This window comes from Neolamprologus brichardi, chromosome 7, assembly GCF_056152115.1.
Source record: "Neolamprologus brichardi isolate AB-2024 chromosome 7, ASM5615211v1, whole genome shotgun sequence".
NCBI lineage: Eukaryota > Metazoa > Chordata > Actinopteri > Cichliformes > Cichlidae > Neolamprologus > Neolamprologus brichardi.
In genome coordinates this window covers 23,967,193-24,111,371 of record NC_142110.1, presented here as the reverse complement: position 1 = coordinate 24,111,371, position 144,179 = coordinate 23,967,193, and the positions used below count along the sequence as shown (strand labels likewise).

At 39.2% G+C, this 144,179-nt stretch overlaps 5 protein-coding genes across 7 annotated transcripts; 3 read left to right on the top strand and 2 right to left on the bottom strand.

Annotated features, from left to right (window-relative positions):
• Positions 1-44,245: 44,245 nt before the first annotated feature.
• On the bottom strand, positions 44,246-56,631 carry tes (testis derived transcript (3 LIM domains)). The gene is made up of 7 exons (XM_087843338.1): positions 56,428-56,631; positions 52,116-52,201; positions 49,236-49,812; positions 47,453-48,262; positions 46,125-46,340; positions 45,824-45,982; positions 44,246-44,695 (listed from the first exon to the last, which is right to left on the bottom strand). Exons 1-7 carry the CDS (start codon positions 56,452-56,454, stop codon positions 44,504-44,506), a joined length of 2,067 nt encoding a protein of 688 aa, XP_087699464.1. The 5' UTR covers positions 56,455-56,631; the 3' UTR covers positions 44,246-44,503.
• A 4,739-nt stretch (positions 56,632-61,370) lies between these two features.
• Positions 61,371-66,499, top strand: cpa5 (carboxypeptidase A5). Its single transcript, XM_006782320.3, has 11 exons — positions 61,371-61,517; positions 62,370-62,451; positions 62,652-62,786; positions 62,881-62,982; positions 64,138-64,239; positions 64,414-64,515; positions 64,646-64,756; positions 65,008-65,098; positions 65,312-65,511; positions 65,638-65,722; positions 66,164-66,499. Exons 1-11 carry the CDS (start codon positions 61,450-61,452, stop codon positions 66,349-66,351), a joined length of 1,266 nt encoding a protein of 421 aa, XP_006782383.2. The 5' UTR covers positions 61,371-61,449; the 3' UTR covers positions 66,352-66,499.
• A 1,057-nt stretch (positions 66,500-67,556) lies between these two features.
• Positions 67,557-78,816, top strand: LOC102798387 (carboxypeptidase A1-like). The gene is made up of 11 exons (XM_087843337.1): positions 67,557-67,676; positions 69,629-69,710; positions 69,886-70,020; positions 70,127-70,234; positions 73,012-73,113; positions 73,403-73,504; positions 73,632-73,742; positions 75,942-76,032; positions 77,656-77,852; positions 78,006-78,090; positions 78,351-78,816. The coding sequence occupies exons 1-11, from the start codon at positions 67,600-67,602 to the stop codon at positions 78,536-78,538; spliced, it is 1,278 nt and encodes a 425-aa protein (XP_087699463.1). The 5' UTR covers positions 67,557-67,599; the 3' UTR covers positions 78,539-78,816.
• A 3,062-nt stretch (positions 78,817-81,878) lies between these two features.
• Positions 81,879-89,704, bottom strand: cep41 (centrosomal protein 41). 2 transcript variants are annotated; one of them, XM_006782322.3, is made up of 11 exons: positions 89,576-89,704; positions 89,198-89,261; positions 89,048-89,095; positions 86,728-86,789; positions 86,408-86,477; positions 86,171-86,315; positions 84,345-84,511; positions 84,193-84,260; positions 83,968-84,082; positions 83,498-83,713; positions 81,879-83,163 (listed from the first exon to the last, which is right to left on the bottom strand). In XM_006782322.3, exons 1-11 carry the CDS (start codon positions 89,606-89,608, stop codon positions 83,045-83,047), a joined length of 1,107 nt encoding a protein of 368 aa, XP_006782385.2. In that variant the 5' UTR covers positions 89,609-89,704; the 3' UTR covers positions 81,879-83,044. The 2 variants fall into 2 exon arrangements, with proteins under 2 accessions (XP_006782385.2, XP_006782384.2); XM_006782321.3 differs by lacking the exon at positions 89,576-89,704 and adding an exon at positions 89,342-89,395.
• Positions 89,705-90,169: 465 nt separating this feature from the next.
• poc1b (POC1 centriolar protein B) lies at positions 90,170-125,438 on the top strand. 2 transcript variants are annotated; one of them, XM_087843336.1, is made up of 12 exons: positions 90,170-90,405; positions 90,991-91,075; positions 91,479-91,650; positions 91,804-91,983; positions 93,183-93,290; positions 93,659-93,774; positions 93,962-94,095; positions 94,180-94,248; positions 94,358-94,510; positions 94,682-94,759; positions 123,530-123,838; positions 124,630-125,438. In XM_087843336.1, exons 3-12 carry the CDS (start codon positions 91,505-91,507, stop codon positions 124,783-124,785), a joined length of 1,449 nt encoding a protein of 482 aa, XP_087699462.1. In that variant the 5' UTR covers positions 90,170-90,405; positions 90,991-91,075; positions 91,479-91,504; the 3' UTR covers positions 124,786-125,438. The 2 variants fall into 2 exon arrangements, with proteins under 2 accessions (XP_087699462.1, XP_006782386.2); XM_006782323.3 differs by having other exon boundaries at positions 90,170-90,472.
• The last annotated feature ends 18,741 nt before the right edge of the window (positions 125,439-144,179 follow it).

The following is a 144,179-nucleotide window of genomic DNA, read 5'->3' as shown; positions in this document are numbered from 1 at the left end:
TGTTATTATATTGTTATCGGTAAATTATATATGAATTGCTACACATATTACCTTTGTTTTTTGCTTACTAAATTATTTCTGACATTATTGTGCTTTACATTACTGAACTCAAACATGCTCTATTTCTAATTCCAGCTCAGCAATTTTGCTGTAAACAAGTAAAAACTACTCATGTCTTTATGTGTGGCTACAGTTTCTGTCGTGGTTCTCGACCTCCACCGTGACACACCTGGAAACAATTGGCAATTAACTTACCTGTGAGTAATTGGCTGAAGAAATCCCTCAGAGGATGGTAGATTGTTGTGCTTATGGAGAATCCTGTAACAACATCTGTGGACTTTTGAAGGAAATCTGTGGATATCCTGCCTGCTCTTCCCACTTCTCAACTGTGAAATAACTTCCTTGGATAAACCTCTGTTTTGCTCCAAGCTAGCAAAGAAACCCCCCCAAACTGTTACATTTTTACATTTGTGTCCTGTGTTTGTATCCAGGAATCAAAAGCCTGACAGAACAATTTGGCCACAAAGATGGCAGAAAAAGACTCAGTCAGGAGAGCCCTCTCCAGACACAGAGCTCAACTTGGTGAATACAATTGGGTCTTCTCTCCTCACAACAAGGCATCATGCTTCAGGGGGTGGCTATAGCTCAGGTAGAGCAGGCCACCTACTAATCAGAAGTCTGGGGGTTCGATCCCAGTCTGCCACATATCCACAGGCAAGATACCAACCCCAAGTTGCTCTCTGATGCATCAGAGTATGAATGCGTGTGAATGTTAGAAAGCATTTAGAGCATAGAAAAAAGTGCACTGGTGAATGAGGCAAGTTGTGTAAAGAGCTTTGAGTGTTCAGAGTGGAAAAGACCAGGATATCATCCATAAAGACCTCTACACCCTCAAGCCCCTCTAAGGTCTCTAACATCTTTCGCTGAAAGATCTCATGTGCACTTGTTATCCCAAAGGCCAGCCTCTTAAAACAATACCTGCCAAATGGGTAATGAATGTCGTTAGTCTGCAACTCTTGTGGTGCAGCAGGATCTGCCAAAATCCACTGGCTGCATCCAGCGAGGAGAAGACCGTTGCCCCACATTGTTTCCTCAGGGGTAGGCAAGATATAGCGCTCTCTTTGGACAGACTTATTCAGTTTTGTCAAATCGACGCAGATCCTGGCCCTGGCTGTGTTCTTCTTCAAGACAGGAACCATGGGGGCACACAATTCGGTAGGTTGTCACCCTCTCAATTACACCATGGTTTTCCATTCTTTGTAGTTCCTCCTTCACTTTCTGCCGCATGGGGAAAGGCACATGGCGTGCAGTATGCACCGTATATGGCACAGCATCGTCCCTTAACTGAATTTTGACTGGCTCAGTTTTTAGTGTGCCGCGTTCACCATAAGGTGCTTGGTTCCTGGTGGCAATGAGCGTTGTTTCATCTATTCTTCCCACCAGATTCATCTTCACTGACAAGGAGCAGCTGAGAAGGTTGTTGATGCTACGTCCACGAACCACATACACCTTGGATAGGTAGTCTTTGCCTTTATAGCTTATTGTGGCCTTGAAGTAGCCGAGACATAACAGCTCTTCTCCGGGGCTATCTAGAGGGAGATTAGAAGGCTCTAGTGTTCTCTTATGAGCAAGTGTGTGGAACGTGTCTTCATTTATGATAGTGACATCCGCTCCTGTGTCAATCTTAAATTCTATTGGGGCAGAGTCTAGCAGTAACTCCACAGTCCATGCTTCCTTTTGCATTACACACTGAGCCTAGAAAGTATGAGGTCTGCTCGTTTTTCTCTGTCTCGGTAACCTCATTCACTGATCTGACCCCTCGGTAGCTTTCCTTATAACACTGCTTTATTGAACGTATTTTCAGCATCAGTTTTAATGGCACAACAACGGGTGCGACAGCTAGGAGTAAAAACTGCCACTTGGCAGCCCTGCCGCAAAGCATATCAGATGGCGTAAAGCTGCAGTACCTACCCACTCAACACAGGCATTAACATAACCCAGACAGTCCTCGCACATATTTTTAACATATTACTTGCCACCAACACTGTTATGAAGTGACAGGGAAAGGGAGGGAGACTTTGAAAATGTATTTACAGACAGTAACCAACAAATCCTGCGTAATATATATAGATTTAATATCTCTCTGTGGCCCATTCCAGTCTGACAGATGGAATTATACTGGCAAAGACGAGGTCAACCTTCTAAGTATGAAAGACTCTACAAGTTCATCTTAAGTTTATGTGAACGTTTCCTATCGTATTAGTTGGTTCAGCTGAGACGATTTGATCTTCTGCAAATAATCAAGTCAGAAGAGTGCCAGACATCTGGTATGACAGCTTATAACCGGTAACCATCTCCTCATCTCTCCTCAGTTATTCGATTCTGCCCTGTCTATTTGTACAAAGTGTCTCAAAGAACAATTACTGCAGCAGGTAGCATGTGGCACATTTTTATTGCTTCATGCACTATTAATGATAAAGCTTGCATATGCTATTTTTAGCATGCAGGTGAAGAATATTGCAGCAGTCACCACTGGCTGACCTTACTCTGTCCTTTGAGCCTCTTGATTCTCCATAGATTAAATTTAATTAATGCAACAAACAGCCACAGGACATCCAGGCAAACATTCCCTGGAGATATGCATTCTGATCTGCAGCTTGGAGAACTTCCAGTGACTTCATGAGGAAGAAATGCCTATTTGTCCAGGAGTTTCCAGAGGGAACAATGATATCAGAGCACCCACAGTGTACAGGGATTTCCTGTTGTACCCAAAGAACTTTCATCAGTGGTTTGAAACACACACCACCTTGAATGAAAGGTGTGCACTTTTTATCATGTGAATACAATCTGTGGTTGTATTTTCATTCAGGCATAAATAATATGTATTCTACAAGTGTGCCCACCCATTTATCTCTGTGCTGGTGCAGGTCTATGGGAGTAGATGGGAAACACTCAAACTTTCCGGCTCTCTCTGTCTGAGGATGTGTTTTTGCATTCCAGTGTTTAGATTTAATTTAATGTGTTCTGTCTCAATCTCAGATTCCAGCAATAGCTTTTAAGATTAGGAATAAAAATAAAGAACAAAATAGAAGCAAAATCAAAGAAAACAACAACAAGTTAATCAAAGACCCTGTACTATGTTTTAAAAATGCTTATGTTCCTGTTCTAGGCTTTTTGATTTGACTTAAAGCTCTCTAAATTACAAAAAAATTAATAAATGAATAAATATATATATATATATATATATATATATATAAATATTTATGACATGATAAACCAGAAACGCTGCAAAAATGAATCATAAATTAGCCCCAGGTTAATTTTGCTATACATTTGAAGCCAAACTTTCCATCACTGCAACAAATGAAACAGAGCTTGTCAAGGTTAAATGTATTTAGGAAGCTTTTATTTGATTACAAACAGGGTTATCACAACAGGAAAGGCAGAGAATACAGATCCAAGCATACAAATACTGAGGCTGGGTCACGTCCAGTATAATCCTTTGTCTATAGTGAGCGAGAACACGCATGGCATATGACCCCTTCGATATCTTCATCTTTATCCAATTAGTGATTCTTTGAGGTTGTCAGTTTAATGTAAATTATATCGTTGTTTTATTAAAGAATGTCTGCAGAGTGGTATGCACATGTATTGTATGTGTATTCCTTTCTGTCAGTTCAGGCTTGTTGCTCTACTGGTTGCTGACTATGCTCTACCTTGAGGGTAAGAGGTTTGCTCCACAGTTCTTTCACTTAGACATCTCGGATCAACCCCTAGAATGTTTTTGGTTTTAGTCTGTTGGCATCCCCTTTTTTGCTTCTCTCTGATGGTGTTGTTTCTGCTTGTGACTCATTCAAAATTCTTTCCACTAATAATGTATAATGCTTCCTGGCACAGAGCAGCTGTGGGTCTGTTACCTAAAAAACAGTGACCCTGGCTGAATCATAGCAAGCCTTATATGTTTCTGAGATAAAGTTCTTTGAACAAATGACTCATGCAAGCTTTGACTAACAATTTTAATGTGGCAGTGATAATTAAAAAAGAAAAGACACAACCTTATGTACACTGCATATTTCTCCTATTTTAAAACAAGTCAACAAGCAGGTACTAAATCTGTAGAGCTTTCAACAGATAACAATAAAGCACTATAAGAAATGCTACAAGGCCACACCCATCATCACCCAGGGCAAAGAAACCAGAGAAAGAAGACCCTGATCTTTCAAGATGGAAGTAAATCTTGAAAAGAATCTTTTAAAGTATTTATTTTCAAAACTATAATATATGTTGCTGAGGAGTTACACTAATTTTTAATTATGCATGCTGACATTTCTTCCTTTTAAAACTTTGGCCAAAGTCAGTTTAAGAAGCAGCTAATTGTAATGTTCTTCTTTTCGCACACAATGTGAAAGACTATGGATCAAATTTGTTAAAATTGCTTTATGCTTCATAAGATATGCTACAACACTGCCATTTATGCATATGGAAATGTGAGTGAGTTGCTTAATATGACCCAGATACACATCAGACTCCATACACCGCAGCATGAATAGAATCATTTGACATATTTAGGCTGAAGGCAGAGACAATCAAAAACTTGGACATCTCCATCACTGTTGTGTGGGTTTGATCTTCTACTGGTTATTTGTAGACTTGTAGTAAAGACCGCCTAAACCAAGACCAAGACAATACCAACACCAGAGGGTATCGAGACCAAGACGAGACCAAGACCAAGACAGACTGAGTCAAGACCAAGACAAAGTTGAGACGAGACCAAGACCGAGACAAAAAAGAGTTTAAACTGCAGCCAGATGCTGCTTCGTTTACGGGTGTCAGGCATATTTATGTGTTTTTGCGATGCACTCGCACAGCCCTCCTCACTGCTGTATACTGTCTCACTCACTTACTGAGAGGACAGACGCATGCTCCACTTGACTGTCGCGTCTCTCACCCTCTCTGATATTATCCTATATCCTCGCATGTGATTGGCTATAATATGGAGGGATTGGAGCATAGCTGAGCCACTGTTTGAGAGCTGAGCAGCAAAAAGAAATTAAGTGAGGAGCCGGCTCTCGCTCAATGGGAGTCGACTCTTCTGATTCACTGCAAAGCACTCTCTAAGCACGGCTCTTAGAGCTGATGCTTTTGTGCATGACACATTATCGAACGTTACGTTATGTGTCATGGATACTGTTGACTCCAAATCTCCCAACCACTGTGTCAATCTGAGACAGCAAGGCCGAGACAGTGAGACCAAGACAAGACCGAGGGATCCAAGACCAAGACCAAAGTCCGCTGAGACCAAGACAAGATCAAGACCACGTAAAAGTGGTCACGAGACTGGTCTCGAGACCAAGACCAGTCTCCAGACACCCAACTCTAGTTATTTGACAATTGTCTGATATTTATTAGAAAATAAAGTCTCAGAATGCCAAACAAACGGGTGTTTGGATTATATTAATCAAATCTATATGATGACCAAACCTCAGCATTTATTGATTATTAGTTGTTCAACATCCTCGTTTTACAGTAGGCATGAATGCAGTCACAGATAAATCGCTTCTGTCTCTGCACCTCACTTCTTGCTTACCTTACAGAGGTGGTGGAGGGATGAAGATGAGAAAGGGAGAATGAGGATATCGGTTTTGGAGGGAGGAATGTCCTGACAGGCCCCGGCATATTGAGGCATCGACTGTCACATTTGTTCTGCGTGGTGGAAAATTTTCATAGCAAGCTTGAAAGCCCCTCAAACCATTTTCCAAAATAGCCCAGATCTATCTTGCAATGTGCTGGACACCGTATGTAAACTCTCTGTGTCACGTGCCTTTCTCTACATTGAGGTAAATGTTCCTCTGTTGTCTCTATGTCATCTCGGATAGGACAGTCTTCTTTAGCGGACGGACTCTGAATAAAATGTTCTGGAAACCAAATAAAATGAAACCAGCTGAGAGTCTACAGCACACCTATCTGTCTCCGCATGCCTGAGTTGTTCAGGCTGTTATACCAGAATTTTACTGATAAAATTAGGATGGAAATAAAAACTGATATTATTGGGTGGGCAACTGTGATTGCTTTGTAAAATCAGAGAAGAAAAGATATTATGATACATTTAGTGATTAACTGATAAAACAAGACTGCCTCCCAGATGCAATTATGCATCCTTTACAGAGGTAGCACTGTTGCCTTGACGAGTGATGACCATGAGCTCTCTCGGTGACAGCATTTCCTCTTGTTTTGTAGGAAGTGAGTAGAGACCATCTGCTGCCACAATAAGTTCAAAGCAAACATCATACAAGCTGATGGGATCAGCATTTTGGTTGAAAATAGTTTGAAAGTCCTGCATGTGTTTGCCTGTCAACCAGGAAGTGAGCAGGGAGCAGACTGAAACCTGTAAATATTTCTCTCAGGATGAGTGGTTTGTTACAAACATAGGCCTCTCCAATAAATCACAGCTAATTCACGCATAACCGTCAGCATGCCGCAAGTCATTAACCCCAGGTTTTAAACATGTGTTTATGAGGGATTTTGTTGCTGGGAGATTGAGGACATATTAACACTTGAAAGGGTTTATTACGCTTATTGAAGCTGTTGGGATATCCAGGCGCTGCCTCTGAGCTACATTGTCCATGTCTGTAATGTTACTGACATGATCATTCTGTACACAATACAGTAGGCATGTGTTCAAATAGAAATACATTTTAGAGCGTGCAAGTACAGCAGCTGAATTTGAAAATAGATGTTGCTTTATCAAATTCCATGTGTCCAAGAGTGTGTAATATGAAGCAAAGATGGACATTAGAAGGTGTTTATCAGGTTAATAAGTCACCCCAGTGCTTCCCAGTGTAGCTGTAAGTATGATCACATAAAAGGGATATTGTTGGGTTATGACTTGTGGCAAAAAGGAAAAGATCCACCAGCAGGAGTGTGGCAAACTATTCAAATAGAAAAAGTGCTGATGTTAAACACGTGATACTGACAGAAAGCAAAAAAGTAGTGTTATGCAGATGCGTGTGACAGAAAAAAATGATGATGATGTTCTACATGAAATGCATCAAAATAGTAAGAAACGTGTTTAGAAAATGCACCACACAACACTTACCGTTGTATCTCTGACCACATTTGATGGAAACTATTATTGCCAGGAAAACATTTCAACAGCTTTTTCACCACCTTTGAGTTTGCCACCTTTATGCGGTGAACCTCTTGTGTCATCACCCTAAAGGCTTCATATTTGCAAATGTGGAAAATATTACCTCACACTGAGCAGAAGAATGATGTGCACCTGTCACTGCTTTTTCGCCCGTGCTGTAAAATAAACACCCAGAACGTCCTGAGGGGGGAAAACGATTGCTCAGTTCTTTGGTAGTGTGTGTTATTATTCTCGTATTTAGACAGGCAGCAAAGTTACTAATGCAAAGAGAAAGCAGCAACAACATCATTTGAGCTGTATTCCCTCTAATCATTATGGTAACACCCTGTCATCCCAGGGCTGATAGAGATTTCACGCCTTGTGCCAAAGGGATGTAATTTCCTCTCACGGATGGCAGACAAAGAATTACTCTCTTAAGTGATGGGTGCTGGCTCCAGCCAGGTAGAAGACAGTGATACTTTTTACTCTTTGAGATTTTTTGGCTGCAGGTCACGTGAATATTAAGGATGACAGCACTGGAAGGTATGCAGAGCAGCTGTTGGTTCATGCACAGTACCACGCTGGTACATTGTTTGCAGTGTTGAGTCAGACCTGTAAGACCCACCGAACGACTGGCAAGCCCTCCAGCCATTTTTGTGAAATTAATTTAATCATAAAGAGTGTTGCAAGTGTTCCAGTAACCAAGTTAGATATTTAGAATACAGACTTGTGCTTGTTACAACTGGTTACTTTGTTAAAAGTAATAAATTTCATAAATAACTTTTCTTCTAAGTCTGCTATACTTTAGTTAAACTGCTGCTGGTTAGATTGTCAATAAGATGTTTTTACAAGACTAGTCGTTTGACTAACAGGGTATAAGTGATTCAGTAGTTTGTACAACCACATTTAGCAGCAATACCTTGAAGTAATTGTTTCAAGGTATTGTGTTTCACATCATTGTTGAGGATTTTTGTAAACATTGCTCCAGTTCATTGAGGTTTGCGGGGACTCATTTATACACAGCTCTCTTAAGATTCTGGCACATGTCTTTCAGGATGTGGTCAGGACTTTGAGTCATTGCAGCAACCTGATTATTTTCTTTTTCAGCCATTCTGTTGTAGATTCTCTGGTGAAATTGGGATCATTGTCCTGTTGCATGACTCAATTTAGGCCAAGCGTTAGTTATTGGATAGATGGGATCACATTTAACTACAAAACACTTTGGTATATAGAAGAGTTCATAGTCGACTCAATGACTGCAAGCTACCCAGGTCCTATGGCTGCAAAACAAGTCCAAATCAGCCCTCCACTACAGTGATTTCTAGTTGGTATGAAGTTTGTTTTTTTACTAACATATTAATAATATATTTTCACCAAATTTGGCATTGTGTATTATGGCCAGATAATGATCAGGTCCTTCTTAGTCAGGAAGAAACTGATGTGATTAGATTTATATGTAGATATGTAAATGCACTTTGATCATTTTGACACTGTGCATAGTTAGATCTTTAAGCCTAATATAATTGGTACAAACTATTTTTTAACAAATACAACATGACACAGTGAATAGTACTGCAAGAATACTCGAGTACCCAGCTGTCTCTGCTCTTAAAGAGTAGATTAAAGAGAATGCTGTCTCCTAGCTGGTTTTTAGTATAAATTACTTGGAACGCAACATCTCCTTTATGTAGTGGTAAATGGGCTGGTTCTTATATAGCGCTTTTCTACTCTTCTGAGCACTCAAAGTGCTTTACACAACTTGTGCATTCACCCATTCACACCAGCACAATTTCTTAGAGCTTTCTAACAAACATTCACACACACACATTCATACTCCGATGGATGCATCGGAGAGCAATTTGGGCTTAGTATCTTGCCCAAGGATATTTGGCATGCAGACTAGGGGAAGCCAGGAATCGAACCACCAACCTGTGGTTTACACATTTGCCAAACAAGAGAAAAATCACTGGTTCAGTGTTAGGAGACGACACAAATCCCTTTGAACTTGCTCTAGAAGGCGTATGTGGTGTAAAAAAAGAAGCAAAATCAAACATGCTGAGCTGCTTACTGAAAGTCCAGCTGCTAGAGCAGCTCTAGTATTGGTATTGGTATATAAATTGGTATATAAATGCATGTGCTTGTTTGACACCCCTGTTGTGTTTCTCTTACACCATCTTTGAATGTTACTGTTGTACCGGCCTTCTGCTTTGGGCAGGGCCTGCTGTCCCTTTCTGTTTGTCACTGTGTTGTCTTCCATGTTCCTGGTAGGCGGGGTTAATCAGTACATCTGGGAGCACCTGGCCAGTCTCTCTGGAGCATTTAAGAACTGGCTGTCCTCTTCTCTCCATTTATCTATCACATATTTGTTGGTTTGGCTTTGGCCTAGTTGTTTGAGGTTTTACAACACTATGCATACTTAACAATCCATCGCCCATCTGTCATGGTTCCTGGGTCATACACCCAGTGTTTTGTGTTCTTGATTCATTTGGGGGGTTTGTGTTCTCGATTCCCCGTGTTATGGACTCTCTAGTTTTGTTCACTTTAATATTTCTGGTACTTCTTCCCCAGCGTTCTGTGTTTTCAACTAATGATTTTAATGTTTTGGCATTTGAATTATTAGTTCCAGGTTTTAGTTATAGGTTAAGTCGATTTGATTTACTTGGATCCCCCTTCTTGCCCCACTATGTTCCCATGTCCATCCTTGTCTCTCTGTATCTTGTCCTGAGTCTCAATAGTGAAGTTAGACTTGTCTCTGTGTCTGTTACCCTTTGTCAACGCAGTTGTGTCCCCGTGTCTGTCTGTTCTGTCTGTGCCTTGTAGTTTGTGTTGTTTTCCCCAGTCAATCATGTCTCCATGTCTTTTTCCCTTGTTGTCCATGTCAGTTCATGTGTTGCAGCCTCTATGTTTCCTTTTGTATTGTGATGGTCTCATGTCCTTTGTGCATCGTGTTCAGTTTTGCTTTGCCTTGTCTCTTTACTGTATTCAGCTCAGCTGTTTCTTCCTAGGTATCTCCACTTTGCCCAACTCCCTGTTGTGTATTTAAACTCTTGGTTTGAATTCCTCATTACTCCTGCTGTGTAACCCTCAGCTCCTGGTTTCCTAGTCCAGCTCTGTCCTGGCTCATGTATTTTTTATATTTCATAAGTTAACAGTAATAAAAGTTAAAGTGGTTTCACATCCTGTCTCCTGCACTTGGAGTCCAAAACCTGCCTTCAGCACAGCGATACATGAGACCATCCAACTACTGACACACTGATAACTGATTAACACACCTCATGGAGTATTATGGTTTTCCAAATTATCTGGTTGATAAATCGCTAAAATTTGGTTTAATTGTGTTCTCTCCCATTATTTGTCATGGCACTTGAGCCAGACTCTGACACTGAGAAGTATGTTTGAGAAAGGTGGCTAATCACATACAGTACCTAAAGTAATATTGATACATTAACAGTTTGACAGTGTTTTAATGATGCAGATTGCTAAAGCCTAATTTGAAATATTTTAGAAATGCATTATTACCTTCCCCCCCCATGGTAAGATATCAGTCTTCCACAATCTACTAATCTTTTTAAAGTCAAATCATTTCTCATCTTATGTTTCCAAAGCTGATCCAATCCTCCTGATAGTGCAGAATCCCAGACTTCATATCCAGACAGTGAAATCTTTGTGCAAATTAAACCAAAGGTGAAACTGTGAAATCACTCAGTTGTGCAGCTGAAACTTTTCACAATACTGTGGCCATGAATGGTGCCACCTTTTTAACTCTTGTTCTGAATCACTTGTTATTTACAAAAAGATACACTGGACAGCCTCTACTGCCCTTTCTTTTTCCTTGTCTTGAACACATCCTTCATAATCGGTAATGCATAATAAAAAAAGATATAATCAAAAACCCTTGAATGTGCCCAAGAAACCATTTTTAGTTTACACCTTGGAAATCCCATTATGACATGGACGCACATGGACTTGTACCTCCACGATGTGCATAAGACATCATTCTCCGTGTTGGTGTTGCAATAGAACATCTGCATGACACCTTAATTTTGTCTTTAGATACTTCAGCAACAATAAAAGTGTATTAAAATCTGACCCAAGAGAAAAATTCACACAGCATAGACTCATGAATGTGCTAAACCAAAAAGCGCATGTCTGATCGAATACCTTCAGGCTTCAGACTGCTGTTTGGTCTCCAGGTCATCACCACTGATACAGTTTGATCTCTTTGAGGTCCATGCTGGAACCATAGCATGCTTAGAAGATTTGTATCTGTTGTTTTTCTTCGTTGGTCAAAGGAAAGCTGAAAGACTCAACATGTCTCCATCATATCTCCATGAATCTAAGCTTTTCTTTTGCTCCCAAATGCTAAAAGTGTTTAGAAATTTTTTGAAAAATGAAACAGGTCTTTAGATGATGCTGGGTTGGACAAAAGATGCAGTGAGATACATGGAATGACATTGGGAGTGCACTAGAGCCACCGAGGAGTCCATCTCTTGTACAAAAGGAGTGAACTGATACATGAACCTTGTTTATGCTCCAGCTAGACACAAGCATATCTACTCTAATTAAAAAGTAAGAAAAAAATTCCACAACCTCATATTTCTAACATTTATAATGGATAATAATGTGTCGTTGCAAATTTTCCGTGAATTAGAATGTGAACTTCATCATTCAGGAGGTTTACACTTCTTTCAACCATAAAGTCTTACTCGTGCTTCAACCATGACACAAGTGTAAGGCTGGTCTGACACACCCGGCTCTTCCATGTGAATCAGCACATCCTCCTCAAGATGTATGTACACACACACACACACACACACACACACACACACCATCCCACGTACTATATCCCAAACCACAGCAGTTCTGACTGGAAGCTCTGAATAACCGTTTAAAGATGTCTCTTTTTTCTTTTCTTTTTTTAGCTGTGTGTGCTCCATCACACTCCATTATGCAGAGGAATGTGAGGGCTTGGCTTTTACTTGGCAAAAACAAGATTTAAGAAACTATGCAACTGAAGGATATAACAAAAACACACAGCAAACTCATTTTTTTGGCAGAGGAATGATCATTATGCTCATTAACACAAGGTTGTTTATGTCAAATGCCAAAGCTCCAAGAGATTTGTAAAACAAAGCGTCCAAAAAGGCCAAAGAATAGAACTGATATCATTAAACCTGAATATTCATCAGCTAAAATGTGGCTTATAATGTTCATTATCATGGCAGTCTCAAACACATACAAATTAATCAAATATAAAAATAATTTAATGCTACAGGCAAATTGGTGTTTCTAATTTGAAAGACCTGCATTTGTGTGGCACTCAAAGACCCTGGAGGGGAATACATATTGAAAAAAACCAAATACGGCTTTAGTCACGAAAATTCTCTCCGTTTTTTTCACTTCAAACTGGAAAATGACCTGCAAGTGTTTGATGACTTGAAATCTGATCACAAAGACTTCATGACTTCCTGTTGTGCCTGCAAGTTATTGTTTATATACCAAAAACCTAAACTGTTGCCAGACAGTAGCTGATAGTTTTAAGATTGCACTTTGGCAATATGAGCAAAAATGTTTTCCCTCTTGGCTCCCTACATAGGCTGTAAACAAGAGCCTACTCAAACATGATTGGTCAGTAGTCCTTGGACTAAAAATGGGCTACAAATCACAACGATTTGGTACAAAACATGGGGCGAACATGCAAACTCCACAAAGAAATGCCTTAGCCAGGTTTTGGAATTGAACTTAGGACCTTCTTCCTGTGAGGCAACAGTGCTAACCACTACACCACCATTCAAACTAATGGTTAACATTCATGCAACTAGCATTACATGTTGAAGATTAATGAAAATCACAGTTATGGCAAAAAATAGTTTAGCTTTAGGCAATAAAACACTTGGTTAAGAGTAGGGAAATACTTCAGAGATGAAATGTTATGCTAACTATGTGTAGCTTATACACCACACAAATTCTTCTGCCGGCCTTGTCCTTTGAGAGTGCTTGAAGACTGAAAAATTAGGTATTGTCTGATGTTTATCTCATTTCTAAGAATTTTCAACAGGGTTGGAAAATGTTAACAGTGGTATTTAGATCCTATTTTTATTCTCTTTGGTGGCTGCAAAATATTGGTTAAACTAAGAAATATATGACTGCAGATTGCAGTGGACTGTTTTCAGGCCACGGTGGGCTGAGATTGCTGAGATTTATGGGAGTAGTAGTTTGAGACCACTTGAGTCTCAAGACCACCTGAGACCACCTGAGTACAAAGTTGCAGATAAACCCTTAAAACCTCAGACTGCACAGAACGATTACTTTTTTGTTCTGTTGCCATTGTGATAAAGATTACTGTTATGGCGATGAGGAGCTAAGTGCCCTACTAGTTGTCTGTGAAGGTTCTCAGTCATCCAGGTCATCGTAGTCAAAGGAGCTTGCAAAGAAAAGCGTCTGGAACTTAAAGAAGTCCAGACGCTTTTCTTTGCAACCTCCTTTGCCCTACAATAATGCTGGAGATAAACCTTTATAGGATGTCATAATCTGAACAAATGTGCTTTTTTTAAATTGAGTTTCTGACTTTTATTGTTTAGATTGTGAGCAACATTTTTGATAATAAATGTATCCAAGTGCTTCAGTGGGTCAGTAATGCAGCAGATAAACTGTTAAAAACACATTCTTCACCTACCATGTAAGGCTCCCTGCTATCAATGTGCTGTATTCTCATTCCTGAATAAATCCACACCTGATACACACATGGAGGGTGTGGTGAGCTTAGGAGTTATGAGCCAATAGACATCCTGGCTCACTCACACATAGATGCATGCACACACATTCTCCGGTAGTTTTCCAGAGAAATCTAACCCTTGAGATGTGAATGATGCTTTCACACAAAATGGCCAACGTTGGACAGCTTCCAAAATGCTACAAAGCTTTCTTTTTAACACGGTGGGGGAATCTCTGGTTTTAATGATGCTACTTTGCGAGAGGGTTTCCCCCTTAAGACATAGCATGCGACCTGCGTAACTTTCACAAATACAGCGCTCCATTGTCTTCACTGTGTGCACACACTGAGCCCCTGCTGTTAACCTTTTATTAAAAGTAGATAAAATTGACTTTGAGACTTTGATTTAAAGAAAAAAAAGACTTTGATAAGTGTAAGTCTTTGATGCATGCCCAGTAAATTTTCTGGCAGGAATTTCTCTTGGTGAAACTGATCCAGAGACAGAGTTCATGGCGCTTTTAAGGCAGTCCTGTTATAATAAGGTGAAGCTCTGAAAACTGTGCAAAAGTTTCTGCAGGAAGGAAAAAACAATCAAATGTATGAAAAAACATCACTTGTGTCTGTTGGGTGAAGTGATCGAAAGTAGACATTTCATAAACTTAAACTCGTGTACTACTTACTTCATCTTCTAAAGACTGCACTACAAAGCAGGATTTGGGGCTTAGCGAGATAACTTTGGCGTTAACGCTGTGTTTTCTGTGCTTCAGGTGGTCCACTTCTAACTGAGTGTATTACCATGGCAACTTAGGCTACACACCTAACGTGCACTGAGGAGATTATGTTCAAGATCAGAGATTATTACGTATGAAATCACTGTAGTGGTCAACTCTAGTGAAAGCCAATGGACCTCAGGGCACGGGTGTTAATTACCCCTTGGGGATAAATAAAGTCTTTCTGATTCTGGCAGGGTCAGGTTTTCAACAGTGGTTTAAGTGATAGTTGGTGTGTGTAGCAGTGCAGCGAAAAGAATCTTTTCAAATCAACTGACATAATAATTTGTATGTTAACGAGCTATCCGCGCTAACGAGCTAACCGTGCTAACGCGCTGACTCTGTGCAGCCCCACGCATTGGGATATCCTTTTTTTTTTTTTTTTTTTTTTTTTTTTCCTCCTTTTTTTCATTGGGATATCCGCGTTAACTCGCTAACAGAGATTTGTCACGTTAATGCGGTTATGGCGTTAACGTCATTTTAACGAGGTTAATGCTGACAACACTAATTCTAAGATTAAAATCAGAATTCAGAGAAACAAATGCATTACCTAAGAAAAGGTTTATTTTTTTCAGTGGCCTTCTCTCTCTTCTGCATTAGCATATCTGTACTAGCTCCCTCCTCTGTACTAGCTTGGCAACTTTGACATCTGCTCCATAAAAGCACATGGAGCAACTTTAATTTAGCTTATTTCCAGTTTTTTTGTTTTAAATAGTTAAATTTTTCTGTAAACCGTATGTAGTATAGAGTACACCTAAGACTTGTACTTGCTCAGCTTACATAAAAATTGCAAATAAATTTATCACACTTATAGCTTTTTTCCACTAGTCCCTACTTGGGTTGGCTCCGCCCCTCGCGTTTTCTGGGTTTTCCATAAGGTGGTAGTACCCGGTACCAGATACTTTTTTTAGTGACTACTCGGCCGGGATTCCAAGTGACCTGAGGCGATTCGAGGTCAACAGACTGCATAGCACTGAGTGACTCGTCAGTGGGCTCACTCAATGACTCATGAGCGCGTTGCCTTCACAAAAATCAAAACCACCATTTTTGAAACCCGGCAACAAATGACTGCACTAAAAACAACAGAAAGGCCCCTCAAGTCTGATAAAAAGCCATTAGGTATCTGCTTTCTGAGACAGCCTCAAGTGGACACTTGAAGAGCTGCAGTCTTGTTGAGTTCACGTGCTGACTCAATTTTTCTGCATAGGAATAACACCATGACATCTAGTAGCAATTTACAAATGATCAGTAAAACAGATGCTTTGTGTGAAATTGGCAATGTTTCTGAAAACCATCATATATCCAGAATTTGAATATACAGGACAAAAGTACTATGCACAGTTTGTTTGCAATCGTGTCATTTACATCTAGGTTTTGTATATTTAAATAGCCTGAGAAGCTGAGCTCACTGCCAGGGTGATGTGAATGATAAGGACAAGTATCTGGTTCCCATTTAATCCCAATGGTACGTTCTGCTGAGGAATCTCCCTGTGGTGAACTGGTTTGAGTGGTTACTATGCTGCAAACAGACGGTTGCTATGTTGGGAAGCAACCACAGGGCCAGTCAAACAAACATCCCTTCTCTGAGTCACAGGCCACCTCCCCCCCATCCTCTCACTAGTGCACGGAGTTCCCTTCCTAAACCTGACTCGTATGTAATTACGCCTGATTTCTCGCTCGCTTACATTCAGTTCCCCTGTAATCTCACATCATCCAAGCCCAGACACTGCCCCCTCTGTTACCTTCTTCCTTACCCTAGCTGCTCTCTCTTCACCATCAGATAGGTTTGACAAAATAGCTTCTGGATGATATTTTTAGGGGGTCACCCCCTCCCATTTTCTTTCCACCTTGCTCCACAAATAAGCAGTCCACTCCCCTTCTGGAGGAGGAAAACTCAATTGACTCACTCATTACGGCCTCATCTGGCATGCATAGTTCAGCCTACTGACCAAGTGCAGCTGTTTGCTTTGCTTTCTTCATCAACAGACGATGAGATGAAGACCAGATCAGAGCAGCGGAGAGCCGTTAGAAATCTGCCACCATTTGGTCTGAATTTGAGCCTTATTTCAGAATGCCAGTTGGAGTGCCTGCTGGATAATGTGAGGAATCTAATGCCAGAAACACGTGGAAGCAAAAAATGATCGTCCATCATAAATTCTACATATTTATTTATCCCAAATTACCACCAAATATATGTCAAACTACATTAAATGCTGTTTAACAACAACTTCAAGAATCAGATTTTTGTTTTCTTTTAGGAAAACCTCTTTCATCCTTATATCCTGTCCTAGTGGCTATCCTATTCACTTTAATCCTTATCTTATTTTCCTCTGAAGTAACGGAAGCAATGGGATTTTATCTAAAACTGTAAGTAAATGCTAAATCTGCTAAATCTGGAACTGCTCGGTGACATCATTAACATCCATTAAACGTCAGTCACTATTCACAGGTCAGCCAGGCTTTGTATTAGAGGGCTGGACTGTGTCCTTTTGGGTCTCATCGTCACATGTGTGCAGCCAAGGAACATTCTCAGAAAAAAGGAGTGTAAGAAAGAGAGACCACACACCACAACCTGCAGAGTGCAACTGAATGTGTTTGACTCATTTTTAAATATTACATGTGGTGAGAATAACTCAGAGGAAGAGAAGAGGGAGCCATCAAGCAGCAGCCTTTCAGGGGTGTGAAAGGTGACAAGAGACAGAGGGTGGAGATAAAAAAAAAGAAGGAAGAATGTAAAATGAAAGACTATAAATCCGTACACATTTCATAAAAGCTGTAACAATACATTTTGTTCATCTGGAATGGTGGGAAGATACTAATGAAAAGAGTGCCTTTAGGAAGTATTACATCTTTTTTTTGCTGCAGCTGTTGACACACCAGTTTGTTGTCTCTGCATGTTTCATTGGTGTTGAATAAAGGAATGATATATTAGTTAAAGTTTATGAGGGAATAAATAAGAAGGACATGGGCAATTCTGTCATACTTCAAAAGAGAACTCAGGACTTGGTTCAGTCTTACAAACAATCAGTGGATCAGATCAGACTGAAAGGTGAATGATGGGATTTTAGCACAATCATTTCGGCAGGAATTAAGATGATGAGTATCATAAAATAAGCAAATAGCCATTAAAATAAATATTGCACATTATTGGGCAGAAATAACCCACAACACACAAGCAATGTGTGTTTCTTCTGCCTTGAACGTACTTGGGCATTTATTGAACCATGCAAAGCGAGCTTTTTCCCATGTGAAGGAGTTGACTTACCCGCCAAAACACAGGTCTGTGTTTACTGGAGAACTACAGAGTGCGTCACTGGGGTGCATCACCGATGCCTGATTATTGTCAAATTCATTGGATGCACCAATTTGTCCCCCCCCCCCCCCCCCCCCCCCCCCCCAAAAAAAAAGTACACAAGGATATCAAACATGAAGAAATGATTTTCCTTGGTGACATTTTATGATTCCATGTGTGAGTTTATGTGTGTTGCTATTTTTATTTTAACTGCATTTGACCTCCTGGGTTCACTTTCAGGTGAGAGTGGATCCTGGCAGTGAACTAACAGAGCAAAAGACAACTTTTTTTTGCAAGTATAGTTATTATTTTTTCAAAGTACAAAGAGGTGCTTATAAACAAATATATTACCAAATTAAGTTTACAAATCCCTTTCTTACCATCCTTCATAGCGGCCCACCCATCGTAGGGTACCAGATATGACAACCAGCAACCTCGAGATCTGAAAAATGAAAGTGGCAAAAACTGCAGTTCCTGCAATGGTCGTTGGTGACAGAAGAATGATGAAGCTGAGTGTTTTAGAATAGACTAGAATAGCCCTTTATTGTTACTGTACATGCACAATGAAATTGTGTGTTAGGGTCAGAGCTTTACAGCTTAGTTTTAAAATAATGGTTTATAGCTAATTTTCTCCTTGATAGCAGCGATGCTGAGGGATGAAGGAGAATAGTTTTAAGGCTTAAAGTTAGAAACTAGGTTGCTTTAACTAAAAGGTTTACCCACATGGGGTCTTGAAGTTGATCACTCCTTGGCTGCTTCTCCGCTAAAGAACCAAACTAAGTTACTGAACCGGAGCTCTCACATCATCTATATTGTCTTTTGAACCTTTCTAATTTTAATAAACTAACATGTAATAAAGTTTTCCCACGCTACATCATTGCAATAATACCTAATTTTACAACCATTATTTATCACCCAGTATGATTTCTGATAGTGTTAGTGCTTTTTAAAAAAATGTAACAGCACCAAAGAAGAATCTATGATCGGTAATTGCTAATCAAAATTTTACTGATAATAATAATCCACATTAACCTTAATTAGCTCTAGTGATTACATCTCATTGCCAAGACCTTGTCAGATATGAACTTCTTCAATTCTTGTCTGTCTGCTGGAGCAGAAACAGTGACACTTGAGTTTTTGTTAATTCACCCTCGTGTTGTTCTGGGGGTCATTTCTGACCACAGGATATTTTATTTTCACTCAAAAAAAGGCTTTACTTTTATGTAAACAAGGTCTGGTGGCCATAAATTGCAAAATAAAGGGGAAAATTTTGTGGTAATGTGTTGGTCTTAAGTAAAACTAAGGCATAACACAGAATCGATTGACAATTTATACTATGTACTTAAAAAAAAATACTCAAATGACTTGGGGTCATTTGTGACCCCAGAGAACAAAAGGAGTATGGCAACACAACTTGTCTGGCAAAAAAAGTAAAGTTTCCCCCCCAAAAGATGAAAGAAAATACTTTTAGTAAATGTGTTGTGTTATTTAAAATTTGTTGCACATCTACATCATCCCCAAACACCAATCACAGACTTAACATCTGGCTTCTAATTCGCTCCAGTGAATGTTTAGTTTAACTGGTTAGAGAGTCATTATTTAAAGGGATTATTGCACTTGCAAGCAGATGTAAAATGGCAGCAAACTGGAACATTCAGCTCCTTTTATAGAAGACATTCTTTATGACTTTGTCATAAGAAAATTACTCCAGCAGACACTGTGCACATGGACTCTGACATTGTGCATCAAATTGTGTCTGATCGCATGTTTATTTTCAGTTTCTGTTAATTTTAGAGCAAATGTCTGAGCTTTTTATCTCAAATTACTCAATTCACTTTTGGCCGTTGACGTTCTCATTTCCAGAGAGATTATTTGTAGATGAGACTCCCCTGTGAACCTCTTGAGCTTAATCATTCATCATGGACCATGTGTGGATGTTTCTGCTGAGTTTATGACTTTTTATCAGCACACCTTGTGGTGTGTTATTTCTGCAAGACTACTAAATCAAGTCAGTCAGACAGTGCTGAATTAAATTTATAATTTATTTAACTCATTTAAAGTTCATTTTGGTAAGGGGTCCTCTGAAGGAACACAGAGGACTGATATTTATTGAACATTTGTCATGCAAAAACTTTTGTTTTCCAATTTTAGTCCATTCTGCAGGTGCAGATCTGTGTTTATGAAACCCTATTATATACTGACACTCAGTGTAAGTCAGGTCACTGATTTATTGTGCCCACCCTCATTCCCAGTAATCTAACTCCCAGGTCTGCAGGGAAAAGAGAAGGAAATTTATGATCAGAACTACACAGAACAGTGCCAGATGGGGAAAAGAGTACAGTAGCTTCAGTGACTGAAAGCATTTTGCATCCTTGCTGTGCTCACAGGCCATGTTTTTTTTTAAAGTACACTTCGCTAACACTGGGTTAGATCCCCGTTTGCCTTCAAAAATACCATCAACGTGATTCAACATGGTGCTGCAAACATTCCTCGGAGACTTTGGTGCATGCTGACATGATAGCATCCCATAGTTGTTGCAAATTTGTCACATCCATGATGTGGCCACATCACACACGTGCTCTCTTGCATAGAGATCTGGGATTAAATGTACTGTCATGCTCAAGAAAATACTTTGACATGATCTGAAATCTGTGACATGGTGCGGTATCCTGATGAAAGCAGGAAGTGGGCACCCTGTGGTGCATGGTGCAAGTGAAGTTTACAAGTTAAATTTAAAGTGGGTTTTACACCGATCACGCATAACATGATGACCACTGACAGGTGAAGTGACTAACAATGATTTCCTCTTCATCGGTTCACCTGTTAGTGAGTGAGTGGGATATATTAGCGAAAAAGTGAACATTCTTTCTGGCTGTGGCCTCTTTCAGTAGGACTATGTGCCACAAAGCAAAAAAGGTTCAGGGGTACTTTGAGGAGCACAACAATGATTCTGAGGTGCTGACTTGGTCTGCAAATTCTCTAGATTTCAATTCAATCCAACATCTGTGGTATGAGCTGATCAAACAAGTCTGATCCATGGAGGGCCCCACCTCGCAACTTACAAGACTTAAAGGATCTGTTGCTAACATCTTGGTGCCAGATACCACAGCACCTTCAGAGGTCTAGTGGAGTCCATGCCTCAATGGGTCAGGGCTTTTTTGGCAGCAAACAGGGGACCAACACAATATCAGGTAGGTGGTCATGCCTGAATGGTGTATGAATGTGTGTGACACACAACCAGATTATAACACTTTAAGTTACTTTAAAACTATTCTTAATACTACATTTAAAATGCACTTCCAACTATCAAGGACCTTACATATACCATACAATAAATAGTTCCCTCACAGTGCTCTGATATGTCCTCCGGACTGTGATATAGTCAATCTGTGTCTTAGTAAAATCAGTATTTGCTACATATTAATTAGGCACTTCCATTTAAAAAGCTCTGACGAAACAGAAAGTTACCACTCAAACACAGTATGTTGTTCTGCCAGAGATGTAAACACTGTGCCAGACTGAGACAAGCCCTCGTCAACATTCCACACAGGAAGTGGTGTAAGGCAGATAAGGAGGCAACGGGAAGAGGGAGCATCGTGCAGATCAAATGTTCACGTATTTGTATCTGTACACAAATTAGCCATGAACTAAATACAAGCGGCTAAGTTCAGGCTAATTAATAACAACCAGGAAGTGCAAGATTTGTTTTCTTTGTGTAGCTGAACATGAAGTCACAGGCGTTATCTTGGCCTCTCAGCTCCCCGGTCTCCATGTCTGCCAAGATTTGATGGGATTTTCTAATCTGTATAATCTGTATTCTAAAGCTATATAAAAAAAGGTCAGAGGTCAGGCAACTGTAGAGCCGTGAAGGTCTTCTGAAGGTCACGTCACGAATACTGGCTTGCAATAACTAAAGGAAGAGAAAACAGTATTATAATAATATCCTAATTTTGTCAAGGAATTAAAACATTCTCATTTCAGCTGTATGCAGCTTTGGTAAAAGAGAGAGAGCATTATCACCCCTCTTAGCTAGGTAAGAACAGTGCCACAATTAACCAACTATACAAAGGCAACTTTAAATGATTATAAATCATATAATGCATTTGACTTTGCATCTCTCTGATAATTTGTGTGTCTAAAAACAATATAAATGCTTTTTTTTTTTGCTTACACAGCAGGAGAAAAAAACATTAGCTCTTCGGTGATGGAGGTGGATAAATCAAGCGCTCTCATCAGTAATGCTTAGGGTGTTAGTTGTGGGGTCAGTCAGTCTCGTTCAGCCATGGTAGCTGATGGACACTAATAGCGCTCCGTGTTATTCTTCGGGTAGCCTGTCACCTTTTGCTTCATTAGTTGCCAATCTGTCTCTGCTGCCGTTTTGTTCTTTTGCAATTTTTAACACCCATTGCTCTATTCGTCAACCTTTCACTTCTTTATTTCCTCACTCTTTCACAGCACTTCTAGCTCACTTGCTTCTCATCATGCTTTTCCTTACTGTTTATTTCTCTATCATCCTTTGCCTTTCTCCCCTTTTCCCTCTTTCTCCAGGGCTTAGCCACTAACATCAGCAAAGAAGTGTCTATATAAAGCCTCCCTCGCCCATCCTTTGCCCTTCCCACAATCCTCTGTGCCTCTCAACCCAACTGACCGACGCAGAGTTTCCTGGCTTTGGTTCAGGAAATTGCCGCTCCAAAGAAGGAGGAGGAGAAGGAGGAGGAGGAAGAGGAGGATGGAAACTTAGAGACGGCTTCTTTGCCTTGGATACAATAATAAAACACACGCAAACACACAGTCAGACAACCACACGCAGACATTCAGAGATTGAAGGAGAGGAAATACACACATGCCTTTGTAAGCTGCCTCGATGTCGCTGTTATCAGGACATAATGTGAGAACACAGAGATACTTGAATGATCAAGAGAAGGAAAGGCAACATTCTGGAGGTGTTCCTCACTTCTCTCTTCTTCACTCTGTCTTGCGCTACACTTGCTCTCTTCTCCAGTCCTGGCGTTTCTCCATTCCATCACTTTTCTTTCCCAACTTTTCAGATTTGTATTCTCTAACTGAATATTTTTTGGGAGTTCAACAGCTTCTGTAATAGAGGTGTAAAAATGTTAAGTATCCCATCAAAGAAAAACAAGAAGTTGTGTTTTTATTTCTCACACAGAGATCAAGTTTATACTCAACCCAAGCAACTAATACAAACTTTGATCAGCAGGGATGCTTTCCCTTCTCTCGCTTCATCAATCTCCCTATTTCTTAATTGCAACAGTTTTCTTTTGCCACTTAACCTAAAGTCTCACTATTCTTGAGCTAAAAGCATTAAGATATAGTGATCGTCATTCAACTTTTTGATAATATTTTGTTGACCTGACAGTTAATATGAGGAAAACAAATTTACTTTGATATAACAATATACATGTCTTAAATTCTTAATAACAGAAATAGAGCGAGATAGCGTCAGCGCTCCCCCTTCATTTTCCTCTAAACACATCTCAGTGTTGCCATTTTAGGCGGTAAAAGAAAAATGCATATTTCTTCTCTGGTGCTCCTCAGTTGGGTTGACTCATTCTTGCCTTTGAGTTACAAAGTTCCCATTTTTTCTCTCTGTATGACTGACCAGTGTTTTGTGCTTGTGTGCTTGTCGTACCATTAAAAAAACATTTAAAACTGATTACCTTAACAACATGTATGTAATTTGGTGAAATAACTATCCACAGGATCATTACAATCTAAACAAAAAACTTTATGGAGGTGACAGTGCTAGTTAATGGACGGACCCTTCAACAAAGCATGCAGCAGCAGTGGCCATGTGTAGCTCCTTCCCCTCATCCCTCACCAACTTGTGCCAACTGGGAATCCTCATCCCCACACTATGGAGTCTTGGGTGGTAAGTACGAGCATGCCTACGCACATTCTCTGCAACGAAAACCAAGGAAAAATGTGCGCTAACACACGTTGCCAATCCCTTTAGAAATAAACAGAATTACTCAATGAGTAACCCAGATACACATGTATGCACTCACTAGCTCATGTACACACATGCTCACACTCAGTGAAACCACAATGCAGCCAGTCAGAATACTCTGCAGCTGACGTACATCCTGCCCTGCTCTGCCTCTTGCCTTTCTCCTTTTCTGTCATCAGCAGTGGTTCCTATGACAACAGGTTGCTTTGGTAAGAAGATTACATTTTGGATGGGGGCAGGATGAGTTTGGATACTGTACTGTACTGTACTGGACAACATGGGCAACAAATAAGACATCAGACACAAAAAATGTTCTGTAGAGAGAAAGCATGAATGAACTGCTGCTTTTTTTTTTTTTTTGACTGTGATTCAAATCGGCTCAAATTTTAACCAGAGCAGGATTCAACATATGCTTTTAGGAAAAATACTGCAACAGTTTTACTGTAGCAGCAGTTTAAAAACTTCCGTGGGTTTTTAGTCGATTTTGATGAGTTTCTTTATTTTGATCATTTCAATTTCAAATGAATAGAAATGTTGCCATGCATGGAAACCCCAAATCTTAGTTCTGACTTTAGCAATAGAAAACACACACTGAAAATGAGCTGCAAAACTAAAGAAAGATGGATTGTTATAAAGGAAGATTTTTGTCAGATGTCAAATGAACGCTGCAATAGTTACTATAATAACTTGAAAAATGCAACTTTATAAATGAGCCAAAGAATAAATGAGCCAAAGAATAAAATGACAGCCTCTGACAGTTTATGCATTTGTTTATAAATTGTGAATGTATCTTTAAAATTTGGCAAGAAAAAGGTTTTTTTTGTGATGCATACTGTAGGATATCACAGGGTAGTGTGGATGCTAGAACTACAAGTATTAGCTCCATAAATAGCTGAAGTCTAATTCAGTATGAGAATGATTGCAGTGTCTTTATAGCTCAGAGCCACGGTGATGGGCTGCAGTATCATAGCTTTGTCACAACTAACTCACAATCAGAAAAAAAAACAAAGTGGCCAGAAAGACTAGAAATGTTGTCTGCCATATCTAAAGGAACTCCGTGGGATGTAGTACATTTGGTCAAAAGCCTGAGAGGGAAACCCTATCATCTCACGAAATTCCTTCCACAGCCTCTTACCACACCCTCACTCAGTCAGACACACACACACAGATAAACACAATGTTCTAACATATGCATTCCTGTGACCTCACATGCGCTCTCACACTGGAATCCAACACAGCCTCATGCTCAATCGTGGACCTAAAGGGGAAAGCCCAGGAAAGAAAACAAACAAAAAAACCCAAACAGAGCCTAGATTGGGAACTTCACAGTCCCTGCATTTCTGAGGACAACCCTTCAACCAGATGGCTGCACAAACTACGTGATGGAATACAATTTGTGTGCATGACCACGTTTTGGCCAGGAGCAGGGATTTCCTCAGTCTGTTAGTGGAACACTTCTTTGCTAATGGGGCTTTTACTTGATGTGTGTAAATCTGTCCATAAGCCCGGCCGTGCAGGCATACACCCTTATCCTCTGGCTCACTTTGTCCCATGTCAGAGTATTGTCTGCTGCCTCGTAGCAGTGAGGATATGACGGAATGTTTTGGAGTGTTGGATGTGAAAATGATACCCCAGAGAGTGTTCTTGTGTTACCTAAGTAGGCCTCTGCTGACTGCTTCCATGTATTGTCACCACGGGGGAGGGGAGGTGGCTGCAGTGGAGGGACTTGGCAGAGACTCCTCTAATGGATTCTTTCTAACAACTTAATCAGGAGGGAAAATATGAAAACACAATAGAGGAAATGATCCCAGAGGGTGTAAACCGTACTGTATACTTTTTCCTTTTAGCTGACATGGGAAGCCATGTCACAGATTACCAAGAAAAGCTTTGATGTGATTGGACAAGCTTTTCTTGTGCCTGAAAACAGGGAATCCTCTGAAGGGCTCTGTAGAAGTACAACCAACCAGAAAACAGACCAGCCGGTTTACTTGGTGCCCACATCTGTGCCTCTATTTTAGTGCAGTCATTCAGTAAGTAATGCTGCATTTAGCTAAAAGTATGTTTGTTAGCTAAACAAGCATACATGTGTGGAATAAACTTTTTTTTAACGTTTTTTGCAACATTAGCATTGCTACTTTTAACAATCAAAATTTAAATTAAATTAAAATTTAGGATAAATAGCAGACATACGAGGCTTTAGACCAGTATGTTTTACACCAGGGCACTGACTATACCAAACACACTCACATATTAAGAGATACTTGAGTTTGTGTCAGTAGGGCGTCTCTGTAAATGACTTGTACAGTGAGCAGTTGCAGTTGTAAATGAGGAAGTTTGTGATACTGGCAGTGTTGGACATGGGTATGCCCACATCTGCTCTGGGTTTTCTCTCTTGTAACTGGGGGAGCTGGCCTCAGGCCCAGATCAACCAAGGTTTCTAATTAATTTAAGGGGTTAATCTTGTTCTGCTCATGATCAAAGTTCAGCCTGCCGTCCCTAGCTGACCTTCCTTTTTGCCAAATACTGTTTAATAGCTAGCGATGAAGCATCTGGAGTTAATTTGGAGGTTTCCACTGCTGGGTAACGTCTGCTTTTTCTTTTGTGTAAGTTCAGACTAAAGGAACAGGAAAAAAAAGACAGCGAGAGAGAGACAGAGGGATAAAGATAGAAAGAGAGCAAACCATGAACTTCTGTAACCAGATATTAAACTATAAACGGCATTATCTAGTTCAGGGCAGCATCTGTGGAGCAACAGGAAATCATACACGTCAAACGTGCCTTTTGAGTGGAAAAGGACATGTTGTCATTTTAAATAGCTCGATACTGTATTATTATCACATTGACCTTGAGATTAATTTGCTGACCTTAAAGTTTCTAAGTCCTTTTTCTTTTGTCAATCTTTGACCAATAAATCATTAAGTGGACCTTGAAGACCTTGGAGGAGATCAGGCAAATTGTAATGGATTGTTAACATGACCCCACTCTACCACTCTACAAAACTGTATCAGAATTCATTCAAAACTTTTTGAGCTTACAGACACACACACACACACACACACACACACACACACACACACACACACACACACACACACACACACACACACAAAGGCTACCAAAAACATTGGTGGTGGTAATAACTACTTTTCTTCATGCCACTATGATATGTTATGACACTATTATAAACATACAAGTAGACCCCTGTAGGCCAATAGGTGGAATTAGTGGAGGAGCTGTCACACAGCATAAACTTTCCATGTAAAAAAATTCTTTGACATGTATCCTGTGCGATGGTTTTGGAGAGTAACTTCAACAGACAAAATGAACAGCTGGAGCAATAGTGCAGATAATATCATGGAATACACATTTGTATTCAGTCTGCTGAGTTCATCTGGAAATGGTGGAGAGCAAGCTGGGTCAAAAAAAACCCCCACACATACACAATCTGTGTGAAGTTTGTACACACACATAGCCTAAGGTTGTTCAAACATTGATGTGCACTTTATGTGAGCAGAAACAACGGAACACTATTTACCACTATTGTGAACAGGTCCACACACAGTAACACATTGTTCACACTCTACTTGGACTGAGTGCTAAATACAGAGACATGTGTGGCCACAGTGACCACAGGAAGAGCTAAAGCACTAATTCCTTCCATGGCTCCATGGTACTTCACATTGTTAGTAGATAGGATTTATTACAGTGAGCAGAGCCAAGTGTATTCTCCAACAGCCACACAGAGAAATATTGAGGCTCCACTCACTGCCTGAAGAGAAATGGTAAGGGCTTTACAGTTGGGATAATAACTGTCCTGTCTCCCTTTGCAAACCCTCTTCTTGTTCCTCTCACTCTCAGTCTGTCATGGCAGATTGTTTCCCCTCCCTGAGCCCAGTTCTGCAGGAGGTTTCTTCTTGTTAAAGTCGCTAATTAAGAGATCATCCTTCTTATCTAAAGAAGGCTTCAAAGTGGGACCTAATCGGTAATGCTATGGTGGCTATGCTCATCTTTTAGATATAGCTCATGGGATAAATCGCTGCATTGCCAGTGAAAACATTATGGCAAATGTTAAAAGCTGACAGTATGTCGCACAGAAAGACAAGCGAAAATGAAGGTTATCTATCTTTTGGTGTAATTTATTTACAGAATCTCCAGGCGACACACAAACTGTAAATAAAAGATGAATACAGCCGCTGTGACATCATCCACTGGTTATATACAACCCGTTGTGAAGCTAGAGATGAGACTTTTTGGTGTTACATTCTTGATGTTGTGAACCGGTAGCAGATAAATCAGACAAAATAATCCACAGATGATTTAAAACTTGCAACTGAAGTTTTACCAGTGACCTAAATAAGCACAAATCTTTTTGCAGTCAGAGAAGTTGCCTCCTGCTGGCCATTAGAAAGACAGCTTTTATTCATCTGGACTTAACGGTTGCATTTTGTCATACAGTTGTTTACTTGCTGATAAAGATATGTTCGTGTCTTACTCATCTGCTCACACAATCCCTAAACCAGGGCAAAGAAAACACAGTACCACCAGGAGACAGAAGAAAGAAGGAGGAACCCAAAGGGAGAGGTATTCTGCACGTGTTTGGATTAGGGTGTGCTGGGTTTTGAAAGCACGAGTAGGGCTGGGGAATACCTTTCTTAAAAAGTTACCGAGATTGCACAGGATTTTCCAGCACCTGTGTATTACACTGAACACTTCTTATCTTTTAATCACCAGCTGCAAGACCAATGTGTGTAATGAACAATCACAGAAAGAGGTAAACACATTTTCCTAACATTTTTTCTTGGGAATGGTGCCAAAGTACAGCAGTAACTCACCAGGCATACAGAGAAAGCTGGAAATTCAACAATGACTGCCTTGTCTGTGTTTGTGCATTTGTGTAATGCACTACAGATTATGCTACATGTGTGATTCTCATTCTCCTGCGGCTGTGCTTTCATACCTCAGTGACTTTAATTGAGTCCAATCATGGAGACAGAGTCTCACTTCGACTTGAATTAGTTGTGGAAAATGAGTCGGCTGGCTCAATAGATGCTTGTTTTCAGGGACAACACAGGGAAACACATAGCTCAGTCAGCACAGCAGTCTGCCTGGGCTGCCTTGATGCTGATCTGAGCTCCAGATCCACATGTGAAGCAATCTGTCGTGTTGAGTGAGATCTATTTAGAAAGGGGAAATCACTTAAGCAATCAAGGATATAAATACAGCCGAGTGCAAACAAATTATGGTTTTGTTTTTATATCTAACTGGTGTAGTTCGAACTTTTATTTATATTCCATATCTAACTCTAACCATAACACTTCTTCCACTGTCATGACTCGGAGTGTAGCTGAGGTGAGGACCCAAGTGCAGAGAAGCAGAGTGCAGGAATGAAAAACAAGCTGTCTATTTAAGGCTGTTACAACGTCTCTAAGATGAAGATTTAATAGGAAAATAAAGAAACTCCACAATTTTACAAAAGCACAAAATTCAGAAAGGTAGACAATAAAAGCTAGAAGTAAAACAAACAAACTAAAATAAATCTTGCTTTTATTAGACAATCCAGGTCATCATTTTATAGATTATGTTTCTTAATCTCCAAAAGACTCACAGTGTTTTTAACTTTTACTTTACTTTAAAGCCTGACAGCTTGTTATGTTTTCCTTCAAGTAATACAACAAGCCCAAGGCCAATAAGCCCAAGCAGTAAAAGACAATTGATTTTTCTACATATAAATTGTGACATGTTTGCAACATCAAATGTACCTAGAAAGTGGGACCATAAAACGTACTGTTCTGGATGTTCTTGTGAGTTTCAGAGAGTTGCACCACACCAAAACTCTGAATTTTCTTAAGGTATGATGTCTTTTCCTTCCCTGCAACAGCTTTGTTGCTAAATGAGTACTTAAAGCTAATGTCTGTCTACTCCCAATGCCAAAGACATGCTCAGGTCTGCCCATCAAGCCTGAATGTGTCCTAACTATTACCTAACTTCCAAAGAACGAGAGGAAAAATGCTGCCAAAGGAACTCTTTTGATGTGTCTCAGTTTTATCAGAAACATAACACTTAACTGTTTGAGAGATCAGCGCAGGCCAAGAAACAGCAGAGATTAAGAATTTCACTGTCTTCGCTTAAGTTCCACACTCTGACATCTGTGTTTTTTGTAAATATACTTTCCCCGTATGCCTCTCCTGTCTGGAAGGTAACAGGTCCAAGTATGAAATGTGGTGTTTACGTCAATGACCTCTAGAGTGCTTTCTTTACCTGCTGAGTATGAATGTTATGCAAAAAGAAGCACTGACAGATGATGCAGAGCAGGTTGGCCCAGATGCAGACAGCCAGTGTTAAACACATGGATTGCATGGAAGCACCGGATAAACATGACGAGAATTATAAGAATGTGAGACAACAACTGCAGCATAGTTAGGTTTACCAGTTCAAAGGTTTGTGTATAGTTCTTTGTCATGCTTGTGTGTGCGTATATGTTGCACCTATACACGACCTTGTCAAATTTTCATATTACAAAGCTTTCTGGCTATGGAGCTTAGCTGATAATTATTTGAATGGAAACATGCAGTTGTAGAATTGACAGGAGCCGGACAGTTGAGGTAAAAGTTGAAGTGATTAAATTAAAACATAGAGTACACTGTTATCTTGTTCAATTTCAGATGCATCTGGTAACTTTAATAAAGTAGTTTTGGAGGATAATCTATGCGTTTTACCTGTGTTTTTTTTTTTAAATCATAAATCTGATAATTCAGTTGTTATTCAAAATTAACATCTGTATCTAATAATTTCCTGTGTGAGAGTTGATTTAGATTACGGAGCTCTCATAAAGCAGGATTGGTATCTGGGGGACTGTAGGCTTGACTCATGCCGTACAGCATTCAGCTTCTGTTGTATTTGGCAAAACAGCCTAATCTGTGCCAAAACAGATAATACCACAATGTGACAGCGGTTTATAAAACTGAAGAAACATTTAAAAGATGTGAAGTGAAAAAAAAGCACCTCAGGCCCCTCTACTTGTAATACAGACTTGATATCAATTTGCACATTATAATGGAACACATTCCATAGAGTCTTTTATGGGAGCAACAGTAATCTTTTCACATGCTCCTTACGCAAGAGAACTTGTCCTTAACTCTTTAAAGCCAAGAGTATCGTATTTGATACATGTGTTTTTTGAGTTTTTGAGACTTCTACATCATCAGTGTTACTTTGTTTTACCCTAAAAAAAATAATATAAATTGCATGACAAATTTTCAATGACTAAAATGCAAAAATATAGCTTATGTAGCAAATGTGATACAAATTAAAACTCATATATGCTGATTCAAATTTGAAGTATTTTTTATATATTTTATCTAAAGGTTCAACAAACACTCCATTATCAAAAAATTAAAGATTTCTGAGAGTTATTTCATGTTTCGGGTTTTAAAGGTTTGAGGGCAACAGTATGCCCATAAACAACTAAGGCTTCATGGGAATGTTTTGCAGTTGTAAACATCTTCTCAGTTGAATCTCAGAGTGTGGTATGTAAATTGCTTTAGACTGTGTGGAGACGCTGCAGCATCTGCAAGCCACTTTGCAACCCACATCCTAGATGCTGTTTTTGACTTAAGCAATGGTATTTATACCTGATGTGTTCACTAAGATCCCATGAAAACATTCTTACAATACATTCAGACTGGTACACATGAAACATATAGTATAAGTCAGATCTAGACACTGTTCATTGGAAAGCGTGAATATAAGCAGTGTTAAAACAAGTCGATCATTTTGATAACGTCACCTACATCTGCAAGCTGTTCAGTAAGTCCTGTAATTATGAAAAATTAATCTCTTACAGAGATATGACTTTAGACACTACTTGTGCCAGGAAAATGAGCTGGTCCACAGAGACATATGAAGCAATTACATTGCTAAGTCTTCAATCTATGTCTTCTTATCCACGTCTACATTTCTCTTCACTTGCCAACAAACAGCTGATAAGTGCACACAGAATGGCTCGTTTGTTCCCTTTGACTCAGTGTGCATGTGGGCTTTCCTCCAGCTATTCATGAAGAAAGCAGCGCAGGGCTGCCCATGGAAATCTTCACTCACTCAAACAGGAGATGTCCGATTTTGGCAGGTCAGTGCAAAACTGCATCAGCCGGAGGGAGGTTTGCAGGGGATGCTTTGTAATGATTGGTGGAGAGGGTGGGGTAGGTTGAAGGATTGGGTTAGTGTGGGTCAAAGAGCGGAGCTGATTAAATCTAGCAGCAAAGATTTTGGCATTGGTTAGAAGCAAGTAGTATGTGTGTAGTCAAAGGTCAGAAGGCGAGTGCTGGGCCCACTCCCTGTGAAAGCAGCGAGGGAAGAGGGATAAACCATTGCAAACACCCTTTAGAGTAAAAGTAAAGACAAATGCAGGGATAACCCTTAATCAAATTATTGCACCTGATTATTGCAGAACTGCTCTACAAATCTATATGAATCTGTTTATATGGTGGAGTTACGTGAAAGAAAACAAAGGAAAGAAAACAGCAATGTAATAGTACACTGGTTTCCACTGTCTTTGCAATACAATCTGATAAGTAGACGGGAGCCTACACAGGCTTAACAAACTCCTATACACAGAAGCTGTAGGTCAGATTCTACAAGTTCATTTTCAACTGCTGCCTTCCTGTTAAGATGCGTGGTATCATCTCATTTGCTTGTTTAACAGAAGCTGATTTAGAAAAGTTTTTTTTTTTAGTTGCCATTCTCAGCTGTATCTTAGTCTGGCAAGTTTGTACCTTTACGGGCAGAGACAACAAAAATGTATTCTTCTGTCTCACAGCTGATCGGGATGACAGTGTAAGGGATCATATTGTTACTTTTATGCCTGTAGCAATGGTTGTACTTGTTAGGATTCAGGTGGGGGTTTCCCATGGGTGTAATTAACACAGTTGGCCTGACTAAGCCTGTTGAACCTAATGCATTCTTAAATTTCTGAGGTATTCTGGTAACACATCTGAATCTGGAAACAGATAAACAGAAGTAGGTGGAGTAAAAATTCTATGGCTATATCCATAGCACCATTGATTCAGGTATAACATGCTCTGTATTCTGTGCAAGAACCATATCAAGAGCTAGTGATCTAGTATATATATATCTCACTGTGGTGAGGCTAAATATACTGGCCAGTCACATTAAAATGATTAATTGGTGGGACTGGAAAGTCTCCACAGTGTTAAGTCTTCACTTTAGGGAACAGAATATTTAGTGCATGCGTGGCACTGGGAGGGGACAAAGTAAATAGTGACAGTAGAAGAGAAGTAGGTGTTATGGAGCCATGATCTTGGAGTTATCTGTAAACATCTCACACTCATTACCATCTAACTTATACGTATAAATGACACATTATGTGCTGGGTAAAAGGATTGGCCAGACAATGATGAAGAATTGGACAGAATATTTTAGAGAGAGTTCGACAGAAAGAGGGTATGTTTCTATAAATGCATTCTTATGATTGACAATATTAAACATGCTGCTGTTGTTGTTTTAATCTAAATCAGGCACCGACTGTAACCAATCCCTATTTGCTACTGTATTCAATTCAATTCAATTCAAGATGGGACACATATAGATGAGAACCGGAAGGAGCGTGTTTGGAGGCGTGGTCCCGCTCCTGAAATTCTGATACTTAATCTCCAAGAGTTTGCCAATTAATAAGAAACATGTAAACAAAAAGTGTTAAATGCTTAGTTAGGCTTAGCTCAAAACAGCAGCTCTGAATGTTAAAATGTTAAAATGATACTTACCCAGGGAGTTTGAATGTGACACAAAGGGGTCTTTTACAAGTGTTAGTAATCTTGTTCAAATCTGTGAGTTTCCAGCAACATTTATAAAAGTATAAAATGAGCTGGGAATGAGAATGTGTTTTTAGTTTTGATACTGAATGACTGGCTGCACCTACCACAATGTAATGTTTGCATGATGCAGTTTTATTGATTAGAATATGCTTTGGAAGGTTTTAATAGACATAGTTTTGAGTGGCAATCACCTGAGAATTAAAGTAACAGGCCCGCACTTCAGTTTAGGAATCCCCAACATCACCCCAGTTCAAAGTGCGTGTTATTTAAAGCCTGCGACGTGTCTTTTTGTCCAGTCTCTTTCTGCTTTTTCTCTTTCCCCTCAACTACCCCTTGCAGCAGGAGGTTTTTTTTTCAGGTGGTCATGTGATTGTTGGGGTTTCTTTCCAATACTGTAGGATTTTTACCTTGCAATATAAAGTGACTTGAGGCAACAGTTGTTGTGAATTAGGACTATATAAATAAAACTTAGTTACATGGGGACAGTATAAGTCCTAGACATTCTTTATGTGGTATCTTGTTGTGTTATGTTCTCCTTATTATACAAATCTTTTTCTCAACTGTATGAAAAAGACACCAAAGTACAAAGACGGTCGAAAGGAGTAACATTGTGTCCTTGTGGATCTGGACCAAGCATACAATAAGGTGCTAAGACAGGAGCTGTGGTACTGCATGAGGGAGTAATATAGAAGTTTGTAAAGTTTGTGAGGGTGGTGCAGAGCATATGAGAACTGCAGGACAGTGGTGAGGTGTGTGGTTGGAGAAATAAGTGATGGTGAGATTACATAAGGGACCGGCTCTGAGCCCCTTCCTGTTTGCAGGGGTGATGGACAGGTAGACATAGGAGTGTCTGTGCACTTTGATGTTTGCAGATGGCAATGTGATTTGTAGTGAAACCATCATGGAGAGCAGTATAAAGAAAGCCTTCGAGGGTGGTGGTAAAGTCAGTAGAAGCAGGACAGAATACATGTGTGTGAATGAGAGGGAAACAGGTGCAACAGCGGAGCTGTAAGGAGCTGAGGTAGTGAAGGTGGTTGAGTTTAAACGCCTGAGATCAACTATCAACCAAAGCAATGCGCAACGCTCAAGAGAGGTAAAGAAGAGGGTGCAGGCTAAGATGGTTTGGACTTGTGCAGAGGGGATTAATAGATGCTGAAGAATGCCGAAGGAAAAAAAATTGGGAAAAGTAATAATAAAATATATCAATCTGTAAGATCTATAAGTGTAACTGCAAGAGCTATTGAATTTATAACTGGAATAGCCGGGGAAAAAACTTTCTTATGGTAGCCTAACTGTTCATTTGAAATATAAATATAATAACCAGAAAAAGTGATGGGACTGGTCAGGTGACACCTCTTTGCTTTGCATTCGTTTACCTCCCATGTGGGCCCACTTCTTCATGAAAGTGAAACAGAACTAGCCCATCCTCAGTGAGGAGGGGAAAAAAGACATGAGTATAAAAAAAGAACTAGCAGTCAACTTTTATGACCATACAAGGCAGCCACATTCCTGCCTCGGACATTTACAGGCTCTTAAACTGGGGCCTGGTGCTTGCCAAAACTGAAGAGAGGAATTCTTATCAGTATTTTCATAGTATATGGAGGGAGTTATGGGAGCATGATGAGTAGTGGAAGGAAGAGTAAGTTTATATTAAAGGTTAACAAGAACAAATAATTGTGGAGACAAAATGGGATCAAATAGACTAATGGGAATCTTGGTCTAAAATGAAAAATTTCCTTGCCCGAGGGTTCTATTACGCTTTCATAATATCCAGTACTGTGTGTAGCTGAAAATGCTTATAGACAAAAACAGGGAAATTTTTTATTAAAGTGTCTTCATTTTCTATATTTAAAAATTTGCTTCATATTTCATACTGAGGAAAACCTGTTTTCAATGCATGCGTAAAAGAAACTTGACAAACGTCTGTACTCAATATTATTATCATCAATCAGTCTGTGCACATCATTAATCATCATCAGTATTTGTGTAATTTTAAATTATGTGCAAGAAGTAATAATTTCAAATGCTGTAGCAGGTCATTAGGTTAATCCATGCTAGTCTAGGAAGAGATACCAGACTGTCAACTAACACCCATGCACTGGCACACTTCAATATCACAGTGCTGTTCTATGTCATGGGTTCAACATTTCATCTGTGAGTATGTGTGTGTGCTTTAAAGTTAAACATCTTTGTTGTAAATATGTATTGACAGATTATACACTTTTTTCATCATTATTTATAACTTGCTTCTTGGAGTTCTCATCGTTGCTGTTTCCAGCTTCAGAAACCAGCAACAATTTCAAATGTTCTCTACTTAGCACCAGTTAGTACCAGGCAGACAACAGTTGACGTGGAGACCAAAATCAGTGGAACAAAAGTAAATGTTGCCCTTATACTGTATTTTGGTCAAGTGGGCTGAGTGTCCTGAGTTCGATTCCACCACCAGGCCGGAGCCTTTCTTTGTTGTATTTGCATGTTCTCCCTGTTTGTGTGGCTTCTCTCTGGGTACTCCGGCTTTCCCCCACAGTCCAAAGACATGCAGTTATTTGGGTTTGGTTAATTCACCCATAGGTCTGAATGGCTGTCAGTCTCTATGTGTTAGCCCTGTGACAGACTGGTGACCTGTCCCAGGTGTACCCTGCCTCAATTGAATTGATAGGCTGTGACCCTGACAAGGATAAGCGGCAGAGGATGGATGGATGAGCCGAACCTCCAGCTACCTATCCATCCGGCTTCTTTCAATGTGAGCTCTACACTGAGCTGCTCATCCTGTCTTTAAATGAGAGCACTTCTCACTTTTCCTGGCAGAGTACTAATTAGGGTTGCCAATTCCTATCCCAGCTGCAAACCAAACTGTCGGTACACGATCAGCACTCAATTAAACAACAGAACCACATCATCTGCAAAATGCAGGGATGAAATCCTGTAAGGCCTTACTACCTTATTGTTAATATGCTAGAGGCAAGTGTCTTTCATACTACTGTACAGCTTTTACTGGTCCGAATCGGTAAATAAGTAAAACATAATTTTTGCTATTCTTCCTATTCTCTAATAGGATTACAGTTTTTTGGGGAATCAACAGAAAAATTCCCAACCCCAGCCCACTGGAAGACGTGGCCTTAAAATTGCAGATAAATAATGTAGATGAAACTACTTTTGCAGGTATTATTAAGTAAGGGTTGCAGATTGTCAACTTTTCCTTCTCCTTTCTTTGAACTAAATAAAAAGCCAGTGTTAAGGGGGGGAGGGGCAGGTGTATAAGGTTGAAATGAGTCATGCACATAAAGTAATGATGCAGTCAGGACGTGATACTGCTTCCTTTGTTCTCAAAATGCTGCTGTTATCCAACAGTAAATTAAAAATTCCAAAATGCCATTTAGCAAAGACAGAAAATTGATGCATATGTGAAAGCCAAACCCATAAGGACCTGTTGAGAGAAATTAAAAGAAAATACATAATGGCCCTCAATTTAACGTTTTTAAATCATCGTTTTGATTAATGCCCTATAATCCTGAAAGACTATCACCATCATCATGTGCACTATAACCTTGAGTGGTATTCTGATTACCTCTGTGAGAATTTAGCTCCAGCCTTTTCGAGCTTGCAGAATGGAAAGGAGGAAGTCTGTGGCTAACAATGGCAGGAAAGGGAAACTTGTTTTGAGAAGCTTGGCATCAGGCACATTAATGGCAGTGCAGGCTTAAAATAATTGGAGACACTGTAAATGTTAACTTCTTGGTTGTAATGTGGTGTCGGTAGCAAACCTATACTTTGATGTCTCATTATATTTTTAGTATTTTGTTCCCTTAATCTCATTCTTGTAGGCATCTAAGTAGATGTAAATCAAATTGGTCATAACTTAAAGTTTTAATTGTACTTTATCCTGAGGGTGGAAAAAATGCACAGCTTAACTTCGTTTTGCAGTACAAACCCACTCAGTTACAGTGCATCCGGAAAGTATTCACAGCATTTCACTCGTTCCACATTGTATCATGTTACAACCTTGTTCCAAAATGGATTGGATTCATTTTTCACCTCAAAACTCTCTACACAGTACCCCATAATCCGGGCAGGCAACTCTTGGTGTTCAAACTTCGTCCATTTATGGACGATGGAGGCCACTGTGCTCATTGCAGAATTTTTTTCTTTATCAGATCTGTTCCTCAATACGATCCTGTCTCTGAGGTCTACAAACAATTCCTTGGACTGCATGGCTTTGTTTGTGCTCACTGTCAACTATGCAACCTTACATAGACGGGTGTGTGCACAGGTGGACTCCAGTCACTTCAATCAGACAGGTCAGTGGAAACAGTATAAGCTCATTGTTGTGCGTCATAGCAATGCCTGTGAATACTTACGTACATAAATATTAACAGGCACTATGTCTTCATTTTGCAAGAATTTTAAGCAAACGTTTTGTCAGTTTGTCATCATGGGGTATTATTGTGTGAAGAACTTCGAGGTGAAAAATCTATTTAAAACATTTTGAAATGAGGAACATGACACAATGTGGAACAGGTGAAGTGCTATGAATACTTTGAATACTTTCTGGATGCACTGTATACCATACTGCTGTCTGAAGTATTTCCACAGTAACTCAAATGACTGCTTTCTCACTAGTATCAGTTTTACTCCCTCTTACAATGTGTAACAGTCCCATGACATTTGACTTAATAAATGACGGATCTTATCTAAATATGAAACAGAAGGCGCCAGGGAGCACCCAACTCTAAGAAACCTCTGAATTTTGAAAACTCACTTGAACACAGACATGCGAGTCCTCGCAGAGCAAATCATATTTCGTATGGCTCTAAACACACCATGTGTAACTGAAACAAATATTGCCAGCTGTAAGACACAATCATTAACTGGTGACTTATCGTGAAATGCAAACAGTAACCAAGCAACCCAGACTCAATGTGAAGTAGCTGAGAGCCAATAATCCTGCTAAAACAAGCAGGGCTCTTTCCACTCGTTATTTTTCTACAAAAGAATAAATGAATTACTTGTTATTTTAGAGACAAAAAGCAAAGCTTGTCAGGTAGAGCAGCACTGTAGAAAAAAAAAGGATGAGCAGGTGAGATAATGGAGATAAGCTGTGAAAGCGGTGCTCCTACATTGTCAGACATTCTTTGAAGTCTTGAAATCCTTCCCTGAAGAAAGGATTTCCAACACAAAAAGTTAGTCCAACAGAGAAACTCCAAATTATAAAGCACAAGCCTATAGGGAAGAGTGACTCCTGCTGGAAACAACAAAAACTGACTGGTTCTAATGTTAGCCCATAAATGTCTCTTAAAATGTCTTTTGGGAGAAAAATGCCTAATTTTAGGAATGGTTTAGATGTTTATCTTTGTTCCTTCTCACCTAGGCATCCTTTTCTTCTTTTCCCCCTTTCCTGTCTTTCTTTCTATTCTTTGTAAGAGCTTCTAAAATGTTCAGTAGTACCAGTGAACTCTATATTCTACTTCAATTTTAATTGCATTCATAGATAAAATCATGTAGGTCACAGTGCTTAAGAATATGTAAATACAAAACATAGCTAAGCAGCTATACAAAGAAAGCATATTGGAGCTGAATGGTTGTTTTTTGTTTACCTTATTTTGCATCACCTTCATATAGTGTCAGAATGTTGACACCTTGGTGAACAGGTTCAGTGAGACTGATCACAACTGGGATCTCTGCTAAGGATGATTTTAGCATGAAGAAGAACCATGTGAGCCACACATATAACTTGTGTATCTGGAAGTATCTGTGCATGTGTAATTCACACCAAAATAACCCTGTGAGGCTTCTAGCACTTTAAAAACGAGGTAGACGTTGAAAGTTGATTACAAAATGTGTTATGGAGAAGATGGTAATGATCTGTATAATATTCAGATAGGCCATAGGAGAGAGGTTAAAAAGAAGGACGGATATGGAGAGGGCAGATGGAAGGTGGCAAAGATACTAAAGAAGATTTGTAGGTTGGATGATCAGATAAGAGAGCAATGACTGTAACAGGGGATGGAAAATAAAAATAAGATGGATGTAAATGGCCTGCATTTGTATAGCGCTTTACTCAGTCCCTAAGGACCCCAAAGCACTTCACACTACATTCAGTCATTCACCCATTCACACACACATTCACACACTGGTGATGGCAAGCTACATTGTAGCCACAGCTGCTCTGGGGCGCACTGACAGAGGCGAGGCTGCCGGACACTTGTGCCACCAGGCCCTCTGACCACCACCAGTGGATGTCTTAGCTTCAACGAGCCACTAAATACTCAGGCTTGACAATTCCCCAATTATTTGACCTACTTTCTCAAATGGATTGGATGGATTATATGGAAATAATCCCCATTCAGGATCAGTGCTGTTTTGTTAGTTTAATGGAACATAGTTTCTCTTAAATGGGATTTATTTATTACGCATATTAGCAAGGATAATGGCAGATATCTCATAACCTTTGTGGATAAGCAGATTTCCTGTTATCCTTTAATCTTGTGTTTTTGTACTACAATAATGGCAAAGGTGAAATGAATCTCAACTGAAGTCTGATTTTGTGAGCCACACATGAACATAACTTGTCTGATGCTACGATTAAACATGACTGCTCCTGTTGGCTGCTGTTAGCCTGTAATACCAGGCCTGCTTTATAATGACATTCCATTAAACTGAATCACTCCTGCTCACTGGCTCCCTCCTCATAGGAGGAATGTGGGTGGTGAGTTATCGAAGTTTCATGTATCTGGCATTTATACCATCTGGGTTAAAATGCCTGCCCTGGCTGCTTTTTCTGCTCATCTTCAGCTTTAAGATTCCTGTGTGCAGTATGTCTGGGTTCAACCTGAATTATCCACAACTGGATGTTCTTTTTTAAATAGGAAGTATGAAAGTCTCACGTTCTCATTTTTAATATCCTCGCAATATTTTTTCCACAAGTTCAATGAAAAAAAAAAAGAAGTGTCAAAGTGTATCTCTGCATGTCTCTTCTTTCCACATCTTCTCAAATTCTTTATCATAGTTATAACAAATGTTTTGCATACAGAAACTGCTACCTCAAACATATCCTTAAGTTTAATGACTGGTTTTTATTTTGCAGTCACGACATGAACTAAAGAATGTGAGATCAGATGATCTTCAGGTGCTCTCACCTCAGCGCATTTGGGGCAGTCCCAGTTAGCTCTCAAAGAAAAAACTCACGAGAAGCAGCACTAGTCTGAGATGTGGTATTCATCCAGATGGGTATCTGTGAAACTACACAGTTAGTCTAGATCCTCCGTTGTGTTTAAGGCACTTATTTTTTCTTTGTTTTTTTTCTCGTTGACATTTCTTATAGTTCCTCCCTTAATTTTAGTTTATGAGGCAGTGGAACTTGGATTTGACCTCAAGGTTTGTAAGCTATGGAAGTGGCTCCATGGAAATACTGCAGGTGCTTCCTTACAGTAATTAGAGATGTTAAACTTGAGCCCGCTTATTTGCATTTGCCACTGGACGCAAGTATTACTCTAGAGTATATTCTACAAAATGCCGATTTGTGAAACTGAAGAAATGTAATCTATGCATAGACTCTGTTGCAAACAGTATCTGGTGCTTTCCATGTGTTTCTCCTCACCACTCTACTATGGTGAAAAACTACACAAACAGAAAACTCCAATTCCAAGAAGCTCATAAAATCTCATCTTGATTCAATCTTGTATCTCTCTTCATATGAATATGACTCACTGTTTGCATATTGGATAGACCTAGATGCTGCCCTACATTCATGCATTTGAGGATTTATGATCTGTAAGCAATCAGTCTGAATGATGGAAATCAGACCCGAGTCAAAACTTTTCTTCAACTAGACAACAGCTTTTAAACATATACTCCAACACACAAATGTGTTATTATAGAGACACAAACGTTTTTATTAAGGTATACTGCAGCTGGTTCTATATACAGACTGACTAATACGAATTCTGGTGACAGCACCATGTAAATTCAGTTATTTATTTAAAAAAAAAAAAAAAAAAAAAAATCACATTCAAGTTCAATCCTGTACGTATTACAGGAAGGTGACTTGTCCCCTTTTTTTCTGTTTCTTACAGTTTTAACTGTTTCCTTACTCAAGATACCACGTAAAACAAAACTTGATCAACACTTCAGTGAAATGCCAACAATGACCTGACTTCCTATGACAGAAGAAGTGGCCATGGAAGGAATCTCTGAAATGAGAAAATTAGAACAAGGTCACGGGAAGATGTTGGAAAGAGGTAATGAATGTGTGACCCTGGCCAGGCAATTCAGTCACATGAAGACTGGTAGAGTTGTGGCTGAAAGGGGGGAAATAACAGCACAGTTCTGGGCCGACTGCCATTTAAGACAATGGGCCTCCTCAGAAATGGCACTTCCTTGAATTGTGCACGCTTTCCATATCGTAAATGAAAATACAAGCCCCTCAGTGGTGTTTTTTCCATCATGGCCAACCTACCACTGACTTCCCAGAGAGTAACAGGTGATTCATCAGAGAGAGCAACATATGTCCTGTAGGAGTTAAAGTGAGCTGTATTTGGATTGCATACCGGTTCTCCTACAGCAGATAAATACTGTTCCTAAATATTTGTGTACACTGATCACGCTCTGCATACTGTAGCATTTAGTGTACAGCACATGTGTAGTGTGGAATAGTGACAACACCTTTACAGTATCTTCATCAGGAGTAATTCTGCATCCACAGGTACCTGAAACCATGCTGGAAGTTACATGAGGCCAAGACAATAAATCTAAAAGATCCTTTTCACACAGAAAAAGAATCACTGTAGTTGACAATTTATGGTAAGCAGCATTAATGATGCATTTAGTGACTCACTGTGATGATTTAACGTTTCAAAGATCAACCTGTAATTTTGAGAATGTGGTTGTACGAAGCTATTTTCACACATGAATTTCAGAAAATGTATTGTAATGCAGTTGGGATACAGCTTTAGAGCCACTCACACACACAAACTGAACACACTGATGTCTTATCTGACTGACTACAGAGAACATTTGCATGCACCTTTGACAAGTGCTGAGAAACAGGAGTGTGCGAAAGTCTTGAGCCACCCATGTCTACTTTATAATGTTGAGGTCCATGCTCATGGGGAGACCAACCCATGACTGAGAGTGTCCTATTGTGTGTTTTGCTGTCCAGATATGCTTTTACTGCATTTGCACTGTGTTAGGGATCATTGTCACACTGAAAAATGAACCTATTGTCAATCAGAGGCTTTCCAGTGAATGGTGGTGCAAACTCTGACTGTTCTTTTCTGTGTTCATAATCCCATCAATTTTGACAAGATCCCCAAACCACTCGTTAAAAACAGCACTAGACATTTACAAATAGCTGTAAGCACCATCTCCTGACCTCCTCCATACGTGTCATCAATGATTTGAACCAAAAGTTTAAAATTTGGATCGACCACTCCGAAGACCTGCTGCCACAAATTTTCAGTCCAGGTCAGTCATATAGACATACATTATCCTTTTCTCCCTGGTTCCCAGTTCAACAATATAAGCAGATGTTTAACAAGCTATATAGCTGATTTCCAACCCCCAGACTTTAAAACCAGTATAAAAGGAAGCATTTGGTGAGTAAATCTAATAAACATAACCTTAAAGATACATTTATGTCTACTACTGGTTAATGTAACACTGAACAACACACCCTGCTCTGCACCAGTCCAACATCACTGTCAGTGTCACCCTAACCAGTTTAGCCTTCACTAAGCTGTACCAAACTGCCTAGTACATTTTCCTGCATTCTTTAAATAACGTATAATTATCATACATCACATAGTTTCGTGGGTGGGGGGGATGTGTGTGTATGTATCCATGATCGTTTATGTTAATGAGAGTGTGGGGAGTGAGTTGGAGGGCGGGGTGGGGTGCTTTTAACCATGTAAAGCACTTTGTGCTACATTTCTGTATGAAAAGTGCTTTATAAATAAAGATTGATTGATTGATTGATTGGCATCCAAATAGAAGAAACAGCAGAACAATCAAAAGCTAAAGCTGTAACTATATTTGTAGAGATCCTATTAAGACCTTGAAAGGCAGGAATTTAACCATTTCAAGTAATTTTAGAAAAGCCTATTTTTAATACCACAAATAAACTAATAAGGAGCTATTTGTAACACGTTGTTGCCTTGATATAAGTATGAAAATACTATGATATAACCTTGCTGCCTGACAATAAAACAAGAGAGTATATGCCATTTGTAGACAAAGATGGAGGAATTTACTTTTAATGTCTCATTGAAAGCACAAATTTAATTCATCAAAACTTCTAATTTAGCTACAGACTGCAAGTTTGATATTACATTGATTGTTTACTTTCAACCAGCCTCAAATCTGGCTAACACTGACAGTAACATTGCTGCATGGAAAGGGAATGTCAGTAGTTTTTATATAAAGTAGTAAAAAGGTGGCAAACAACAACAACAAAAGAAACAAAAACCCAGCAATAGGTTAGTGGTCACAAGTTTAACAAGAAAAAAATCTCATCTGTAAATAATAACAGTGCAAGAAAAGCAAACAAGGCTGGAAAAAAGTGGAAACTCCTTTTTTTAAAACTATCTGAGACTACAAGATATATCAGTGCTGCGATCTTTCTGGACTTACAATAAGTACCTGAATTCAAACGGTTTCACTGTTAGAGTAGATCTCCATACTACAGAGATCAGGCACTATTTCTGTTAAAAGAACCATAACAGACTGTTGTAGCTGTACCAGTGTTCTCTCTGTACGATTCCTGGTTTCGCAAGTGATCATGAAGAAGATGAAGGACTTGTCTTGGCCCTTTAAGCCATGATTTTCTTCTTGCACTCCACAGAGCAGAACAGGAAGTTCTTCACTGCCATGAAGCGCTGGCCAATCAGGCATTTGGAGCAGCCGGAGCACTTGAAGCACTGTGGCTCGGCATGCCAGTGATAATCACCATAGGAAACCCTCTGGGCCTCAGGCTCCACTGCATTCTGGCAGGATGAGCATTTCTGGCAAGAGGTAGGAAATAATGATGTCAAGGTTTTTTTTAAGTTAAGTTTCAGATATCTAGGTTTTCCACAATTCATTTTAAAATTATTATTCAAACTCTTCAAGTTTCTATATTATTTCTATGTAGTTTCTTCCCCTAACAGCTTTAGCCTCCACTGCAGTCAAACTATGTATGTATGTGGTTTAAACTATACGGTGTCCTCATGGTGCCTAATTAATACCTGACACGTTGAAATATGTTTCATTTAAAAACTTTTTAAAAATGCTTGGCAGCACAGTGTAATTACTATCTCAAACAAAAAAGAGATTCCTCAACTCTTACAGGCAAAGGCAAGTATTTGGTTATATGACAACATTAGCTTTGCTGTGGATTATGTTGGAAAAAAACACAGTAAACACACACCAAGCGCTTCACATTCTTGGCTTAGGGTGGCCAGCATATATTCCCCTATCAATTTTTCACAAAGTTTGACTTGGGTGAAACAATTTTGCACGAAGCCCTAAGAATCCCTAAGTAATTTGCTTTGGTAACAAGTAAAATGCTATAATCATTGTTGGTATGTTATAATGTCCTCCAAAAAAAAAGTGATCAGAGTGAAATGTGACAATCTTCTATTTTTAACATTTGTTTTTTAGATCAAACCATAACATTCCACTGTGGCGTCCAATATAAGATGTCGTTTTTCTTGTTAGAGCTCATTAGGGTGTTTAAGGCCAAAAATATGCACTCAAGACTCTGAATTCTGGTATGGCTACAGCTCCTTGCTAACAAATCCTTCAAGTTCAATTGCACTAATCAGCCAAAACAATATGACCTTCTACCTGGTGTGCTCATTTGTGTGCAACAAAACAGCTCACTGCTCTAGAACTTCAAAGGTACCCCAAGACATCAGCACCATAATTATTCTTATAGTATTGTATATAATGAGCTGTAGCCTCTGCATATCAGACTTGCTGACTAGTGGCCATATTCAAAATGTTGATTACGCAAACAGACTACCCACTTATGTTCTACTGTATCCCAGACCATCACATGCATCTCTGAGAGGTCATAATGTTATGGATCATTGGTGTATTTAAACCAATGAGCCAATTAAAGAAAGACACCCAGAGCAACAAAGACTTACCACAGCATAGTTCTTCATGTAGCAGGGCTTGCAGACAGGCTTGTCATTCTCCATAACATACGTCTCTCCAGCCAGAATGCAGTCACATTCAAAACAGCAGAAATGCTTCAGATGCCAGTTCTGGCCCTCAGCCTGAGTGTACTCGTTACTGAAGATCAGCTGTAAACAGACATGCATCAGAATGTAGCATCAACGGTGCTAACAAACTCTCAGCTATGAATGGCCACACAGATGTGTATGTAATGCAATTTTTTTTTAACCAAAATCAAAAGAGAAGCAAATGATCATATCCTCATCTCACCTCATCACAGCCTCCACATCGTGGCTTCTCGCTGTCTCCATAGTGCCGTCCACAGTACATCTTGCCTTTCTTCCAGAAGTAGATCATGTCCACCAGCAGTTCGTTACAGGTACAGCAGACGAAGCATGCTGGGTGCCACATCTTGTCATAACCGGCCCGCTCAGCATAGACAGCTGGCTCACCCTTACGCATGGGCTGCTGGCACTGATGGCATGACTTTAAGGGAAAGTACAGTACATTGGTACGGCTGTATAGTTCATTATGAAAATATATTCTATTGATATTTTATTATATAGAAGAAAGAAAAATCAGAATAGTTTGTTACATCCTGTCCTGAATAGCTTTTATTACAACCCATTTGATTTGAACAAACTATCACTGCACAGTATTTCATAACAAGTTTCCATGAATGGTAACTTTGCTCTTTGAATGTTGTTGGGTTTGTTTTTATTTTACATGAATTGTAGTAAAATTGAAAGCAGGATGAAATAAAAATCCACAAAAAGAATTAACTGCACATGGTAATAATGAGAAAAACTCAGTAGTGCATGAGTAGTGACTCATGCACTACTGCATTAAATAAGAACCCAGCATCCTCAAATGGGATGGTTGGTCTATGGCTCCACCTAGTGTTAAGTTTGGAAATGACTGAAAACTGATAAATAAACCAAGTCATACAAAAGTTACAGTTAATAGATTTGAACTTAGTCAAATGTATTAACTTGAACTATGGCTATTTACATATTCTATTAAAAATCTATTTTTCATATATTACCAGCAATTCATCACATCTTTAAAGAAACATTTTGTGCATGATTTCTAAGCTGAAGACATCAAAGGGTTTCCAGATGAATGGGATAAGCAGAAAGGGAAGAAAATGTGAAATTATAGAAACATTATATTATAAAGGTGTGTACACACAGGAAATAAACTAGAAAACCACTAAATGAAACTACAACATGTGTAATTCCCCCATTTGAGGGTACGCTAGAAGATAGGAGGGGAACAGGTATTCTGACCATGTTTTATTTTATTCATGATATTATAATGATATATATATATTTTTTTTAAATCAAGTTCCTCTTAAAATTATTGTCTCCATCTATTAACTAGATGTCAAACATATTATTGCGTTCTTGAAATTTGTTCTATTGGTAAAGACTTTCATCTTGTATTATGCAAAACTGTGAGTGAGGATTTATTTATTTTTGCTTTGTATGTTTTCCTCCCATCTGTTATAGTGTGACATGTCATGTGTTTACCGTATACATTTTTATTTAATTTAACTTTAGTACAAATGGTCAGTGAACTGAGGGAAAAAAACTTACAAAGTTCTGTTGTGGTAGTCCAGCTTGCTGAGCTCCAGGGACACTCATGGCTCCAGCGGTGGCAGTAGTACCCATGGCTCCTCCAGCTGGCCCAAAGCCTGCAGATGGTCCAACGCCAGGCCCTGAAAGTGGTCCACCACCAGCTCCAGCTCCACCAGCTGCAGGTCCAAAACCACCACCAGCTCCAACTCCACCAGCTGCAGGTCCAAAACCACCACCAGCTCCAACTCCACCAGCTGCAGGTCCAAAACCACCACCAGCTCCAACTCCACCAGCTGAAGATCCAAAACCACCACCAGCTCCAACTACACCAGCTGCAGGTCCAAAACCACCACGGGCTCCAGCTCCACCGGCTGCAGGTCCAAAACCACCACCAGCTCCAGCCCCAACACCAGGTCCTGCAGCTCCAGGCCCTGAACCAAATCCAACTCCAGCAACCCCAGCCTCTGGTTTATAGCCAGCACCTCCACCAATACTCCCAGCAGCAGCACCACCTCTAGGTCCAAACTCAGCCCCTCCTGCACTAGGTGCCCCTCCAGCCCCAACACCAGATCCACCCAGCCCTCCTGCCTGAACCAGAGCCATCTCTTCAGGCAGCATGACATCTCCAACCCCCAGGGCTTCATCCTTGTACTTGCGAACGTATTGCTGCATCAGCTTGACTTCAGCAGGGCTCAGCTCATGACACCTGGACGGGTCCTGGTCGTGTTCAGGTAGCTGTCGGGCCATCTGCTGCCGACGGTAAGCAGCTCCCTCTGTACCAACCACTGGGCGTTTCTCTGGTGGGAGCAACTCAATATAACGCACAGCCTACAGAGAGACAGACAATAAAAGAGTCACCTCAGAGGGAATGAAGAAAAATGCGAAGGACAACCAGAAGAAGACCAGAGAGACAGATTAGATATAGACTAACCAGAAAGAAAGTGAAGTTTTGTTTTTTAGTGAGAAGACAAGGAATACATGGGACAGATACAAAAACAGACTAAACAAAAGATGATAAAGTTGAGTTAATGTCAAACATAAGATTAATGTGGTGGTGAGAGATGCTGGCATTAAAAATGACATCCTCTTTACTGTAATCACCAGTGCTTCAAAAGTCCCTGCCACACATTTAAGACAACTGAATAAAAGAACATTTTGTAACATATTTCTGAAAAAGAATTGCTACTGAGAAAAAACAGACCTTTTAAACAAAAAAAGACTTAAACAAAAACAAACAAACAAAAAACTGTTGATTCAGTGACATCAAATGTGCAGACCTTCTGTTCTGCAGTAGCTAGCCAAGGGTTTTCTAATACCTTGAACTTTAGGAGGCATAAACAAACAAAAATGATTCGGCTAATCTCCCCTTCAAGGTCATCTTTCTCTGTGCACCTGAACAATGCCAGGAAGTCTAATTCTAACCATCTACACTCCTCCAGTGTGTTAAAATGGTAACATCTTGCCTTAAATTTCACTTTGGAGACAAGCACAAGGTTACAGGAAAGTATCATAAAGGAAGAGGCAAGTTATTTTTTAGTTGACTACACCTACATCGATCTATGGTTCATGTGTTTTTGCCTATTACCAAATCTTAAATGATGCAATACCACCAATACTTCCTGATCAAGGCAGGAATATTATCTATTAATATGTTAATTTTTTTATACCAATAAATCCTTTACCATATGATAATGCTTAAATGCTTTTTGGGGTTTTATGAGGGTGGGGAATGAAAAAACAAAAAAAAAAACAACTCAATTTAGACTTGAAAACTTATTTTCTAACTAATATGAACTCTTACCAGGTACTTGTTAGCCACTGGTGGTGCCCACTCATAGGTGACAGTCTTCATTGGTACATCTTTAGGAACTGGCACTACGTTGGCTGATGTGGCACTGACAGTGACTGGCACTTTGCTAGCCCTGACTGGTGTGGCACTGGCTGGTACAGACTGAACCCGAGCCTGACCCTGAACCCCAATGCCTGTCGAACCTGCAGAGGCTCCAGCTGAGGGTACAGAACCAGCTGTGGCAGACGGGGACACAGAACCAGCTGTGGCAGACAGGGACACAGGACCAGCTGTGGCAGACGGGGATACAGGACCAGCTGTGGCAGACGACGACACAGAGCCGGCTCTGGCAGAAGGGGGCACAACAGTAGAGGTCGCACTGGGTGGTACCGTGTAAGCAGTGGCAGGGCTAGGCAAAGTGATGGTCACCATGTTGCCCTGGTAGCTGGGGATCCCATCCGTCTTCAGCTTGGCGATGAGGCCGGTGTACTTGGTGTCCTCAAACAGCTTGCCTACCTTCTTGTTCTCCTCCGAGTTCATCGCCACATCATGCTCTGTGAGGCCACATTTGCAGTTTCGGCATATCTTTCTGCAAAGAAGAATTTAACAAAATGTTCAGGACTTTGACTTTTTAAACCTTGATACTAATAAATTACCATTGCTTTATTCAAACTAAACAAGCAATGTCTCAGTTTTTTTAACTACACTTTCTTCTTCATAGCTGGTATATTTGATAAACTTGAATAAATCCTCACTTCATTCACCTCCCTCTATTTTTAGAATATTAAATAAAAACTCCTATGCCATTATACCAACACAATACGTTCTGTGTTAAAACTGAACTACCGGCATTTTTATCGTGCCTCAACACATCTTTTGATATAACTATGACATAATTTGTAACTAGAAGGCATGCTCCAGCCCAAACAGGCCTTCAGAATTTTAGTGGAATAGGCAATACTTTCAGTCGAATAAAGCCAGTTTAATGTGTAATAATGACAGCATTTATATTAAGATGTCATTGGGCCACTTTTAAATGGCAGACGGCTTTGTCTTTTCCAAGCACTTATTTTGTTCATAAGTAACCAGATGAAAGCTCTGTAACACAGAAATAGAAAAATATCTTCTCTTTTCTTTATGTTTTTTTTAACTTCATTTTAAAACTGATGAAGAAAAAGAGCTTCTCAACTTTGGGATAAATAACACATTTTAAAAAAAATGAAAGGTATTTTCATCAGTGTTGCAACAAAAAAAAAAAAGTGTCTGCTGTATTTTTATACAGCAGTCCTCTGACACACATAAAGTGAAATGACTTACAATCGAGTTTTGTTTTGTTTAGATTATGTTTACCTAGCTTGATTGTTTAAGACTCATTAACTTTATATTTACAAAAACACTGTATAACTATAATAAATGATTATGACAGGCTCTACAATCAAAAGTCTAACTTCTGGCTTAAGAGGGCAGGTGACAACCTTTAATTATAGCGTCTTCATAGAATTATGATAAAAACTTTGCTAAAAATTCAGCCCCGGCCGCATTAGACTAAATTCTATTCTCAAGAACAGCATGTTCCCATTAGGCCGATGGCTCCTGCTGCTATAGGAATCCTTTTAATTAAGCAAGCTGGGAAGTTGGCAGACTGGGTCAATGAGTGAAATGTTGTTGTCATGCAGAAAAAGCATGCTTTTTTAAATGACTGTTCTGATTCATAATGGTATTCAACATTACTGAGTTGAGTTTTAAAATATATAGTGATATATTTCTACATAAGCTACAGGAGGAAAGTCCATATTTTATATAAATATAGCTTAATATTGCATCAAATTTTTTGTAAAGAGTCTGCATTTCTCCTCTTACTACAATTACCATCTCATGCAGCTCCATCTCTATTTACTGCCGTCCTGCACCGCAAGCTCAACAATAAACTAAGCTTCAAAGTTAAGCTCTGAGTAAATATTATAATTACAAGTATGGCAACAGCTGACAAACAGTATGTCATTTCTACTGTATAAGTCAAACAAAGAAAGAAACTGCTCATTTCCAAAGCCACCAATCTCATTTCACTAAAACAGTAGATTCTACATTACAAAGAATAGTTTCTGGAGTTTTTGGTGTGCCGATGTGTTTTAACATGTTAGTTTGGATCTGAGAGAATTGAATAAATGCCAAAGTAAACCAACAACAAAAATAATCAGCAAGTTCTTTGTTGTTATGAGGTAAAAGTGTTTTATCAAAGAACTTTGGCAGCTTTTACAAGAGCAATGCTGCTTTCATTGTTTTTCAACAGCACATAAAGCACTGAAAATGTTGCAAACATGGGATACAGCTAAAGCAGTAATTATTTCTTGTAGATGACTAAAATGCTGACCATGACCACACCAGCGCTTATCTTCAGCGCAGGCTCTTACTCCTGTCTGTTAGCAGGCGTGTCACCTACCATCCACTATAAATAATACGCTGCCTGTAGTTCTCAAGGGTGAACAACTTCATTTCAAAGGAAATATATTATCCTTCAATGCAAGAAAAGCATTTCAGAAGTCAAACACTAATTATCAGAATTATTATTATCAGAAAGAATAGTTATCAGAAAGAGATATACAAGAGATATACTCCTGCCTAAGACATCTTACCCATTGCATGAAAATAAGGAGATATATTTTGTTTATTATCATTCAGCCCAAAAACCACTAAAATATGGTGTTTGTTGACTGAACCTTACTAAACACTATTTTTTGTTTGTTTATTTTTGTTAAACTAAAGTTGTACTGAAGAGTTCACAGCTTTGCTCAAGACAACAGTGACTCACTCTTTAATCAGCAGTTTGGACACAGGAAGCAAAGAAAAGGAAACTTGTGAAACTGTGATGATGTGCAGAGGAACTGTTCAAACCTCCAGAAATGCAGCTCAAAGCCCTCACACTTGTCCTTGCATTTCAAACAGGCAGCTCCAGCACCAAACTCATGGCCAAGCGTCACCTGTAAATAAAGCACACAAAGGAAATGACACATACTGTCAGTCTTTTATTTTCTATTGAGCAGAACATGGTATTTAAATGAGGGAAAAAGTTTCTGATGATACTTGTGGGAGAAGAATCAGAATAAGCTTCACTGGCCAAGTATATGTACACATACAAGGAATTGGGCCCCGTTTATTTATTTATTTATTATGTAATTAACAGGACAGACAAACAGACAATAGCAACATGACAGAGACAATAACATGTTTAACATATTTATATTTGCATTGTTGCAAAGAGATCAGAGTGCAACGATGTTGGAACAACTTATGAAAGAGTAAGAAACAAATAAGTGCCTACTTATATGGGAATGTGACAGCATATTATATGAATAAATAAAGTACATAGATATTTACAACAAATGGGTTGTTTTGGTGTACAGTGCTCTGTAATGCCTATCAGAGGGGAGGAGTTGGAACCTGTTGTGTCCAGGGTATGATGTTTGTCTGATTCTGGATTTGTCTTGAAATCCTGAATGGAGAGAAAATCTGCGCCTATCTTTTTTTTTTTCTGCAGTCCCAACTGTCCGTTTGATGATTGATGTGCAAAGAACAGACTTAAGTATTGCAGAGTACATTTTGATCAACAGTGCCTGAGGCAGATTGAACTTCCTGAACTAACACAGGAAGGACATCCTCTGTTGGGCCTTTTGATCATTTTGTCTATGCTGGACGCCCACTTCAGGTCTTGGAAGATTGTAGATCCCACTGCAGGGAGATTCCTACTGAAGACAGAGCAGGAGCAGCTTAAATGAGATTTACGTTTTGCTACTTTGTAGTACCACCATAAATCATGTTGGAACAACTTAAATTGGGCTTTTTAAAATCTCCCAGGGGAATTAAGTCTCACTCTGGAAATTGTTGCAAGTTTCACTTTTAAACAGCAGTCACTGTCTGTCTGCATTCCTCAGCAGAGAATGTCTTTTTGGGTCAAAAACATCTCTTGACAGCAGGGTGCCTGATGGGATCCCACCAGCCTCTTAGTGTTATTGAATAGTTGCCTATATATGGTCACAAACCATCCTAATGGCTTAATGTGTACATGAGTGAGAAATGCAGACAGATAGTGGCTCCTGTTTATAAGTGAAGCTTTGATGCCAGACTTTTAGCATTCACCACAATTTCCAGAATGAGACGTTTGTCCTCTGGGAGATGTTAAGAAGCCCAATTATAAGTTGTTCCAGCATGGTCCTAGAAAGTACCAAACACATCAGTAAATCTTAGTTAAACTGTAAGATGTACTCGCCTCCTGTGTCTTTTGCAATGAGCAGCTTAAACAGAACTTTAGGAGCAGCCTGGAGTAGCCTGTCACAGGGAACTAGGGAAGATGAGAGTTTCTGTGTAATTAAGCACGATTCTTTTGGGGTAGGACTGAGTATGATTTTACTTGCATTTTAATACTGATGCAGAAATATTTGTGGAAAGCAGTGTTGTCTAAATAAAAAGTTTAACCTGAATTATGAAAAAGTAAACAAGATTACAAAGGTGTGCAGGCATCCATTGCTAACTTCCAGTCCTTGATTCTCAGGGGGTTTCAGATGGTACTACAAAGATGTTCAGGCTCTCGCAGAAAGTACTTGAACTTTGAGACAAAAGAACAAATTACTTAAAATGTCATTTTACACTACCAACTGAAACATCATTTTCAACTTTGCAAATGCAAACGTTTATTGGTATGCTTTAAGGGCGGACAGGCTAAGTGGTTGAAAGCCTAAATATTTATCTCAAGCATAGAGAGGACGACTGTTTTTGGCAGAGCTCATTCAGCATGTATGTATGCTTCCCTGGAAGGCAGCTGCACCATCTGGATTCACACTTCAAGTTAATCAATGACTTTGTTTCATGACTAAGCCTGTGGGGTGATTAATTTTGGTGACAACACTTTTGCTACAAGCCAGTTTAGACACAAAGTCTATGATTCAGGTCCAGTGACTCATAGTTCATGAGTCACTTTACTGGAGAAGGGCAGATGCAGGCCAGTGGCAAGGAAGTAGTCGCTTTACTGGAGCTGACCAGCTACTTTCAGACGCTGGACACAGTTTCTGTAACATCATGAAGATGATGTAAAATATGTAAAACACATATTTTTTAAAAAGAATGTTCAATTACTTACATGTATACATCTTGTTTCTAATGCTTTAAATAACAGACGGTGTCAAGGACGTTTCAGTCAAACCACCCTTAAATTAATGAACAACTTTTTCTATTTTTAAGCCAAACCTTCCCCTGTAAAGGTGGAATACGGTCATAAAAGATATTACTATTTTTCAGTTCGCTTACTGTTGTTGTTTTAATTGGTTTCATGACTCACTGGCTTGAACTGAAATTCAGTTCATAACACTGTAATCACAGCAGGATTTAAACAAATAGAGAAATCCTTTGGTGTGGTTCTATTTCTACCACAAAGTCATATGAAAGCTTTAATGATGGTTTAGGTAAGAAATAAACCTAGCCAGACCTCCACAGACTTCTAAGAGTCAGCAGAATGGCAGTGCTGTACACCGCGACCCTATAGTCACAGCCTATTACGTCAGATGTTCTGTTAAGTAGAATGCAGCACCTTAATTGAGTATGATATCACCTAAACACAATGGTAACATTTCCTGAACAAGCGCAACACAGATCACAGCAGCATCTCTGTGAACTTGCTGTGGCAGGCTGATCTCCCCCAGGGATTACAGGCAGATGTCAGACTGTCTGTCTGGGTTATCCAGCTGCTCAGACCTATTTAAGCAGAGGATTCCCTCGTCTTCACTGTTTGTCCTGTAAATTTCTCACTCTTAGTCAATTTTTCAGAGTGAAGCTGAAAGCTCTGAAATTTAATGCAGAAAAAATGTAAACCATATTTTTACAAGTGGCTGAAGACATTAAAATTGCAGCTTAATAACTCATACAAAACAAACCACCAGTCTGTGTAACCACCTTCACTGCTGCCAAATCTCTGCAGGTCTGTGCAAGGACCCCAAAGCTCAAGTTAACTTAGTAGCATAAATTAACAGTACAGTACCAATGTTTTTGCACCATGCCACCAAAACACAATCATTGTTTGTGTACAAACTTGTCAATAACCATAATAAATAACAACAACAATAATAATAATAATAATCCATATAGTTTGATTCTGATAACTACAAAAGCTTTAACATATGTTAAAATGCATTTTTCTTTTCCTAAACTACTTAAGAGGTTATAATAGCTTCTATGGAAAATGCTGACTGGTTGATATTCATGTGTATTCACTACATAAACCTGGATTCCTCAAACAGAATTATTTATACAGATTATCTATGGACCATAAGTAAACTAAGCAGAAGGGGTGCATAAGAGGAATCTAGTGAATGCCAACAACGAGTATCTACAGTGATCCATGATGATGAATGAATGACTATTCACTAGACAAAGCGTGTACTGTAAAAGGGTTTCCTGCCTGTCCTGACTCTTAACTTTTGTCTTCTCCCTTGGATGGCCAAACTCTATTTAAAAAACATTCGATTTTGATGCATCTGGCTTAGAGTCTCAAGTGCATTATGAGTGACATGAGCCTTAATATTCTTGAAACCCTGCTGACAGTTCAACACTCTATTCGGCAGCTGTAACGGCAACATTTACTTATGGACAAATTAACTATCACAGCTGGTTTGCATTTTACTGTCATAGTGATTTGTTCCACTTAATAGAGAGCCGAGGACGCTGAGCACCGCGGATTAATACAGTATCAAAACCCTGAACAAGGAGGACGACTTTGTACGTAAAATGGGTCCGTTAATGGGTCAAGCTGTTCCGCTATTAAGTTACAGAGGTTGGGGGTTTGGTTGATATGCAGAGTGAGACTTTGTCACATTTCAAACGCAGTTTCTTACATCGGAACTTATTCTGAAAGGGAAGTAACTAAGGGCGCGACCTATGTTTTCCAAGTTTGTAAACCGATCGACGTGAGTTTGTTCCGGCAATATCAACTACCCAAGGATGTGAAATAAGCGTATTTAAGCGAACTAAGTACATTTTAATTGAAAAAAAAAAACATAAATAAAGACCATTAATATCTCAAAATTAAAACCGAAACTTAAACTGTAAAATAACCTACAGTACTGTAACTTTTCTGCCACCTGTCCCTTGCTCTGCACACCTTAAGGGCGTTCCCCGAACTGAGCAAGATATCCACGAAGACCACGGGGGCAAAGCTTACCTTCTTTAGCTCCCTCTCTATTTCCATTTTTGTGTTCAACGTTTTCTCTTTCCAGACGTGCTTCTCGTAAAAAAAAACAACAACTGTCAAATCCAAACACAGACAACAGGGAGAATGTGCCGGAAAAATGTAAAACAAATCCTGCTGCCCTCACTGATTTCCCTTTGGGGGTCCTGCTTCTACTCCGCACAGGTGATAATTTCGCCGGAATCAAGTCGATAGTTTCCGTTTGGGCATTTCAAAATAAAACATGTACGTTGCCCACTAATGAGTCGGGTCTTATTTGTGTCGGTATGATGAAGTATTTAAATACTTGTGCATGTATTTTCAAAATCTATGTGATAAATTACAAATTGACTTTTTGTTTTAAACTCTAGGGGAGCCTCTAGGATTTTTTCATAGGGGTGGCCACTAAAAATACTGCAGTGGCACACGCCAGAGTGAAGGGGGCGATGAAATCACGAGGGACATACAAAGTGACACAATATGAATGATAAAAATTGTATACGCAGGAATTAATACGAAGTGAATGTTTCAGCTCATTGTAGAGTGTCTTCCTCTCTCTTGCGCTCATGTTTATTAAAATTATTACCTAATTTTGGGGCGTGGCCAGTGCTGGTCTGAAGTAAGCAATGTCGTCCATTCACTAGTTTTCCATGTGAAAATATTAAGATGTGATCTGAAGTTTTAAAATTAGCCTGGGGATCTGTGTTTTTAGACAAACAAATCAAACTGTCACTGCGCTCAACTGCTGAAGTGACAGTTCCATCTTAATGAATTAATGACACATTCAGATAATTATTTAACAATGTATATATTAATTTAATTCTGGCACTCCTGGCACTCCAAAGCAACAAAGAAGTAAAACCAAAAAAAAGCGGTCTCAGAAAGGACTTTAAAAGGAAAAGACAACAAAAATATTTACTTTTAAAGACTGATGAGGCTGCTTCATCACAGAACCCAAGATAGTGAAAGGTGAGGTATTGGACTAATAATGATTGGTTCTGCTGACTATAGCTATTTTGGCATGAAATAGTAAACATGGGCACAGTAAGCACATTAATTAACCAAAACAGTATTTATTGTACACACCTGTAAACACTTGGGTATGCTTATTATTGGTCAAAATCAGTATGTCTATCAATTTATAATCCTCAAAGACATATAAAAGATACACTGTGATGGAAAGACCTGCTTTAACTATCTTACTTGGAGCCTGGTGTTAACTAGTCACGACACTGCAGTTATTTAATCTTTTCCAACAATTTGGGCTCATCTGGCGCTTTTACTGTGAAAAAACAGTTTCATTACTTCCGGACTTGCCTCATCTCTTCTTTCTTTCCTTTCTAGCTTGACTTTACTTTCACTCAGGAGGTCCCGTACACTTTTCATTGATGTTTGAACAGGGCGGGACTTCCGTTTTGACAGATTTTCCGTCTTAACCAATAAGAGTACAAAAAAGAGGCACTGGAGGACAGGGTAGCCAACCAGGAAACAACACGGGTGTGTCTTTACCTAACAAAGGATGTGAGTGTATTTGACACATTCAACCTGCTGCAGTTGCGGTTTTTCATCCGAGTCCTTTTCCCCCTCCTCCGAGCCTCATCTTTATCTAAATTATTAAATTATCTAATTATACACTGATAACGATGTGGTAATTTGTTTGTGACAAGAGAAGACAAGAAAATTCATTTTTAATCACATATAGCAACTGAAATAATCTTAGGACTCGTTGTCCGCAGACTTACAGCTGGTCCGTGTTGTGAACTAATGTTTGTGGTTTGAACCGAAACAGCTGCCGTTTTGACTCAGTGACAGGAAACAATAGTCGTTATCAACTTCCTGTGTGTTGGTGTAGTGGAAGCAGCACTGTCACACCCGGCCAGTTGAACTGTCGTGTTAACTGTTAAATAACCGCGTTTTGATGCAGCTTTTTCGCCGATGCTCTCATTCACCGTGATGTCTGATCTATGCTTTCTGGTATGCCTGTAAACTCTCAGGCAACTGTTTTAGTGGATGTCGTCATTCAATCGCTGCATCCAAACCCTAATAAAATCGCATCATGTCCGAAGACATGCTGTTAAATGTGTGACTCCAAGATGGGAAGTGTGTCACTTAAAAGTGACCCTGAACCAGAATACACCAACTATAATACTTTTTAAAAACCCCACACATAAAATGAGAGAGTAACTAAAGTTAAAAAGTTGAAATGAGTGTGCCCCACCTTTCACCCTAGGGATAACTGTATGGATGCATGGAAGGAGTACTTACCCTCCCATGCTGATTTTAAGCACCCCCCCTCCCAAACATACAAGAATAAGGAAGCTGTACACTCTCAAAGTGCTGCATCACTGTGACCTCAACAGATTTTACACTCTTTTGTATAGTTCACATTGCATGCACTTATTATCTCTCTAAACTTTGGTAGGGGCTAAGTTCAGTTCAAGGAAACCTTAACAGACACACGGATCAAAGATACTGCCTGCTTTGTTTTTGTAAGTCTCTGTGAATTCTGCAGATGCTTTTTACTGTTTATTTTTCCTCTGCACTGAGCTTATCAGCTTGGTTGCATAAGAAAAACTTGTAGATAGCAGACAGAAGACAGCCAATGGAGGGAGGTGGCATTAGTGAGTAACGTTACTTTGCTACCTTGTAAATTTCCTTTCAATTCTTATATTCCCAAGTATGTCAGAGATATCTTTTAAATCAGGCATTAAGAAGGAATCCAAGATGCTAGAATGCTGGAATTTTAAAGGCATTTCAAATTGCTAAATGTCTTAGCTGTTCAATACTTACTCCTCAATAGGTCAACATTCCCAAGAACTACATCCACTAAAGGTGACCGTTGTAAGGGAAGAAAACAAGACAAAAGCTGGGTATTGATGCCCAGCATATTAAAAAAATGATTTTGATGCCTCCTGTCTTCACAGGGAAAATTCAACTAACATTTGGTAGGTGTCTTTTTTTTAATGCCTCACACCTGCTAAAATGCCAGATGTAAAGTTTTTGTACCATTACAAAACAAGTTATCTCATGTCTGGAAATATTTTTATTGACATGCAGGGTTCACAGTACATGTGTCCACGCAGCTGGTTTGAATTTAGCTCATTGATGCAGTCCATCTGTGGAGCTGCTCCACCAGTAAGAGAGATGAAGCTCAGAACACTGCTTTGTGTTGAACAATGAGATTTCTTCTTGAGCTGTAAACAGCATTTAAGCCAGCCATTTAATACCAGCTAATAGTGGATTATGATTTATTAATGTTTCATTGTTTTTTCGTCCAAATAAGCTGTCTATTTTACAAAAATTACCGTTTTTGTTTTTCAAATAATAAAATGGGGAAAGGCAATGAGGATGCAGTGACTAAATATGGTTGTATAAATATATTATTCAACAATAAAGTCATAAATAAAAAGATTTCATAGCAAAATTAAAGCCGTACATTCTGATGATGATGTCTTAGTGTTTGATGAAATCAATTTTTGCCAGTTTATATCATAAACACCCACAGGTTAAATAAATCTATGGAAACAGCTATCCTTGTTCCATCAAAAGTTAGCAAAATCTGCTGAGCATCACCTCTATTTGCATATTATAAACAAAACCAGAGCATAAATAGGCCATGCAGGAAACTGAACAGGAAGTTAAAAAAGCACACTGACCGTATGCAGTGTGTGCACATAGTTCCCAATTATTGCATGACAACATTACAGCAACTATGGGAGGAGCTATTTAGTTATCTTATTTCCCAAATGTCTTCTTAAAAACTCTTAAAGAAAAGTGTGACAGTTTTTTTTAATTATCTTTAAGCAACTAATACATCGACTAAGCCATCAAACAAAATTCTTGAGGATCTGCTATTTGCTTTTCTTATCATGCTTTTTGCTTTTTAAGCTGTAGAGGCTGGTGAGAAACAGTATTCTGTTTCAGGCAGGGTAACACCATACGAAATGCCAATAAACTTCTTGAGTTCTTGTGTTATACAATTATACATATATATTACAATTATACTTATATATATATACAATTATACATCATTATTACTTCATACAGTGGCTGTTAGAGGCTTTAAATACAAGTGAATGGCAGGGGAAAATATTACCTCCAAAACCAGCATCCCAGTTCCTATTGGGATCAACTCCCACACAAGAAGAACCAGGATTGGGCTTCCTGGTCTTACGCCACATACGATTCTGAAACGTGTGTGTGTGTGTGTGTGTCTGTGTGTTTGTGTGTGTTTATGTGTATTGCTAGCATTTGTGAGAACATAAACGTTTTGAAGATGTTAGAGCATTTTTTACATGAGTATTTTTGTATTTTTTATAATAGTAATAATAATAATAATAATAATAGTAATAATAAAAAGAAAGTTTACAGAGTGACAAATTTAGGCATGAAATGATTAAGCTGTGGATTTCTCTCTGGTGTTATAATGAGTTCTTTCTACACTGGACACATTCATAATGAAGCAAAGCAAAGCAAATGCATTGGATTTTTAAAAATCTTTTCCTCCTGTGACCTAAGTTGTGGTTTGTGATGCATTTGTAATTTTTCCTACCGATTTGGGATTAGATGGACCTGATAAGTACCAAAGGTAAGCATCTTATTTGAGAAGATTTCTTTCCAAGTTTTTTTGTTTGTTTGTTTGTGTTAAAAATCATGGGGACAATTGTGTAACAAAGTATTAAACACTTCGTTGAGCAGAATGAAGGAGGAGGTGCAGAACAGCCTAAATGTAATGTCCCCATATCAGGACCCATGTTAAAAAAAGTGTTTTCAGTCAGACTAAGATGAAATTTAGCACCAGTGCTTTTATTTTGTAAACTAAACATAAATTCAGTTTGTTCAAAATATGTGTGTATGATGCAACTTCTGGTTCTGGTATCTCTAGGCTGGTGTGGGAAAAGGACCAGCCGGTGACAGAGCTCTCTGAACTCTGGCAAGGTCAACCTTTGGGCATATATTAGGTGGCAGAGGCAACCATAAAAGTCTGTTTCTGGCCCAACATTCACACTGTTGGTCATGATGAGGGGGCTGCTCGTGTTCGCTGCGCTGCTTGTGGCAGTTTTTGGCAAAGTGACGTTTGAGGGGTAAGTGGACCTGTAGACTAAATCTAAGACTATCTACTAAGTAAAGACTAAAGTAAATCAGTGTTTTTGAGCAAACGTTGGCACTATCATCAATTTCCTTAAGAAGAGTTGTGAATTAGTCATGATTGAATTAATCAGTCATTAGCAATGCTTCTACTTCTTGGGTTTTGATATTGACCCAGGTGTCATCTATGTATCTGTAGCTGTGGCTAGCTGCTGTGAAAGACCAAGCGCTTTACTTTCAATTTCCTCCTTTTTTCCTATTTTTACTTTCGGACACTCCCGATTGGGAAAAAAAAAAAGCTGCATCATACATTTTTTGATAAGGACACACAGTTATGCATGTGTAGAGATCCGAAAACCAATTTTTCAGCCTGCAAACTCACACAGATTGAAGTGTGGATCAGAGAACAGAGTTCGGGTTTATGCTATCAGTCCCAGCAATGTGTGGAATGACAAACAGTTTTTTTCTCAAACTGAAAAATAGTTTATAGAGGAAACACTGGCAAGCAGTCTTTTATAACTTCCAACTTTATGAAGCTAAAGCCTTTTCACTTCCTGTTATTTAAAATAGTGCTGTATGTATGTAATTTATCCGACACCCCTCTGTTGCTACAACATGAATAAAACCCTAAAATCTAAAGTTGCTTGCAGTTTTACATAGTATATACACATACATGTGAAATAGCTAATATGCAGTGCCTAGAAAACCTGGACTGTTCCTGCATCCAGTTGATGCCTGCCGATGAGAACTGGTTGAGATACTCTGGTTTCACAATAAATGACTTTTTTCTGCACAAGCAAGATACGCTGAGTAGAAGGCTGTAAAACTTAGCTGTTTGCTGTTTGCAGGCACAAAGTGCTTCGAATTGTTCCCAAGGATGAAGTCCAGCTGTCTCTTATCAAGGATCTGGAGGAAATGATGGAGTTTGAGGTAATTTATCAGCCACTAAATGACATCACCAGCCACCACTGTTTAAAATAAACTTTAAAAAGAAGAAGAAAGAAGAAAACAAACAAAACCACAAATTTTTAAAAATGCCTTAATAGCTCTATTTTTTATCTTTATAAGTTTTCAAAATTGAGTAGAAACTTCTTTTATATGCTTTGGTTAATATATTTTTGTTCTTTCAGCTGGATTTTTGGAGGGGGGTGACTACTGTGTCTAATCCTGTGGATGTCAGAGTTCCCTTCCATGTCTTGAAGTCAGTCAAAGATTACCTTGAGACACAGAACATTGACTACTCCACCATGATTGAAGACCTCCAGGTTGCTTATAAGATCAGAATACACCCTGGAGTTTTTTCTGTTAATAGTTTTGCTCAGTAACTCTAATATTATAAAATCTATTATTGTACTACAGATGATTCTGGATAAGGAGCAGAAGGAGATGGCTGCTGCTCGTGTACCTCAGCCCAAAAACACTGATAGTTTCGACTTCGCTAACTACCACACCCTTGGAGAAGTAAGTACACAAAACTCCTCTGGCTACTGTTATCCAGTGAATAGATTGTAGCCAACTATGTATTTTCTTTCACTAACCCATGCAAAGCAGTAAGAAAAAGCAAATATACTCTTTGAAAGTTTTTTCAAATGTGCTAAATAAATAAATAAATAAATAAAATATAGCTACATGAACGCTTTGGGCATACCATAAAGTCATAAATAAAAAAATTTCATAGCAAAATTAAAGCCGTATATTCTGATGATGTCTTAGTGTTTGATGAAATCAATTTTTGCCAGTTTATATCATAAACACCCACAGGTTAAATAAATCTGTGGAAACAGCTATCCTCGCTCCATCAAAAGTTAGCAAAACCTGCTGAGCATCACCTCTATTTGCATATTATAAACAAAACCAGAGCATAAATAGGCCATGCAGGAAACTGAACAGGAAGTTAAAAAAGCACATTGACCGTATGCAGTGTGTGCACATAGTTCCCAATTATTGCATGACAACATTACAGCAACTATGGGAGGAGCTAAGCTGGCTAGCTTCACTGCTTCTCATGAGAAAGCAAGTTATCTTATTTCCCAAATATCTTGTTAAAATCTCTTAAAGAAAAGTGTGAGACCACTGAGAGTATTTAAGATTACAAGCCACATTTAACCATGCATTAATACAATGCCTTATACATTTTAAGAATCATTGTACCTCTCATTCATGGCCAATTTAGAATCATCAATTTACCTAACATATAGAGAGCATATCGAGAATATCTATAGGGAGGCCGAGCAAACACCCCAGTTTGGGTTCAAAGCAAGAACCTTATTGCTGTGCAGCGACAGTACTAACTACTGCACCAATCACTGTGGGAGGAACTTACTTGTACTCTATCTGTTCATGTGAACAATGTCAATTACATTTTTGAAGAACAACAAAGGACATTTATTTCTAAAAGTATGGGGCCATGTATAGTGTGTAATGTGCCAACACTGGAAATTAGGTGCTCAATATTTCAGTGACATTTAAACTGAATGTTAATAGCAATCCTAGCATTTAGCATTTCCCTATTGATCTACATAATGTTGCAATCCCCATGACATTTGAGGCCAGACAGTGGTACAGAATCATGTCGCACTCAACTGATGCTTATGCATTATTGTGTCTTTCATTCAGATCTACAGCTTCCAGGACATGCTGGTGGCTGAGAATCCCAACATTGTCAGCAAGATAGTGATTGGGCAGAGCTACGAAGGCCGTCCTCTTAATGTGCTCAAGGTAAAAAAAAACAAAAAAACAAGCAAAACTACAACTGCACAATAGAGCTGAACGAACATTAAAATTAAAAAAGGCAAAACCTTCTATACTCTTCTGGCAAGAGTTTTCACTCTCATGCTGCTCTTCATTTTTTATTTGTAATGAAGTTTGCTACTTTCCTTTCCTGTCTTGTAGTTCAGCACTGGTGGAACCAACCGTCCTGCCATCTGGATCGACACTGGAATCCACTCCAGAGAGTGGGTCACTCAGGCCAGCGGGCTATGGTTTGCTAAGAAGGTGTTGTTTTTTTTTAAATTATTTTATTTAATAATAATATTAACATTTGTTGCTTTTGTCTGTGTCTCTGCCGCTTCTCACAACTTACAGGTTGCACTGAATATTGTGTCCTCTGCTTTCCTGTCATTAGATTGTGACTGATTATGGAACGGATCCTGCCCTCACTGCAATCCTCAGTCAAATGGACATCTTCCTGGAGATTGCCACCAACCCTGATGGATACGCCTTCACCCACAGCGGTGTGAGTCTTTCATATTGTCTACTGTCTGATTTGTTTTAGAGTAATTTGCTGTACAACCAAATGTCTGTTTATAACCTTCATTTTACTTTTAAACATTTTTTTCAGGGCTTATCCCAATTAGCTTAAGCTGACAAGATGATACAGATGAATTAGTAATGGTGTATTTAGTCGGTTTTGCACAATGAATACAATTTTGAGTCATTTAGATTAAAATATCTTTCTTTAAGCAAAGACTAACATTACTGTTTCAGAATCGTATGTGGCGTAAGACCAGGAAGCCCAATCCTGGTTCTTCTTGTGTGGGAGTTGATCCCAATAGGAACTGGGATGCTGGTTTTGGAGGTAATATTTTCCCCTGCCATTCACTTGTATTTAAAGCCTCTAACAGCCACTGTATGAGGTAATAATGATCATATATATATGTGTGTGTGTGTGTGTGTGTGTGTGTGTGTGTGTGTGTGTGTGTGTGTATTGCTTATAAGTCTTTCATATTTTTACGTTCTAATGCTTTACTACAGTGTCTGTTTGTCTGGTTTTCTTTATATTAATAAATAGAACCTGGTGCCAGCAGCAACCCCTGCTCAGAAACCTATCGTGGACCCAGTGCACACTCTGAGTCTGAGGTCAAGTCTATTGTGGACTTCGTGAAGTCTCATGGCAACATCAAGGCCTTCATCTCCATCCACTCCTACTCTCAGATGCTCATGTATCCCTATGGCTACAAAAGAACTCCTACCAATGACGCGGCAGAACTGGTATAAAAAAGATCTTTCTGATTTAACTTCTTTCTTTAGAATTCTTATTTTTATGATAGTTCTTATATCTTCTTTGGGCTCTGTCAAAAGTCCTTATTAAAAAGTATGATAATATTCTTTCTACAGCACAAGGTGGCTCAAAAGGCCATCAGTGATCTAACCTCCCTGTATGGTACCAAATACACATACGGCAGCATCATTGATACTATCTGTAAGTTTAAGCAACACTGCTTACCAGTACAGACTTCTTTTACATTATTTCGCCTAATAATGACCAGATATATGGAAATTTCGCTTCTTTTCCTATAACTTTAATTTCTTCAAATGCAAATATAGTGGTATTAAATAGTGCATATAAAAAATTTGTGGCAGGGATCTCAAACCTGCTTTAAATTGTAGCCATTTTTATAAAAGTAAAACGACACAGGTCTGTACTTCAGACAGTTTTTTGGTGTTTATGAACCAACCAACCACCACTCATGCATAAGTATAAACTGTGCTAAAATTAAATGTACAACTGGTGCAAGGTTTTTTTTTTTATTTAAACATTATTGCCTTGAAATTAAAAGCTTTTTAAGGATCTCCGGTTTTTTTTTCTTTTTTTTTTTACAGTACCGTTTCATTGTTTTAACAATGCCTGTTTTAATTTTAGACCAAGCCAGTGGTAACACCATTGACTGGACCTACGAACAGGGCATCAAGTACTCCTACACCTTTGAGCTGAGGGACACTGGCCGCTATGGCTTCCTCCTTCCTGCATCTCAGATCATCCCCACCGCTCAGGAGACTTGGCTGGCTCTGATGTCCATCATGGATCACACCTCCAAGAACCCATACTGATCTGTGTGCGTGTATAAAAGTGGAAATCCTACATTTGGAAAATGTGCCCCCTTTTTTCCATCCTAAGAGTAATTCAAACCTATCACGATCGAAGGCTGTTCAAACTTTCTCAAAACCACAAGACAAATAAACACAATCCAAAATCAAAGCTGAATTTCTTTGTGATCCCGCTTGCACTGTAGCACATTCAGGCCTCAGGAGTGTCCCAACACTGTGTGCTGGGTTGCGTGCTTCTTTTATTATTTTTCTCAATGTGACTTTTCAGATGTTGCAAAGCGTAGCTGCAGCATCATTGCCAGCTGCTCAGCATACTGTATTGCCTTAGTCCCAGGGCACTACTGCATAAATATAAGAGGCAGAATTAGAAAACATATCCCACCTGTGCCAGCCAGGCTCTCCACTGCCCCCCGAACCTTCCACTCCACCTCTCCCTCTGCAGCTGAGACACCACCACACACCACCATCCAACCCATACACAAGAGTATTTCACTCACACAAAACTGCAGCGCCACCGTGATCATCGCAAAAAGGAAGATGAAACATTAGACATATACAGGAACTTTTGTGGTCAGCAGTTTATTTAGATTTTGAGCTCTAGACAGAATATTTTCAAATTCTGAACTATGAAAACTGTTGCTTTTTTATGGCAGGCCCATGAATGCCGTCTGTTAATATATTCTGACACATGAAAGAAAGCATTTAAATACATTTATCCCCTTGATAAATTCTATTAAAGCAACAACAATAATAATGAAACATGTAACAAAAATCTATTGATTGAGTTGCAAATTGTTCCACATCTCAATGCAATGAAGAGACCTTTAAAAAGAATGCAGATCTTTCTGTTAATTATTTAGTTAATCGTATAGCTAGATAGCTTTCTACTGAAAAAGATTATCTTGGGGTCAGACTTAAAGCTTTTTTTTCAGATGTACATATGAGCAATTTCAGGACGCTGATTAATGATTGATTTATCCACAGATTAATCAATAGTGATTGACTTCCACATAATCCATGTAGTACGTCACAAGCTGTCTGTAACAAAATAAAATGAAAAAAGCAACAGAGTAATCTTCCCTTTTTTTCAAACTGGTCAGAACCTCACTGTGTCAAAATCCATGGTGCAATCGTTCTTGTGAGTCAGCCAAAGATAAACATATAGAACCATGAACTTCAACAAGGCTGTGGCTTGATCACATGACCCTGCACGCTTAAAAAGATGGTGTTAAACCCTGAACTGGTCGCACAATGCTGGCCACGATGAGGAAGCTCCTCGCATTCGCTGTGCTCTTTGTGGCTGTTCTTGGAAAAGAAACGTTTAATGGGTAAGTGGGCCCGCCCGAACCTCTCGCTGCTGTTCGAGTAGGGTGAAAGTCAGCTGTATACATGGCAGTGTGTAAAAGCTGTGAGCATTAGAAGTAAAGTAAGGACGTGTTAAAAAAATAATGACAGCAACATTTTTTGATTTAAACCACCCTGACTTGTCACTGCATTTAAAACAGCAACATATCTCCTGGGTACACTTGTGCAATTTTTGCGTTTGAAAACTTTAATAGAGTACTGAAGCTTTATTACATGTATATTTGTACATTTTAATTATTTAAAGTGTAATGGTCAAAGGAGCTTGCAAAGAAAAGTGTCTTGACTTCTTTAAGTTACTTGAAGACGTTTCACCTCTCATCCGAGAAGCTTCTTCAGTTCTAAGGTCAAATGGTGGGGAGTCCCAGATATAAACCTAGTGGGAGTATCCCCCCACAGAGGGACAAAAGGACCCCCTGATGATCCTCTAATCGCCTGAGCCAAGGTGTGAAACTGGGTGTGGGTCCCAATCGGACAGAATTTTGGGTTAGCTCATTGTGAAACTGGCCCCACCTTATCATGCGAATTCCTGAGGTCAGATGGCCCAGGATGTGAGTGGGCGTTAAGGCGTCTGGGAAGGGATCTCAAAACTGGATTATAGATGGCAGAGAGTTGGTGTCGTAAACCACCGCCTCTGTTCAAAGATGGTCGCTCACAGTGGACATAGATGGCTTCTTTCACTCCTCTTTCAAACCATCTGTCCTCTCTGTCCAAAATGTGAACATTGGCATCCTCGAAAGAGTGTCCTTTATCCTTTAGATGCAGATGGACAGCTGAGTCTTGTCCTGTGGAGGTCGCTCTTCTGTGTTGTGCCATGCGCTTGTGAAGTGGTTGTTTGGTCTCTCCAATGTAGAGGTCTGGGCATTCCTCGCTGCACTGTACAACATACACCACATTGTTAAGTCTGTGTTTTGGAGTTTTGTCTTTCGGGTGAACCAGTTTTTGTCTGAGCGTGTTGCTGGGTCTGAAATGCACTGGGATGTCATGCCAGAAAGTCATGAAAACCCTCCTGAGTTTTTCTGATACACCGGCTACATAGGGGTTGACAATGTTGTTGCGTCTGCATCTTAAGGATAAAGGACACTCTTTTGAGGATGCCAATGTTCACATTTTGGACAGAGAGGACAGATGGTTTGAAAGAGGAGTGAAAGAAGCCATCTATGTCCACTGTGAGCGACCATCTTTGAACAGAGGCGGTGGTTTACGACACCAACTCTCTGCCATCTATAATCCAGTTTTGAGTTCCCTCCCCAGACGCCTTAACGCCCACTCACATCCTGGGCCATCTGACCTCAGGAATTCGCATGATAAGGTGGGGCCAGGTTTCACAATGAACTCACCCGAAACTCTGGCTGATTGGGACCCACACCCAGTTTCACACCTTGGCTCAGGCGATTAGAGGATCATCAGGGGGTCATTTTGTCCCTCTGTGGGGGGACACTCCCACTAGGGTTATATCTGGGACTCCCCACCATTTGACCTTAGAACTGAAGAAGCTTCTCGGATGAGAGGTGAAACATCTTCAAGTAACTTAAAGAAGTCCAGACGCTTTTCTTTGCAAGCTCCTTTGACTACGATGACCTGGATGACTGAGAACCTTCACAGACATTAAAGTGTAATGCTTTCCCTCCCTAATGCAATCAGCTGAACACTGGAAAGTCATGAATTCCCATTCAAAGCAGTATAGTTTTATTTAAAGAGCACCTTTCATACAAATTGGCACCTTGAAAGAGCCTAGGACATTGGAAAACACTAACAGCAACAACAACAACAAACGACAATTTCTCACAGTTCAACTTTTGAATAAGCAGCAACCACCAAGCTTGAGAAACCATTATTCACCCTCTCTGTACCAATTTCTTAGCAAATGCTTGAGTTGAGTAAAAAACAGTAAAACAGTGTGGTTCTCTTTTTGCAGCCATCAGGTCCTTCGACTCGTTCCAAAGAGTGATGGCCATCTGTCTCTCATCAAGGACCTGCACAACATGATAGAGCTGGAGGTTATTTATCACCCATGACATCACTGTCAAGACAAATCTAAAAAAAATTAAATGGAAAGAACAGATTCAGTTATGTCACATGACATGCCATTTTTTTATGCCGAGCCTTTTTTTTTCTAATAAACTGATTGCAATTCAACTCAGTTTGGGGAATAATGACTGTTTGTTCTTTTAGCTTGACATCTGGAGGGAAGTGAGTGATGTGGGCTTTCCTGTGGATATCAGAGTTCCAGTGCATCAATTAAAGATGGTCAAACGTTACCTGAAGGCCTACGATATACAGTTCTCCACCATGATTAAAGACTTGCAGGTAGCGTATGACACCTGGAATCAACCTGGACTAACTCATGCACCTGGATTTGAGATTGAGAGTACCTCTCTGATAGAGGTCATATAACTATGCTACTGTCCTGCAGGTGTTGCTGGATGAGGAGCAAAAAGCAATGGAGTCTGCTTCAGCCCGTGTCCCTGAGCCCAGAAACACTGATAACTTTGACTTTTCTAGCTACCACAACCTCAGTGAGGTCAGCAAACACTTTTCCTTTTCATAAGTAAAAAGTAAAAGGATAATTACAAATATTTTGAGACAGCAACTTTTTAAAAAGAATTTTGACCTTAGTCTTGGCACTAAAGGTGATGAGTATTGTTTTTTTTTCCTGGTTATATACAATAACATATGCAATATATTCTTAATTGATACTATGTCTGAGAATAACAGGTATTGGAGCCCAGTGATTTTTGAAAAGGTGACGTTAACTCCTTATAATTGTAGTATGATTTTTTTCAGACTTGCAAATAACTTACTCACTTATGTTTACCATATTTTTCTCAACATATACACTATATGGACAAAAATATTTGGTCATTTCGCTCGATAGTTAAATTCAGCCCTTTTCATTCCAACTGTCACCAGGGTGTTAAACCAAGTGCCTAGCTGTGCAGTCTGCCTTTAAAACATTTGTGGGTTTGTAAAATGTCTTTCATCCTAGATATTCTCTGTTGTCATAAGTGATAATATTGTAAAGAGGAAGCATTTAGGAAGCATAGCAACTCAGCCACAAAGTGAAAGACCACATAAAGTCACAGAGTGGAGTCTCTGAGTGCTGAGCTATGTACAGTGGTCCCTCGCTACAACGCGGTTCACTTTTCGCGGCCTCGCTGTTTCGCGGATTTTTTGTGCAATTTTGCATGCTTTTTTTTTTTTTTTTTTTTTTTTTTACAGTGCATTGTGTTCTGCGTCCTGATCGGCTGTAGACCACTGTCAATCAATCTCCTCCGTGCCGTGTCTCCTGTACAGTAGGGGAGACCGGGGATAGTTGTAACATTTTTGACATTTCTGTCTGTAAATTGGAGCTTTTTTAAGGTAGTGGATTCAAAATGTAATGCAAAGTATTTACATGTCTCGGCTATTAAATAGTGCAGCTATTTTCTCTGCAGCACAATTACCCATTGCATGGTATGGTCTCAAACACAAAGAGTGAAATGTTACAATTAACCCCATAGTCTGGGTTAGTTGTAACATATCCTGGGGTGAAATGTAACACAATGAAATAAGGGTACTAACAAAACATTAACATGTAATCTTTGTTTATTCAACACATGAATGCACTTAGAGCCATTTATGTAGCCATGTGTGTGTGTGACAGAATGCAGAAATCTAGCTTTTGAACATATTCCAACCCCCCAAAAAAGACAAATTATGGAATTTTCTGCAACTGAATATTTCATTAATTTTGGTTGGTCTTCCTTGAGTTTGGCCTCATTGGCTGAGTGGGCATTATAACCTACAACTCTTGCACCAATTTTGAACATAACAATGAAGCTGAAAAAATGTAGTTGTTCACCAGCATCGCAATTCCATTACTTTTTATCATGGCTTTCCTTGGTGTGGTTTGCAAAGTGCTTCAGAAAGATGAGGAAATCTGTTTCTTGCACCCTCCTGATTTATTTCCATTACCAATACTTCCTACTGGTCCATCTCTGACACAGTGGTCTGCATAATGTATGTGTGGGAACACAAACAGTGGAGGAATTCTGTTGCCAATGGCATTAACCGCATATACAAAAGCGACCAGTGAACCTCTCTCTGCTGATGTCGTTGCCCCAACTTGTTTAATATAAGTTAAAGTAATAGTGTGGTAAGTTGTAACATCTGCATTATTGTTACAACTAACCCAGACTGTTGCTGTTACAACTGACCCAGACTCCTATAGCCATGAACTAGCTAACATTACAGCCAACGGCTAAAACATTAGCACTAAAGACCTACACAGAATATATCCCCATAGACATACAAATAGCATAATTTAGGTTTGATGAGTTTAACTGCAAAGCAGATAATGCTATTAGAAATTGAAATAAAGTAGAAAAACTTACTTTTTGGCATACAAATTACTTTTTTTCGTGTAAAATTGTCTGTGTTTGAAAAAATGTGCTGATTTTTCACATGTGATAGCAGTTCTGAACTGGGCATGCACAGGATGAGTCACATCATTTGAAACTTAGCCCTGATTGGAGAAATTGGAAGTGTTACAACTGACCCACGTTACAACTATCCCCGGTCTCCCCTACAGAATGCGTTCAGCTTGTCAAATTTACATAAATCTTCGATCGCTAGCAGTGTGACTCTGAAGTGCAGTACTGTATGTTTGTAAGTTTTCTCCCCAACAAACACAACACTGTCGACGAAACGTTTTGCACGGTCAAAGGCACCTGCGGTAGCACCCAAAAGACAGAGGAAGATGCTAACCATTGCACAAAAAGTTGGACTTATGAACATGCTAAAGGAAGGACCATAAGGCACACCGAATTATAAGGCCCATTAAGCGAAACCAAACAGTCAGATAAGTCAAACTTTACTCAACTCATTGTTCTTGCTTCCTCTACTTCCGTACCATTGACTCATTAATATTGAATTCTCTGGCAGCTGCTCTATTCCCATGTTCTGGACCTGGAAACAGGGTTTGATCTTTGGTTTCATTCTGTAATACTGGACTTATTTTTCTATGAAGGTTTGAACTTTGAGAGTGTTTAAACAGGAGAGAAAAGTGTGAAAATGTTCACGCCTGTCTGAGAAAAGTGTATAAAGTGTCTAGTGACATGTTTTACAGCCTTAATACATCTAATAAATGTAAATAATAATAATAATAATAATAATAATAATAATAATAAAGTTGGCTACTTCGCGGGTTTCACCTATCATTCGCGGGTCATTTTTAGAACGTATCTCCCGCGATAAACAAGGGACCACTGTATAACAATTACCTGATGCTTATCTATTAAGACTTCACTTGTCTTTCAGATCTACTCCTTTCATGACATGCTGGTGGCTGAGAACCCCAACTTGGTGAGCAAGATAGTGATTGGTCAGAGCTATGAGGACCGTCCCCTTAATGTGCTCAAGGTAAACCTGCTATTGAAAAAGAACTGAATGAACATCATGGCAATGAATGCATGCTCTTTAAAAAGAACAAACACCCTGTAATTACAGAAAGTACCTTTAAATTTATTAGCCTTTAGAAATGGATGGATTATTATTGTAGGGCATTTACCTTATAATATAAAGCGCCTTGAGGTTGCTGTCGATGTTTTTTGGCAGTATATAAATATAAATGGAATTGAACTGAATTGAATGGCTAGCTGGGTGCATGGATGGATGGATGGACCTCATGCTTTCCTTTCCTATGTTTTAGTTCAGCACTGGTGGAACCAACCGCCCTGCCATCTGGATTGATACTGGAATCCACTCAAGAGAATGGGTCACCCAGGCCAGCGGACTATGGTTTGCCCAGAAGGTGTTTCGGCAGTCTGGCTATTAGCATCAATACTTTTTTTGTTGTTGTTTGATCTTATCTGTCTCTTCCAGTTCCAACAGCTAACTGATTACTCTCAAAATTGTGTCCTTTTGATTTTTATTGTTAGATTGTGACTGATTTTGGACGTGACCCTAAACTCACCGCAGTCCTCAATCAGATGGACATCTTTCTGGAGATTGTGACCAACCCTGATGGCTACGCCTTCACCCACACCAATGTGAGTCTGTCATAGTTAGACTTTTCACATCATAGTTTCATTTTCAGGGACTGACATGAATTTGTTACATTTTTACAATATTATCTTCTATAAAAAAAAAAATAATTAGAAGAAACAAACAAACAAACAAACAAAAACTAGCTGTTTAAACCCTGTAAAGTCCAGGACATCCCAATGATTCTAACTCTGTACTATCAGAAGATGTAATATCCTATATATTTGTACAATCACAGTGAGAGCTTGGTCTGTATTGACAGTAATACAGCAATAATTAAAAAAACCCAAAACAATTCCTGGCAGATATTGGACACCAGCACTGCTGTCCTCTGTCACAGTTTTTGTTCACAATTTATATGGACAGTTTAACTATCTTGGGGTCTTATGATGTGGGGTGAAGCGGGAGGTTTACATATGAACTGGTGCAGTCTGTTGTGGTGAAGAAGGAGCTGAGCTTAAAAATGAGGCTGCCACTCTGTTTCCACCGTGGGTAGATTTATCTTAGTGATAGGCTGAGAAGCTTAGTCATTCATGAGGGGCTCAGCTACTGTATTGCCTGTCTAACGCACTCCACATATACATATACAGGATTTTAGAATTTGCAGTTAAGCAAATGAACATGTCTTTGGGTGGAAACTGGAGCAGAAATCAGCAAAAGTTGAGATCATACAAATTCCACACAGAAATGCCCGTAAAGTTCACACAAGGAATGTCCTTGGTGCACTCTAAAAACTAAAACTGACATTTACTTAAAATTTTTGAGGCAACACTTTTACACTTAAAAATATTGAGTAGATTCGAAACCAGTCAAATCTGTTCAATATACTTGATCAATTGAATATCTAAAGCTTAAACATATTAAGTTGAAATGAATAATTGTAGTTGTTACACAAACATGAAAAAATTGAGTAAATAACACTGACATACTTGGTCAATGTAACTGAAATAGAGATGGTCAGTTAATCCAAAATTTTGTTCCATTTACTTAATATTGTAAACTGAACGTAATTGAAATTGTACTTAATATTAAATATGGTAAATGGCCTGTATTTGTATAGCGCTTTACTTAGTCCCTATGGACCCCAAAGCGCTTTACACTACATTCAGTCATTCACCCATTACACACACATTCACACACTGGTGATGGCAAGCTACATTGTAGCCACAGCTACCCTGGGCACACTGACAGAGGCAAGGCTGCCGGACACTGGTGCCACCGGGCCCTCTGACCACCACCAGTAGGCAACCGGTGCCGGGGCTCGAACCGGCAACCTTCCTATTACAAGACGAAATGCCAACTCTTGAGCCACGATCTCTTGACAACTCTTGATCCACCCCCTAACATTCAAATATGAATGTTATTGTATTTCACTGGTAGTCTAAGTCTAAAAAACCAAACAAACTCATATGTAGTTGTGTTTTTCATAATACATGTATGAAAAATGACCACATGTTAAACATTTTTCCAAATGAAAATTAAATTTTCAAAAACATGGCAATAACTCGAAATAAACAAGCACTAAAAAGACAAGAGCCTTTTCCCCTTTAGCTCAAAACTTTACATACTTGAAGGATAAATGGCAAACCAGGAGAGCAAACACAAAAGCTCAGAGTATTTAAAAAACAAAATGAACAAAACAATGAAAAAGGGTCATGGTACTCAATTACTCTACGTTATTGTGTTTTACTTACACTTTTATGTTGTAGTTGCTGACAATAAATAATATTGATTTGAATAATTAATGATTTTGGTACAAGATACTGATGAGTATAGTTACCTATTTCTCAAATATTTTGATTCAATTTTAAACAAAAATATTAAGTACATGCAAAGAAGGTATTCTGTGAACCACATACTGAATTTTTGTCTGAGATAAATGTAAATGAATACCTTAATTTAACACAAACATATAAGTTAACATTTTAGACATTTATTTCAACTTATCAAACTCAAATAATTACTAAAAGGATATTCATAGATTTTATCAGGCTCATCTAACTTATATTTATAGTGATATTTACTAAGCCTCTGAATTACTTTTTAGAGTGTGTGAGGCAACAGCCTTAACCACTGCACCATATTAGTTGATGACTGAATGGATAATGGATGTGTTTATTTAAAGTTAAATCAAAGCTTAACGTAAATATACCTAACAATTAAACTAATAACCCACACATATTGGGATGCTTTGATGTTTCCAGTCCCGTATGTGGCGTAAGACCAGAAAACCTAATCCCGGGTCCCTTTGTGTTGGTGTTGATCCCAACAGGAACTGGAGAGCTGGTTTTGGAGGTATATCTTTTATCTAAATATGCATGTATTCATGTTTTCATGTTACAGGTTATTGCAGTTTTACTTTTACTGTGAATAAATTTCAGAGCGAGGCATTCCTGACTTCCTCAGTATTGTTCTTCAAAAAATTTGAACTTTAGTAACATCATCTGTTTTCCAGCCTCGAGATGGAAATAAATAAATCAATACATTAATAAAACCCCACAGACAAAGAGGAAGTGACTTTAAAAAGTATTTCTTAGTTTTGTCTTTCTTGTCTTTTTGTACAAATTATCAGCAAATACACACTATACAAATAATGAAGTATCATAAACGATAGAGTACTAGTAAATGTTTGGACAATGCATATAATTTTTTCTTTATTTTGATTAACAACAATGTCTTTGCAGCAAATGACAACATATAGTTCAGTATGTACTACAGTACTGTGCAACTAATTTCTTCATATTTTTGTAGGAAAGTGGGAAATAGGTGCAGTGATTTATTGAACACACACTATGCGGACATACAGTATATATGGTAAAAACAGCTTAAAGATTAATATTTGGTATGACTGCCATTACTGTTTAACACAGTATGACATTTCTTAGCCAAAGTTTCTTGTAATTTCTTTAAGTAGTCTTGAGGAATAGTTCCTGCTTCTATTTCTCAATGGGTTTTCAATATACCTTTCCAATTTGACCATTTTTGCTGAGGTTTTAATGAACTACGAACTGAAAGGCCAATGCATCTCTCATGTCCTATGTCGGGTCTTTGCTTGATTTCTTCCTGTTTCTTAAGGACATGATTTTCAGATATTGTTTATCAGAATTTCTTTATATATATATAAATATATATATATAAAGAAATATATATAGCATCATATATATATATATATATATATATATATATATATATATATAATATATATCTGAAGAGGGGTTCCGTGGAAAAGGCAAAGGAATAAGGCTGACCTCTGTTGCAGAAGATAAGTTCATTGGCAATATCAGCCAGAATTTTACAATTAAAAGCACAGACCAGCTCAGATTAGAGCACACATAAGGAGTTTCCAGAGTTTCTTTTTGTGAATCATGCCACGCAAACAAATCCTAGCTGAGGGAACCAAGTGCTGCTTAAGCTAAAAACACAAGAAAGAAAATTAGGCCAATGGAAACTTAGACTTTGAACGGTCCATTCTATGACCAAAGTACCAGCAGGAAACAGCACTGTATCATGTGAGCTAGCCCTTACAAAACACCTAACGTGAATCCATATGAAACTTTTTGGGATGAGCTGGACCAGAGAGTAAAGGGAAAAGAGTCAAGAAGTGCATGTATTTGAATTCCTTCATGACTGGGGGAAAAATATGTGAGATGACATTGTCATTGTTTTTCTTTTCGGGGGAATAGTTATTTATTTGTTTATTTTGTTAGTCAATTGGTTTTGATATATTCAGCTTTGTTTTAGTATTTTATTTAAAAATATTTTTAAAATAATTTACAATATGAAAATGGCACTGAATTTATTAATGGATGAAAATGTGTCTAAGTTTTGGTGTTTTTGCAGAGTATTCTATACCAGGTTTTAAAGCCCATTAAACGTTTTTAAGAGTTTCTTTTTTTTCTGTTTTATCATCATGCATAGGACCTGGTTCCAGTGGCGACCCCTGTTCACAGACCTATCGTGGACCCATAGCTCAGTCTGAGTCTGAGGTCAAGTCCATTGTGAGATTTGTGAACTCTCACGACATTAAGGCCTTCATCTCCATCCACTCCTATTCTCAGTTGCTCATGTTTCCCTATGGCTACACCAGGACTCCGATCAAGGACTATACTGAGCTGGTAAAAAAAATAAAGAAAAGAAAACCTTAAATGTTTTCATGATCAAACTGTGTCTAGTACCAGCCATTTTACCTCTTAGCCCTTGTGTTTGTCTGTAATGTAAACATGTATAACATTAATTTGAAGAGGTTTGATGGAAGTCTCTTGATATAGGATAACCTAGCACAAAAGGCTGTCACTGATCTGGCGTCCCTGTATGGTACTTCCTACAAATTTGGCAGCATCATCAACGCCATCTGTAAGTGTCTGCAAAACATCTTAAAAGCGAGACATGTTTGACCACACTGAATATTTATGTTTTTTTCTTGCTCACTTTTGTCTTACAATATGACTGGTGAAAGGAAAACACTTACAATCAAAACTACTACTACTTGTGTTCTACTGCTATCAAAATCAAAAAGATATTAATTGTAAAGTAATTATTAGATATTGAAAACTAGTGACTTAGCTATCAAAAAATCCCTGTTTTGTACTTATGGTAAAACTGCTTGTTTGTAGACCAAGCCAGTGGTGGGAGCATTGACTGGGCTTACAACCAGGGAATCAAGTACTCGTACACCTTTGAGCTGAGGGACACCGGCCGCTATGGCTTCCTCCTCCCTGCATCTGAGATCATCCCCACCGCTCAGGAGACTTGGCTGGCTCTGATGACCATCATGGATCACACCCTCAAGAACCCATACTGATCTGTGTACAAATATAACCACTTAAGCATCATCTTCAAGACTAAAATCACTGTTGTTATATTCAGTGGATTTTTAGCCATTGTGAAAGTTACAAAGAAATAAATGATCATGCATTGAAATTGGTACTTCCATGTATTATGATTTAATTTAGGTTCTATTGCACAAATATTTATGCAAGATTTATCTTTTTTCTTTTTTTACCATTACTAAAAGCACTATTGAACCATTTTTTAAACTGCATTTTACATTTACAGTGGTGTGAAAAAATGTGTTTGCCCCCTTTCCAATTTCCTATTTTTTGTATGTTTGTCACACATTATTGTTTCAGATCATCAAACAAATTTAAATATTAGACAAAGTTAACACAAATAAAGACAAAATGCAATTTCTAAATGAAGGTGTTTAATATTAAGGAAAAAAAGAAAAGAAAATCCACATGGTCATATCCTTCGAACTCGAGTCTATCACTAAGGCTGATTATTTGTGCACCGCTACTATGTCCAGTTAGTTAGCCATCACCATTTTGTCTGTAACTGGAAGTTCCACAGGATCTTAGCTCGGTCATTCTCAACAACGCTAGGGGGTATATCCCATTCTGACCTTGGGATTTCCAGGCCATACTTGGCACAGATGTTCCTGTATATTATGCCAGCCTCCAGTTATGGAGGTCCATGTATGTCCTGCCTGCTAGCATCTTGCACCCTGCTGTTATGTGCTGAACTGTCTCTGGGCCATTGTTGCACACCTTGCACCCGAGGTCTTGGCCGATGTGGTAGAGCACAGACTCTGTTCATCTTGTGCTATAGAGTTTGTTCCTGTGCTGCCATAATTAGTGCCTCTGTGTTGTCTTTCAGCCCAGCTTTGTCCAGCCACTGGTAGGAATTCTGGATTTCAGCCATTCCTCCTATCTTACGGTGGTACATACTGTGCAGGGACCTGTCTTCCATGATGGTTCCCCCCTTTGCTCCTCTTGTTTTTCAGGTTTATGCTGCCTGTGATGTTCACTAAGCACACGGTCAGCTGTGGCAAACTTCCTGATGTACTTTTTTTTTTTTTCTGATCCTGGACAGTGGTTCTGACACTCATTAGTTCTTAGTGAGTGTCGTCTCATGATGCTGGATTTAGGGTGAAACCCTCCATACATGATAAGGACTTTCTCGTCTTGATGTAAGTGGCTTTCATCACCTCCTTTGGCAAGCTTATTATCCCAGCAGAGTACCTGATGACAAGCAGGGTGTAGGTGTTAATTGCCCAGATTTTGTTCTTTGCATGCAACTGACTCCTCAGGACTTCCCTTATTCTCTGGAGGTATTTGGTGGATGCAGCTTTTCCAATGGCTGCTTTAGTGTTCCTATTTGCCTGTGGGATTCCCAGATACTTGTAGCTCCCCTCAGTGTCTGCAATGTTGCCTTCTAGTAGTACAATCCCACCCCAGTGGATGCAGGAGTGATCCTTGGAGAAGATCCATTTTATTTCCCAACAAAGATGACATTTCTTGGTCAACCTTCAAACACTGCTATCCTGTGTGACGATATTACACAATCCAATAAACTGCTTGTTTTGATAAATCAAATTAAAAACTATTAAGAGAAAAGTATGTCATAGCTGACAGTGTCAGATGCCTTTTTAGGTCAAGAAACGTTGCCCCCACAACACTGTCATCATCTAAAAATTATTTAATATTTTCAACAAAGTAGAAATTTAAAGTTTCTGTAGAACATTTTAGTCTAAAACTAAACTACATTGAATGAAGATGTTGCTTAGTCTCTAATTGATCAACTGTATGTAGCGACACTTTTCTCAAGTACCTTCGACGGAACAGGAAGTATGGAAATTGGATCATAGTTGCATATCAAATCATTGTCCTCTCCTTTAAAAACTGGAGTAATTAATACCCCTTTCCATTCATTTTCATCTTCTATTTCTAACTGACAAATTTTCAAGCTGTAAATGTAAGTAAATTCCTGTATCTTTTAATGAAACAACCTTTATCTGTAATAACTGTACCATTTAAATTTATTTCCTTAATTTCCTTCCGACTCGATGATCTATTTATTAACTTAATCCAAAGTGAAATATTATGATCTTTAGCTTTTTCTATAAGAGCAGTGCAATATAAAGCTTTAGCTTTACATAATTTCAGGACTACTTTATTTCTCAGGCTTTTATGTATCATGTGATCAGTGTTGATTTCGGTAGTCAATGCTGTTTTTAAAGCAAAATCTTATTTCTGTTTAAGTTTGTGTACTTCACTATTCAACCATGGTAAAGCTGTCTCCCTTTGCTTGCATTTGATGTTTTTTGTTTGTATATATTTAGTTGTTATTTCACTCAAAACGTCATTGTGGAATAACAACACAGATCCAAATTATCTATTGATGTAATATGATCGCAATTAATATTTGCAAGGTCATGTTCACATTTTGCAATTTCAGACAGAAATAATCATCTTTACTTGGTCAGAGTTTTTGGCACAAAAATACCATCAGATAGGAGTACATACCCTGCACGGTATGCACCACTGTCAGATAGGAGGAGTGGTTGAAATCCAGAATTCCTACCAGTGGCTGGACAAAGCTGGGCTGAAAGACAACACAGAGGCACTAATTATGGCAGCACAGGAACAAACTCTATAGCACAAGATGAACAGAGTCTGTGCTCTATCACATCGGCCAAGACCTCAGGTGCAAGGTGTGCAACAATGGCCCAGAGACAGTTCAGCACATAACAGCAGGGTGCAAGATGCTAGCAGGCAGGACATACATGAGGCACCTTAGCCAAGTGGTTAGCATAGTATACAGAAACATCGGTGAGGAGTATGGCCTGGAAATCCCGAGGTTAAAATAGAATACGTCCCCTAGGCTAGTTGTATGAGGTGATATTCCATGTGCCACATGCCAATTTTGGAAACCGGGGATCAGAGGCCCAGGACTTCCACCTCTGACTGCCGCCCCATTCACAAATCACTGACCCCCTATATCCACTCTTCTGGGGTAGTTGACTCACAGCAGGACTGACCCAAGTAGTTTCTTCAGGCTGAGCTCGGCCAGTCCCCATGGGCCAAGGCCCAAGCACCTAATGCTTGCCCTTGAGGCTCTACCCAAGGGATTCCTACAAGGTAGGACCTGTGGGATCACTTCTTTTGTTTGTTATTGGCTACCAGCTGCAAATAGAAACTATGCTCATATTCAGACATGTGCCTGAAATGGTCATATCAAACACTGAAATCACCGGCATCATGAAGATTCACAAGAAGAACACATTGCATTAAGCTGAAGTGAAGAATGCATTATTGTCTGTGTGGAATAAGACTCGCTTGAACCTTGTTGTCATTGCCATTTGGCCATATTTAATATAAACGTTCACCACTGCAGTAGTACATATAATGTATGTGACATTTTAAATACAAAAGGTAATTTTATGCATTTCAGATGAAACCACAGAAGTACCTATGTGAAAGTAGGTGGTGGGTCAAATAAAACAAACAAAAAAGATACAGGAAAACCATTTTACCCTTTATTTGATATTCATTACAAATAAAATCATGTAAACAATTTAAGACAGATGGTGAAAAGATGGTTAGAAAAAATGCACTTGACAGGGAAAGCACATGTAAAGTCACTAACATGCAAACAACAGGCCACAAATCGCAATATTGCTCTTAAGATGTAGGCAATGCTTGTAATAAATATTCTCTGGCCACGTCAAACACGTTCATATATTTTCTTTAGTGACTGATCTGTGTCATGCATGTCAGTGTGAAGGTTTCAATTAATCACACAATGTGAACATTTCACAGTACTTTAGATTAAAAAAAAATACACTAAAATGCTGAAACTGCAGTTAAAGACTGTTGGTGAACTGTCATAATAGAAAGACAAAAGTTACAAAAATACAGCACAACTTTTCAAAACCTAACAAACTGGATTAAACTCTATAACATCACTTGTGCAATACATTACACTTCATTTCATAAAGAGATTTCCAGCATATGCTTCATGTCATATTAACATTCATTTTTTTTCCTGGCTCCAGCAGAAATACCAAAATATGACCAGACCATGCACAGATTTATTTGTGCAGATTTATTAGCTGGTGAAAACTGATGAATAGTGTTATAAGTGTGAGAAAAGTCCTTTGATCTCAGGTTCACTTTGAAGCACTGTTAAGAAATCAATTGGAAACCATTCAGAGTCTCAAATAAAACATCTGTGTTGTTCCTAACATATTTTTCATATGCAGAGTCACACAACTATCTAGATGTGAACATCTTACTAGTGTGCTGGTTGTAAAGTGATTAGCATGATATTTCCAACGTACAGAAATATATTTAAGGGAAATGTTAGCATTCAGAGAACATTCTGGAGGAAAGCTGAATTTTATTTAGTTATTTAGTTTCTTCCACAAATGATACTGGATCCAGCTGAATGCTAGATTTAACTGAAAGACATGGAATCTTATTTAGAGGTATATTTGTTAACATCTGTGGTTAAGAAAGGAGTGGGGTTATTTCCAGGATCTACTGCTCTGAACTCGCGCAGTGCCTCTACCACTTGTAGACGAACCGTAACGACTTGATGCAGTAGATCGGGCACTGCTGGTTGACATTCGGCTGGACATTCGACCTGCAGTAAACATGGGCCATAGCATCACTTTATGGAAGCAATATGGTAATACTATTATTTTTATTGTTAATAATAACAATAATAATGATATTAATAACAACAACAACAACTGGAACAATCAAATAAGTATTTAGCTTCAACCTCAGTAGTCTATGAAATAGAAAATACTGCATATGGGACATAAGGTTTTAAATACCGTAATACAGGAACAAAGACGTTGTTTTAATAGTTTAAAAGGAGAAAATTCTGGAAATGCAGCAAGTGGCTGCCAACTGCTGTGTTCTACAAATTGGATTTCCAGTTGGATTTTAAATCTTTAACAGTGTCTTCTTACTGTTAGAGTTACTGGGGATGAGTATTTCCTCCAGCTGCTCCTGGATCTTGGCCAGCTCGTCTGATGTGAACCGCCACCTCTTCTCTGCTGCCCGTGCCGGATGCTGTGACGCGTTGCATTTTTTCCCTTTTGATGATGTAGGAGAGGACAGGCATGAGGCGGGGATGGAGCCTGTTGTCATACCACTTGGAAATTTCTGAGCGATTACTCTGAGACCTGGCAAGGCAAGACACATGAAGACAAAGGCTTGGTTTTACAAAACTTATTTTTAATAATTGTAGACGTTAGTGTTTACATCCCAGAGCTGCTGCAGAAAGGGGTGATGGTGCATTTTGGCCACAGTCTCTGAGTTCATTGGAAAACATATATGCTTGGCAGGTTCACACCTGGACACATATCACATGTCCGCTATGAAACAGATTACTTCTAGAGAAAGTACTTTAAAAGGCTCCAGTGATATTAGAGCTTACCTCCACTGAGCATAAACAGATTCTCAAATCCTCGTTCACACATGATGGTAGCTGCCTGGCTAGCTATTCTCTCATCCTCATCATATACAATGATGATCTTCCCTGGGGCATTTTTCTACACCGCTGGTGGGTTAAGGTACAGTCAGTAGTTAAGTGTTGCTATTCACATTTGTAACATGAAAGATTAACAGCTGCCAAATTTGTGATGTGACTATAAAAGGATACGTATTCCAGCACTTCTTTGGTGTAGGGGTTCATTGTCCGAGATAGCATGGCAATGGGAAAACTGTGTGCTGCATGAAAGACAGACAATTGAAATTAAAAATGTCATTTTTTTTGTACAAGGAGTTCAATGATCCAGCTTCATGTTTACCTACCGCTAATGATGTGGCAGCAGTCATACTCGTCACGATCTCTCACATCCAGCAGCAGGTAGGGGCAATCGGTGTAGGGCCTGTTAGTTGGCTCTGGGCTGGACACCAGCTCACTTGCCATCTTTTGATTGTTCCTGTCTATATTCAGCTCTCCCACACCACTAATGACACTGAAAGGTCAAAGATTGGAGAGCCTCAGACTGTCTGCAGCTTCTTGCATTTTATATTGTCGTTTTTCTGAGTCTGGCAACTGTCACATTTATAACTCAGGGATGCTAAAGAACTGAGTATCCAACATATGAAAATAACGGATAATTTAATTGTAAGATCGAAGGTATAGATTGTGTGGACAGAGCACATTATTATCTGTACACTGAGGCAAAGACTAAAACCTGATACTGACACTATACTTTTTTCCTGATGTGATTCACCCAGTTCACCCACCCGACACCCTCTACAGTTAATTTTAGTCTAACACGAGCTACAAATCATTTCCACTCATTTAACTTCTCCTGATATATGACTATAAAAGCCTGGTGACAGCAGTTTTGAGTCAATATAGTAGAGTAGTCACTTTGTCTCATAAAGGACAGAAGGCCTAATGAGAGTTTGTCAAACAGCGCATCACAAGTTTAACCCAGTGCTGCCCTTATTTCTGTCTCCATCTGTCCCCAACCACAGGGTGACGTATGCTCCAAAGGGTTCCCATTACAATGGCAGTCTGTCCCCTTCAGAGAGGCCACCGACAGAATTACACCCGTGGGATTCCTATTTAAAGTGCACGATGATGATAATGATGATAATTGGAGAGTATGGGATGCTAAGAACAGAGTGAGGGAGGTCATTAAGTGTGAAATAAACAGGGATGTGAGGGGTTTTGGACAAACAGATGCCCTTAGGTGCAAAAAGCATGTTGTATGTAAACAGATAATGAACAGTTGGTGTAAGTTTCAGGTGTGCTTGGGGTTAATGTAGCGATTGTTATATGCTGGGTGTGACAGAGGCTGATAATGTAACGCAGGTTGGCTGTCAACAAACTCTCTTTGTATCGTTCTACAAAACACTTTCCAGAAGAAAAATGTGGGATGTTGTGCAAAATGTAAACAACGACATAAGTCAATATTTAAATCACTTAGAAAAAAAGTGGAGGCATCCAAGGACAACAAACCTATCACTTAAACAAAAAAAATGTGTCAGTGCAATCCTTTGCATGTTTTTGTTTCTGCTATTTCTGTATCTCATCCGTCACCTTATTGTGTCCCCAGAAACACATCAGTTTTATTTTGGAATGTTTTAGCTTTTGACGCATTTTTCTTTTTATTTCTGTTGTTTCATTCAACTTTTGCTGTTTTTTTTCTACTTCCGTTGTGTTTTATTCAACTTATGTTGTGTTTTGTGTGCTTTTTCAATGTTTTGTTGCAGTCCATTTGACCTCTCAAGGCCACCATAGAAAGTTCAATTCTCAAGACTTTATAAGCCATCTATTAACCATGAAATACATGTGGGTAGATATCAAAAGACATCTTGAAATGGGTGAACTCACAATGTAATACACATCCAGATCGGATCTATCTGCTAGTGCAGTTGCAAATACAAATTAGACTCCTGGAAAAAGAAAATTGACTTCATATAGAAGTCAGATACTGCATCGAGAAAGTTTCAAAATCTTTAAAAAGGAAATACAATGTAATGATATTTACTGTTGCCTTAGGATACATTTTAATATAAACAGTAATAATAATAGTAAATGTTGTCATAATAAAGTTTGTCTGTCCAAAAACAAATAGTATGGTATACTCTGTAAAGGTTTACGGAGTGCTGTAAATGACCTTAGAAGAGTTGACCTAGCAGTGTAGCAGACTTCATTGGCGTCTCCTGTCTCCTGACAGTCTGACAGGACTGATGTCAGCGAAGAGCCATTGGTGTGTTCAGACGCAAACTCTGAGTCTCCTCCAGACTCCAACCGCAGACCATCTACAAATCAATAACAATACATTACAATACACTGTCAGCTACTGTCAGTAAGTCATGCTAAGTGAACAAGTGATTCTGACTGCAACTATTACCTTCTGGACTGTGAGATTCACTATCTTTCTCATTTTCATTCAGGTCGGAAACAGAGGCCACCTGCAGTATCTGGTGTGGAAAAGAACATTTTGAAGATAAAGGAGAAGAAATTTCTTTAAACAAAATTATAAATGAAAGTGTAACAAAAGAAATACACATCCTGAAGCTTGCAGAAAATAAAAGAAGAAATATCAATAAACAGAGAGCCATTTGTTTAATCATCATCTATGGATCAAGTTGGTGGGTAGACTTTCCACTGATTGCAACACCAAACTTACAGAATGTTACAGTTCTGGAAAAAGTCAATTTTCATGCTTACCAGTTGTGCAAATGTTGTCACTTTTAATCGTTTGAAGATTTCATCTTTTCGATACCTGTAATCTTAAATGGAAAGAAAACAAATGCATGAATCTAATATATATGCAATGCTGAAAACCATCACAGTCTTGATGATAGCTGCTTTTTTTGAATAACCCTTGAAGATGAACGTAAATGCTTCCTGTGAAGTCTAATGTAATTGATAAGTGTGAACAAAAGAGTATAACAGCACTTTTAGCCACTGCGTGCAGCCTTAGTAGATCAAATTCACCTGGGTCTATCAGGTCCTGTATTTCTTTATCCCCTTCCATTGCTTCACAGAGGCTACGTCCACACTGGACCGGATAGATTTGAAAACGGCGTTTTCGTCTGAAAATGGCCCGCATCCACACTAGTGTTTTCAGTCGTTTTCACAGAGTTGTGCGTCCACATTGAAACGGCTGAAAACGCTTACATTCCAGTACTGCCCATGCGTGAAACGCAAGACGATTCAGCCTGCCTCATTTCTGTTTGCCATTTATTTACTTTCCAGCTCTTTGAAATGTTGCGGCAAAATGTTGAGGAAAAGCACCAAGTTTTTTTTAAATGGACTAACAATGAGGTGGAGTTGTTGCTTTGAGTGACACAAAAGTACAAAGTTGTAAAAGCGAGTGAGAGTTAAAGAATTTGAAGAAAAGCTATCTGGAGCATGTACAAACTGATATTAATCTTTAATAGGGCTGTCAAAATTGAGAGCAAACAAAACAACTGCTGTATAATGCCCTCCGCTATCTTAGTTTAATTGGCCACATGACTGCATCACATGACTAAAATGTGTCATCATTTTCAAAAAGTCTTCGTTTTTGCTGTCCACACTGCGACACAAAAGCACCGTCTTCAAATGTATGCGTTTTCGAGAGGATTTTCAAAATTCTGCATTTTCCTTCAGCGAAAACGCCATCTCAGTGTGGACGGGAGGCCAAAACGGAGAGAAAACGATGCATTTTCAAATGAAAAAACACATTAGTGTGGATGTAGCCAGAGCCACAACTCTAACGTGTCTGTTCCCATTTTACCTTACCACTAAAGCTACCACCCCAGCGCTCAAATCAAACTGCTCAGCCTGTTTTTATCAGTGAAGCTAATGCTGCCATTCAGACCTCAGTAATTCACACTCTGACAAAAGACCCTTGCTAGCACCTTGCCAGTATGTCCCTTAAGACTGGGTTCAGTCCCGCAGAGGAAAAAATGTGAACAGTGGTACAATCTGCTTCAGAGAATGGAGGGATCAGAGTCTCTTATCCCTGAGAAATCAGAAGGAAAAAAATCACTGTCCACAAATTTGATTTATTAAACTGGGATATATCAATAGGTTAGCAGCTCACTCTTTTACCTTTTGAGAGTACACAGCGAGCAAGGAGACACCCATTGATTATTAAGAAATTAGGAGTGCCAGGTTGGGAAATCTTGCCTTGAATGTACAGTAAACAGGTCTTGTGCACTTAAGGAAAGTGCATGGATCTTAGAGTTCTGCCAAGGTGTGCTATTTGAGCCACGTTTTCACTTTATAAAGAAAAGACCTCATTTGTAAGTTGCCAGAAGGCTGAACTGATGTTACATGACCAATAGTCTAAAGTAGCAGGCTAGCAGACCAGTGGGCAGAACAACTGTTTTGTACTACTTGGGTCAAAAATGTTGCCATTGTCAAGTATCTTTTAGGAAGACACTGAAACTGTAAAAAGAATCGATTTTTATTGTAACTGGTGAGAAAGATAAAGTATAGATCTCGGTTATAGAAAATAAAAGAGTAAGGAATAAGTATAGTTGGTTATCTCCTAAGAGAGCTGGTTTTTTTGATGCAGCTGTGTGGGAGGTGGCACAAGGGGGCGGTACATTAAACAGGGATTTTGTACTATTGTGACCAGCTGCCTGGAGGAACAGATGTTTTGTGTTTCGCTTAGGCCCAGTGGAGTAAGCAGGTGCACACCTCAGTCCATGAGGGTGTTGGCGTGCAGAGTACTTGTGTGCAGGAACACTGACATGTGAGTTTTAGGACTGAGAGTGACTGGTAGTCATTAAGAAGCCAGACAAATGTATCAGAGCATTAATGATCCACGTTTGATACCTTTTTGTTGTTCTTTTATTGGGTGTTTGTTTGTCCAGAAAGGCTTTTGCATGGATGCTTGTTTTCATGGTTTGCAGTCAAAAGGATCACATATGGAATCCTTCAGAGTGCTTTTAATATTGATGCACACTGCTACACAGTTAAATTTGGTTCATGTTTTATGAGAATGCTTATAAGGATACTGCAAGCACGAAATTCTTAAAGACAGGTTACTCACTTTTTTTAATCTCCTCCAGTCTTTCCATATACTTCGTGAGACTACATCCTGGGAAATAAACCGTGACATTAACATGTATAAGGAAGTTAAAGAGCATTCAAACTGTGTGTCAAAATAAGCTACGCAGTCACGTAAATCTTGCACATGTACCTGTGTCAAGCCTCGTTTTCACATGCTCATACTTTGCGTTTTTCGGTATCTTTTTCTTCAAGTACTGCAGGGAGAAAAGAACGACACGTTAGCGTTAGCTGTGATAGCTTAAACGCAAATCGTACAGTCTAGAATAAAGAGCACCTTTTCAATAGTAGTGAGTAATCTAGCTAATGCTGTCATTTTAACAGGTGCACTACCGTTGATATGGTAACACTGTCACCAATAAAGCCGACTAGCTACCTCTTTTGAAGGGCTACATTCGTTTTTGTTGCTCATGCTGTAGCCGCATTAAGTTACTGGATTTTTCGACAGTGCAGTAATGCCACTTAGCGTGTAAATAAAACAACCAGTGCTGTTTTTCTTCCCCAACGTTACCTCTGCGCTGCCGATGCTTCGATTCAGCGACATCTTTTTAAACCGCAATATCAAAAGTCCAGTTTCAAGGTTAACAATCTCAGTTTTGATTGGTCAATGTTTTTTCACCGACCAATCAGGTAAGGTTATACTCTGGCGCTCTGTCGACATAGTGGTTTGGCTAGTTGCTTAGCAGCCAAAGACGCTCCACCCATGACATGGCGCGTTCGGGTCTCGTTATTTTAGGTTAAAAGCGCAACACAATTACAGTTTGCAGAATATTTCCGTGGTTTGTGAATTTGGTATGTTCTACCCGATATTTTTACGCAGTCTTCCCTCTTTGTTGTTTAACAGAATATGCTATGCTCGTTTTTTATATTTGTACAACACATAATTACAGTAAGCCCTTAAATCCTTAATATGACACCAGAGTTTGAATAGAATAATTCAGTAATAATAGCAATACTATTTTGTTCACTTTGAGTGATTTTTCTGTATTCGTGAATGGTTTCTGTGCTTAAGTATTATCTTGTAAAGATGGTTTCCAGTGAAGATTTTTACGTTTACCATTTTAACATGTGTCATGAATGCAACACCAGTCTTTGCTATAGAACACGGGTTGTTTTTTGTTTTCGTTTTAGCTTCACGCTGCAGATGAAAGGTGCAATTCTGTTATGCGTTTAACGAAACTCATTGTTTATTTTTGACCTCGGAAACCATAAAGTACGACGTGAATTCAGCTTACTGAAAAAAAGTGTTGAGCTATTATATCTGAGTTCGATAAGCCAGGTCTGAACGAGTTGCTGGACGCGCAGTGCTGTGTTGACAGTCATGGAGGTGCAGATGAGCGGGTTAGTTCAAATTTCCTTCAGACAACTTTAGCACTTTTACTCAACACACACAATGGCGTCTGTTATGGTAAGTATATTTGTTTTAAAACTTGCGTTAAAAGAAATGTGCGAAACTTTGTGTACATAACGTCATATGGCGCTAATATTAGCCGAGTCGGCAAGTTTCTTTTAGCTACGTCTGCTAAGAGGATTTACTGATTGGGCTGTCACACGGGGTCCTCTATATTAACTTATTAAAGCATCGCTTACACCTGTCTTTCTTCAGCTTCGCCAAGCGTAATGTTTGTAGTGTCGGACGACCACGCAACAGAGCAGGGAAGTAAAGACTACCACGCTTATCCAGCAGTAGACTTGAGTCTACTGGCCCTAACGACACGAAAAGAGTAAAAGTGTTCATGAAGCAGAGCAACGCCAGAGTGTCATTCGAAAATCAAAGTCAAATGTTTTACTATAATCGCTGAGTTTTCCTAGTTTGAAGAAGTCAGAATTGGTTTATTCTTCACACAGCCTACTTTCCTGTCAAGATGATTTTTTTTAAACAATGCACGCAGATTTTTCTACACTAATTGAGCATTGTAATTGAAGGAGGATCCTACGTTGGAAAGGCACTTTAAGGGACACAAAGATGCTGTCACTTGTGCGGACTTCAATCCGAACCGCAAACAACTGGGTAACCCTTACTTTTCAAATGCAGACATGCTTTTAACATCATGCATATATTTGCTCTAGTCTTGTGTCATTCTTTTGACCTTGAAATAACGTTATAAAAAATAGAAAGAGCATGTTGACGTTGCTAGGTATTTTAAATTTTTATTGATAATATTTGAACTAAAATGAACAGATTTAAGCTATTTTTAGAACTAGGCAAGTAATATTGAAACCACCTATCCTGTGTTCCAAAAAGGGCTGTTTTAATGGGTGGACATTTAACCTGCATGTGTCCAATTTTTCCAATGCTTTTGCATTATTTCTCTAACAAAGGCCATCTGTACTGATTGTACTGATGGGAGTTTTATGATCTATTTTTTGTTTGAAATGTCTCCATGTGTCTTTGTTACCTTTTGTCCCTCTAGCCTCAGGGTCATTAGATAAAAACTTGATGATATGGAATTTGGCTCCCAAAGCGAGGGCCTTTCAATTTGTTGGGCACCAGGATGTGATCACTGGGGTGCAATTCTCTCCATCTGGCAATCTGGTGGCTTCTTCTTCCAAGGACAGAACAGTCAGACTGTGGACACCTTCAATGTAAGCATCAGTCACTTTATCCAGGACATGTTTAACCTGTGAATTAAAACTTGGTCCAATAACATGCAGTTTGGTGTATAAATTAATGTCTTACAAAGATTTGGCAACAAAAATAAAATGGCTGTATTTGGTTATTTTATGTGCATCTCATAGGAAAGGCGAGTCGACAGTGTTCAAAGCCCACACAGCTGCTGTACGCAGTGTTTCCTTCTCCCATGATGGCCAGAGACTGGTGACAGCATCAGATGACAAGTCTGTTAAAGTGTGGAGTGTTCACCGGCAGTGCTTCATCTACTCCCTCAATCAGCACACTAACTGGGTGCGCTGTGCTAGGTACCAAAGAGCACATAAATCCCTATAGTCTATTTTCATGCAGTTGTGTTATAACTTACTTGACATTTGGTTTGTATGTTTGTGCTCATTTGAATTTCCAATATAGTCAAAGAAGTTAATATGTTACATAGAGTTGTGATCAAAAGTTTACATACAGCTCATTGGCATATATCTCAGCAAACCTTTTAGTTTTTTAAGAGATTTCTTTGAACTGTTCTTTTTCCCAATCCACTTAGGGTTAGAGAAGACCAATATTTATTTGAATGTCATTCAGAAAGTTGCACATCAACCAGATATTTTTGGTAGTCATCAACAAAGATGTTTCACCACTCTTCCTGAGTTCATTTAAATTGCTTGTTTTTTTGGCACAGACCTGGATTTTTAGGGGAAGGTGACAACTTTTCAGTGGTGTGAGGTCGTGACTTAATGTTGGCCTGCTTTATCCATTCCAAAACCAGCTTTGTTGTGTGTTTGCAATCATTTTCCTGTTGGAATACCTAATTGCGGAGTTGCAGAAATTGGAGGTAGCCCTCCTTCTTCATTTTTTTACTTTTATCTACTTTTTGCAGTCTAAGAGTACAACCGGCAGCAAAATGGCCCCATAGCAGGATGATACCAGCACCATGCTTGTGCCAAATTGTTTGAACTGAGGATTTTGGAATCTGCAGTTGTGTAGAAATGGATCCATGACATTCTCATTGGATCTTAACTTGGACTTTTCCCATTGTTCTTAATATTGATCAGTTCAATAAGTGCTGTCAAAAAAGTCCAGTTGTAGTTAATAGGTAAGTTAATAGGTTTTGGTCTTTTTAAGTTAGAAAACATTGTAGAACCTTCAGCATCCCCTTATTAAAATATTTAAGTGATTGGGTGTATATATTTGAGCCTGTATGTGTACTTCTGTACACTTAAAAATGAATCCAAAATAAATGTATACCCAGTTCTTGTTTTTTGCCTTAATTTAATCTGTTTGATGTACAATCATTCCACCCTGGAAAAAGAACAGTTCAAAGCAGACATTAAAAACCCAGAATTGAGAGTATTGAGGAAAAAAATTGAGCAAACGTCTGATCATAACTGTATAAACAACTCACTCATCAACTGATAGTTTGTAACTATATGAGTGTGAAACAGCACAGTACTGCAAAAAGTGGATTTGGACTTTTTCTGTATTATCGTTGTGTGTTTATTTCCTGTAGATTTTCTCCGGATGGCAGAATCATAGCTTCCTGTGGGGATGACCGGACCGTCCGGCTTTGGGACACATCTACCAAACACTGCATCAACTGTTTGACCGACTGTGGAGGGTAAAATCGCTCCAAAAACTGATCTAGTGTTCTATTTTCTCAATATGTTTCATATAAGTTTTGTGCATCAGTTACTTGAAATTCAAAATGCAATCCGTTGTGTTAATACAGTCACATTTTCTCTTTGACAAATTTTGCGCATACACTTTTCAAAAATGTATTAAGCTGCATATTTTTCTTAATGAAGAGATATCCCGATTTGAGGATATTGGTTGTGTTTGAAAATTTAGAAGCTGGATTGTAAAGTGGTGAAAGGCCAGAACATCACTAGATGTAATTTGATGTGAAAACTAGCTCACCTACTTTTGCTCTCCTATTGATGGCCACTGATTGACTTCTTTTTTTTGTTTTTGTTTTTTAAACCCCAGATCAGCGACATTTGTCGATTTCAACTCCAGTGGTACCTGTATTGCATCGTCAGGAGCTGACAGTACTTTGAAAATCTGGGATTTACGGACCAACAAGCTTATTCAGCATTATCGTGGTACGATAATGCTTTTTTTTCATCTTGTGTAAACAAGTGTCTGAAATATCCTACAGTTAAGACTTTAATTGCGTTCCTAGATTACTAGGTATACAATTAATTCACCTAATTTAAGTTTTCATTTAAAATTCAATTATATATGTGTATATTTGTGGTTGTGGCTTATTTTTTTGTACAATTGGATCAGTTCATAGTGCAGGAATCAACAGTTTTTCCTTCCACCCATCCAACAACTATGTGATAAGTGGTTCGAACGATGGCACTATTAAGATATTGGACCTGTTGGAAGGGCGTCTGATCTACACTCTTCATGGGCACAAGGTGATGCTTAAAGAAATGTCCACTTTATTAGTTCTTCATAGTGTTTGATTGTAGTCTTTGACATTCTTTAATATATTTTATTAGGGTGCTGTGATCACTGTGGCCTTTTCCAGGGCTGGAGATGTCTTTGCCTCAGGAGGAGCTGACAGTCAGGTTCTGCACGATGACTAAACAATGAATTACCCAAATCATGCGAGGTCATATCTTTACTGTTGGAAAATGTGCTGAATTTGGGTCATGTGGTTGCATCTTGGTTGCTTAGGTGCTGCTGTGGAAGACTAACTTTGACAGCAGGTCATATCAAGATGTCTTACTTCAACACAGCCGGAGGTCGACACCAGATCCCCCACCCCACCTGTCTGACATTCATCCCAGGGGACCACACCTTCATCACCCACAGCCTACACCCATTCAGGTCAGTCTTGTTTCACTTCATTAATACTAACGGACCATCAAAACTCTGTGCTATTAAACATTTTTTTAGGCCTTTGCCATTTCAATATAAACAGCAGATGTAAACATTTAAAGATCGTACTTTGTTTGGAAGGCACAGTGCTTGCTGCTTAATTACATGTTTTGTTGCCAGGTCAGTCCAGCAGTAAAAGACACCAGATCAACTGAGCCACATGTCATACAGCTGGGACAGTCTGTCCATGGCAACATGGTAAGCTAATGCAGATTTCAACACATCTAAACCGTAGGATATTCAATCGGGTGTCTATGTAGATTATTATTTAGTGTGTGCATAAAAATGACTTGAAACACAAAAATATTGAAATACAGAAACAGCAATATTTAACTACTAAAGTTACTGATGAAAAATGTTCTTATAGTGTCTATGAGAACATTTTATAGACGACTTAAACTAATTCATACTTGTATCATTTGGAGTGGATGCTCGTATCACCACCAGGTGGCAGTGCAGACCAGTGTTTAGTTTTGAAATCCTGAAGCTTTTCTAAAACTTGCTTCAGCGGATGTTAAGGATGCTGTGATGTATATCATTGTTTTATTTATTTTTGCTTTGTGTTTACGATTAGAATGACTGTAAACTGTTCATAAACAGGCTGTAGTATAATGGTGCAGTGTACACAAATACTGTAAGTAGACAAAGTAGGTTAATATCATGATTAAAAATAAACTGTAGATTAGATGGAGGCTTCCTGATTGTGATGGCTGCATACCAGTTTGATAAGTGTGAAAATCATGGGCCAAAGTGAAATGTCTCCTCTTTTAATGTTTGTCTTAGGATTCCTCAATTCTGTTTACTTTCAGTCTGTTTGCCTCATAAATTATGGGACTTTAAAATAGAATAATGTTATCCAAATTTTGATTTTTGTCATTAATAACATACAGCCACTAGCTGTGTTTGCCATTCAGTGGTTCTGTCAGATACGTGGATACGTTTTTGTTTGCTGCAGGGCACTTTTAGCCACCATATATGTATCGCTCCACCTTTTTCAGCTGTCCTGTTTGCGTTTGTTTTTTTTCCCTCTCTTGTTAATCCCACTTTATTTTTTCATGTTTTTAGTCCTGTGATATATTGTTGTTTCGAGGCTCATGTGGGTCATTGACCAAGCCTTGAACTAGAGTAGAAAATCATGTATCAAGGTATCCACTTACTTCATAAACACACATCCGGCATAAATGGGAAGAAATGTTAATGAAGATGAGTAGTAATGCACATTTTCACAGAACTGAGACCGACTGATTTTGATTTGATTGTACGGCAAAATACCTCATCCACTGTTATGTCAAAGACTGCACAGTGCTTGATTTTAAATCGAGGCTTTAGATTATTGTGAGAATTGGATGTGGATTTCAAACAGAATAGTTTAAAGGCAGGAAATTTAATTTCTAGACTAGAATCCAAGAATATGACTCTTCCTCAATCCTCTGAATCCATTGCATGCATTATTATGCACTAGTTTTAATCACTGCACCATGATGTCACCCAAAATTTATACATGTCACACACAGACACAGCTTCCGACTTATTATCATATATCATCACTTTTCAGTGGCTTCTGCAGGTTGTCTTTACATGAATGCATGTGCATATTTATGGCAACTGAATGAGCATTTACAGAGTGTGAATGTGCTAGTGATTTCCCAGTTGTTTGTGTGTGTTTGTGGTTGTGCTCCAGGGGTTTGTACATGACATGAGTCACTAGTACTGTGTGTGTGTAATGTGTGTGAGGGTCATTCCTGTTTAAATTGGTTCAGAGCAGGGAGCCCTCAGTGCTACTCCTCCTGTCAGCTCTCATCTCCTGATAGCCATCTCTTAGAAACCTCATCTTTTCTCCCCCTCTGCCTTGTTCTCTTTTCCTCTCGTCTTCCCTTCTGGTTAGTTTCTTTGGTCTCTCACTGTTGTAGATGTCCTCAGAGAGATTTCCCTTCCGCTCTGTGTCCATGTTTCCCCTTCATCGCCCTAATGGGCCCAAGTAAAAATGAAAATAGAGAGAACGAGAGAGAGAGAGAGAGAGAGATAGAGTGAGAGAAAACGACTGGGACATGCAAGTTGCCTGAGGTGGCTACATGGGTGGCCCCATGGGAAGGTTGCTATACTCTGGCCTTCCTGCTGCCATTGGTAACCTCCCTGTCTATAATTTAGGGCCATCTCCTCTTATCACTTGTGCTTTATTAGCTTTTTTGACTAATGGCCTTTAAACCTGCTAGTATTCACTTTGGTTTGCTTTTATTCTGAGTGTGTATTAGTTCCCTGGAGAGAATCTGACTGAGCTGCAAACATTCAAGTGTGAATAACATTGTTGTTTTCCCCTCTTTCGAAATATTTTTTTTAACTGGTGAAAATGTTTGTAGTTTTGCAAAAGTGTTTACAAAACTATACAATTCTGCATGATTACCTTCAGGATGTTTGTATGGAAGTGCAGGTGTCAGTAATGACATGACTCTCCTGGGGCATCAGCTGTTTTGTCTTCCTCTTTTACGTGACTAATTCTGAGCGCTGAGCTAGCAGCACTAGCAGGTTAAGGTTTTGAGCAAAAATTCAGTCAGAATCTGGGCCGTTCTCTGTTTTGTAGCAACTATCAGCTGACATTAAAAAAACTTTGATAGACACACCGGTTTCACAAAATGATGTATCTAATCATCATCAGCTGCCATCTGCTGGTTGTCTCTGTATGATTGAGGAGGCTATACGTATGAACATCTTGTTTCAAAGTTCTGTTTCTAACATGGTAACTTTATCCATTACGTTTCTGACTAAACGTGGAATTTGTTCAGGAACTGGGTCTCATATTTGTCTGGAAACCACAGAGGTCACTAAGAAGCCTCTGGTTTTGTTTGTTAATGGCCTCTTGTTTGTTAATGTGACAACATCTCTGTGGGAGTTAGAAAGTCTAATGAAACTGAATGATGCAGCTGAATAAAACCACTCATTTGTGCTATCCATTCTTGTCAGTTTATTTGAACTTCTCTTGCAACTACCTTGCATGGTGCAGCTGTATATTTTTACGTTTCTTTAAATGTAGCACAGTCCCTCCTTGCGTCTCTTATAGTTAAGTGGAAATACAGCACAAGATATTACATGGAGAGTTTTACCATCCCATTGAACAGATTCCAGTCAGCAGTAAAAGAAATACAATGAATGGCAAATGTTTTAAGAGTTAATCGAAAGCAGAAGGTTTGATTTGGTTACTTGTGCCAACTCTAGTGTTCCTGCAGACGTTAGCATTACCAGTTTAAACAGACAAGGTGTCCTCTACTAACAGGCCTTCTACCATTGATCTGTGTGGGAATGTGCCTCTTTTGTGGCCATGTATGGTACACTTCTATGTGAATAAGTGTGCAGTATTGATAGTATGTTAATTTATAAGGAACATCTGTCAATTCTCAACATGTTGGCCATGTACATTTGTGTGATTGCATAGAACACAGAAGACCCCGCCTCTCTACAGTCCTCTCTGGCTTTCTGTGTAGGGGAAGTACAGGATATTGGATGGCCCGGAGGTTTAGATACCAGATTTAAGTGCTGTAGAGGAGAACACGAGTGACAAGACACGACGGAAATGAGCTAAAGATAGTAATGGGTGGAGGAGGGGTTCACTTTCCACCAGGACACAGACTCCCAGAGCCTGCATAACAGCCTCACATTCACACATACCCACACAGAAATACACACTGCTGCACTTGGGCAAATGTGCTCTTGTACACTTGGTCCAAGCACTTTCATTCATACTATATCCTCCCATAGTCTGTTTGGTTCACATTGTCTTTTACTCACATGGTTATGAAGGGATATACTGATAAAAATGCAGGAATATAGAACATTTATGCACCTAATATAAATTTACATGTAATGATTATTTGATTTGTGTGATTTTATGTAATTTAAGAACTACAGGTGTGGAAATTTTTGCCCCTTAGGTTGCAGTTTTCACATTTTTACAAAGCACTATTCATATGTAAACTAGCACTGTGTTTAAAATAAATTAGATGGCCTTCTGTTATTATCTGTTTTGGTTGAGTAAAACGGTCAAGTATATTGTCCAGTGTTTTTAAATACATAATGTATACAGGAGTATTCCTCTTAAGAGATGAGCTAAAAAGATTTAAAATTGTATACTGACCTGTTTTATGTGTTTATTAATTTTTATTTATTTTATTTATTAATTTTTATGTTTTGTTTTTAAATGCTGTTCTGTCTTCTAGTCAGTAAACCATTAATAGTCATAAAATTAAGGAGTCACATATTTAGCCTTGAGAGGCCAAATATGGGCAGCAGTCTCCCTAATGCAGCTCACAGAGTGGAGCACAGTCTGTGCAAGTGAAATATTACTTAAGGCTTCCTGAGCATATGACGACTCCATGCAGTCACAGCAGAACCCCTTCTTCAGACACTGTACACGTCACATAATGCTGCGAGACTCCCCATGGCGCTTCCAGTCTATCCGATGCTTGCATGTAAGTGTCCCAAAACTTGATCCTCCTCATCAAAAATACAAGAGAAGGGCAAGCCTTATTACTGATTCACAAGATTCTCTCTTCAGGTTCACATCTGTCCTTTTCCCCTCCTCTCCTCTTTCCCTCCTCCCTCTTTCCTTTTTCTGCTTGCCTTTAATCTCAACCTTGCGCAACACCGACTTACAGGAAGCACTTTGTGGTGTCCAAACAAAGAAACATTTTTTTTTGTAACTCTTGATTGCTGTGTATAAAAATGGTGTTGCTTCTCTGTTTCTTAGATTAAATATGTTGCATAGCCACAATTATGGATAGCATTTACATGCTTTTGTCAAAAAGGCCACTGTGTAAACGGTCTGCTCACGCTTTAACTTGACGTTCTCTAAAACCTGTCTACTTGTAATGATCAGTTTACTGCTGTTTGTCAAACAGTTGTTTTCCAACATGAGCAGTTTGACAGATAGTGTGGCACTATGTGAATCACTGTCTATGTGGCTGAGCATGTACAGCTCCCAAGAAGAGGAGGAGACATTAACACTTTACTCTTACAACGTGAACCTTTTTTGACACTTTGCCTCCAATAAAGAAATCAACATTCTTTTTTTTTTTCTTCTTTTTTAAAAATATATACTCTTTGTACTCTTACATCAGATAATTTTCAGCTCTGTGTGCTTTTCATTGATTGGATGGGTCATTTAGTTGCAGTATGTGTCATTGGAGTTTAGTGAGTAAGTTTGATATCTGCCTTACTAATTGCATAAGATATTTCATTGTTAGATATTGCTTGGGACATTATCAATTACTTGGTATTTAGACTTACTTTAGGTTTATTTTATTGACAGTTTCTCTTTGTTTTTTGAGGCACTGACTTTTCAGATTCTTACCAGGGCAAAAGGTTTTTCTTAGATCATTTATTTCTGAATTAAGTAAGGTGTCCTTCTGATTGGATTTTGTCACTTCTGTGTCAGATCTACATTGTACATTGGGGGCGATCGTGGCTCAAGAGTTGGGCCTTGTAATCGGAAGGTTGCCGGTTTGAACCCCGGCTCCGATTTTCGATCGTTGTGTCCTTGGGCAAGACACTTGACCCGTTGCCTGCTTAGAAGGTGGTCAGAGGGCCCGGTCGCGCCAGTGTCCGGCAGCCTCGCCTCTGTCAGTGCTACAATGTAGTGGCTGTGGCTACAATGTAGCTGCCATCACCAGTGTGTGAATGTGTGTGTGAATGGGTGGGTGACTGGATGTGTCCTTAGGGACTAGTAAAGCGCTATACAAATACAGGCCATTTTGTAACTTGCACTATAACCGGAACTCTGTTGTACCCTACACCGTTGTCTTCTACGTAACCTGAGGTTCACCTCCAAAGAAATGTAACCGCTGGGTTGACGCATACGGCAGTGACTTGCCAACACTGTTTGGATCAGCTGGTTGTTTTGTTTGTGGCTTTCTTAACCTTTTGCCAACACGAACATTGCAGAGTGCCCTCTGGTGGACAAACTATGAAACAACTCATAACACGGTTGTGCACTGTTTCTCCAAAAGTTTTCCTTTATTTTTTTTCATTTAGAGGCTAATTTTGTTCAAGATGAATTTGTACGATGAAGGTATGATACCAATACAGCACAACTACCTTCTTGATATAGATCCATTTTTAAAAAGATGACTCCCTGCACAAACCTGTTACTTCCAATGGCAACATCTGTAAAATGCTAGTTTATATCTGCTCTCAGTAAAATCGTTTTCAAGGGTGATTTTGTGTAGAATCCATGTAGTACAAATTGCTATTATTAAATTAGCTGTAATTCTATAATTGTCATTTTTCCACAAGGACAATACAACTATTTCTGAACTTTCATTTTTGTCATTTGAAACGTCTTATTTTCTGCCACCTACCTCAACCAGTTCTTCACGTTTGACTAACTCCCTGTTCTCTGAATGCTCTCTGAAGGTTACAGCAGTATCCTCAGGTGCCACTGGTAGGAACGTGCTGACAGTCGGTCCTTGCAGTAAGCTAAGAATAGACTGTGAGGTCTATTACAAGTATTACCAGGACACCTGAAAGGCAAAGATGTTGCATTTTATTTTCCTGCTTGTTGTGAGAATTAAATGGAGGCTAAGGTGAGAGATAAAAATAGAACTTGGATGAGACAAAGAAGGACAAATTTGATAATGATGTCATCCTTCCAATGAGAATCTGGCCAGAAGGGAGAAGAAAACACAACATGAAACATTAGTTGCACTTTAATTACACTTTTTATTAGGCTTTATGTTTATATTTTGTTTGTTTTTTAATAATTCCAAACTTGCTAATTCTAAATAAGGAAGGATTCATTCACAGTTTGTTGAATATATTTTATTGCAGTGCAGTGTTTTGCTGGGAAACCTTGGGTCCAGGCATTCATGTGGGTTTTCCTTGACACTGGTATTGCTTTGATCAGCACACTGTCTATGGCAGCAGCAAGACATTGTAAAACAGCTTTAGGGAAATTAACAAAAACTTAAGGCCATGAACGGGAATCTATACAGCTGTCACTTGATCTGGTCAGGTGTCCCTGGAATGCGAGGAACAAGCAATCCACTACCAATGTGCTGATGCACAGACTAGTGAAAAATGTTTTTTCACTAGATGTATCAAGTGGGTAGTTTTAATGTTGTAGGTGATTATTGTATCGGTATTTTGATTTAAAATTGATTTAAAGTTTAATAATTTCAGATTTTTAGAAGGAAGGAAATATACTTTGACTTGAATCTAATGTGCACTCACACATTTGCTTTAACTGAAAATGCAGGCTACAAATGTATCTAATATATTTAAGTTCATCTAACAGTGGTGGACTCAACTGCAGCTAACCCATTTAAGAGAACCTGTGCATATGTCTGTGGAAATAACAGGCTACCTTAATGTTTGGCTGTGTTGCACGTTGATGCTATTTTCTCCCTGAGTGGAGGCAGAGAGGATGTGGCCTGCTGAACTGTGTAGGCAGATCAGACGCCTCATGGCTCTGCTGCTGGCCGAGTCTATTTCTGTATAACTCATCTAGGCTTGCAGAAAAAGTGGACATTGATTTTTTTTTTTCTTCTTCTCCTGAACAGTTTTTTATATTCTTTTTTTTTTTTCCTTCCCATTGAGAGGCATCTACCTGCCGACCTTGGGTGACTAGGGGCAAGGTTAGCTAAAACAGGACTGTGCTTTGAATGGACTAAGAAATTGAGTTTTAAATGTGTTAGGCACTGGCTGCTTAGATAAAACCCAATATAATGCTCTAACTGAATCAGTATGGTGTGTTTTTGTGAAGCCCGATTTTGTTTACAACAGTCTCAAAGCAAATGTACCTTCTAGGGTGGTTTATAAAATATACCAGTAGAACATTTTCTTATTTACCTTTCTGTTTTCATTAATGCCTCATCCTCTTAGATCACTTAGTTGCTCACTCTACTACTATAACTTTCTCTCTGTCTCTCTTACACACATACATTGATATGACATCCCAAGTTTGAATCCCGTGTTTATAAAAAATAACTGACAATTATTCAGTATACCTCAGTAAGTAAACTGGTTTTCACCAGCTATTGCAGAAATGACTAAAATGTTGTAAGCTGGCTACTTCACGACTCAAAATCAGCCCTACACATAAGGACTTTCAGTTCGGGACTTTTTGGTGGAAAAAATAATTCACCTGGAACTTGATCCCTGCAGTGGAAATGTAGTGATTCCAAACAAACGTCACTAGTTCTTCAGAAATGTTCTAAAACTTGGAATGACATGTTTGTAAAAGTGGCTGTGCGCCAGTCTTTTATTCACACATGGGTGTGTATGCGCATTACTCTGTATGTGCGAACCCTTGTGCAATTGTTTGCACACCCATGCATATGTCTGCAAGGGAGGATTAATGGAAAGGGCTCAGAAAATAAATCCATTTCCTGCGAGATGAGAAAGCCACTGGTCACGGTTTCTCTCCGGAGGTGCAGCTGTAACCCAATACCTCGTCACTCCCAGGTTAAAGCCCACCATCTCTCACTGCTACCCCCCTCCTGTTAAGCTCATAGTCCACCTGTGAGGAAGTCATTCATCTCTCTGCTCCCAGGAGAGGGATAAGTGGATCCCCCTACTCTGACCACAGTTGCCCTGATGCCAATAATGGGCTTTTATTGTTTGATGTAACCCTTCTCTTCCTCTTTCTTTTCCAGACCTAATCTCAGATCTTAATACTGCTGTTATACACTATTCCATGTACAACTGTTCTACATATGTTGGGTTTTTTTCTCAGTCGTCCATGGACATTTCATATATTGAGCATTCACATCTGTTGCATAAGTCCAGTTTCCTCTTAAGTCATCTTCACGCACATTATACATTTACATTTATTTTCCCCACTTCTGTCTAATCAAATAATGTGAGGTAGAACGTCTTTAATCATGCACACTACAGTGCAAAATAGTGGGTGTTTATAGGAAAACAAGCACTGATTCCAGAATTCACTCAGAAAACATGTTTAAAAAATGGAAATGGATTAGACTTTACTTGCATAAAAACCTCAGAGAGACAAATGGTTCAGGGATTTGTCCAGTAATCAGGATGATTCTAACTCAACTTTTGCTGCCGTCCGTTCCGGTCACGTTTGGCTACAAAGTTTTTCACTCGCAGCAGTCACGTTGCACATGATTGTTTGGCTCTTTGTATCCAGACTTTGGGGGGATACCTGTTTGATCCTTTGAGAAAGTCATGTCTTAATCAAATTTAAACCCAAACAGCACGGAAACATAATGAAGCTTTTGTGCTAAAAGCTGTGACTGTGGGGTTTCTTTAGAGTGATTATTAGTGATATTGTTGAATTGTGTGTTTTACTGTATTATTTATCTTATTATTTTTCTTTAATTGTTTGCCACAGTTTAGACGTAGGGATTTTGGTTAAAGACGCTTAAGTATTTTGTGGAGGCTTAGCGCACAGTATGTGTGGGAACATAGGAAAGGTTAGGTCGCCACTATAGTCTGAGAGGTTGCATTGTTTTACAACGAGACTATGAGCAATTAGCTGTGAGATTGTTCTGAATGGCGAATGCCTTTCCCACAGGTGCTTTGCAGTCTTTTTGGTATTAGCTTAAGAGCTAAAGCTGATTAGCAGGCATTTATGTGGCAAGGCAGTTCAATCAAATCTTTCTCGTGGACATCCATCTGCTTAGGCTGTTTCTGTGAGAGTTGTAGCTTTTGAAATGGCAGTTGTAATAGTTGTGTGAATTGTGTGTAGCAGTAGAATGCTTTTAGCATTCAGTGCTCCAGGGTTTCTAACTTTCTAAGATGTAAAAGGATATATAGTGGGATATGTGTCATGATTACATGCAAGCAATATGTAACTGCTGAAGTTTAAGTGATGCTATGAAGCATCTTAGAAAATGTTGCTTAGTTTTCTCATATTTTTTTACTTGGCTTTTCATCCATTTTGGTGTTTTCAGATTCCAGTGTTTGATGTTCTCAGCTATAACACAGATGTTAAATTAACTGCTTGCTGAGCTGCTTGTTGAAATTATAGTCTCTTGTGTAATTATGGGACACAGTACCAATGTTTTTGGTTTTTCTCTGTGCTCCAGCAGATTCCAAATTAAACAATCAATATGCGATTAAAGTGCAGATTTTGGGGCATCATTTCAAGGGGTTTTACAAAAAGTTTGCATAAACTGTTTGTCCAAACATTGTTATAATTCTTAAAGTGCCCACCCTTTTTCAGAAGTTCAAAATTAATGGGACAACTTTGTTGTCTTCTGTGATATTTCAGGGATTTTGTTGTTGCTGAGATTCAGTAATACAAGGGAGAGAAGAAATTAAAATCTCTTGGGATAGTAAGGTGGTGAGGTGGTCTTATAGTTGAAATCAGGTTCTGTGACATAACAGCAGGCACATCCAAACTATAATTTATATTTAGTGTGTGTTATTCAACAAAATTGGGATCTAAAATTACTCATGGCGTCATGGTTTCCACATTTTTATAGCAGTAATTTAAAACTGGTTTTCAGAGTGCTTTTATAACATCCTCAAATTTATCCTTCCAGTGTCATAGAATTCATAATCTATGAACAAATGCTGTATTAAAAAGAGTCTATAAAACTGTTTAATTTGAGCAAAAGCATAGATGTCCTTACTTTGTCCACATGCCACCTTTTTGGCTGCAAGTCCCCTTGTGACCAGCTATATATGGACTCATAAGTGAGCCTAATGAAGGGAAGTTGCCCATTTATTTTTTCTCCACAGTTAGTTATTCTTAGAAAGTCCCAATGCTGCACCACTTCAAAGGCCCCAGTCTAAACTGACATCCAGGACCCTTGTCAAGAACATCTTGTGACACACATCAGGAGCTATGTTTGGAAAAGCTCATGTGAAGCCAATTGACAAGAAGTCTCCTCAAAAACAAAATGCTTTACAGATTTTCTTGAATTCGTGTAGGGTTGTGTGTTTTATGTTCTAAGGCTTGTTAACTACCATCAGCACCAGGTAAACTTATGCGGTATAGACACATCTGGTGACTTGTGCGCTCCATCTTTGAGCAGCACCACAGTTGCAATGATAGTAATTATGGTGTCAGTACTGCTGCCTGGTTACAGTGGCTGCAGCGTGGGTAGTTGGATTGATGGGGTTGTGAATAAAGTCTGTTAATCTACAGTTAGAAGATTAACTGTTTTTGAAAAATGATTTTGTGGTTTTGCTTCAGTCAAAACTACAAAGTTAAACTATCTGGTATAGCTGTGAGTTATTTGTGTAAAGGTATCCAGGCTTCTTACTGTAGTAACTGCTTTAAGTAGTTAGACTGGACAAACTGTACGGATGGAGAAATTGTGGCACGTTTGGTTTCACTCTCAGCAGTTCAGAAATCAGTTCATTCGTTGCTCCTGTCCTTTTCTTCTCTGAAAATATCTCTCTTGCTTTTCGTTGCCTGATGCACTTTGATTTTTTTTTATTATTTTTTTTTTAAACTTGGCAATACACCATGTTTCCTTTGTTCCTACCACTCACTGCAGAACACAATAGCTTTGGTGTTTGGGATTGCACAGGAGGAAACACTTGATGGTCTCCACAATCACCTTTCGCAGGAGAGAGTGGGCTGAAAGGTTTGGCTAGTTTGACATTAACATTTGACCCATGTGGAGGTGGTACAATAAAATCATAAGAAAGGATCAACTGTCTACAATTTTTCCTTGTCCCTACCGTTCCTACCTCTGGAGTCATTTAACTCCTCTGCAATGAATGAAGCCCTACATTTGCGTACCTTCTGGCAGAATAACTGGTACCTCCTAAAATAAAAAAAATTACATTGTTTTTCTTACTCACACACTCAAATTCACACTTTAAATGGTCAAATGATTAATTTCTCATCAAATAGTGATTTAGAAATTGCCAAGGCTTAAATTTGCAGAGAACCAGGCTAACCCTGAGAACCTTTTGTTCTGGCCTTAAAGGCAGAAGTGGACGAGACATTTTAGCAATACACACAGAATCTGATGTAACCATCCGCTCTGGTATTTAGACTGAACGCCTACATAAAAACCTGGCTTTGATGTTAAGAGGAGTTGGGTGAACCCAGGAATGTCATTGGGGTTACTAAATAAGCATGTCTGCTGCCAACAAATCCTGTCACATCTTCAGAAATTCAAGAAGCACATTCTTATTGCTCACCCACCTCCTCCACCCACATTAAGGTCTGTTCGACTCGGAGCACACCTATACATTTGTCTACACAATTGTGATATTGCTCCTGCTTTTGAGAAATTAATACATAGCTCACTTCTTGTGAAGTTTTGAGTTTTATATCATTCAGTTTGTCTGGAGTAGCTGGAGGAATCGGAATCGATGTTCTACTTAGGAAAATAGGCAGTATGTTTGCTGTTGAATTTAATCAGCTTTGGGAACACTACCAAGTTACTAATCTGTGCTTTGGCAACCTTTTAAAACACATAGAATGCAGGCTTACCAGCTGGCAGACAGAGCTTCATTAAAAAAACTACAGACAAATTAATCAGATTAAATTTTGTAAAGAGGAGGAAGTTTTATTTGAACTGGGATCTGAAGTTTAATATTTTCCAGGAAGTGAGTATTCATTTATTTTAGGTCACAGGGTGTCTGATTATTTTTTGTTAAACTTGTTTTAAATAATAAAAACCTTGAATGTTTTAGTACTTTAGTAAAAGTAGGAAAGTACTGCAGAGGGTCATCAACACAGCCCAGAAGATCACTGGCTGCTCTCTGCCCAGTCTGGAGGCCATTGCAAACTCTCGATACCTCAGCAGAGCTGGCAATATCATTAAGGACTACTCTCACCCCAGTAACCAACTGTTTGAACTATTACCGTCAGGCCGACGGTACAGGTCACATAAAACCAGGACAAACAGATTCAGGGATAGCTTCTTTCCCAGAGCTATCACCGTAGTAAATAAGCACAAAACAATTGAGCCTGCTTAACTATACCATAATTGCCATTGTCACTACATTATGCTGCTATTCATACTATCATTATATTATGCTGCTATCCTGTATATATCATACTTATTATTGTCTGAGTACTTTGGTTGTTTTATTGTACTTTTTATATTTTACATTTATATTTATTATTGCATTTTGCACCAAGGGAGTGGCACTCCAATTCCGTTGTACTTTGTACAATGACAATAAAGGCTATTCTATTCTATTCTATTCTATTCTATTCTATTCTAAAACAATCAAAAATCATTTTCCCTATTAAACGTTGTGTTAGCTGAATGGCTGTATGAGATAGCTAATGTTTGTATAGCATATTGGGTTAGGGTTAGAACAGGATCCTGTATAAGTCCATATACTGTACATGAATAGTGAAACAGTATGGAACATGTAGCTTTTGTGTGAGCCAAAAAGCAGCCTAAATATGTCTACAAAGGACTTTAGCCTGAAAAGACAGCTGAAGATGTACGGCAAATTTACACATACACTATTTGCTTACTGTGTTCACCTTAATGTGTCCCTCCTCCACCTTTTCAAATCCTGGTTTGTTGTCTTAAAGCTGCTGATCTTCTGGTGCACTTTCAAAAAATTGAGCATCTACCTAAAAACTGAAGCTAATTTTAATCTTTAAAGAAAGACTGCTGTGAAGATGCACACACTGACTAATACATGGACACATGTGTGGACAGAAAAGGCCTGCTTGTTGTTTGTCTCTTTGATAGAGGGTTGACAGGCAGCTGGGTGCTACAGGGCTCATGAAGACAAACCACAAAGCCCACCTGTGGCTGCCGGTGCCTGGGGGAAGTGCTCTGCTCCCTCCTGCCTGTACCGTTAAGGGCAGAGGCACAGCACGGCCTCTAACCCCCTGCTGCTGCAGCAGTCAGTCAAACAGTCTAGCTCTACCACCTTCTTTGAGTGCTCCCTCTGTTGCTCCACATTGATGGAAGCACTAGCTGCTTCCTCTTTGAGGACCTCTCCAGCACAATCAGCTGGCCTTTCTTGTCATTCATTTAGCCACCTGCTATCAGTGTTTCCCACAGGTTGGCATTTTGGAGGGGGTAGATAGTGTTAGAGCTGTATGTAAATTATTGTTGACATTTCAATAAGCAAGCCCAATATTTTGAGCTATATTAGATGACGTTAGCTTTTATTTTCACAGCACCATTAAATTTTATATTCTCACCTAACACTGCTGCTTCAGTGAAGTATAGCAGCACTTCAGGTGAATGTCAAGTCTTTGCATAGCCTTGTTGAATACTGTCCTGTGCTTTGTCATCTGTGATTGTAACTGAAGCAACTGTAATCAGTTGCATTACTGGTAATGGGCAGGATCTTTTTTTCTGTTCAGCAGCTGTTCCATGTAGCAGGGATGTACAAATAAACTCAGAGCTTTATACTTCTTAAAGTCGGGGTTTTTAAATAACTGTTTTTCAACATGATGCATTTTTAATGAAATTTTTGTTGTTTTATTTATTTTTTTGTTGCCAGTACAATACACTTTATTGTCAGTATTATTTGAAGCCACATTCAGTTTAAGATTTGTCCTTTTTACTCTTGAGTGGAATCTCTGTTGTGCCGTCAGCCGTCATTTGTGACTGTTAATGGATTACTGTAAGGGAGCAGAAGAGAGCCAAGAGCATGAACGTCACATCCTTTGAATTTCTGTGGAAAGGCCATCTGCATGTGGGGAGGGTGTCTGCCATTGTAGAAGGTCATTCAGTTTAACCAAGGACCTTATTTGCGCTCAACTATTTTGGCTTCCATATATCCTCACTCATGATTGCTCTGGTGTTTACTCGGCATTTGTTATGGTTATGCTTTCTGATTAAAGTAGTTGCAATATTTATACACCTCTCCATTTCGATAATTTCACTGCTCTAATTTCAATTGCACAATACTTACACTTGAGTAAGATCAATGAACATTGGTATTTCCTCCTTTTGCATTACACCTCTGCCCTTATTTCATTCCTATGGATTTTTGATTTTAGCCGGCATGTGTATGTGTGGGTGGGAATGGCCATTAAAATGTGAATAATGTGGTTAAATCTTACTAAGGGGCTTTAAAATGGGCTAATCCTGCGCAAAGCCACAATGACGCTCATTCACTTCCTCACTGTGAAAGCACTTCCTACCAAAAGTCTCCTCTTGAGACTTTGGTGGGAAAGAAACCAAAGGCAATCCTCTGGTTAGGTTATGTTTCTAAACTTCTCAGTGAAAGGCTAATTTCCTCTCTAACAAGAGTCCTTCTTAGGAACCTTTGCTGTGATGTATACCTATTCAAAGCCATTTAAATGAAAGCTGCAGGTGTATGTCATCAGGATGGAAAGTTTTTAGATTGGTTTGCAAAGTGGTTTTCCTAGATTTGTTATTTTATTTTTATCTAATGTTATTTTTGGCATTAAAATAATATACGGTTTAGAGTAAACTCAAAACTTAAGATGGTGATGAATCATTTTTCAAGATACCATTGACTGCTGCGATGAAACTGTCAAAACAGACAGAGCTCACTATTTCTGTTTGTGGTCCTTTTTAGTGTCTGCACTGTTTAGTCAGATATTTGTACAGGATGTACCAATATAATCAGATAGCAGAGACTCTGCCATTTGGCACGTAACAGAGAGAAAAGTGGAAGTATAAAGAGGAAATCCAGTTTAAAAAAGAAAGAAACCCCCCCCCCCACCCCCCTCTACCCCATACATAGGATCTACAAGACCCAATGAAAAGTAAGGAACTGGGAGTAAAACAAAAGTAGAAAACTGACTTTTCCTGTTCCCTGGCATCTACATCAATGACGTAAATAGTTGTTTGTTTTTTTTGGGGGGGGGGGTTTGTAATTTGATTTAGTTAAATGAGTGTGCCTCGGGTTATGTTGGTACCTCCTATTCAGCCCGGCAATGCATTGTTAGCTCAGGTTTTGGCAAAAAGATCTCTGTTTAACGATATCCCCATGTGCAGCATTGATTAAATCTGTCTACAAGTGAACCCAGAGAGCCATGTTTCATGTTCAGGCCCTCATGACGGTAAACATCCTCCAGAAGTGTCCTTAAGCCAAGTGGTGATTTTTATTTTTATTTTTTTCCCCATGGGTACTGCTGTTGGCTCTTACTTCAAATCTCCTGAGGGGAAGCAGTTTCAAAAAAGGATTTTGTTTTTCAAATTGACATAAATGAGAACAGTATGCAACGGCTAGGGAAAACAAAAAAAGGACTTATTACTAATTGATCTTTGGTGAATTAATAGAGATGAATATTGAGGTCTCGGAAAGGCCACTGACTGAGCATCAGTTGTAATCTAAAAGCTTCAATTGTGGTGAATCCCTTGGGATTCATAGAAAGCTTGGGCTCATACAACTAATATATTTAAACTCTGTGACTCTATTTCTTAAAATTGTTGTCTTGCCTTGTCAATTTTGGAGGGTTTTTTTTTTTTTTTTTTTTGGTATTATAGCTATCAGTCTGTCTCTTAATTTGATATTTAGTCTCTGACTAGTTTGTTCATCATACAACCTGGAGCCAGATAAGTGGCAATGCATGGACTGACAAAAATTCTCTCAACCATGTTTAGAGGTGTTATGTAATGGGTGAGCTTATTCAGCCATTACAAAAAAACGGACTTATTAAGTGAAAAAGTGCCTTCATATCCGACAGCAACAACAACTGCTGGCATGAAGACAAGAACTGAAATGGTGTATGGGTGTATTTGCATGGGTGTGATCATTTATGATTCTGTCCATTGATGCCTCAATTTTGAAAGCATCACAAATGGTGCGCGAGTCCTGCTCATTTCAGATTCATGTTTACTGTGTGGGCATTTGAGAGTGAATTACAGCCATGTCAAGAAAACATGTTCCTGCCTGCCTTTATCACAGCATAAATTGGAGGTCGTCTCCACAAGAGCAAAACCAAAGCAGACCCAGTGTTTTTTATGTTGTTATGACCTTGACTCAGTAGATTAAAATCAACACTGTTTGGTGTAAAACCTTTAGTGCCCTTCTGTTGTTGCCGTCATAATTCAGTTGAGTGGAGGACATGTTGACTTTGTCGGCTTATCTTAGTGTGAAGAAAGTCGTGGCAGGAACCAAATGGTGTTCGGCATTAATGATTAACAAGATTCATGTTAAACATTATTTACTCAGTAGGAAGGGTTTTCATCAGGGAAACCATTAGGCCCAGTCGACCAGCAGTTTTTAGGGCAGTGTGGTTCTATTTAATGTTACACTTATATATTTTTTTTCCTTTCCACATTTTTTAAACCTCTATTAACTAGAAAGTGAAATTATTTACACTGTAACACCTGTAACACTAACACTATCTGCTTGCTAACTGTTCAATTTGTAGAAACGTTTTAATACAGACCATAAACAGAGTGAGAGTTGTGTTTTATACTCAAAACTTGAGGATGAATAGGTATTTTATTAAAAATGTAGGGAACTTGGAATGTTCAAAGGAATGCATAAAAACACATAGAGGTAGAACAGCTGTGGATAGAAAACTAACTAATAATCAGTTATCCACAGTAAGGGAGGGCTTGGACATGACCTTCTCAGAGGCAGCAAAATTTAATTTCCTGCCCCTTGGTTGTCTTGTAATGCCATGTTAATAGCTTCCTGCTCACATGCATTGTGGCCAGGCTGCCACTCGTGCTTGTCTATTTCCGCCACAGCATGCCACCCTTGTATTACTGGTACATGAGTGACAAGAATATGGACACAGACAAGCACACACATACACCAGTTACATGACAAGAATTTCTTTCCTTTGACAGGTGAATACATTCATCTTTGAAATACATTCATTAAATAACCAACTGTATACAGTCGTGTGAAATTCACCCCAAGGTCAGACCATACATTGCTTGTAGAAACTGCAGGAAAATCCAGGTGAAAAAAATCCAGGAGAAAGCTGCTACTCTCCAAATAGAACAGCATGGCTTAGCATTTCAAATTTTCTTCAGAACAAATCACAAAACCTCTTCAACAGTGTACTTTGATTAGATGAGACCAATTAAAACAAAAAAAACCTTTAATTACAGGACAAAATTTGGGTACATCGCTGTTTATATCTAGATACAAAATACAAACAGATCAACACACAAGATGGTGTCACACCTGCCTGACATTTCTACCTGATGCACCTCCAACGGTGCTCTTTGACAGGACTACCCTGGGGGAGCCATGGTAAACACCTATAGGGCCTTGATTGGGTCATCAGCTAAGGACCACCAGTTGATTACGATTTGCTTTAACCTCAGTACATCTCCTGGTGGTAGAGTGATGACCAGGATCTTTTCCTGGCACCCCTTGTTGCTGCCTTAGGGGTTTTTTGGCCCCCACATCTCTTTAAACACAACCAGAAACTAGCTTTTCCTGCTTCCTCCACCAGTTCCTTGGTTACTCTGTGAAGTGGAGTAGATTTTAAGTTGAGAAGCTGACAAAGCCCGACACCCCAGTTCCACTGGGAATACTACAGCATTACAGCCGGCCTACCTGCACTCAGCTGCCAGGTCAGAGTACTTGGATTGCTTCAGCTCATGGGCAGCCTCTGAATAAGTACCAGCTTCTTTCAGCATGATTCTATGGCGTCACTAATGGTTTAAAGTTCCACAGCTAATATGACCAATGACCAAAACTGTCTAGATCCTTCCGTCCGTCCATCCATCCTTCTGCCTATCTGAGGCAAGTACTACAGGTGTTGTAGCCTAACCAAAGACACAGACCTCCCTTTCCCCAGCCACCTCGTCCAGCTTGTCCAAGGAAACACCAAGGCATTATCAGGCCAGCCAGAGATGTCATCTCTACAGCGTGTCGTGGGTCTTCCCCAGTGGGACATGCCTGATAAAACTCATCCAGGAGTCGCTTTTATGAAATGCCTGAACCACGTCAGCCAGCTCCTTTTGATGTAGAGGAGTAGTGACTCTACTCTGAGCCCCTCTCAGATGCTGAGCTCCTCACCTTATCTTTAAGGGAGATGCCAGCTACTCTTTGGAGAAAGCTCATTTGTTTGTAGTTGTGATTTCATTCTTTCAGTCACTACCCAGAGCTCATGACCACAGGAGAGGGGAGATATAGATTGGCTGAGCTTTGTAGCGCACCGTCACAATACATTTTGGTGTGCCAGGGCTGTCTGGCATCCTCCATCATGCCACCTGATCAAAATCCCCACCACTTGGTGATCAGTTGACAGCATAGCTCCTCTTGTCACCCAAGTGTCAAGAACATATAACCACAGATCCAAAGATACAATTACAAAACTGATCATCATCCTACAACCTAGGGTGTCCTCGTGCCACGTGCGATTATGGAGATCCTTATATTCAAACATGGTGTTTGTTATGGACAAAGTGTTTGCATAGAAATCTAGTAACAGAATACCACTCAGGTTCAGCTTCAAACGTGGCTTTTTACAGGAGGCAAACCGAGGTGATATAATACTCACCCCTGCTCGCAGCCTCTTACTGAGGGCAACTCCAGACTGGAACAGAGTCTAGCCTCTGTCCAGGACACTGGTCCCATTACCCAACCTGCGCATTGAGGTAAGATTGACTATATCTAGTTCGTATCTCTCAATCACACACTAGCCCAAGTTCCTTCCCCACCAGAGAGGTGATGTTCCATGTCCAGACAGTCAGGGATCAGTCCAAGAGGTGTGTATTTGATATAGGTCAGGGTTAGTCAGTGGAATGAGTTCATTCATCCTCCAGGAACTGCCTGCCTTGAGTCTCATAATGGGTCCCACAGTGGGTCCAAAGATTTCATCCTGAACCCTAATGTCAGGCAGGGTGCCATTGCCTAGCCTGTAGAGGTCTTAGCATCGCTGTATGGATATGCTTTCCCAGACCATCACTGACCCACCATCAAAACCTACTACTGGCGCACTTTGTTTTTCACTGATGATAGCAGGTTCACCCTGAGCAGATGTAACAGATGTGAAAGGGTCTGGAGAAGCCAAGAAGAACATTATGGTGACTGTAAATTCATACAGGAACCACACAGGAAGGAGCTAGCAGTGACGTGGCCATGGCTTCTTCAGGCCCTTTCACATCTGTAAAAAGCACAGTGCGCAAATGGTAGACATATCAACTCTGGTAATCTGTGGCAAATGCCAGTCACCCTTAATGGTGCTCCGCATTGAGGACAGAGCCCACTAGAGGATGTTGGGTCCTCAGACCACCCTCATGTTCTTACTGCTTGTTCAGGAACATTGACACCAGTGGGCTGCTGGAGGTCATTTTTATGGGATCTGGCTGTGCTCATCCTTCAATGACCTGGTCAGACTGTCCTACAGTAACTGTCTGTCTCTTTCAATCTCCAGACAAAGGATTACATGTAACCACTGCCACTGAAACACAAAATTGCAGGTTGTCTCTGAGTTGCTGCTGTGACACATCTTTAATAAAGCCAGTCAAGGGTTTTTAGTCCATTCATCAAGTAATTAGTTATTTATGTTCGAACCACACGATTAATGTTAATGATAATGATAATGAGGGCTTTACTCTGTGACTCATTACCCTTAAAAATGAAGACATCAGGTGACAAAGCTGCTGTGGTTTTAAAAAAAACATCTGCTTCATGATGTGCAAAGCCTGTTTCCACACCTACGCTGCAAGTGCTTGACCATATTTAATGAACACTGAACAACCTTTTTTGGTAGAGGCTTTCATGAAAAGTCCTCTGATACGACTGTATCCACTTTTAGCATGAGTGGTAACCTATAAACACTATTCATGTGAGTGCTGTGCTTTACCCATTAAGCAACTCCTACATATTTCACATTTAACAAAGCTAAAACTTCTCAAACCCTATCCACAACTTATAAGTGACAGAAGGTTTGGATTGCATAATATTTGTGAGATATGTGAGCTGGTGAGGTTAGTTTTTTTTTTTTTCTTTTTTCTTAATTAGCTCAACTCTGTTTTTCTTTTTGTTTTTCTTGTCCACTGTGGGCATTGCAATACATTTTCGTTGCAATGTTTTTGTAATATTGCCTTATTAACGGTTTTGTGAGTATGTAAGCTGAAGTGAAGCAATATCAACACATGTCGTGCCATGTTTCTGAGATCCTTTCATCCTCCTTTATTTTTTTCATCCTCCTTTTTTGTTCAGTTTTGATCTCTATTAAGCTCTGAGAAAAATCTGATCCCAGAACTGCTTGCTCCATGTCAGTTCTGTCTGTGCAGCTTCAAAGATCTTGATAGCTCTATTAAGGACTCTGCTATTCCATAAATAATACATCATAAATTCAGCCAGTCTAGCATTTTATTTATACTGGTTACTCTTAAACTGTTCATTCTTTATCAGGAGCATTCAGCCAGAACTCTTCACCTTTTTTGTGTGTTTCACTTTATTTCCTTTTCTCTTACTGATGATTTTTTTCTTTCCTTTTTTTCTCACTTCTGCATTTGAAGGGACTGCACACCTTATTTAAAAGCAGCACACATTCATTTCAGCACCAGTTTTAATAACACAATGTATGTGTGTGTGTGAGAGCGATGATATCAAATTTGTTTTTCTTGTACTGTATGCTTGAGCTATGACATGGAGCATTTCTTGTAAGAATCACTTCCCCGTGTATATCACACATTTCTATTTAAGATATGTGTTGGTGTGAGGCAGGTTTCAAGCTGCTGTTTAGTGCATTATGCGTGGTGTTATGGGTCTAACCATGTTATTCAGTGTGTGTGGTCTTCTGAGAATGAGTATGCTTTCATTTGTAACAGCATAACTATTCCTTTTTTTCTTCACATTACCCCGCTTTGTGTGTTAAAGTGCTTTTAGCTTCTGTGTGTCTGGGTCATCTGCCACTGAAACATGGCAGGAAGCTACTGTTTTTCTATTAGCTGTGGTTGAGGTGTTTACAGTTCCATTTATGCGTGTGTGATGTGGACAGAAAACACTGCATCTAATGGCAAGCAGGATATTTTTGTTTGTGTGTGGGTGGCTTCTGTGCGGATGTTCGAGGCAGACAGAGGAGCGAGAGAGAGAGAGAGGGGAGGGTGAGAAATCAAGTGGATATATGCACTTCCTCAAAGCCACATGAACGTCCTCTTGTTTCCTGCTCATCTGTGCTTTAAAAACATCAGTGTCGCCACACCTTTGACAAACATCTGTGCTAATTCATGTGACTGTGTGCTTTGCCTATTTTCTCTGTGTGTTTTTTGACACGTCACTGTGTGTTCATAGGTGGATGTGAACGTACTTAACTGTTGTGGGTTTTTTTGTTTGTTTTTTTTATTAATTTTGTTTGAGGAGGCACAATTTCGTTTTGTGGGTGTGGTATAGAGCACCTTGTCAGATGACAGTTAGGGGTGACAGAGATGAAAGGACAATGAGTCGTCTGCTGTGGTGTCTTGGCAGGGCCAACATGAAATGGAGGCTTCAGATGACCTGCCAGGTTAAATGTTAGGGGCAGAGGGGAAAAGGACTGGCTGTTTTTTGTCGTCTCTAAAAAAGTGGTTTTCTTTTTTGTGAGGGGGGGAAAAAATCAATAATTTCATGTCACTTTCAGCAATCAGTACTAAATCTGATGCAATAACTATTGTTAGTCTGACTTGTTAGAAACCAAATCACTGGAAAGAGGTTTCACAGTTGTCTTGGAGTCATATAGCCTTCACATTACAGAACAACCAAAATTGTAGTAATTCCACATATTTGATTAGCTAGTTCAGCACCCTTTCACTGAGTTATTTTGCGTGTGAAATTGTTCATGTCATTATTGAAAAAGCTAAGAATCCTTGGCATTCACTGTGTCAATGTGCTGGCCTCATTTAAATGAAGAAGATGAGATTTTCACACAGGGCTAAGGCCACATTCAGGCCAGCAGCAATCTGACACAAAAAAATAAAAGATAAAATAAACAACGCCTCTTCGTTTAAATGGAGTCGGTCCATTGAATCATGGATTTGTACCACAATTAACATTTATCATTCTACAATAAAAGGTGTATATTTGTTTTGGCTTTGGTCCCAATATATAGTGTTGTTTTTAGCTGTCTTGAGTATATCAAACCATAATCAGGATTCTGATTATACATAGCAATGTGCCAACTCCACTGCATTTCAAGGATTTCAGGAACGTTAATAGTCAAGGGAAGACCTCTGGACAGTGACTGTATATTCGTGAGTTGGTAACAGTTGCTGGCCTACATGTGCGTACGTGCCACCTATAATGCATCCAGAGGCAAAACATTTGCTTGTGTGTGAAAGTGAAAAAAGTGAAACCAGGGTGGAGGATGGTAAGAGGGGGGTTAAGGATTTCCTCCTGCCATGGAGTCTGCTTTATTAACTGCATTACATGGCATCCTGTGACTAGAGAATGCTCCCTTCCCATTACAGGAAAAATATCGGTGGTGCATAAACTGTGTGATACAGGAAAGGAGTGCCAATGTTACATGATGGGTACTGATGTACTCTGTGGAATGTCACGTAGTAAGACTATTTTTTTCTTTGAGATTTGTAAAGGCTGACAAAAAGCTTTGTGTATAGTTTAACTTTTTCCCATTGTCTACAATTTTCCTAAAATTTCTCAGCTTGGCGATAAAAGCTTTAATAACTACAAATGTACAGTCAGTTTAAAACCCAACTTCACATGTTATGCTATATATAGTACGAGAGTGTGTACATGCAAAACAGCAGTCGTAAACTAATGAGAGAGACATTTCGTATCACTGCTATGCAGATGATATTCAGTTATAGATCTCCTTTAAGCCCCATGATGTTTCCAAGCTACAGATTTTGCATAAGTGCATAGACTCCATTAGATGTTGGATGGCTGGAAACATTCTTCAACTAAATGAGGAGAAGACTGAAGTTCTTGTTTGTGCTCCTAAAACATTTTGTATCTAGTGTTATGGAAAACTTGGGTCCACTTGCTACATTTGCAAAGCCGTCTATCAGGAGCCTTGGTGTTAGTATTGACTCAGCTCTGACTTTGGATGCCCATGTAAAATCTTTGGTTCGCTCCTCTTTTTATCACTTGAGAAACATTGCTAAGCTGAGTCCCATTGTATTGCGCTCTGAATTAGAAATTGTCATTCATGCATTTGTTTCATCTCGTCTGGACTATTGTAATTCTTTGTTTACTTGTTTATGTAAAGCCTCTTTGGAGCATCTGCAAGTTGTTCAGAACGCTGCTGCAAAGCTTCTGACCAAATCCTCCAAGTTTTCCCATGTCACACCCCTGCTGATTCAGCTGCACTGGCTCCCCGTTAAATTCAGAATCCAGTTTAAGGTTTTGACCTTGACTTTCAGGGCTCTGCATGGACAAGCACCAACATATATAAGTGAACTTTTACATCCATACATTCCCAACAGGTCCCTGAGGTCATGTGACCAGGGCTTGCTTGCTGTCCAACACACGAGGCTGAAAACAAAAGGCGACAAAGCTTTTGGAACTGTGGCCCCCAGATGGTGGAACTCTCTCCCTTTGAGCCTGAGATCTGTGGACTCAGTGGTCGCTTTTAAAAAACAGCTAAAAACTCATCTTTTTAAACTTGCTTTTGGTTGATTTTTATTTTTAGGTTTTAGCTTATGTGAAGCACTTTGTGATTTTTATCTTGAAAGGTGCTATATAAATAAACTTTTACTTACTTACTTACTTAGAGATGCAGATGATGTTGAAACTCTTCTAAAACTTGATCCGTGTGCAACAAATTCAGCCACTGATGTTAGGCGCACTAATGCCAGTGAATGTGTCATGCTTGGCAAATTTGAAGGATGGAGCCTTGAACGGGATCCTAACGTTGTTTTTATGCTTGTCCATTGCTGGCCTTGCCTGACTATTTTCACATCCATGTGTCATGAGACACAATCTTTGTGGCACGTCAGCCAGTTGTGCGCCTCCTTGGTTTTTTGGGGGGGGATTTTTGCGGCAACCCCTGTCATACCTGGATTGAAGACACGAGTGTAAGATTATGCCAGTTTTTACCACCATCTTAGAGACCGACACAGAGGGTTCTTTGGAAAGAACTTTTTTTTCCAAAGTTCTTTCCAAAAAACTCATGTTTTCAGTGTCTTGGTTTCTGGTTTTGTCTTCTCCTCCTTATCCGTGCGTTTGCTGCGATATTATCTGAGTGGTGACACGTATCGTTTAGGAGAATAACGCAGCGGCTTCTTGCGCCTTAACAGCAGGTGTAAATGCCTGCATCTGTCAGATGACGATGCAGTGGTGAGCCTTAATGACGAAGAGGTTAGTTAGTGCTTTTCCAGCTATTATGAAACTGTCTGGTGGATTGAATATTGGTAAAACAATTACAGTGCCGCTTTGGAGAACCCTTTGCCTACCTACTTCATAAGGAGGATTTTCCATGTTAATTAATAAACATCAGGCAGGTTTTGAAGATGCGCTTGTGGCTTCACAAGTGGTAAGGGCAGGAACATCAGAGAAGCCCTCCAATTAAGATCAAATGGCTTGTTATACAAGGGTCACAATGCCCGAGGTTTCCTGCCAACAATAGAGAGCGCAGCTAATTCTGGTGCTCATGGAAATGATGTTTTTGATCAGACATCTGTGATTTGATTTAGAAGCGGAGGTGAGGCTATTTGTGATCTGTTTTCTCCTGGGGATCCTTTTGATCAATAACATCACAGCCGCCGTTAGCATTTTAACGTGCATTGTGGTTCTAATGAACTTCCCTTTTTAAGTAAATCTGCTGCAGTCAAGTTATCAACAATATCGTTGAATAATCAGTGATTAGCATTTAATAGTGCTGGTTTGCCATTAGACACTCACATTTGTGTCTTTTATATTGCATCTCATTACTTGTGGAGTAAACTGTGGCCAAATTAGGAAGCACTTCATAGATTGGACAAGCACATGTACTTTGAGTACAAGCTGTGTTGATATTCTTGCCTTCCTATCGACACTTGAGCACACTCAGCTCACACAGTCTGCCACCTCATTATCATAGTGTCTAGTTTTTCCCCTGCTCTGCTTGGCTCGACCAACCAAACCCAACCAGCTACTCCTATCAAACAAAAAACACAACTGTTGCAACATTCCTGCCATGACTGACCTCTGACATTCCATAAAGCGTAATAGACACAATTTAATCTCTGAAATTATCCTTATTGTAAACTGTGAGTTTTTAGCTCCACTGACCCCTCTACATTAAACAATCCATGTTTCTGTGATTTTGTATATCTTTTATATACCTGATAATGCCGTGCACCACATTTTAACATGCTTCTAACAAATTATAGTTAGAAGCAATTTCCTGTGTGTGCGTGTGCGTGTGTGTGTGTGTGTGTGTGTGTGTGTGTGTGTGTGTGTGTGTGTGTGTTGACTGACACAGGAGTGCCTTGCCTGTTATATGTTAATTGTATCCAAATTGCTTGGTGGGTGAGGGGGTGGAGGGATGTTAACTGTAAATGAGCTGAGCAGATGTTGACAAGATGTATCAACGAGGAGTGAAAAGGTGTTCAAGATTCCACGAGACTCACCATCCACACACTGACAGCTATATTCACCTCCACCCAGCAGTCGATCCTGACCCACCCTCTCTTTCTTTACACATCCTGGTATATTCTTCCTCTCTTCCCTCCACCCTCTCCTGCGTCCCCCATACTCTCTTTGAAGTGAGGACAGTATGCAGGAAGTAAGCCGGAATCGATTGCTCCATGCATTAGGCTAGGAATGTGTGACATCCTCCTCCTCCTCTTAACCCTCCTCTTCCTGCCTGTCTTGATCTTCCTAAAACATCTCTCATTTATCCCCTTGCCTTCCCCGTCCCCCTCCTTTTGTTCTCTTTGGTGCAACCCATGCATCACATTATTATTGAGTACAACTTAACTTCTCATCATTTTGTCTGGATTATTGTTTTTCTTTTATTATAATGTGATTGGCTAAGCAATAACCATTCTACAAAATAATTGTTTGGACCAACAACAAATCAGTTCATATATTTATTTAGCCAAAGCTGTTGGTTGTCAAGACCAAACAGTTTTAAGATGCCACTGCTGTAGTTTTAGTTGTGGAGTGAACTTAACTTTAACTATTGGGGGGTTTTTTTTGTGTGTGTGTGTGTGTGTGTGTTGTTTGTTTGTTTGTTTTTTAAAGCCCTGTGTTAGACTGGCAACTTGTTGACGGTGTAACATCAGCCTCTTCTTTATGACTTGTAGGATAGGCTTCATTCCCCCTGTGACCTTGAACTAGATAAGTGATTCAGAATATGGATTGAGGTATGGACATTTTATTTAAAATTAGTTGATTTATTGAAAAATAATGGAATAATCATCCAAACAAGAAACAATTCGCTTGCCCCAGGTCACTGATGGTTCATTGTTACGAGGCAAATTAACATAATCCTTCATTTTAATTGGTATTTGCTTCAGTTGTTTGCGTCTGAATTTTGTAACTAGGGACCTGCCCACTTCACTTCAGGCTATTTTGCCTGCCATCACTTGATGTTACTAAATGTCAGTGCTAGCCCCTTAAGGCATGTGATCTGCAGAATTACAGTAATGTTTGGAAAGAGGTTACGGAGCTTTGGTGGTTTTTAAGCAAAAGTTTATTAAATGTGTTTGTGGAATTATTTCACTTTATTTTGAAAACTAAAACATGCTCGTTTGAATCCCGACCTCCTAAAAGTTAGGATAGTTGTCCTTGAGCAATGATTGGTTCTTTAGAATAGATATTTTTCTGCTGTATAGCTACTGTGTTAAAAGACTAATGTAATGAATGAATGTAATGAATGCACTGTCTCTGACTCTGATTACACTGAATACAATGAACCCCCTCCCCCCCTCTCTCTCATTGTTCACTTTCCCTTATGTTCTTCTTGTGAAAGGAAAAAAAAAACATTACATACAAAATCAAAGGTCGCATTAAAAACAAAATAGTTTTTTTTTCTGCTTTGCTCTGTATCTGTAGCTCTTCAGTGCAAACAGCCTATGAACTTGTCTTTAGCTAGCAAGGTAGTCAGGCGGTCACAAAGTCTGCCTTTCAGTCAGTAATCCAGTAGTGTGAGTCATCCACCTGCTTCAGTCTGCCAAGTTGCAACAGGCTCAAGGCCTACTTCACTGACAGAACAGTGAGATAGGAAGCATGTTGGCCATCTCTGCATAGTGTTATGTATTATGATTGCATATCATCCAGGATCATGAAAGCCTCTGATGTATTCTTTCTGTCACTGTTTGATACATGTATATTTCAAACATGGTAAACTATTAGTATAGTTGTTTATAATCAACTTTAAGTTCAAAAAGTAGTTACAATTAAACTCCAGTTGATACTTTGGTAACATCCAATACTTCAATTCATATTCCAGTCGATTTTTGCCATGAGTTCAGCGTCATTAAGAAGATGCCAGGTACCAACAGTGTTTGGAAAAGACAAAAATAAGGGGCGCAAAAGCTGCTCCATTGACTGCCAAGACTAACGAAGAACAAATGTTAATTTGCTTGAAAGAGCACTCCTTTTGGCACGTTGTGTATGATGTCAAATAATGGGAGAGAATGTAATTCTGACATGATTTATAGTATTCTTTGTGTGCGCAGATACATCTCAGATAAGGCCCACTATAATTAATGTTAAACCATCCCTTGTACCACAAACGTTTGTCTGGTTGAACTTTATTCTTACTATGAGGATTGAGTGATAAAAATTAATTTCCCACATGAAATTAGTTCCAGGAGGCCCAGCCTTTATTCTTCAAGACTTTCATTTCAGCCTGAACCTATTTTTATTTTATTTTTTTTATCAGGTAGATTTCAGCTTACATGTCAGACTTAAAAATAAAAGTGACTTAATCAGTCATTTCACTGCAAACTGAAACTTTAATTCGTTTAAAAGTTTGACATTTAACGTCATTCAGATGTTTCTTCTGCTGTTTTCTAGTTCTTTCTGACTCCTTTGCTTTTCCAGCAGGATGCTGAAGCAAGCACTTGGAAACACCTTGTATTTTTTAAGAGTTCTTTGTTTTCAGTGGTCTGTTCTGAATTAAATGTCAGAGAGTCACAATGAGTGATTTGATTTAATATGGGTTTCTCGTGTGATACAGTGCATTTGGAACAGAACAATATCCACACAGTTTGCGTTTTCTCCTGCTTTCATCTCCAGCTCTTAAACAGTTGGCCCCGCTTGACACCCATGCAGTCTGCTGCTGCTAACAGTCACCACTATAACGGTTTGCCAGCATGTCATGTTGCCAATTCAAGACTGGACGGATGGATCGAGGGTGGAAGTGCAAGTAGGGCAGAATCGACTGCTGAGAATGAAACGAGGGCTAACAGAAAAGAAGGAAAAGGAAGACGAGAGGAAGAAGTAGAGATGGCGCAGACACACCCACTGGAAGTTCTCTCTGGTCATCCATCGAGTGTGAGCTCTACCCTGCGGCACATTGTTCAACAGCTGGATATTCTCACGCAGGTCAGTTATCAGGCAAAGCTTATATGTGTCAACTCACAATATCGACAGCAGTGGAAAAACATTGAAGGAGGACAATTTTTTCCCTCTGAAGTGTTTAAGCACAGCATCAGGTTGTTTACTATGTTCTGTTCTTACTGAAGAAGCAAAAAGACATTGAGAACTTCCACTTGCACAAGTCTAATAAAAGGTAAAGAAAAGCAAACGGTGGAGTGAGAATATTTGATTTAGCTGCCCACTTCTTTGTCTGTTTGAGAAGTGTCACCATTAGATGAACAGAGACATTTCCTCATTTTACGTTTTATGACATTTGCGGACAGAGAAGAAAAAAATTGAACATATTTTCAGTTCTGCAGTTTTATGAGAAAATTGTCTCCAGAAATAAAAAATGTGCTGCTGTATGTACTTTGTTTCACAGACATTATCATCTATAAGAAATAATTGGTGCATTTTTTGATTCCCAGAAACAAATGACACTTAATGAACTATCAAATAATCTTTGTAATATAAATATTTAATTTTAAATCACTTCTGCCTTCTCTACTATCTCGACTATCTCATGCATCAAGGCCAAAATGAATAATAATAATAATGATGATAATTTGAAAGCCATGACGATTTCTCATTTACTTTTGGGTTTGTTTTTTTTTTTGTTTTGTTTTGTTTTTTTCTACATTGGGAAAGGATTGATTTCAGACTGAACTTTGCTCTGCTTAGTTTCTACATGTATAATTATTCTCTGACTTCTCTGTAATTATCATGCTTTCCCACCCCCACCGCTTCACCTCATGCAGACTGTTTCAGTGCTGGAAGAGCGTCTCACCCTGACTGAGGACAAGTTGAAGGAGTGTCTAAGCCATCAGTCTCAGATTCTGAAAGACCTGCGAGCATCTAGAACGAGGCGGAGGACAGAGAGTGAAGAGAGTGAATCTCCTGTTCATTCCACTTGAGGACAACTCTGCCTCGTCTCAGACAGCAGCACAAAGACATGAAGTGTGTTGTTCTGCTAAACCCCCAGACTACCAGATGTGGATGTGTGTGTCAATTTAAATGCCCTCCATGGTGGGTCAATGGGTCAATCAGGATTCGATCAGTGGTTGCAGTGAGTTTGTGTCTGACTGCGTGCTTGTACGTGTGTAGTACCACTACCAACATAGTTTTTCCATGCCTTTCGGTACCTCTTAAAGACATCCAGCTGCACAGAAGAGCTGCAGCTATATATATATGTATTTAAAAAAAAAAAAAAAAAAGTGCTTGTCTGCTATATGACCGCTGCCTGTGTGTGTTTACCTGTTCATTTTCAGGTGTTTTAGCAGTTCACTGCTTCAAGAATAACATCTGTTTTGTAAATGCTATGCCATGCCATTTTAAACCCCAAGCTGTGTGCATTTTTCCTAAAATACATGTAATATAAATTTAATATTTATCAATAGTACACCCTGTTGCACTAATTGGTTATTACTTACTGTATCCAGACAAAAGGAGACAGCCTTGTACTGAGAGAACCTCAAAGTGGTCAAAAATAAAAACTGAGATGACCAAAATATAACATGATGTGCTCAATTTTGAGTTAAATCTCCACTCCAATATCCGGCAGTTGGGATATGTGTTAAACTGTTTTCCATAGGCAAATAAAAGTCTATAAATGTTTAGATGCACATTTTAAATGTGTCAAAGAAACTGATTGTTTCACTTTCAAAAATGCTTCCCATGCATACTTTTTTTTTTAATTGTTCCTTGTTTTCATCATGAAATGTAGGTGCACTTATGTTTCTATGGATGATACATTTGTGCTGATTCTTTACTGTCTTAGCGCAACAAGTCCTCAAATGCATGGTGCATTCAATTGTTAGTGGAAAGCTGGGATATTTGGCCTATTGGTGGATTAATGTATAATTTCACAAGACATCTTTAACAGCTTTACTAAAATGTATATTTACCAGCTATAGACTGTACACAGTCATACTATTCCAAAAGTATGCCACTTAAGAACTTTCCGGCTCGTCAGCTACATGCATTTGTAGTACTACCAAATATTAAATAGAAAGAATTTATATGTAACCAGTAAGATTTTATATTAGTATTTTCTTACCGGGCGACCGTGGCTCAGGGGGTTGGGAAGTGTATCTGTAACCGGAAGGTCGCCGGTTCGATCCCTCTGGGCCCTCTGTCCTGGTCGTTGTGTCCTTGGGCAAGACACTTTACCCTACCGCCTACTAGTGTTGGCCAGAGGGGCCGATGGCGCGATATGGCAGCCTCGCTTCTGTCAGTCTGCCCCAGGGCAGCTGTGGCTACAACCGTAGCTTGCTTCCACCAGAGTGTAAGAGTGAATGAATAGTGGCATTGTAAAGTGCTTTGGGTGCCTTGAAAAGCGCTATATAAATCCAATCCATTATTATTACTATTGAAAGTTTTTGAATTAATATACTCATAATTAATCAATTTTAACCTTGTATCTGAAAAATAATTTACTTTCAGTTCAGCTACTATGCATAAATGCGGTAAAGCCCTTCCTGTATTTTGTTTCTATGTGCCACAGTGCCTGAAATGTTCTGGCTTGCTCTCGCCCAGTCTATGGTCTCTAGCTGTTTATGTTGTTCCAGCGGAGGCCATGCGGTGAGCGATGCGGCTGGGACGGGAGGAAGCAGTTTAAAAAAAAAAAAAAAAAAAAAAGCCACACAAAGAGGGAGCTATCAGAGGCTGCCATTTGCTCCCTTCACCACATCCTTGGCTTCCTCTTTGGCTTCATTGGTGTTCATCCTCCTGCTCCTTGTTCTCCTTTCCAGTTACATAACGCGGTTCAGGCTGCTGAGAAACCCAGGTCCACTTTACCTGAAGCACAGTGAAGTGTTGCAGTGGTCAAAATCCTGTTGTTCAATCCTGTTGTATCATAGGTGCTGATGAAATCTGAAGTAAAATGACTTCTACATGAAAAATCTTCCAGGTTTGCTCAGTACTTATCCACCTGTAAATTTCTCAAATGTCCTTTTGCACTCACCAGTAAAAATCCCTATTTATACACTCACCAATCTCCTTCACTGACACATTTGTGAAAAGTGTGTGATTCATCAAGAAGATGAATGTTTAAGTCCTTTAACATAATCTTCAGTTTCATGACAACTAAAAATGGAAAATGAAGACAGTGAAATATGATCAAGAGCTCCTGAACTGCAAGAAAGTGGCTCTTGAGTGGTGATTCCTTTGAAATGCATTAGGTCTTAAACAGATGCCTAACACTGAATGTAACTCTAAACTATGAACCAGAGGGCTGATGAAAATGACTTCACTTTGCTAAAATTTGCTCTCACAGCCTGCAACTGTCATTACTTTGTCTCTGTATAAGTGAAAACACACAAACCAACAAACGCAGTCACAAAATCTTTTGTGCACTGAAGCAGGAGACTCACATGCAAACATTTAATGACCAGCTTCCCCCTTCACTTCCACTTAGATCTCGTTAAGTGCACGCAGAACTTGCTTTACAGTGAGCATAAGCGCTGTGTGTGTTGTTAGTGCATTGTGAACATGATCCCATAACATGTTAATAGCTTCCTAGAGGAGGGGCTTCCTGTTTATATTGAGGAAGGAGCTGTAACAACCGGACTTGCCACCAGGCAATCGCACGGTCACAGTTTACTACTGAATGATGATTGTGTGTGATGTGTCCTTCGGTTAATTAAACATGGAATTATTTGCGGAAGCAATGCTCTGATGCCTATTTGAAGGACTTGTCAAACCAGTATTGACTATATTATTAAATGAGCCTTATCTGCTCGTCTTTGTCTGCTGTAAATACGGTGGCCGGTCAAGAAAAAAAGGATGCAAAGCTAATTTAAAACGGGAAGGTAAATCTTTATTCTTCAGATTTGATCTTTTTAAGGTTCTGTCAACCCAAATCCCCAAAAGAAAAATAGAAAAAAGCTGGTGTCTTTATTTGTGCGGAATTTAAGAGATAAACTGTCAACCCCAGCACAACAGAGGCGTTAGGTTTACAGCACTGAAAGCTGACATTAAGTAACATCTAACATACAGTTTTCACTGCACTTGTTTTCTTTAACATTAAGAAACATCAATAAAATGCAAAGTTGAACAAAGTTTTTAAAATTCTCCTGCAGTCTAACAGATCAAATGTGTGAAAACTTTCACAGGTTTTTCAAGAATGTCAAGAAGATCATTCTGTTTTTGGACTGCTTTAAAATATGCCCTGCTGTTATAATAACTCTTCTGTTTTCAGATGCTAATCTTGGCCACAAACCTTTTTTCATGTAATATCATTTTACCCGGTAAACCTGCTTGTTGCCTCAAACCCAGCACAAGCTGGAAAGCAAACGCCTTTAGTGCCCAACTGAACAACTTATTATTTTACTGCTTCTACACCATTTCTAAAAAAAACATGGGATTGTCTTTTCAGACATTCCATGGTAACCCACGCAAGGTGGATGAGGTGATAAATGGAGGCCAGAAAAAAAAAGAGAAAGGAGGGGAAAAAGAAGAAAGACTGCAGGGGAGAAGGGGGCCCTCCACCCACGCCTATTAATTTGCAGTATAGTACTGGTCTCAGCATATGGCTTTAACAGTTACTGATTGTACTTTATTGAAGATGCACATGTACAGAAAGATATTCATGCTACTTCATTTACTGTATGATGTGACACTTGTACAGCCCTTAATCACTGCCTTTGGTTCAGCATCTAAAAATGAGGACACATGTTGCTGGTAGGAAGATGAAAAAAAATGTTTTTAAAAACATTAGTGTTGAAAAGATTCTCTGAACTGACCTTGACTAATTGTTTATTTTTATTATTTTATTTATAAGAAATCATAAATATTTGGGAATATGTCTTGGCAATACAGATACGCAAAGAAGTTATCTTAAGCGGTTGCTTACGCTGGAGGTCACAACAGAGACATTGGAATGATGGAAATAAAGCCACAAGTAAAATTTGATTATAATAGTAATTCCAGTGTGGGCTCCAACCATTGGGGCCATCATCTTTTAAAACAAGGCCATATGTATTTGCAGTCTATATCTGCCATGCAACTAGGAATCTCCCCCCTGTGCCACACACTTCAGCAGCTTGATGCAGCATCACAAATTAGGATACCTTTGCAGAATGGTCTCAGCTTAAACACTTAGGCCTGTTTTTACAGGGTTTAGCATGTTAAAGCTTATCTCTGGTGGAAAGGGGGGCAAAAAGAAACATAATGAAAAAAGAGAGCTCAGAAGAAAAAAAAAAAAAAGTTTACTTCCGCACTGAGAAGGTTCAAAGCAACCTGTAGCCATGGTAGATCTGTTTGTTGTCATTTGATCCCTAAGCTAAGTTTCTCTTCGTCTGTCTTTTAGCCTTCCTGTTCCTCTTTTTCACTTATGAGAAGCACAGATGCATGTACACAAGGTTCAGCCATTTTCCATCCCTTTGTGTGCCAATAAAATGGAATTTGTTTCTCCTCAGACTTCCTGTATCCTGGGCACACCGTGTATTGAATCCTAAATAGTTGTGCTTACATGACATATTTTTATCCCATATTTAATACAGGTGACTATTTCAACAGTGCTTTTATAATGCAATTATAATGAAAGCTCTTATGGCTGTTTTTGAGAGAAAAACATAATAATCAAGTCTTAAGCACTTCCTAAGGCTTCCTGCTTGCACAGATTGGGTTAAGACTTTCAATCAACTGCTAAACAGGAGTTGTCTTCATTTTTTTTCTGCCTGTAAACACATTGTGCAGCTAAAAAGAGGAACAGCTCTCTTAAATAGCTGATAATGCAAAATTAAAAGAAGTAAACTTTATAGGAATATTTCAGCTTAGAAAGTTTGTTTTCATCTATTAAAAAAAAAGCTATGACTTCCAAATGCAACCTTAATCTCAATATTGTGTGTGCAGAACTGTAAAAACACGGGACTAACATCATTTTGTTAGATCTACTTTCTGGCAGTGCGAAGGAAGATTTTTTTCAACATTGTAAAGTACAGGAATCATAATTTGAATTCTCCTCTGAATACCTCACAGTTGCCTTATCAGGCTAATCTCAAACTCAGCTTTTTTTTTTTGACTTCCCAGAAAACGAAAAGAAAAAAGAACATAAAACAAAACAGAATATAAATCTCTCCAACTCCCTTCCCACAAATCCTGCTGGACTTCCGATGTGGCTCCGTTTCAGCGGGGGGGTTTTCCCCCGGTTCTTTTTTCTTTAGAATAAGGGACACAATGTGGGAACAGGTCGTCTCAGTTCCTCAGATAAGGAAGCGGTGGACTTCCTGACATCATGGGGTGTTATTGCTCCTGGGCCATGTGGGTTGAAGGTCATTCTAGTGGGACACGCATCCTTCCTGCTTTGCCTCAACCGACTTGGTGAGCCTCCAGAGTACATTTGATCTGAAACCACTTTGTCTTTTGACTTACTATTTGTCGTTCCGGAGTTCCAGTAGAGGATCTGCAAGTGAGCACACTTAAGCAGCGACTTGCTCCAAACTCTGTGTGTGTGTGTGTGTGTGTGTGTGTGTGTGTGTGTGTGTGTGTGTGTGTGTGTGTGTGTGTGTGTGTGTGTGTGTGTGTGTGTGTACGCACGCATGCAGAGGAACACAGATTTATGGGAAGTGCCATCTGGGCTGTGGGTAGCAGCTCTGACTGCTATATCCTATTAACCCTTCTCTCTCTCTCTCTCTCTCTCTCTCTCTCTCTCTCTCTCTCTCTCTCTCTCTCTCTCTCTCTCTCTCTCTCTCTCTTTCTTTCTCTCTCTCTCTCTTTCTCTCTTTCACACACACACACTAAATACAATAATTTTCTGGCTATGTTATTCACCTTGCGAGGAATGGTCCATACAGTATATTAGGAGTTTAGTCTTTTACAGGCTGATTTAGATTCACCACAATGTAAGGGACAAACACAGACTGGGCCAAAACTCAATTTACACAATCTCTCTCACAATCTTACCATAAATGGGCAATGTTGCCTCTCTGCATGAATCATTAGCCTGAAATGTCTATAATACCTGCCAATATCTACCAGTGCTGCTGTGGCCAAGTGTAACAGTTTATTTCCACCATGATGTATTCTGCTGATGTCAGTTTGATTTCAGTGAAACAACACTGTAGCTGTAGTAGATTTTTCTTCCTCCCTTTCTCGTCTCATATGTCTAAACTAATAAAAATGATTTAAAAATGCAACACTGATTGACTTCATCAGCCTCCCGGCAGGATTTTTTTCATATCTCAACCTACATTGATGTTTTTGATAAGGAAAAACACACCTATTGAAAAGCACTGCACTTTGTCAGTGTTTCAGAAGAATATTCAAAGACCTTATACTATCCTAAACTAGTGATTTACAGCACTCCAGGAACACTTTCTGTTAGCTGACAGATGTCATAAGAAGCTTAACGGGTCAGGTAGACATGCTTAGCAGCTTGCCATTGATAATCTCAAACATGCTGGTACTTGTAACAATGCCAAATACAGAAAGTTGCGACGGTTACCCAGTTGTAGTTATCTAGGTAGGCTGAGTTACATATAAATATAAGAAACCAAATGTTGCTTTTGAATCTGAAGCTCCTTCCAAATGAATACTTGTCTGAGGTTTACTCTTGATTTACTTGGTCTCTCCTCCTTCATCTTTTCCCTATTGTTTTACCACACAGAGTTTCTACAATTATTTTTGGTTGTTCCACCCTTTGCCATTTCAGCTAGCTACTATCCGCCAGAGAAAACACAGTCTGTGTTATTCCTGATTTGGTAGTGTAATATTTATTTATATGGCAGACATAACTGAATAGTAGAAGCAATGCTTATGCAGTTAATTACCTTGTGAATTACAAGTTAAAGGACAAGATTTTTAACACTGCCAGTGTAATTAAAAGCTTCTTGTTTTAAGTTGTTAAGCAAACAGCTCACATGTTGTCTTTATCTTTGAGATTGACAGACAGCTTAGCAGTTCCTGAAAGTGTGATACGCTCTCTTCATGTGGTAACTGTGTCACTACTCCTTTCCCATCAGCTCTCCATGTGTCTCTTTAGTCATGTGTTTGGCTCGCGACTCAAGAATCCTTTCCTGGTTAATAGTGTTTTCTCTAAGCCTGTTGTCACAGCCGGACCCTGAAGATGCCAGGACATCCCACATTCCCTGTCACACTGGGTCAAGTTCTCTCAAGCTTCACATTTGATTCAGTGTGTGAAAGTTAACATGATGCATGACAAAACAGTGCAAGAAAGTACATGAAAAACACAACTTAAACCTTTCAACTGAAGTGGCTTGGTGACTTAAATTAGAATTTCATCATTTACAACAAGTTTCTTATCAAAGCTAATGGAATACATTTTGTGGGGGAAATTTACTATAGTACCAACCTGTAATAATTTTAAGGCCAAATGTTTCCTGTATAATGGCAATCATTTTTGGTTTAAACATACAGTGATAGTGTGATTATACATAAACACATATCGCCTAAAAGGTTGCAGTACAAAATGTAAATCCTCAGTAGAAAACATGTTCAAAAATATCCCCCAAATTACACTAAAACTTTTAAGAAAAATACAGTTTTTCAGCAATCTTGACAAGCAGCTAAGACTTTAGCAAGTTGTCATCTTAGGCCATCAATGATTAACAAAATAATCGTAATGTATGCACTTTTATTTAAATTTCCATGCTTACTTAGTGGCAGAAAAATCAGTCAATAAGATTTAAGAGTGCAAAATTAAAGCATTTAATAGGACAGAGTAAAAGTTTTTTTTTTATTCTGAATGGATGCTTCTGGTCTGTTTTTACATTCTAGTGCTTTCAACACAGCACCAAACCAAAGCTCTTTATTCAGCGTTTTCGAGCCTCTGTGTCAACTCCCACAATGCACCACTGTGTTGCCCACTTCCCAGTACGTGACAACAGTGTCTCCTGACTCCATTCCTCCTCTGATCCCCTTCACCCGATCTTATCCTTCCACCCTCGTTATATTTACTCACCGGATTTACAGAGCACCTGCCTGCCTTTCAATCTGCTGTTGATGCACCACTTTTGCTACTGTTCATTGTTACACTTACACTATACTCTTACATACAGTATAAATATGGGTTAACACAAAAATAAGGGTGAAGTGATTTACATTTATAAATGTCCCTGACACTGTCATAACCAAGAAAATAGACACCGTTGCTCAGTCAGAGCTTTTCTCTTAAGAGGTCTGGATGTGATGTCATGTGTCTTAATACGGCAAACAAAAACCCACAAAGTTGGGGAACCTTACATAATGTAAAGCTCAGGCTGACAGTTCATAATGACTAAAAATACAACAACAACAATATTAATAATAATAATAATGATAATAATAATAATAATGAATAAGGCAGTTTAATCCTGTCATACTAGCTGTCAGCCCTGCAATTAAAGCCTTTCCCCTATTGCACAAAACTGCACATGAATAACAAACCATCTGCACAAAAGCAGAAATGCAAGTGTTGGACACAATTTTATAGCTCACCATACATGTTTTTTCACCCTTTGATTTAGCTTGCCAGAGTTAAATACTCAAGGGAAAGATTTTAATAAGCAAGCCCTAGTGTCATGCCACTGTTTTCTTTTTACCTTTTCACTAAATGTCAAGTAGCAAAGTTGCTCCTAATTTTCTGCTTTAACTTGAAAGGTTTTCTCTTCTAAATATCTTAAACCCCATAAAACTCAAGTTTAAGTCCCACATATAGATATAGGTGTGTTTGTTTGTTCATTAGGGGTTTACTAAGTTAAGAAAATCTTATTTAAGAAATAGAAACTTCAAAGCAAGTGTTTTGGAAAAACCCTTCTTCCCCACAAACACTTATCTGCAACCTGCCAAAACAATAGAGTCTTTCCTTTAGTCCCACCCATCATCCTTCATCTAATCCCTACCAGGTGTTGGTGAAGGCCCACACACTGCAAACTACTCTACTGCCTGCAAGAAGAAACACTGTTTTCATTTTTAGTTGCTAATGTGGCTCGGTGGTGCTCTAACTATATTGGAAGTGTTTCCTGATCCGGTAGGAAACACTTTACTTCAATAGTGAAATTTGTGTAGCTTGCTAAACAAATTGCTAACTTTTAAATAGTGCTCACTTTATTTTAAGTCCCAGCAAATTATATACATACTCACTCATTTTGTCTTTAGGGATTCACTAGCTTAGCGTAGCTATTAGCTTAGATCCTAATCGAAACACCCGCAGCATTGCACAAGCAACTGTCTCACCGGCATGTTCCTGCTCAGATTGTCAAATGTTTAGTTACTCCTATGTCTCCTTTAATGTTAATGGAACTTGTAATAAATGTTGCCAGGTTATATATTTAAAGGCCAGGCTTAGTTCTTTGGAGACACAGCTCCACACCTTTGAAAATAACCCTCTAGGTAGCTAGGCCCTTGTAGTTGGTACAGGCAAAAGTAGCTTGGCCCTTGCAGATGTTTGAAAGCAGCTGGGAAGCCAGACCTAGCTGGGTGAAAGGAGGCTTGACTGAAACTGAAGTGCCCGATACACCACTGATATGTTCACATTTGTGACACTACTTACAAGGACAAAAATCTGGTCACTGGTAACTCAAGAAAACTGAAACTAGAGATATCACCAGTGGGTATCTCTATGGTATCTGTCTAGTTAATTATATTGCTGGGGCCAGAGCAGGTGACACTGGTCTGAAACTGGTGGCTAGGGATAAATGTGGATTTGGTAAGATCATAATTCATCTGAGCAGTAACGACACACAGTTGTGCCAATCAATTTTGCAAATAAATTTTGAGTCAGTTTGCAATTTTGCCAAACAATGTCAAAGTTTATAATTTTCTCTGGGTGTAATTCAACACCATAGCCACACTGAATCGAGTCAAAGCTCTGTTGAGCTGAGTTTAACCTAAACTAGCAATAACTAGTTAAATTTTTTTAAGAAGTTAAATGACGTGCTTAATAAAATTTTAAGCAGGAGAGGAAAAAAATTCACAGCCATTCCTCAGACACACCATTATGCACATCAACCTTTAAAACCACTGATATTTATGTAGACTCTTTATCTCCAATTGATCTTTCTGAGTTAACTTGTATTCAGTAATTCCATCAATATATTTGGCTACGTACCACAGGGTTTTAAGGTGGCAGTAATTAAACCACCACTTAAAAGGCCTTTACTTAACCAAGCGTATATTTTCATTGCTATGCAGATGATACACAGCTTCATCTATCCAAGAAGCTTATGAGTTTTTCTTCTTCACTCACCTCTTTTCCTTCTTTATGTTTTTACACCACTATTTTACCATTTGTAATTAACATTAAACTCTGGCTTTCTCCCATATATGTATATTTGTCCTGTCTCTCTTTGCTCTCTTAACTTTCCCTTAACCCCGAGATGGTTTCAGCAGATGACTGCTCCTCAATAGGTTTCTTCCTGTTAAATGGGAGTTTTTCCCTTCCACTTTTGCTTGCATGTAGGCAGTCGTCTGACTACTGGGGTTTTATTCTAATATTACCATGGACGTTACCATACAATATACAATTTAAACAGCCTGGAAGTGAGGGTTGTTTAGTTACAATTTTGTGTTATATAAATTGAATTGAATTGAAATAGTCTCTTTTGTGGCTTCCTTCCCTCTGGGTCCACCTTTCTCTCTCCACTCTGCACTCCTGTTTCCCTCCCTCTTCTACGTCCAGTTATTCTCCATCCATTTGTCAGTGTCTCTCCTCTGTTGTCTGTGACCAAGAAGAAAGTGGTCACAGACAACAGAAAGTGAGGAGCAAATTGTGTTATCAGAAATATTACTGTATAATTCCTGTACCGATTAATGACTGAAGTTGTAAATGTCAGGTGCCCTAAATATGCAGGAAAAACCTTTGTTCTTGCTTAGTCAACAACAGAGGAACCTAAACCTTGGACTCTGCGTTGAAGTTCAGTTTTTACCTGATTATTTTCTATTATTTGTAGACAAAAAGGATGTCGAAATTCCATAGAAATTTTGTACACAGATATGTATTGGAGAAACATCAATCTTCCCATGGGATAATAAGTGTCTTTTCCTGGTTTACCGCTTTGAAGCCTTGATTTCACGCATCATTAATCTTGACCCGTGTAACCCCATAGGAAGCCTTTGTTCTTTAGTTCAAAGAGCTGGTTCACAGATCAATCAGAGATTAATAGCACAAAACAGATTCCACCCATTTGGAAAGCTATCAGTGTAGTGACTAAAAGAGGGGAATCCCTCTTTGGTAAACTGATTGATTTCATTAAGTCTGCTCTCCATTCCATCAACAGCTGTGCCTCGCTCCCTTACCTTTCACCTTTTATCTTTTAAAATTGTCATTATTTTCTTGTTTTGTGAACTCAGAGGTGGTTCAACATTGTTCTTCTTTCTTGGAATCTTGTTTTATGTCCATATAAGAATTTTCATTTTCCTCAACTCATTGTTGTAATGCACAACAGTTTCAAACCTCACTGCCGCTGTGAAAACAGAAGCATAAAATAGAAATGAAAGATTATTATTATATACCCAGGTAAAATGCAAATATGGATTGGTTTGTGGAAGTTTGAGCATAGCTTGCAGTATTGGATCTAAACTTGTGAAAAATTTGTCATGCTCTATCAGAAGTGCTCAGTTAAGTCTCTGTGGACTGCCCCTCTGCTAAACACACTGTAGCCCCATGACCTCACAGACGGTTTTCCTAAGCAGTGAAGGAGGTGGGGGGTGAGGGGGAGCTGTGTTGTGGCTAAGTCAGGAGCAGGCGCCAGGAAGGCAGGAAGTGTTTTTTTTACATAAACACTAAAGATTCTGTACTTTTGAAGCAAGTTGTACAACTGCTTGCTCACATAAACGAAATAAAGAGGCAAAAAAAAAAAATAAAGACAAGCATGTAACAATAATTTCACAGCAGTTCTGATGAGCTCTAGTCACTGTGAATATCCACCCAAGCCCCAAACTTTATCTTCAAAGTTACATCATGCAGCCTGCAGCGCAACTAAATAAATGGAAATAGAGAAGATTGTCCCAAAGCATCTCAGTACCTCTGCTGGCTTGCTTTCTTTCCATAGTGCTTCCTGGTGCCATGTGTTCCCCAAGTAAGCAATGAACGCACCCGGCCAACGACGTGGTATAAAACATGATTCATCAGACCACGCCTTATACATGACAGAGGTCAGCACTGGGGCCTTGAATGGTCTCCAGCTATGCAGCCCCATGCACAACAAACTGGTGCACTGTGTCTTCTCACACCTTTCTACCAGAACCAGTATGAACCTTTTCAGCAATTTGAGCTACAGTAACCAATCTGTTGGACTGGACCACAAGATCTAGCCTTCACTGTCCGCGTGAGCTTTGGCTACCCACCACCGGTTGTTGGGTCACCACTGTTTCTTCCTTGGATCACTTTTATTAGATGCTGACCACTGCAGACTGGGTACACTCCACAAGAGCTGCAAATTTGGTGGAATTCTAAACATGTCATCTAGCCATCGCAATTTGAACCTTGTCAAACTTGCTGAAAACCTTTCACTTGTCCATTGTCCTGCTTTTAACACGTCAACGTTAAGGACGAAATGTTCACTTCCTCCATATTATTCTATTCCACCCACTAACAGGTGCTATGTTGAAGAGATAATCATTGTTTTTCACTTCAGACATCAGTACTCATAATGTTATGTGTAATATATATGTAAATAAACATTTTTATGTTTGCTCCTAATGTTTGATATTAATGGAATTGCTGCTACTAGAACACAGATTAGAAAACTGATCACCTGCTCTTCTTTTGCTGTGTATCAGTAAAATTTCTTATTCAGTCAGTGAAGTGAATTTCAATTTTACTGGATGACAAACTGAAGTGATTTCTTCTTTATTATGCTGTGAGAGAGTGTCAGGCCTGAAAACACAGAGGAACACTGAGTAACCTTTGAAATTTGTCAAAACATTTGGAGTTTGAAGGTGCAGCTGTCATGTTGGAAAAAAACAGAAGCATTAAAACTCAGCAGAAGCAAGCCAGAATACATGCATGTGAATGAGAGAAAGGTGTAACAGTGAAGCTGCAAGGAAGAGAGGTAGTTGATGACTTTAAATACCTGGGGTCAACCACCCAAGAAAAAGGGAGTACAGCCAGAGTAGAGTGGGTGGAGACAAGGGGTAATTTGTGACAAAAAGACAGCAGCAAGGTGTGAAAAGGGTAAGTTTATAAGATGTTAGTCAGATCTGCTATGTGATTGTTTGGAGACAGTGGCACTAACAAAAAGACATGGATGGAATGGACATGCAGCTGGACAGTTTGCCTATCGCCTCTGTCAGTGCGCCGCAGGGTGGCTGTGGCTACAATGTAGCTTGCCATCACCAGTGTGTGAATGTGTGTGTGAATGGGTGGATGACTGGTTGTGTGAAGCGCTTTGGGGTCCTTAGGGACTAGAAAAGCGCTATATAAATACAGGCCATTTGTTTTTGTTTTTTATTATTTAATTATTTTACCACCTCATTGCAATGGCAATTTTATTTATATAGCACATTTCATTGTACTCAAACTCTGTGTGTTTAATGTGCTTAACACAGACGACAAAAACATATTTAGGTTTATAATGAAAATGGAAAAACTTTTCAAATAAGTACAAGATAACATACACACTTAGCAAATAACTGTAGGCTTATGAGATTCAAAAGGTTTCATGTCTGTTTTTGAATGTAGACACTGTTGTATCTGACCTCAGGTCAGCAGACAGCTTGTTCCAGAGAACCAGGATCACAGTAATTGAAAATTCCCTCAGTACACTTAGATCTGATTCTGGGGACAGAATCAGCTTTATGAACTAACGGAAGGAATAGTGATTCTGTAGTCTAACCTGCTTGGCATAAAAGCGTGGACCAACTGCTCAAAATCACTTTGGGAGAGGAACATATCATAATACCTACATTCATTTTAAAATTAAGCTCCTTATGCTATAACATTAGGTTTTGATTTATTGAGCTCTTCACAATTTAGAATTTTTATTTGAGTGCTAGCGTACAAGATTCCACATGTTGTAATCACTCATTTCATTTGAACACAGCATTTTTAATTGTTTGAAGGAGGGCGCTAAATATCATGTCACCAGTTTATGAACCAAATTTAACAAAATGTAATGACTGAAAATCAGTACACAGATATACCTCAGAGATGCAGTTCCTGTTGCTATGGTGACTTGCAGGCGCTCCTGTGTGACTGGCACTGCCATTTGCAACCACACAGTTGCTTTGCTGTTCCAGACAGTCCACTTCTCCCACCTCAGTGAGCCAGTTGTTCCTCCTGTTTATCGCTGTACTGAATAAGAGCAGCAATGGCACAAACCTTGGAAAGCTGTTAGTTTTAAAGCAGTGCACATGCATGACATGTTGACATTATGTCAGCTAGATGGCTGCCATACAGTAATATTTAACACCTAACTCTGAGGTATCAGCCAGTCTGCGGATATCTGGCTTAATCTGCCATTGTATTGTAATTGAACAGAGTAATATTACAGGTTATTTATAACATAGTTCCAATTTGTTTTAAGTTGATATTCTGTGTAACATGTCTAGTTACTTGGGCTGCATTACCTGACATTGTGTGTAACGCTGTCACAACGAATACTACATAGCCACCATATTCTTAAATCAGCATTTAACGTGATTTCCAGAATGTCTAAAGATGCACATACATCAGTCAAAAGAAGCAGGTGGACCTCTGTGTGATCTTCGTGTGGTCACATCAAATCCCATTAACTTTTAGTCTTTCGCTTGTTCTTTCTGCTGCTGGCAAACTCCCACAGCCCTTACAGTCATTGCAGGCTGTGGTACAGTAACCCCCACCCTTCCTGTTCCAGCAGCTTGCTGTAGCATGCTGAGCCGGAAAAGGGCCAGCCAGCACACAGCCGGCTGTGGGGTGGTGATGTTTGATCTACAGGGAGGCACTGTCGGCACTGAGCCTTCCTCAGCTGAAGTGCTTTGTGCTTAAGTGGCATTAACGGCAGGGAGATCCTTTAAGACGGCACAGCCATGCACGAGACCTGTGGGCAGCCGGCCCTACGCAGGGATGATGGGATTGAGGGAGCCGGGGAGTGCTGGCTATGGTGGGGGTTAGTTTGTATTGGGATTTGCGAAGTGGAGAGTAAAGTGAGCAACTGGATGTGTGGGTGCTGACTTGGTCTGTCAGCATTACCAACACTGACTTGCTCCATGTTTATATCATCATTATCAAGAATGGTTGGGTCAGACGGCACCACAGATGAGGACAGGAGTGGGAGTGTGTTTATCAAAAGATGTAGAGAGGAAATCAAGTACATGGCTGTCCTTGGATTAAAGAATATGGTACATGTTCTCAATCCATATGGTACAATATATGAAAAAATGCTCTGTTTGGGTTTAATGTAAAGAATGTAATGAGGGGCTGTATATCGTAGGTCTTTGCAGATTGGCATGTGTAACTAGGCACGTGCCGCCTTGCCTTGTGTGTGATGTAGCTCAATATAGTGACAGTTGGTGGCCCAGGTTGTGGAGCAGTGACAGCGGTAATCGCTGTATTCCAGGCTGTTGGCTAACAGCTATCTGCTCTTTGCGTAAAGCGTCCGTCTGCTCACTGTCACTCTGTGTCACTGTCACAGCTGGTGAAGCACTGAAAGAAAATCTGTCAGCTGATTTAAACTGACCATACTGCAGGTCTCAGCTGATAAAATGACGCAAAGCCAAACTGGTGAATCTTTAAGCCAGAGCACTTGGGCACATAAGGTGCTTTTTTAAAATAGGTAAATTTTGCCAGTAAAATGGTTTATCCACCACTTATAAACCTCCATATTATTACCGTTTTTGTTTTTTTTTAAATTTCCACATTATCAAGCTGTGATAGAAAGTGCAACCTAAGGTGAACCCAACCTAATTTTTAAAATAGTTTTCAAATGTGAAGTTTCTTTAAATTCCTCTTTTCATGTTTGATATGTGTGATAATCCACATTATATTATGCAAAGAATGACAAAGGTCAATTTATTTACTTAAACTATTCAGTATCGTAGATTACAGTCTTCACATTACTCATGAAAAACTTTCACAATTTGCGTTATTTCATTCAAACATTACATTTAACTGAGAATGTGTAGTTAATAACTTAAACATACCAGCAGACTAATACCACCACAAAATGACAGCGAAGCACAGTTTATGATAACCCTCATAAATAAAGTTGTTGACAGTACTGCTGTCTTTTGAACAAAGATTTCCAAAAACAAGTTGTTCAAAGTTCAGCTTCTCACTAAAAATATTCCAATACCTTCTTTGATGTAGTTAAATGGAGATCAGTCATTTACTTTTCAGAAGCTAATTAACCACTTTCTTTAAAACCCGAGTTATTGTTTATCATCAGAGGCATGTACCATTCAGGGCTTCGTGATCCTGTGTGTCCCTCAAAGGTCAGTTCTTCCCTACTGCTCAGTGGGTCAAAGGCCATTCCTTGTGCTAATTATTCCAAAGGAGGTGGAGTGGAGCGAGGCCTGTTTTCCTGGATCGACTCCAGACATCTGAACAATAGTGAGCCAGTGTATGTGTATGTCTGTGTGTATGACAGTCTGGGTGGTCCACAGCCGCACTACACTGGAAGGGTGGATGGGTGGTGGTGGTGGTGTGTGTGTGTTCTTGTTTTGGTGTGCAGAGCAGTCCCCTGCTTTTTTTGCTAATATTTGCAGAGTACCCAATACCATCCTGAGACTCTTGTCAAGGGTCACTGGACAGTTGAGTGCACTCTGGAGTTTGCCAGCTGTGAAATATATAAATATGAAGCATGTGTAAGATTTTTCACATACTAGTTGTGAAAACACATATGCTAGTATAGAATATATGGCCTTGGTATAATCTACCAAGACCATATATTTGAGTGTCTGGGCTTTGAGGTTGCCCTTGACTAACTGATCTCTTCTTGATTTACTGTATGCAGCTTTTAACAATGATCTCCTTTTCTAACTCACCTTCATGTCACCTGAGTCACGGGTGATCGTGGCTCACGAGTTGGGAGTTCGCCTTGTAATCGGAAGGTTTCCGGTTCGAGCCCCCGGACAGTCTCGGTTGTTGTGTCCTTGGGCAAGACACTTCACCCGTTGCCTACTGGTGGTGGTCAGAGGACCCGGTGGCGCCAGTGTCTGTCAGTGCGCCCCAGGGTGGCTGTGGCTACAATGTAGCTTGCCATCACCAGTGTGTGAATCGGTGGATGACTGGATGTGTAAAACGCTTTGGGGTCCTTAGGGACTAGAAAAGCGCTATATAAATACAGGCCATTTACCTGCTCTCTCTGCCTTAAGACATTCGCATGCTTGCTCTCTCTCTTTCTCTTTCAATTCAATTCAATTCAATTTTATTTATATAGCGCCAAATCACAACAAATGTCGCCTCAAGGCGCTTCATAGATACAGAGAAAAGCCCAACAATCATATGACCCCCTATGAGCAAGCACTTTGGCGACAGTGGGAAGGAAAAACTCCCTTTTAACAGGAAGAAACCTCCGGCAGAACCAGGCTCAGGGAGGGGCGGCCATCTGCTGTGACCGGTTGGGGTGAGAGAAGGAAGACAGGATAAAAGACATGCTGTGGAAGAGAGACAGAGATTAATAACAGATACGATTCAATACAGAGAGGTCTATTAACACATAGTGAGTGAGAAAGGTGACTGGAAAGGAAAAACTCAATGCATCATGGGAATCCCCCGGCAGCCTACATCTATTGCAGCATAACTAAGGGAGGATTCAGGGTCACCTGGTCCAGCCCTAACTATATGCTTTAGCAAAAAGGAAAGTTTTAAGCCTAATCTTAAAAGTAGAGATAGTGTCTGTCTCCCGAATCCAAACTGGAAGCTGGTTCCACAGAAGAGGGGCCTGAAAACTGAAGGCTCTCCCTCCCATTCTACTTTTAAATACTCTAGGAACAACAAGTAGGCCTGCAGAGCGGGAGCGAAGTGCTCTAATAGGGTGATATGGTACTACAAGGTCATTAAGATAAGATGGGGCCTGATTATTTAAGACCTTGTATGTGAGGAGCAGGATTTTGAATTCAATTCTGGATTTAACAGGAAGCCAATGAAGGGAAGCCAAAACAGGAGAAATATGCTCTCTCTTTCTAGTCCCTGTCAGTACTCTTGCTGCAGCATTTTGGATTAACTGAAGGCTTTTCAGTGAGTTTTTTGGACATCCTGATAATAATGAATTGCAGTAGTCCAGCCTGGAAGTAATAAATGCATGAACTAGTTTTTCAGCGTCACTCTGAGACAGGATATTTCTAATTTTAGAGATGTTGCGCAAATGGAAGAACGCAGTCTTACATATTTGTTTAATATGTGCGTTGAAGGACATATCCTGGTCAAAAATGACTCCAAGGTTCCTCACAGTGTTACTGGAGGCCAAGGTAATGCCATCCAGAGTAAGAATCTGGTTAGATACCATATTTCTAAGCTTTTCAGCGCCGATTACAATGACCTCAGTTTTATCTGAGTTAAGAAGCAGAAAGTTAGTGGCCATCCAAGTCTTTATGTCTTTAAGACATTCCTGCAGTTTAACTAATTGGTGTGTGTTATCTGGCTTCATGGACAGATAGAGCTGGGTGTCATCTGCATAGCAGTGAAAATGTATGCTATGTCTTCTAATGATGCTGCCTAGGGGAAGCATGTATAATGTAAACAGAATTGGTCCTAGCACTGAACCCTGTGGAACTCCATAATTAACCTCAGTGTGTGAAGAGGACTCTCCATTTACATGCACAAATTGGAGTCTATTAGATAGATATGATACAAACCACTGCAGTGCAATACCTGTAATACCTACAGCATGTTCTAATCGCTCTAATAGGATATTATGGTCAACAGTATCGAATGCTGCACTAAGGTCAAGAAGGACAAGCACAGAGATGAGTCCACTGTCAGAGGCCATAAGAAGATCATTTGTAACCTTCACTAAAGCTGTTTCTGTGCTGTGATGAACTCTGAAACCTGACTGAAACTCTTCAAATAAACCATTCCTCTGCAGATGATCTGTTAGCTGTTTGACAACTACTCTTTCAAGGATTTTTGATATGAAAGGAAGGTTGGAGATTGGCCTATAATTAGCTAAGACTGCTGGGTCTAGAGATGGCTTTTTGAGTAAAGGTTTAACTGCAGCCACCTTGAAGGCCTGTGGTACATAGCCGATTATTAGAGATAGGTTGATCATATATAAGATCGAAGAATTAATCAATGGCAGGACTTCTTTGAGCAGTTTTGTAGGAATGGGGTCTAAAAGACACGTTGATGGTTTGGAGGAAGTAATTACTGAAGTTAACTCAGAAAGATTAATTGGAGAAAAAGAGTCTAACTTAACATCAATGGTACTAAGAGTAGCTATAGATAATATTA

Bases quoted from the DNA above. Each gene is read 5' to 3' on its own strand.
- cep41 (XM_006782321.3), bottom strand. From the start codon at position 89,380: ATGACAGCATTAGCTAGATTACTCACTACTATTGAAAAG. The intron at 89,096-89,197 runs GTACATGTGCAA...TTTATTTCCCAG, and splicing joins GAAAACGAGGCTTGACACAG to GATGTAGTCTCACGAAGTAT. The intron at 84,083-84,192 runs GTATCCTTTTAT...CCAGCGGTGTAG, and splicing joins CCAAAGAAGTGCTGGAATAC to AAAAATGCCCCAGGGAAGAT.
- poc1b (XM_006782323.3), top strand. The intron at 93,291-93,658 runs GTAAAATCGCTC...TTTAAACCCCAG, and splicing joins TGTTTGACCGACTGTGGAGG to ATCAGCGACATTTGTCGATT. The intron at 93,775-93,961 runs GTACGATAATGC...CAATTGGATCAG, and splicing joins GCTTATTCAGCATTATCGTG to TTCATAGTGCAGGAATCAAC.
- tes (XM_087843338.1), bottom strand. From the start codon at position 56,454: ATGGAAATAGAGAGGGAGCTAAAGAAG. The intron at 52,202-56,427 runs GTAAGCTTTGCC...CTTTATTTACAG, and splicing joins TAGAGAGGGAGCTAAAGAAG to GTGACGCTTGGCCATGAGTT. The intron at 48,263-49,235 runs GTAAGAGTTCAT...GTCTCTCTGTAG, and splicing joins CAGTGGCTAACAAGTACCTG to GCTGTGCGTTATATTGAGTT.
- LOC102798387 (XM_087843337.1), top strand. From the start codon at position 67,600: ATGCTGGCCACGATGAGGAAGCTCCTCGCATTCGCTGTGCTCTTTGTG. The intron at 69,711-69,885 runs GTTATTTATCAC...TTGTTCTTTTAG, and splicing joins ACAACATGATAGAGCTGGAG to CTTGACATCTGGAGGGAAGT. The intron at 78,091-78,350 runs GTAAGTGTCTGC...GCTTGTTTGTAG, and splicing joins CAGCATCATCAACGCCATCT to ACCAAGCCAGTGGTGGGAGC.
- cpa5 (XM_006782320.3), top strand. From the start codon at position 61,450: ATGATGAGGGGGCTGCTCGTGTTCGCTGCGCTGCTTGTGGCAGTTTTT. The intron at 65,512-65,637 runs GTATAAAAAAGA...TTCTTTCTACAG, and splicing joins CCAATGACGCGGCAGAACTG to CACAAGGTGGCTCAAAAGGC. The intron at 65,723-66,163 runs GTAAGTTTAAGC...TTTTAATTTTAG, and splicing joins CAGCATCATTGATACTATCT to ACCAAGCCAGTGGTAACACC.